The sequence below is a fragment of the Podarcis muralis genome, chromosome 3 (genome assembly GCF_964188315.1).
Source record: "Podarcis muralis chromosome 3, rPodMur119.hap1.1, whole genome shotgun sequence".
In the NCBI taxonomy this organism is placed as follows: domain Eukaryota; kingdom Metazoa; phylum Chordata; class Lepidosauria; order Squamata; family Lacertidae; genus Podarcis; species Podarcis muralis.
The window spans coordinates 67566706-67672963 of NC_135657.1; the positions used below are offsets into that span (position 1 = coordinate 67566706).

General features: G+C 40.9%; 1 protein-coding gene across 9 annotated transcripts; it reads left to right on the forward strand.

The window, feature by feature from the left end:
- The first annotated feature begins 37203 nt into the window (after positions 1-37203).
- On the forward strand, positions 37204-102292 carry FAM184A (family with sequence similarity 184 member A). Of its 9 annotated transcripts, none has more exons than XM_077926047.1 (20): positions 37204-37287; positions 38058-38262; positions 57913-58767; positions 64151-64286; positions 66665-66846; positions 67352-67549; positions 69794-69916; positions 73725-73886; positions 74654-74779; positions 74928-75074; positions 80025-80066; positions 87675-87887; positions 88395-88548; positions 89906-90033; positions 90966-91150; positions 91655-91801; positions 94965-95082; positions 96091-96195; positions 98872-99071; positions 100593-102292. In XM_077926047.1, the coding sequence occupies exons 2-20, from the start codon at positions 38089-38091 to the stop codon at positions 100672-100674; spliced, it is 3477 nt and encodes a 1158-aa protein (XP_077782173.1). In that variant the 5' UTR covers positions 37204-37287; positions 38058-38088; the 3' UTR covers positions 100675-102292. The 9 variants fall into 9 exon arrangements, 8 of the variants coding, with proteins under 8 accessions (XP_077782173.1, XP_077782172.1, XP_077782177.1 ...); XR_013392267.1 differs by adding an exon at positions 99871-99964 and having other exon boundaries at positions 37236-38262; XM_077926046.1 differs by having other exon boundaries at positions 37236-38262.
- Positions 102293-106258: the final 3966 nt, after the last annotated feature.

A 106258-nucleotide genomic window follows, 5' to 3' on the forward strand; every position in this document is an offset into this window, starting at 1 on the left:
GTTTACCTTCCCACCAGAGCAGTACCTATTTATCTACTTGCCCTTTTGAGGTGCTTTCGAACTGCTAGGTTGGCAGGAGCCGTACTTACCAACTAAACCAGAAGTAGCTAAACTGCAGCCTGCAAGCTACCGTATTTTTCGCTCCATAGGGCGCACCTAGTTTTTAGAGGAGGAAAACACGAAAAAAAATATTCTGAATCAAATGTTGCACTAAACTATTTAAAGCAGCAAAGCGGGCGGCTCCTGTCCGCTTTGCTGCTTTAAAACAAGCCTCATAGGAGGGTAGGAAGGGGAACCATGGCTTTTCCAAGTCCAGTTAATAATGCTGAGCCTGATTTATGGCCATCGAGTTTAGCCTGGCCGTCTCAGTGGAAATCTGGGGAGGCTGAGTTGGACTTTCCAGTGGTCAAAGTGTGGTTGTGTCTTCCTGCCCAGCATCTATTTCCTGCCCTCTTTCCCCCCTACACCCCTGCACCCTGCTTCGAAGCAAGCCACGGAGGAGGAAAGGAAGCGGAGCCATGGATCCTCTGCTCGCAACTGCAGCGGATTCCCTCCACTTTGAAGCAGGAAAGTGGGAGAGGAGCCACTTACACGGGAATTCCCCCACCTCCCGCAGAAGCCGCACACTTTTTAAAAGGACTGCGCAGCTTCTGCTGGCTTTTCTAGGAGGTGGGGGAAGGGACTGATGGGGCCAGTCAGTCCCTTCTCCCTCCTGGGGAAAAGCCCGCAAGAGCCGCGCGGAGCTTGTGTGCGGCTCTTGGGGGCTTTTCCCGCCTGCCTCCCCCCTGCATTCGCTCCATAGGACGCACACACATTTCCCCTTGCTTTTTAGGAGGAAAAAAGTGCGTCCTATAGAGCGAAAAATACGGTATATCCAGTCCTTGCCGAAGTGATTTTTGGTGCCCCATAAAGCCACTCCCCCAATAATGTGCTAATATCTATGTGTGTGTAATCTACTGCCCTGCTATTTTTTTCCTTAAGGAATAGGCACCCCTGCTGTCAATTAGACTCCGTCTGTCTGGTAAACCGATGGAGGGGCAACGTTGCTTCTTTTTTTGTGGACTCTCCTTCATTGCTTTTTAAGCAGAGGTTGGATGGCCATCTGTCATGGATGCTTTAGTTGAAATTCCTGCATTGCAGGGGGTTGGACTAGAAGGCCCTTGGCAGCCCTTTCAACTCTACAGTTCTATTCAACCCCTTCTCCCCAAGGCACAGCACCATTCTTACAAGATTTGGTGACATGATTGGAAGGTCTTAGGCTTAGGAAATGGGAAGAAGCAATATGACACTATTCGTACTAGAATCCTAGGGAACGAAGGGAAGAGCTGCTATTGAGCAGTTAGCTCAATCGGCCTCTAGTGGAGTAATCTCAGCTCAGATCATCCCAAGCTCAGATCATGTGAGCTTGGGAGTCTTGTTGAACATGACAGTGCCGCCTCATTTAATAATTTCGCAAAAGGAGTCTCCAACTTAGGATCCCTACAGCAGCCGTCATAAGAAACCAATGAGCTAAGGATACGGTTTTTACAAACACCTTGCATTTGTGACTTCTGGACCAAAGGTAAGATCAATAAATCCCCTGCAATCCTTTGAAATATTCTGTAGTGTGTCATTGAGCAGCACATGTACAAAAGAAGCTCCTTATGTGATTCTTTCAGTTCAACCCAAGCATTCTAGTTAGTTGGGAGATCTCCCAGTGAGTTACATATAAATCAGTGGGTCTACTCTAAGTATGGCTAACTGAATCAAATGGGATCAAGAAAGGGCTTATCTATCACCAACTTCCTCACCAGATCGAGATGGGCTGAGTCACAAGACTTAATGGATACATTTGTTTAACCAACAGGTACTGCAAGGGATATCTTTAAATACTTCCACCTCCATCGTGTAAAGGTCAGATTTGCATCAGAGATGGGGAATCAGTTGCCCTCCAAACGTTGTTGGGCTACAACTCTCACCATCCAGGACAACTGGTAGTGCTGGCTGGAGCTGATGATACAAAACTCATTCAAATTCAGACGTGGGCCATATGGACCTTAAAGTTGCAAACTACACTTTCTGCTACTGCTTAAAGAAAATACTTTGCATAATAGTGAGGAACAGTGGTTGGAGAGATCAGGTAGTCTTTCTCGTGAGAGACGCCACCACACCACTGCCCTGCTGTTGAAAAGGCTGCTTAGGTGATGCTACAGGAATGATGTAGACAGCAAAGACAGAGCAATGCCAGTGTTTGGGGAGCAGGCCGCCTGCTTTCCTTAGAGTTCTGTGTTCTGGCTTCTAGGGGGAAGAAGCAGAATAAAGTATAACCAAAAAATATGTGCAAATGTGTCCATGCCATTTGATTCTGGTTGCAGAATAGGGGGGGGGGCATGCACACATTATATATGGTACTTCGTATGGCTCCCAAAACTTCCAGTGTGAAGCCTGGGACAACTATTCCTCTTAAGCAAGTTGAAATGACACCCCCACCAAAAAAACCACAACCGAACAAAATTTGCTTTGTGGCATGGGCATAGCCATGGGAGGGCAGGGGAGCAGCTCTCCCCACCCCACCCCCGATCAAGTAAAACAATAGAAATGCTTAACTAACTGGCCAATCACATTGGGTATGCCCGCTCCAACCAAGTCCTGCCGCCCCCCCCAACAAAAATCCTGGCTACGCCCATGTTTTGTGGGGGTCAGTGTTGTTTCTGCTGTTCATGCTTGCCTTGAAAGATAGGCTCCAAATTTGAAAGCAAACACACTACAGAATCTCATCACTGTTTGCTGATTGCTCCTTTATATCAGTCTCAATAGATGTTTAGGGCTGTTGTGAAATGACAAGAATTGTTTTGAAAGAGCTTGACTCGCCTTGAAATGAGTTTAGAATTGTATTAGAGGTCAACTGAAGTCACAGCCTTGTGTTAAATTTAAGTCTTGCGTGAAAAGACCCTTAAGCTACACACACATACACCCCTAGAAGGAAACTGAGCACAGTCAACAATGACCTCTGAACTACCTTGCATAGGACTGAACTATGAAACTGGTAACATTCTTTTTTCTTGATAGCATTTGCATTGTTATGTTTCCTCCAGCTCTGATTCCTAAGTTGCCAAACCTCTGATTCACAGTGAGCAAAGAATTCTTCTTAAGAATCTGACTAATACCAAATTTATCTAGATTCATGTATTATTTTTTACTCTCAGATCTGAAAACACAGGGTATCTTAAGAATCTCATGATTGTGTGACAAAGTTACCAGCAACTTGCATTCTCTTGTGCAAAGGTGTTCCACTAGTGCAAAATATTTCACCAAAAAGCAAGTATACTGCTGAGTGACTTTAAGTTAGCACTATGTAGAATACATCCCACTCCCTTGTGCAATGTGGATTTTTAAGGGAAGGTCACTGCAACTTTAAATAGTTGTCTTAGAAGGTACTGGCTGGCACACTAGTGACCTACAACACGGGAAAGGCAAAACTCTGAGAAACCCAAGGGTGGAAATAACCTAGATGCATACCGCAAAGTATGCAATGACATGCCTTTTGAACATAAGGCATCCAATGCAAAAGGTATAAGCAACTTGTGCAAATGAGATTGTTCAACAGCTGCAGGGATGTTTCACAATACACTGGTACCTCGGGTTACATATGCTTCAGGTTACAGACTCCGCTAACCCAGAAATAGTACCTTGGGTTAAGAACTTTGCTTCAGGATGAGAACAGAAATCGCGCAGCAGCGGCGCAGCGGCAGCAGGAGGCCCCATCAGCTAAAGTGATGCTTCAGGTTAAGAACAGTTTCAGGTTAAGAACGGACCTCCAGAACGAATTAAGTACTTAACCCGAGGTACCACTGTCTTATGATTTCTGCACCTCTCTCCAATGGGCCCATTTCAGGAGTTCTCAGTGAGCAAAACCAAAGTGATCTCCACTGTTAAGCTCAATACTCTGTTGGTTTCTCAAATGTTAGCACAGCGAAGAGACACTGAGACTCACCCCGAAGCTACATCCAGACAAATGTTGTGTGAAATAACCAACAAAGAAAAGAGAACAGAAAGTGAGAAGTAATGAATTAACATTTCAAAAACCAAACAGAACCTGGGTCTGCACATTTTACAGATCCAACAATGAAGGGAGATGAAAGAGACCTTCACAGTCCTCAAAAGCTAAATTCGGGGGTGGGGGGCATATGAAAGACTCAGTATGTAAATTTCAGTCACGGCAAGGGCAACAACCCTGCAGCTGTTTAAAAACCTTGCTCACTGGAAGGAGCAGGTAAGGTGAAAAATTCATTAAAAAGAGTTCAATGCCTTTGTTTAGCCTGTGTATCAAAAAAGACCTCCTGTTCCAAATACAGAGTGCCACATCCATCCCACTAAACTTACGAGAATGGAGCTTCTCAGAAGCAAACAGGGAGATTATGGGAAACCTGCAGCACCTCAGGTTTTCTGGATTCCAGCTCTCATCATCCCTGAGCATTGATGTTGTTGTTAATTTGTTTATTACCTGCCCTTCACCAACCTTCATTCTGGCCTACCTCACAGGGCTATTAGGAGGATAAAAGGGGCAGAGGAGGACCTTTGGATTTGTTAGCTGCTCTGAGAGCACTTGTGCTGAAGGATGGGATGAAAAATGTTTAAATAAAGCAAGTAATTGCTCTGAACATTCTTGGACACTTTAGGAATCCTAATAATGATGATTATTATTAAATTTTCCAAGCTGTAGCACACTCCTGGCACATCCCACTGTTTCTTAATCCTTGGACAGCTGTTATGGATTTCCTATTTTTTACACACACACACACACACACACACACACACACACACACACACACACACACACTGAGAAGTTTTCTTACTACTTTCATGGAGCAATTTCAAAATAAAATAAAAAGCTTGAGCTCTCTCTGCTCTCTGGGGAACAAAAACTTGGTGGACTTTGATTTTTACACTTTCCCAGCCAAAAAGGAATTAAAGAAATTATTAAAGATGCTGTCCCTTTCAGCTGTTGACTAGAAAGGCTGAGTTTAATCAAGAATCTGGAGCCGCCCAGAGATGCTGTTAGTATTTCAAAAGAACATCGCTCAGGGGAGCCACATGGGAATCAGAGGACAGCTACAAGGCTCTCTCCTACCAGCTGGTCCGCAGAGCTGCTTTTATTTCTCAGGGTTTGGAATCAAGGAAGGTGTCACGGGGACAGATGCTGAAAGGACAGGAGAGAAGGCTGGGGCTCCATAAGAATAATGGAATTAATTTAAAAATGCAAATTGAACAAATAGAGGAACAGATGTGAAGGGAGGCAGAGCTCCTCGTCGGGTTATATCCCCCAACATTCTCACATTCACGTTCAGTTGCAAATGCCACTTTATTTATATGGCTAAAATGTTATTAATCGAGCAATAAAATACTGCAGGCGCTTTCAAAACATGCACATTTATTTGCACAGTGAGAATGTTTGTGTAACTTAGGAGGGCGTCACTTTAATTCCCCTCCCCTGGAAGTACAGTATGATCTTAAGAAGTCATGCTTCATATTCAGCAAAGTAGTGGTAATCTCTGAAGGGCAGAATCTTTTCTAAGACTGAATTGCAAAAATAAGGTTTTCAATACCAAACCTATTCCCCACCCCTTATACCCACAACCCTTTTGCTTACCATCCAATCTGGATGAACTCAAATGCTTATTCACTATTTTGTGACATTCTGTTTGGTCATAATAAAAGAATTCTGGCACTATCCTAAGGTAGCAGTTTAATCCTTAGCCATGCATGTGAATGTAACCTCCCTCAGCTTACCTTTTTTGGGTGAATGGCTCTTTGAGAAAAGCTTACTTATTTGGCATTCGGTTGACTGGCAAATAGTGCCCAAAAGACGACTTCATTGGCCCTGCTGTGAAATATAGGAGAGAAGAAAGCCGCGGGGGCTGGTGCCTACGGGATTGATGGGACAGAAAGCAGGCAGCCAGAGCAAATGAGAAGGGGGGCCAACCACTTTTAGTTGTCTCTCCATCCTCCTCCTCCTCACCAAGTTCCACAATGGCAGCACTGAGACCAAGGAGGGGAACGTGGACATTCAGTGATAGCCCCTGGACAGGTTGTAAGTATGAGGCCAGATGAGGACAGGCTGACTGTAGACTGAGGTTGATGGGGCAGTCCTGATGGACCAGCCTCCACTGAAACAAGAAGGAACCTTACAGAACCTTGAGTAACCAAATGGCAAAGGAGAAACTGCTGTGTTGCAGTTCGCGCGCACGATTATTCCTTGGTTCCATCTGCACCATGGCCAGTTTATTGGTTCTAAACACCACGTTTTTAGTAATAACAGATAGCTGAGCAATTTTATGGTGTGCAAAATCAATCTCTTCCTCCTCATTCATAATTACCACATGATCCCTGTTGCTAATAAGGCTATTTTACTGCATCAGTCCCTTCACTGCTGTCAGTAGGACATTCCCTATTAAACACAGGGGTCAATGGGGCCTAACCTTTTCCCTGACCCACAGAGGTTCCACTTGCTACTTTTCATGAAGTTTCATCTTAAAGCAGGCTATTCCTAAACATTTGTCTCCTCAACATCTTCAGAAGTGGCCTGCATTGTAAAGTAACTACTGCCATGTTTCTACCTGGACTTCAAAATAAGCAATATATTTTCAGTGTTAACATGGTCTATCAGAGGAAGCTATAACAGTAGTAGTACTAGTAGTATACTACTAGGGAAGCACTGTGGCCTATTGTAAGAGCAGCTGCCTTGCATGCAGAAGGTCCCAGGTTCAGTCCCTGGCATCTCCAGGTTGGGCTGGACTGAAAAGACCTCCTGCCTGAAACCCTGAAGAGCCAGTGCAAGTCAGAGCAGACAATACTAAACAAGATGGACCAATGGTATGATTTGTTATATGGCAGTGTCCTTTGTTGCTATGGGTAATCCTTGGAAAACAGGGATGGAAGCTCTCAAAAGAATAGTTTCACTGAATCTCTCTTTACCTGAAGCAATTTTTTTGTGGTACATTGCCTATCAGGATTACAACACAGCCCTGGTTACAAATATTTAATTACAGAAGAAGAGGGGGGACAGATGAAATACTGCAGAGGAAGAGAGGAAAACTGTGCTCATTTAGGAGTAAACAAAGCTGAACGATTACCAGACAGGAAAAGTAGAAATTTAAATTGAGTCAGACTTTCAAACACTTGCAGGAAAATATTGATCTGATCTAATTTCTGAGGACTCAGAAATCTGAAATTATAATTAGGCTTTGTTTTAAAACACCAAAAGGAATTGATGGAACCATTTAGATTAATCTTGTTAGAGTGTTTGATTAGGAAAAAATAATGTGATGGCATGAAATTTCTCTTCAGCCTCCTGAGGAATCAAACAGCACAGTCCTTCCTCCAGCTTGGCCTGCCTCAGCAAACATCTAGCTCACGTCTTCAATAGCAGCAGCAGAGGCTCAAGCCATGACAAAAGCAGAAAGGCAAGCCTAGTTCTTGCAAACTAACAACAGATGGAGAGGTAAACAGATTCTGGGAAGGTTGTGATATAGGAATCTGCAAAAAGTGATTGCTCATTTATTACCGTTACATCTCCCCTTCGCCTTCCAGGAGCTAAGGGTAGTAGTATACTTGGCTCTCCTCCCCATTTAATCCTCACAACAATCCTGTGAGGTAGGCTAGGCTGAAAGACAGCGGCTGGGGCCAAGGCCATGCAGTGAGCCCTAGAGCACACAAACTGAAACATAGATCTCCTTTGGAAATGAAAAATATGGACTTTCCAGTTGCAAGAAAAGGAGGATATATCCGGAAAAGTATGGAGTTCCTTCCTGGGCAATGCTGACAGGCACTCCTCCACATGAAAAAGAGCAGTCATTATAATAGAAAGAATGCTTCAGAAAAGAAAAAAGGGCAGAAGAAGGTTGATTTCACATAAAATTTGAATATGCTAATGTATGTTATAATTTAAAAAACAAGAGTTACTTTTAAACAAATAGTATATCCCGCTACAGTGGGGAAGCCTGTAATCAGTCCTGGTGCTAACTGTTGACGGGCAACTTCAAGGCCCCTTCTGCTCTCCCTTCTTACGGTGCTTTATCTTTAAAGCAGACTTGGACTGGACAGCACTTTAAGCAGAAGAGTCAGGTTGTCTATAATGTGCAACACATGGGTACCCTAATTTGGAAGAAGGTTTATAACTCTTCATGAAGAACGGGTTCTTGATCATTCTCCTGAATTAGAACTGTGAACATTAAAAGCAAGGAAGATGACACAATCTAGCCAAAGGGGAGACCCATGAAGTACAACTGGTGAGAGAGTGAAGCACGTGATAATGAAATCAACGGGACGTTAACAGGCTTCGTTGGGGTTGGCTTGTCCTTCAAGTCGGGGAGGTGGGGCCCCAGCATGTACGGTATCTTAATTATATAATTGCAATTGTTGTCATCGTTACTGATCTTTGGTGTTAGGACTGAATCAGATTGCTCAGTTTAAATGAGTGCCATATATATGATGGGATGTGAATTTGGCACTTCATAACACAATTCAGCTCAAGCCAATACAGAGGCTGCTCAATTCGACCCAGGGGTCCAAGTCCACTTGATTCCCTTCCACTGCCATTCTCTATGGGGAAATCAAACAATGGCCATAACCTTTCCCAAGCTTTTGACAGAAGTTGATTAAATTTGCAAGCATCATAGCCCCTCCAAAGTGGATATAATGTTTCGTGGGCAATTGGTCTGAAAATTGAAGGCACGAGAGAGGTCCCCGGAGCAAGAAACCTGCCAAATTGCTGACAAGTGGTCCAGAGGACTTTTGTACTAGACATCTTTAAAGTTGGATGTGGGATAGGAAGTACGAAAAGAAACTCTACCAGGGGGTAAAAATTGTTCTCTCCAGTTACAAGCTAGACTTGTCAGTCATGAAAGAACCATCGCTCCTTACTTTACATTATGATGTTGTCCCTAAGCTTAATGACAAAGGTTTTCCTCTTGCAAAACTCCTTCCACTCAAAGCCCAGGGATTGGTGAATAGAAGTAAAGAATTTCCTTCCATTACAAGCTGGACCCGTCAATCACAATGGACCTTTTCCTCTGCACCCTGTCCTCGCTGTGATGCTTATTCATCCTTTTACCGTCTTCCTATCCTGGGTGTTATGGTAAGCTTAGAGTTCCTGGGTGGTATTCAACTACAGTAATGTGTCCCATTAGCACGAGGATTCCCACTTACACAACAGGATTTGTCCCACCTCTCCTCCTCTTTCCTGCATGCCCCACACCCTCCCCTAATCTTCTCCCTGAAACAGATTTAGGGGGCAAGCAGGGGTAGAGCAGGGGAAGTCCCATTGCACAAATGGAAATACTTGCACTGATGGGACCTTGACTTAGTGATGCTTTGGATACAACCCAGTGCTTTTGCTTTCAGCAGACTTTGTCTGCAGCATTTTCTTTTAATGTGTGGATCACCAAGGTGCCACAAAATGCTTCAGGAGTTACTGCTTCAGTTCATAACCACCTTGCAGAGATGCCATTTTTCTGCGGAAAAGTCCTAAATATCTCCAAGGCATCCCACTTTACCTCAACATTCAGGGTTTAGCTCAGGCATAGGCAAACTCGGCCCTCCAGATGTTTTGTACAACTCCCATCATCCCTGACCACTGGTCCTGTTAGCTAGGGATGATGGGAGTTGTAGTCCTAAAACATCTGGAGGGCTGAGTTTGCCTATGCCTGCTTTAGCTGCTATTATTGCTATTTATTGTATTTTATACAATGTTTGTTATATGTGAAAAAGCAATAAAATACTTTTTAAAAAATGTTCTTTTGCTTTACTTAATAAAGCAAATTGCAAAAAAAAGAGGCCAAAGTAGTTTCAGACATGTACGCAAACTTGAAAATGCTAGAACTATCTTTGAGAACAAGTGAATGGCATGTTACAGATGGGTAGCCGTGTTGGTCTGCCATAGTCAAAACAAAACAAAATTCCTTCCAGTAGCACCTTAAAGACCAACTAAGTTAGTTCTTGGTATGAGCTTTCGTGTGCATGCACACTTCTTCAGATACCTCATAAGTGAATGGCATGTTATTTAGGTAGCTAGAGGAAAGACAGCCATGGTCATTTGCATGACACAGAGTTCTTAAGAATTTTTATTCTAATCACCAAAAGTAAACTAGTTTATGATTAGGTATTTTACCCCATTGTGAAACAAGACTAAATATAGCTATACTAATCAGAACTACATACTGGGAAGGGAGGGGTTGACACCCACATTTGCTGTTGTGAGTAATCTATTATTTGCTGAAGGCATTTGATGTGGGTATGTCCTGCGGTGCCTTTTTCCTGGTCAGAAATTGTTGTTCATATTAACTTTGCTTGGGGGGTGTGGTGTGGTGGAGGAAATCCTGTGGATGTTCGCAGACAATATATTGCTGTGATGTAGGAACTAGCACCATGAATCCTGCAAGCTCTTATGATTGCAAAGAGACTGACACTTGAAGGCTGGAAGGATAAACGCCCAACATCCATGACTCAGTGGTTTGAAGCTCTCACTGCCCTTTCTACATTTGAACGGATTTATTATCATAAATCACATTGTTTGGAGATCAAAACTGCTTATATTAATATATACGTTTCAGCCAAAATTGATGGGTTGTTGTTTTTTTATTATTGCTAATGTAAGCTGACAGTTTCTTTTATTTCCTTTTTCTACTTGCTGTTTGCAATATTAACATTAAAAATAAATAAATAAATAAATAAACTAGGCAAAGAGATAGCATTATGCTGCCACCTCCTGGTTTTCTTTCCAAAATACTCAAGGCTTCAGTTTTACATAATTCTGATTGTAAATTAACTCATGTCAGCATCTCTAACTTCTTAACATCTGTTAGGATACAAATCCATTTAATACAAGGAATGAATGACTTTCAAAATTTGTTCTTCCCTAATAAGGAGTTACTATTTTACTCATATGCACAGGGACTTGGAAAAAGGTATTATGGAAAACCAATTCCTAAAGTGTGATTCCCCCACACACAAGCATATGTTTTTCACAGAATGCTTGGGAATTCAAACATAATATATGTGCTGCCAGAAGTCTGGCCAAATCCAAGACCACCCTTCACTGGGTGACTTTTCAATAAGCAATCCTTATGGTCAATCAAGAAAGCTGGAAAGAATTACTGATGGAACAAGTCTCCCCAAAGCAATCACACAGTATGATAGAAAAAGGAAGCAGGAATTCCTCCTACTCTTGGCACATGTCCTTAATAAAGACACTCTACATAAATAACATCGAGGGGAAAGCTGTGTGGCAGGTGGAGTGGAAGAGGAGAATGAAAATAGGTACAGTGTTGAAGATTTATAATGGTAGAATGTCAACCAGCTGCTCTTATGGATCTTTTGTGATCAGTGACTAGCACATGGGTGGCCAGGTTTCAGGCTTGTGGAAACTACTTCATTATTATTATTATTCTGCAGAATCCCAAGATCCACCAATAAGAGCCTGCTGCAGAAGACAGAGAATGAGCCCAGGTATTTGTTTTGAGTATCAGAATTGAACTGTGCTTCCGCACAAATAGCTACCTTGAGCTTTCTTCATATGATCGGTTGGGTATATACAGGGTGAGATGATCTATCCGGTATCCTCATCCCAAGCTATATATGGTTGACACACCAAAACTGGCACCTTGAACATAGCCCAGTAGCAAACTGGAAGCCAGATTTTAAAAAGTGAGAGCCAACACTCCTTGCCAATCTAATGCAAATCAGCCAGAGAGCTACCAGTAGATCGAGATCTACCTTCTGGGCCTCAATCCAAATACAAAGTGAGGACTTCTCAAGAGGTTTCAGAACATTAGAAATTTTCTAGCCAGTAGCAGCGAACGTATTTTTTGAAACAATTTCACATTGCATGGGTCAAAGCAACAATGTGCTTCATTATGTCTCAGGCACATTACAAATACCTTAAGGCTTAAGAGTGCATTTAGAAATATTTAATTTTTAAAAAAATACATTGCAGCTGTAAATGGAGTCCAGGGATCATGGCGAGCCATCCAGAATTTGTTTCTCTCTCTTTTTGTACATCTCACCACCATCACTTTTCTGCCTTGTGATCTGTCTATTTTTATTTGAGAGGGGGTTGGTTGGTTGGTTGTTTATAATTTGCCTTGCTTCCACATAGCGCTTATTTTTGCCTTATGATGTTTGTAAGTCTAAAGTGCCCTTTTGCACTCATTAAGCTCTCAGCAGAAAATTGCTGTAAGTATAAAATGACTCATACTGCCAAAGAGTCTGGTGCAAGAGAAGAAAACATTGCAGAAGTGCTTAGTGCAAGGAAAACAGGGCAGGGTGTGCTGGCCTTTCTGTGGCGGGGCTGAGAGAGTGTTAATAAGGGGACCAAAGGGCACCGCCAAATGCTAATGCACAATTCCCCTCAGCCAGTTCTTTGGCTCTTCATCAGGGGAAATGAAAAGAGCACCAATTCTCCAAGCTTCTCTGCTCAAGCTATGTCAATTGTGTGGGTGGGGAATATTCCATTTTGAATTTTTGAAGGGTACTTGCACAAATGGATCTGGCTTGTCTGTAGTGCAACAATGTACTGCTGCATTCCAGTGCTTGCCTACTCAGAAGAAATCCACTGAGTACAGTGTAGCTTACTCCCAGGAAAGTGGGTATATGATGGCATCCTTAGGCTGTTTCCAAGCCGTGTGCCTCCTAGTTAGCAATGGGCAAATCTGTCAGTTTCGGTTTCTCTCAGTTTCTCATTATTCAATTCCATTTCCACATCTATGTGTGATAAAAAACAAAAAACATGTCCTCATAAAAATTCAGCAGTGTTTTGGTGTGCAACAGCTTTGTGTGCAGTTGTGCCTAATATACACATTTTTGCAAAGTGTTTTTTCATTACCCAATGCATTTCTGTATGCTGTTTTCACCAAGCTGGAAGGGTGGTTCTCCCCTGGAAGGGTCAGCTTGGGGGTGCTCCTGGATTCAACACAGTCACTGGAGGCTCAGGTGGCCTCAGTGGCTACAAGTGCCTTTTTCCAGCTGCACCTGACAACTACAGCCCCCTTTGGACAGAGAGGACTGGACTATTGCAATGCACTCTTTGTGGGGCTACCCATGGAGATGACTCAGAGCCTTCCATCTGTGTAAAATGCAATGGCCAGAGTACTGGCTGGGGTGCCATGTAGGAATGCAGATGTTACAGAGAAACAGAGCCTCAAAACTCTTAATGACTGCTCTCATGGTTTTAATGACTGCTCTGTGGCTTTTTAAATGTGTTTGTGGTTTCTTTTTGTTTTATTATGTTTTTTGTTTTGTTTTGTTTTGTTTTGTTTGCATTCTCTGTTGTGAACCATCCTGGGATGAAGGGAATTATATAATTATTTTTAATGTTAAACAGCATCAGAGACAGTGTGCAACCATGTGACACCATACAACTGCCATGCCCCTCCCAAGTACCGTATTTTTGCTCTATAAGACGCACCAGACCACAAGACGCACCTAGTTTTTGGAGGAGGAAAACAAGAAAAAAAATATTCTGAATCTCAGAAGCCAGAACAGCAAGAGGGATCATCCGCTGCACAGTGAAAGTAGCAATCCCTCTTGCTGTTCTGGCTTCTGTGATAGCTGCACAGCCTGCATTCACTCCATAAGACGCACACACATTTCCCCTTACTTCTTAGGAGGGAAAAAGTGAGTCTTATAGAGCAAAAAATACGGTAACTATCCAATGCTATTCTCTGAAAGGGACCTCGAAGATAGGAGTGGAGCGACTGTACAGTAGTGCCCCCAAGACACAGCTTGCCAAGGATACCATCAGTGCTATTTTTCTAGAAAAAGAGGTGCTGGAACTCACCATGAACACCTCCCTTGCTGTTTTATAATGGCAATGCCGCCTACCTGAGAGGTGCCAGAAATGAGTTCCGGCTGAAAAAAAGCCTTGGGTAATCAGCAGGCCTTGACCTGGATGGAAATGGGTCAAGAAATAGAGACTGTTCCCTGCCTGAAATCCTGGAGGTCTGCTGCCAGCCAATGTTGACAATACTGAACTAGATAGACCAACGGTCTGGCTCAGTATAAGGCAGCTTCCTGCGTCCCCAAGAAAACCAGTTTCATCAGAGAATGCTTGCAATTGTCCCACCATGGCCCTCATGATCACCTTACCTAACAATGGGGTACCCGTGACCGAAAGTGAGGTAGTTGTTGCCCAGTTATTTCTCCGCCTACTGCACCTTAAAAGGACTTTGGCATTATTAACAGGGCACACGTCAATGCTTTCAAGAAGTTAAAGAACAGATCAAGGAAGGCAGAGGGAAATGATGATTGATGCGGGACGATTTGATTTTGCATAGTCCAGCACATCATTGGCCACTAATAATCACCCTCTTGAATCAGATCTGGATTTCCCTGGCAATTGGATTAAGGCAATCATCTGAGACTATGGGGGCTTGGGAGGAGCTGGGAGGGAATGATATTTGAAGTATTTTCATCGGCCTGTTTGATTTCATTAGGGATTCAATGGAAAATGCATGACTGTCTTTGCCATTTTTTGGTACGTCGGGTCCTGTGGTTTTTATCTGCACTTCTTCGTTGTTCCAGCCTGTACACTTGGTTGGCTTTGGTCAATGCATTTTAAAACCATTTTGAAGTGATGTTGCTGAACGACTCAGTTCTGTCACAGTACACCAGTGACAAAGAAATGGAAGCGAGGGGATTGACTTTTATTATAATTGGCACAAAAATGCACAGCGTTATGAGAGGAAAGTGTGCGAGGCAGAAGAGCCTAAGGTTAGCTGAAAGACCACAGAGCTGAAGTGAGCCACTAAGCACCATAGAGGAACCTTTCTGGATCAAACCATCCATCTAGTCTAGCACCCAGTTTTCACAATGGCCAACCCAATGCCTGTGAGAGGCCTGTAAGCAGGACACGAGCACAGTAGCACCTTGCTACAGACACAGAAGGTTGTAGTCCAACAGCATCTGGGAATCTAAGGTTGAAGAACACTGACCTGGATTATTGTTGTTTAGTCATTTAGTCGTGTCTGACTCTTCATGACCCCATGGACCAGAGCACGCCAGGCACCCCTGTCCTCGGCCGCCTGCCGCAGCTTGGTCAAACTCATGTTTGTAGCTTCGAGAACACCGTCCAACCATCTTGTCCTGTCTTCTACTGCCTCCCGCAGTTTGGTCAGACTCAAAAACACTGTCCAACCATCTCGTCCTCTGTCGTCCCCTTCTCCTTGTGCCCTCCATCTTTCCCAACATCAGGGTCTTTTCCAGGGAGTCTTCTCTTCTCATGAAGTGGCCAAAGTATTGGAGCCTCAGCTTCAGGATCTGTCCTTCCAGTGAGCACTCAGGGCTGGTTTCCTTAAGAATGGATAGGTTTGATCTTCTTGCAGTCCACGGGACTCTCAAGAGTCTCCTCCAGCATCATAATTCAAAAGCATCAATTCTTCGGCAATCAGCCTTCTTTATGGTCCAGCTCTCACTTCCATACATCAGTTACAGATAGGTAGCCGTGTTGGTCTGCCATAGTCATATGAGCTTTCGTGTGCATCTGAAGAAGTGTGCATGCACACGAACGCTCATACCAAGAACTAACTTAGTTGGTCTTTAAGGTGCTACTGGAAGGAATTTTTTTTGTTTTTCCATACATCACTACTGGGAAAACCATAGCTTTAACTATACGGACCTTTGTTGGCAAGGTGATGTCTCTGACCTGGATTACAGCCCAACTACTTGGCACGTAGCTCCCCGAGGCCTTAAAGGCAGCAACTCAAAATGAAGCCTGGACCTATTTGCATAGGCCCCACCCCTTCATCTACATAGTCCCATCCCAGGTTTCATTTATTGGTCTTGCTAAGAAACATGGATTTTAGTATACTGTAGCTATAGAATGACAATTGTACTGAATGGGACTTGCTTTTCAGATTGCTAACAGTTTCTTCTAAAAGAAGAAATGCTAATTTCTTCTTTTAATTAATTTCACTAATGCTTTGTCAGACCAAAGCCAGACCCATAAAAAGACAGCAGGGCACCAGAAGGATTGGATGCTGTGTGTCTATGTCTTACACGCCATTTTGACTATGCTGCGTGAAGGATATGAAGAAAGCTCTCATGCCTTTGATGCCATCTCATAAAAATAAAAAATAAAAATCCACAGCAATCACCTGCAATGTGTCACAAAGAAACCACCGTCTTTACATGAAGAAAGAGAGGCAACGACAAATCTTGCACCCTAGTAACAAATAGCTTATTTCAGCACAGTCGTTTCCAGACGTTTTACAGATGGAATGCCATCTTTGTTCAGAACTGCCACACACTGCTACACACCCCATGTGCAGCCTCAAGGTAAGGGTTGTAATCTGGCTTCAATCCAAGTGTTTTGACTGGTTTACACATGTGCATTCCTCATGAGTTGCATTATGTGGCCATTTATGTGCGACATTTTCCCTCAGTTCACACACTCAGTCATCAAGGGCAGGATAAAAGTGCTAGAAAATCAAATGATCTACCTGCTTGTGTGAACTAGTCCTTGATCTGTAAATCTGTAAATCTCTTCCCTGTATCCATTCCCACACAAGCTCTACCTTTCTCTTCCAGCACCTAGGCAAATACTTATAAAGCTTCGGTATAATACTTATAAAGCTTCGGTAACTTTGTAGGACTGTTATATGAGTTCCATTTTTTTTATCTCAGCAAGTTGCTTCCACAGCCAAGGAGGCCCAGAAGACATCAGCACAACTTTGCCATCATCCCTGCCCCACCCCTGACTGGAGCAGTTATGCCATCTTATGGGTCAGGTGGATGTGAAACAGAATCCAAAAGGATAAACAACCAGCAGCAGTAGCTGCACGCCATCCTAGCAGTGGGCAGTGTGGCCAGGGGAGTGCTATGCTAGAACTTCTGTAGACCAAGAAGAAGAAGTCATTCTTCTGGTGTTCCAGTACTACAAGAGACAGAGTCTTGCTGCTTGGCTCACCTTCCAAGGGTACTAACTATCCTGCTTTAGCTAAAAAGGGCACAAACCTCTACAATGGTTCAGGTAAAATCCTATTGTTCTAGGACCAATCAAACTGCTGTATTCTGAATCCTATTATTCTAGGACTAATCAGACTGCTGCATTTTGGATCCTATTCAACTCAGTACATAACATAGATGAATGAATCCCCATGATTCTGTTAATGAGCCTGGCTAGTGGACGCCTGTACAAGGATCTTCACCAGCACTTCCTCCCCTCTCCTCCATCTGTGTGCTCCCTATGCTCCCCAAATTGGCTTGGGATATCCCCAGAACAGCACTATGGGGCAGGAGGAGAGGGCAATTGTTTTATCTGACAAGCTGAAATGCTTGCACAGATGGAACATTCATAATAGTGGAATGTTGTATTCCTCCCAGAGAATGTAAGAGTTGTCAGGACCTTGAAGATCACGCAGTCCAACATCCTACTCAATGAAGGATCTTAAGTGCAGGATGCAGCTAGGGCAATATGACATCCCTGACACACACCATCACAATGAGAGACAACAATAAGTAGCGGCATTATCAAACCAGGCTAGCCTAAGGGTGGTTTGGGATTTTTTTTTACAGTAGCATTTGGCTTGGCACCTGATAGAAGGCAATGTTGAAGGCTTCCAAATCTCTCTGCAGAGGGTGTTTCATAAAGTCATTGCCACCAGCGAAAAGGCCCTGCTCCTGGCAGCCATCCACTGTGCTTCATTTGGCAGTTGGACCTGGAGCAGGGCCTCTGGCAATTGCTGCATTTCTCCCAAACAGCTTTTCCTAACCAGGTGCCATCCAGATACAGTGGTACCTCAGGTTACATACGCTTCAGGTTACATACACTTCAGGTTACAGACTACAATAACCCAGAAATATTACCTCGGGTTAAGAACTTTGCAGCAGCAGGAGGCCCCATTAGCTAAAGTGGTCTTCAGGTTAAGAACAGTTTCAGGTTAAGAACGAACCTCCGGAACGAATTAAGTACGTAACCAGAGGTGCCACTGTATATTTAAACTCCACTTGCCTCCTCTGTCAAGGTCAAGGATGATGGGAGTGATAGTCAGCACATCTGGGTGGCACCAGGTTGGAGAAGGCTGCTATAAACATTTGGGGGGGGTGTAAGAATGAAGCATAATTTCCATTTTAATTCATGAAATGTATTTTTCCCCCTATCCAAAGTTTGGGAAACACCAGCTTTACAAGTTTGACCTGTACTCATGAAACAAGGCCACCTAAGTGGATCACTAGTCCCATCCTTCACCTTACAAACCGAAGTAGTTCTTTAAAGTTTATGAAAATTATGTTCTCAATTGCTCTCACAACTTTTTTCTACCTCTTCTCCTTCTTCCCAGCTACGCCATTTCAGCTTGTTGCAGTCACTCACCGTTGATCTGTCTACCACATCTCTGGAAAGGTCAAGTACCACATGGGATCTCTGTAGTGCTCTTTGAAAACACTCCATCCTTGGCAGAAAGGACGATAACTCTCTCAGGTGACAGGCTAATTAATTCAGCCTTTTCAGATGGGCTGATCTGTGTGGCATTTATAATTTATTCTCAAAAGGAAAATAAACATGATTCAGCCCCTTCTTTAAAAAAAGAACAAAAACCACTTTCCTTCTCAAAACTGTACCTCACAACCGTCTATTCAGTTGGCACATCAAATATCATCGTTGGGTTATCACTGGAGGACTATTCATGTTCTGCGTCTGACCGTCAAATGGTGAACTTACTTGCTCACTCCAAAAATTCCCAGAGACAACAACCATAGATGATGTAGTTACCCCCCCACACACACACACACGATAGGGATGGCTAAGGCAGCAAGTCACACTTTTATGTCACAAAGGAGCAGTGTAAGCCCAAAGAAACTCTGATTAGTTTAAACTAGGGGGATCATTACAGCTCTTGCTATTCCTGATTCTGGAACCAGGCAGAGGGCCTTCTTGGTAGTGGCACCCTCTCTGTGGAACACCCTCCCTTCAGATGTGAAGGAGATAAAGAACTTTTAGAAGACATCTGAAGGCAGCCCTGTATCAGGAAGTTTTTAATGCTTGATGCTTTACTATGTTTTTATATATGCTATAAGCTGCCCAGAGTGGCTGGGGAAACCCAGTCAGATGGATGGGGTATAAATAATACTAGTATTAGTATCAGTATTAGTATTACGCTAGCTGGTGCTGATGCCCTGGTTTAAAAGTAAAAGCTACACAAGAGGGGAGCACGTTACTGCTAATCACAGGATGGTGCCTGAAAAGGATAGAAGAGCAGCTTTAAAAATCAGAAACCTTTAAAATCAAACATGAGAAAATGGCTTTCAGTCCACTGTAATTGGATTTCTAGAGACAAGGTGCATTCAGGACAATGGATTCAGAAGCTAGCTGCCCTGACACCAATAAGAAGTTGTTTTTATTTGGATGGCAACCTGAGACAGGCTGCAATTTCAGATCCACCTGCAGGAAGACGGTTGTGTAATATTGTGTTTTAATTTGCATTGTAAGCTGCCTCGAGAATTTTATGCTGAGTGGAAAGGTGGGATAGAAATACTATTATGAGAATAACTAAATCCCGGCTATCTGCAGACCTAAAACTGTTACAGATATCTGAAACAGACACGAGTGGCTGAAATATTAACTATTAATAGGAAGTGTTGGAAAAGAAGAGAAATCTTCTACTTCAGATTCCATCTGTTCCTGCTAAGAAATTCTCTCTGCAGACAGACCTGTCTGTCCCTTGCCAGATATAAAAAACAGAGCAATTCTTCAACTGAAGAATGACCCAGATGGATGGTTTTCCCTTAGGCTAAAACTGGATGTACCTTTCATCCATTCGCTATGTGACTTGTCACGCCAGAAGACCAGGCCAGCAACAACAATCCCAGTGTACAAAGCTAACAGCTCTGTACTTCTTTCAAGGACATTCCTGTTCCTTCTGTCCAATGCCTTTTTCGGTACCCTCTGAAAAATCGGGGAACCTGAGCAGCACTGAGCAGCAACTGCAAGGCACACATGCCAAATCTCACCTTTCGCTCATGATTTGTTGCTCTGTAGGAACCCTCATTCTGGACTTACAGCCAGCAAGTGGATTCGAACCTCCGTTCCAAATATTATTATGTTGTGAAATCTTTCTCCAGTTTTAAATTCAAAGCAGCTATTAATGGGTATTAAAGGGTAACTGATCAGTGTTGCAGTCAGTGATGACAACACAGAACTAGCTGGGCCCATGGTCTGATACAGTGCAAGTAGTGTTTTTTTTTAAAAAAAAAAATATGCAGGCTCTCACTGCTACGAAATACCTCCTCTGCTTTTTATTGCTGCCCATGGCAGCCATTTTGTGCTGACACCCACACCACTTTTATCAAGAAATGTGTACTGGCAGCTCATAACACTGAGTATGTATAAGGAAGCTTCCCATGTTAGTTACTTCAGATAAATAATAATATTATTATTAAAATAGCAAAGTGTACAGGGACCCCCAAAAGTAGGTATACTGCTTTTAAAATCCACTTTCTTCTTTCTTGACACAAGTTTGCTGTCATCATTCACAATATCAGTAAAGAAGAATAATCCTTTTATCTGACTCCACTATTCTTTCCAACTGCCAGCCTAAAATTTAATGGTCACTTTGTTGTGTGTCAGTTATGTGTAGCCATATAATCTGTTGCGAGGAATTTCCTTCCTTCAACTGTATACCGACTTCTGTAAGCCTACTTTTGGGCCACCCGGCATATATCACTTGATTGTAGTAAAACCTCTAAGTGGTTTGCTGGAAATATTAAAATTATCAATGAAAACTGTTTAAAACAATTAAAAACAGTTAAGGATCATTAACAGGTAATTAAAAATGATTCTAACTTGCCAACATCACATTTCTGGACTGGCTTTCCTAAACAAACATGTTTTAAGCAAGCACCGAAAAGAGCACAGCCTGACGTCAGGCAGGAAGTTCCAAATTGTAGGTGCCATCATGCTAAAAAATCAATTTCTTACAACTACAGAATGAGTATTGTGTGTGACCTGTACCAGTGCCAGTTCCACAGACTGAAGTAGTTGAGTGAGCACAATAAATAGTTGGAAGCCCTGTACAAACCTCATTTTTCCCCAGCAGGTTTTTAAACTCTTTCCTTGTAGGGAAGTTATCTCAACCTTTTCTGTATGGTGTCCAAGTCTGTGATATCATTTCCAAGGATTCCTCTCCCTACCATTATGTCAAGACTATTGGATGGGTACTGCTTAATTGATAGCAGCATTGTTACAGCATTAAGACAAAAGGGCATGCTTTAAAGAGCTTGGAAAGTCATTGATGCAGGGTTGTATTTGAATGGCTGACAAGCTAATAAACCGTTTCAGCTGCAGAGGGCAGCAAATACTCAGGAATTAACAATAGATTCATTAGCCCACAGTGTCCAGCTTGATTCAGGTAGGCGTTAAGACAGCATTGTTGAAATATCTACAATAAACAAACTCAAGTGATGGGGGAATGTTTCCCCCCCAAAAAAGAGAATTATGTAGCATGGCAAAAGACCATTTTTTCTAAAAGTTAAAACTGGACATGACAACTTCAGTTGATCTATAGTCCCCTTGATAATAGAAACCAACATGGCCCCCGTCTGCTCAACGGCTGACGGTTTTAAGCCCTTTACCACTCTGCCCACGTAGATCTCTCACAAGATCCTACAGAAGCTTGAAAGAGCTGGCTGCTTGGCCACACAAACAGGACCCCACTCAAGTGTATATGGCATGATAGCTTGTCATCACTCATTCCAAGAAGCCCAAAATCATAGCACAACTGACTGCAAAACTAGATCTCAAAAATTCTGGTTGTCAGCATGTCTTTCTTCCTAGAGCATTAATTCAGTGCAAGATCTCGCCTATCAAAGCTGATGGGCCATTAACACTATTTGAACGATCAGAAATGGAAATGAAGTGAAGAAACTCATGAAAGAAAATGTTCCTTACATATAAACAAATTCAAGTGACAAAGAACAGGCTGATGAAAATGCCAGGGTGTCGTAAGAAACTGAAAAGGAATGTTGCTGTGCTATGAATATCGGCCAGAAATGGAAAAGAGAAACATGACACACTACTGTGCCTTCCCAGGGCTACTTAATATACACATTTTTGCTATCCCAGGCAGGCAACAAAGCAGCACAATCCTAACCATATCTACTCAGAAGTAAGTCCTACTAAATTCAGTGATACTTATATCCCTGGTAAGTGGGATAGGATGGGAGCCCTTTTCAGAAAGCTTATTAAGCACCCAGTGAGTTGTCACAGACCCTCCAAGTGTCCCTATTTTTCAGGGACGTCTCTGCTTTGGAGAAGCTATCCCAGTTTCCTATTTGATCCCGGAATATCCCACTTTTCCTTAGGATGTCCCTATTTTCATTGAAGGGTAAGGCGTTATCAGACCCCTGAGCCATCTGAAGGCAATTCTGTGTAGGGAAGTTTTTTTAAATGTTTAATATTTTATTATGTTTTTATATATGTTGGAAGCTGCTTAGAGTGGCTGGGGCAACCCAGTAAAATGTGTGGGGTATAATAGTAAAATTAGCGTTATGGAATGGGGCGTCCCTATTTTCATCGGAGAAATGTTGGAGGGTATGTTGTCATAGATGGCTGGTGGACTTTGCTTCATGTGTCTTGTATGGATTGTACACCCTGGGCTAAGACATGCAGAAAGGAAAATCCATCTCAAAAGAGAGAGAAGCATGAGTAGAAGGCCACAGAGATGCAAACAAGATTTCATGGCCCTAAAATGCTAAATATGGATTGGGGTCCCTGCACCATCAGTACGCATTGGCAAGAACTGCTGCTGCTTATGTATATATTTTTACTTAGTTTACCTTACCTCACAGGGCTGTTGTAAAGATAAACAGGGGGAGGATAATTTACACCACCTACAGGGAGGAAAAGCTAAATGCAAATATATAATGTCACTCACAGACCAAATAAAGAAATGATGTTGTTGTTTAGTCGTTTAGTTGTGTCCGACTCTTCGTGACCCATGGACCAGAGCACGCCAGGCATAAAGAAATAAAGATGCATAAATCCAGAAAACCACCACCATCTCTCTCTCTCGCTCACTCACTAACTGCAATGTTTCATAGTCCTGATATTTACAGAATACAGGGGGGTGGGTGCCAGTCCTCATAAATAACAATGAGCAAAACATACTCTGAACTTTACTGCTGGGTAAGTTTAGGAGGAAGAAAAGAAGCAGTAAGAGGGTTCATCGGCAGACTGCGATTCGTGGAATACAAAGGCAATTGTGCTCCCTGTGACATCATGGAGAGCATGATGGGGTTCCCCATATTCAGAAATGGAGCGTGGAAAAGAGCTTTTGATTCATGTATGTACTTTTGGAAACTGGTGTGTGACTTACTAAGCCTAATTCTAAATCAAAACCAACAGAGTTTGCCCATCGCTCTATATAAACTTTACCACTGAAAAACTATTGGGTGCATTTCGCTCAACACAGATCAGCCATGATGGGTGAAATCCTCTCAGCAATATTTGCAGCTGAGCTGGGGCGGGGGCTAAGGTAAAAGGTAAAGGGACCCCTGACCATTAGGTCCAGTTGTGGCTGACTCTGGGGTTGTGGCACTCATCTCGCTTTACTGGCCGAGGGAGCCAGCGTACAGCTTCCGGGTCATGTGGCCAGCATGACTAAACCGCTTCTGGCAAACCAGAGCAGCGCACGGAAACACCATTTACCTTCCCGCCGGAGTGGTACCTATTTATTTACTTGCACTTTGACATGCTTTCGAACTGCTAGGTTGGCAGGAGCAGGGACTGAGCAACGGGAGCTCACCCTGTTGTGGGGATTTGAACCGCCAACCTTCCAATTGGCAAGGCCTAGGCTCTGTGGTTTAACCCACAAATTTGTGGTTGGGAGGTTTGGAAATATTCTACATAAATGTCACCGGCATAGAAGCAGTTATTCCACACTGTGGATCATGCAGGACCTCAGCCAGCTACAAATACATTGCTGAAAATATGTTTCTGTAGGGAGCATAATCAAAATCACGCAAACTAATTGTGAATGATATTACAGTAAGAAACTCAGCAGTTTTCTCACTGCGGCATAGTGGCTCCAACACAAGAATTTATTGGAGCACAAGAGATTTGGGGGAGGGAGGGAGCGAGGGAGCGAGAGCATTGCAAGTCACCTTATGAGTCACACAGAGAAAGGAAAATGTCCTTTGTGCTTGAGTGACACAGTGGGACAGGTTCGCTCCTGGGGCAGAGATGGTAGGGATTGCTTAACACTGGTGCTTCTGACTGCATGCAGAAAGGCATTCGCCCTGCAATATATCCTCACCTGAAAAAATAGATGGGGCTTGACATGACTGGCAGAGGCTAATAGAGGTAACCAGTCCAATAGCATTTCCTTTCTTCAGGCCTGGGAAGTCACTAGGTGCCTTTTGCAGGTGAATGCGCTGCCTGCAGATGTTTTCCAGGCCACCTTGCCATTTTGAGAGAAGCACGTATGTGCAAGCAGATGCCAAAGGAGCCATAAAGAGAGGGAGGGCCTTTTCAGCTGTGGCCCACCATCTGTTAAATGCTCGCCCCAGTGAGGTCTGCATGACACCTTCACAGACATCTTGTTGGTGTCAGGTAAATACTTGCTTTCCCCTAGCCCAGATCTTTGATGGACTAAGCTGGCTTTTCCTTCTCTTGTTAATGTGCTGTCAAAGCTTCCTGCAGCTGTTATAGAGGGGCAGGTTATGAATGTAATTATGTAAGAATTGTATGAGCTTGTTAATGTTTTCTATGAATTTTTTATGGAAAACTGTATTTATGGTTTCAAACATAAGTCACTGGTAGACTTTAGTAACAAGCAACTAATAATACCAACAATACCCCTGAGATCATCGAATAAAATTATATTCTTAAGTGTTATTTCTTTTGGACTGTTTTTAATTGAAATTGTTTTTGGAATGTTTTAACTGTTTCTAAATGTTTTTGCTTTGCTTTTGTTTTTTAACTGTTTATCTGTTTGCTGCCCTGGACTCCTTGGGGAGAAAGAGCCGGGTGTAAATTTAATAAATGCTACTAATGCAAGGAACAAGATAAAGAATGGGTACATTTTTTTCTAATTCAAACCATCGTAAGAGGACTTTGCATTCAAGGATTCCTGGTCCGAAACGATGACACGAGTCCATGAAAGCTTATGCTACAATATAAATGTCTTTAAGGTGTCACAAGACTCCACTGCTTTTATCAGTGCAGGGTTGCAAAGCAAGTGTTCCATTTCTTATTGCTTTCTTCACTTAGAAATATGTATATTGCTCTACATTGTGAATAAGCTTACCACAAAAATCATAAGAACTCAGCAAGAAAAATACAAAAAAATAAAAATATACCAGCATAACAGGTACAATCAAGATCAATTTAACAGGGCATCCCTCTGAAATCATGTGCATAGGATTCTGCTAAACAGAGTACAACTAGCATCCACTTGCTCAGAAGTGCCAAGCGCAGCCAGATTTCATTCAATGGCAGATTTCTTACACAGGAAAAAATACAGGTGCAGATGTATCAAAAAACAATCTTACTTAATTATAGTGAAGATCCTTCAGTGCTTGTGCTCATATGCAGGGAACACTTGCTCATTCCCAAATCAATGAATAGAAAATTTGCCCCAACTACATTTTAGATTTTATGAAATAATTAAAAATACTACAAAAAAAATCATCTAGTGCCCTGAACCCCTGGCCTACCTGGCAGCAAGTCAGTATGTCAAACCCCCAGTCCAGGGTCAATCCACATGTCCAAAGTCCAAACTGAAGCACAGTCCAGCAGAGATCCTGGGGCATCCAAGTTGAGGTTCATCAACATGGGCAGTTGAGCAGACACAGGACCTCAGCTCTACTTCACTTCATATGCTGATTGCAGCATCTGGGCTTGATGAGGCATGTAACCCTCACCTGTTCCAGGCCTCCTCCAGCTGAGGAATCACACACTTCCTCCCAAGGCTAGCGAGTCTCACCTGGCCAGCTAATGGGCTAGACCAGTGTTTCCCAACCTTGGGCCTCCAGCTGTTTTTGAACTACAATTCCCATCATCCCTGACCACTGGTCTTGCTAGCTAGGGATGATGGGAGTTGTAGTCCAAAAACAGCTGGAGGCCCAAGGTTGGGAAACACTGGGCTAGACTGTTGGGTCTTGTCTGCCTCAGCCTCCTAGAGCACCACTCTGGCTGCTCCCTGCGCCTCAGAGGCTGCTCTGTTTGTGGAAATAGGGGCCCCCTGGCTCTAGCTTTGGGTCCTGCTTGGGTTCCTATGCACTGACCCCATTCCCTCACCCTGTGAGTACTTCCTACACCAACCTCTCCTTCCCCATCTCCAGCTTGCCCCAGTATGTCCCAGTGTCAGCTACACCCCTTGCTAGGATCCTCTTCCTCCTCCCCATGGTCCTGCCAGTTCATGATATCTAGATATACTAGATAAGGTAGGAGTTTTTTTTAAAAAAAAGGGGGGGGAAGATAATTTGAATAAGTATCTTTCTCAATGCGTTAATGGCTTGGACAACTACTTAAAATCACACACACACTGTTTCCTTGCAATGTAACATTTTTAAACTTGTGCTGCTGCATCTGTAAATGAAACCCATTCTGACTGTGCTTACAGTCAGTTGCTTCTAATACTCACAAATATCCAGCCACCTCATTGCCTAATCATAGCAATCTGTGTTCTTCTTGCATGCCCAGACTCAACAAGAAGGAAGTGACTTAGAATGTATGTTCTAAAATGTTGAATAAAGATATGAAATATGAATGCACCAAGGAAGTAAAGGACATCTGTGTTTGAATTAATTTGTAACCTACATTTACCACAAGGACAAACTTTGCATTTTAGGCTGCATATGTGCTAACCCATTTGTAGCACAAAAGTGTAGTTTTTCCTCATTCCAAACTAATTCCTGCTCCTCCTCAACATGCTGGTTTCAATCCACAATTGATCCTAGGCTAACCCTATCCCCAGGCTGGGCATAGTTACTTGATATGCATTGGGGGGGGGGGCTTGATTAGGCTATCCATGCCTTTTCTTCCCTGCTCATGCCCTAAGTGAATGAAGCAGGATGTGATGATTGCAGTCTTGGGTCATGTCCATCTACAACATTATTGGACAGGCATGAATACATGCAGACACCTTGTTGGGGCCACCTACATCTGTTTTCAAATGGATACACTGCTGGGTAATGCAGAATCAATCTGCAATGAACCTTTTTTCTCTGATGAAACCCATTTCTCAAAAAGCACTTTTCAGAGGCAGAGAATAAGCAATAGATCTAGATTACGTGTCGACTATGTAGAAAAAAGCAAGCCTTCATTGATTCTAGAATAAAATGTGCGTAAGCAGCCTCAGTAAATATATATATATATATTACAACAGAAACAGATTTGTTTGGCAACTTTTTCAGCTATGGAGCCATACATTTAAAACTAAACATCTAAAAAATAGATGAGTTAATATGTGGATCTCTACTGTGATATCTTGTAACCTCTATTTCAGTCAGTTTTTTTCTGACACCCTCTCCAAAGAAACAAAGATTCAGTCTGCAATCCTATATACACTTACCTGGGAGTAGGCTCCATTGAATCAAATGAGGTTACTTCTGAGTAGACATGTACTCAGTGCACTGGGTCAGGTATGAGTAGCTGCTGTCCAACATCATCTGCAGTGAAAAACTTACACAAATAATTCATTTAGCTTCTCTGCAGTCTCCCCATCCTCATTTAGAAATCCCACCACGTATATTTCAACTCTGCAAATTGGTATGTCTTCCATCTCCATAAAATCATCAGAATAATCCTAGGGCTCCCTTCATCAGTCATCTTTCCCTAGAAACAGAGGCTCCAAGCTAGTCATTATGGAGCCTGCTCCCCAACCTCCCAAGGACTATTTGGTGTAAAGGAGGGGTGAAGTATAGCCCAAGGCACACCCAGTTCATCAGCTTTTGTTCAATGGGTTTGCTCATAATATTTAGTACCACCCCCCCCCCTCATCATTATCTACTGTGTCAGATGCAGATTGTACCAGGCGAAACTAATGAAAGGGATTTATATTTAAGATCCACAATATTATTCATATTTCCAGGCAAATGTAGGTCACCTGAAACTGCAACTAAGGCAGCTTCACAGTTCATTGCTTCTTCACCTGGACTTTACCTCAGGGAGTCTGTGATGCTAATTCATAAGAGTTATTATGTACAAAATGCTCCACCGTTAAAGTCTTTGATCTACGCAGAAATGAAAGCAGGGCCTGTTAAAAGAGAATTGAGCTTTAATGAAAGATATTAAACCTTTGTAAAAGGTATTAAACATCTTACTCAGTTTCAAAATAAAACATAGTATTCAGTATTGTATAGTAATGTTGAAAAGTGATAGCCAAACATGACACAAGTAGATATCAGCTCAGTGAACAGGACTTCCGCTTCCTCCTCTCCTGCAACTGCTTCCCACATTCCCAGATCTGCTTGTCAGGTCCCCATACCCTCTGGAGCAGATCTGAGGATGTGAGGTGAACTGCAGGAGGGAGGAGAGGAAGAAGAAGGCCCATTCCATGAAGAGAAGTCCATTCGGCACACAGGCAGAACCCAATTGGAGCAGAGGCAGAGTTTGGTCTTTCACATTGCAGCAGCAGCGGCCCGTGAGAGGCCAAAATTTGGCGCACACACACCCATCACCTCTCACCTTCCATTCTGCTTAATTCACTACTTCACGGTTGTCATGCCCTGCAGCACCCCCTAGGCTCGGCGCCCAGTGCGGCAGAACTGGTCACATTGTCCTAAATCATGCCATTCAAAACATTTATTTCTCTGAGCAGGGGTAGCCCAAATGGTGCTCTCAGTATGTCATTGGATTGCCACTCCCATTATCCCTGCCTTTGGCCATGCTGGCTGGCTGGGGCTGTAGTCCAAGAACAACTAGAAGCTACTCCTGGAATAGAATATGCCCTTGACCAGTGTTCCTTTGTGGTTCAAGACCCACCAATAGGCCTTGGGCCACTTCCAGGTGAGCATCAGCCTGCTAAGTGCCTCCTCACTTGCCTCCTCTGTCCCCTAGGCATGCCATAACTCGCTGCATATTGAGTAAATGAGGCTGGGAGACAGATAATTTTGGGGTGGGAAGACAGGGGAAGGAAACGCAAGGGCCAGATGAAGTGCCAAAGGAAATTAGAAAGCGGGGGGGGGAATAGTATTTATTATATTATTAATAACGTCAATAAAAATGCAAAGTGGGCATAGAAAGGAAAGTGGATAAAAGAGGGGGCAGCATGGATGTAGAAGGACCAGGTTGGAGGGATTGAAGAAACTGGGAGTTTGGGGTGGGGAATAAGGATATGGGTAAAAATAGTTGGGGAGGCATATGAGAGTGGGTAGGGGGAAACATAAACAACCCAAGTGCTTCTGGAGCAGCAAATTCTGCTTAAATTGGGAAGGCTGAGTCACAATGCCTCCAGAGCAAATTGTCTGTATTTAGCTTAAGGAAAGCAGAACTATGGAACTCCTTGCTACAAAGAAAATTCTGTGCAAAGAATTTAGCAATTTGCCAAATATGGATTAGATATCAATTTTTAAAATGTCAGTAATTGCCAGTCCGTTATGCCCACATAATATTAATATAATTGAGTTAATTCAACCAAAAATACCCATACACCTCAGCCACCTTGGGGGAAAAACATATCATCAATATATCACCCATAATATCTGAAATATTTTCATAAAGGAGAGTTTAAGAGAATGATATTTGTTTGCTGAGTCATATATAAATTGGCCATGCTGGGAACTACTGGGCTGCCCACAGCTAACCTCTTTATCTGGAAGGAAAACTGGGTATCATATCAAATCTTCGTACAGCTGCTGTATATGAATGTGTAATTATATATAATGGAGAAGGACTTAGCTGGAAAGTAAAGTGATCTATGCTGTGGCTTAAAGGGTCAGTGGCTAAAGAGGATAAATGCTCGAGGAAAAACACAGCTTCCACTCTACTAGATTTTAAAACCACAAGGGAAATGCAGCCTACAGTTCTGACTGTGCAAATTGATATATATCAGTAACTACAGGCCCATTGACTTCAAAGGGTCAGGAATGCACACCATGTGGATTATATCACAAGTTAGCAAAATGCTCTCCCTAAGAAGCAAAACCAACCATAGATTCAAAAACAATAGCTAATAGGAGAGGACAAAACAATATTTTTAAGAGACATACCATTTGCAGTCATGGCCTGCCCTACCATTAAGCAGTGTGAGGTGACCACCTCTGGTATCAAATGCTGGAGGCTAGCAGGGGCAGCCTCCACGACTGTCCCTCCCAAGCTCCCTGGTCATACGCTTTTGTTGGAGAACAGAGCTGTGTATTCCACACATAACTAGCCTGTCCTGTGGCCCCATAACTGGCTGACTTCAGGCATGGTGGAGCACACTGTCCTGTTGGTGGCACTAAGATTAAATTACCAGTCCAATTGGTTTCTGCACATGGAATGCACTGAGGGCACAATCTTGTTCTTCACCTCTGGTAGCAAAATGTCTGGGGCTGGTTCAATGTAATCACCTTTTAAGCCCCACCAATTTATATGGGAGTGTGCTTAATTCCTCCAGTTAAACAAAAGGGAATTCAAGGTGCTAAACTTGAATTGGTTTGTGCCTGCAGTTGGGCTGCATCCTCAAATGACTATAAGCTTGGCCATACTTATTCTTTTCCAATTTGCAGTTTTCCAGTATGCAGCCATGACAGCTACAAACTGTGACCTTTAGATGAAGCTGGTTAACACTAAGAAACACTCAAGTTTCACAGTGGTTAATGTACACTAACTGCTTGAGCAAAAATAAAATGCTTTGTGCCATTGCAAGGTATGAAACACTGTTTTGCAACAGCTCAACATAAAAGGTATTGATTAAATACGACAATTCCTTGCACAAACTACACACCTAAAAATGAAGCACAGTTCATGTGAAAATACCAACACATCTTAGCATAAGCTGAGTTTATAGACCACAGTTTCAGAATGTTGTTTTATGATTTCAGTACCTATACAGACACAAATCTTAGCAGAAGGGATTAAGCATCAAACAGCGTAGTGCAGCATCAGCAACTGGATTGTTTTTTTTAAAAAACAAAATAGGACATTGTGGGTTTATTCCAAAATACCGTATTATTAAAAGATCAGGATATTAATGCATTCAGAGTAGATGTCTTTAAACTCTACAGTTATTTTAAGGGTTCAGATTGTTTTTTAAATAATGAAGCCAAACACAATCATACATGCTATCGGAGACACTGTGGAAGCTACTGTATATATATATTTTTAATGGTCAGCAGAATTTTTAACTTTTATATGATTTTATGTGGACTTAAAAAGCATTGCACAAAATAGATAAGTATGGAATTGTTACACGCCAATCAACAGAATGAAATGCCAGAAAGGGTAAGAGAAATTTCCCAAATGTTGCGAACAATACTTTCCATTATTTAGATTGCTCTAGTTTTAAAAGTCTCAGTTAAGCTTTAATGTATCACATACACACACCCCGATTTAAACAGTTAAACCCCACAAAGGACACATCTAGCAAAAGTTACCGTAGTCATGATTATGATTTTATGATTGTTAGATATTGGGGTGTTAGACACTGTTGCTTGGATCTTGCAAAAACTGTCTTAATCATATACAAAATTTATTCTTGTAAGGCCACCCATGATGACACTCCCACATTCAAACAACACAATGGGTGGTATCAATCTGTGCAGGCCATTTCACACATCACCCAGAAGCAAACCCTGATTTGCTTCCAAATGTGCAGGTACGTGTTGTGGGTGGTGGTGAGAAAACGCTACTGATGACAATGGATCCAAAGTTAGGCTTTCAGGGCTGCAAGAGAAAACCAGCTACTTTCCTTTGCAAAGCAGTCAAGGAGGAGGAGGTGCTGAAGAGAGAAATGTAGCAAGAGTACCGGCTCTTAACAATAAATGCCAATCAGAGCTGAAACAACTAGATCATGCAACCTCCAAATGCACTTCCCGTAAACGAGATGCTTTCAATCATGGCTCATAATGTCCTTCAAAAATTAATGAAGGAGATCCAGAAAACTGTATGCCTGGGGCTATAACTGCTGATGAACTATTAAAGAAGCCTCTAGCAAAAAAGAAAAGAAAAAAGATTTCCTTTGCTTCCATATGATTCACATGGAGCTTGTACTAAGTACTAGAGGTCCATTTCGAAACATTTACAGCCACCCTCCAGTTTATAGAACAGTTCTACTATCTCTCCTGATAAATATTTTCTTAAGGATGTTGTTATGTTGATGTTTGTGTGGCTGCCAGCAGGTGGAACTTAAAACTACAGTGGAATGACAAATTCTGCTCTCAGAGCTGCTGGGCCATTGTGGCAGCATCCAGGAGGAGGAGGAGGAGGAGGAGGAGGAGGAAACCATCATCAACTACAGGCAATCCATAATTCATTGTTCTCTCCACAGTTGTGTTTGGGGCAATTAATTAGCCCCTGTGGTCCTGCAGACCACAATCACCTACCACATATGCCCCAATGCAATGTACAAAATATAAAAACAACAGTACTGTATTTTGATTTGGTTGGGGATGGTGCAGTTCAATGGAAGATTAATCTGATAACTAGGCAACAAGGCAAAGGTCTGAATGACTTTCAGAGGTGGTTAATCTAGCAAAAGTGTTTCTTCCTCTGTATCAGCGCCATCGTGTACTGACAATGTCAGATGCCAGGAAAGTGGGTACCCATTGGCATATAAAATGTATAAGGCAGTTTGGATCTTATCATTCCACTATACATATTGCACTTTTCGCATTAATCAAGCATTCTGCCAAATTGCTCTGCCAAATGGAATGAATTTAGTACAGCAATACTTTGGCAAATCTAGGCACTATTAATCACTGTGAATTCACTTTGGGTTGTGTGTGTGTGTGTGTGTGTGAGAGAGAGAGAGAGAGAGAGAGAGAGAGAGAGAGAGACCTTCAGCTAGATCTTGCTGGTTATATTATCAGAAATATAATACAGAGGCCTCTGGCCATCCTGGCAAACAAAAAATAAAGCTGTGGGAGAGGATAACCAGGAGGCATTATCACTGGGCAAGGACACATTCCAACCAGGCAGAAGCACTCAGAAGGGCACAGACCAGGACCTGTGAGCAGTGTGGCCTGGGGAGAGTCCTGAGGGTTGGACAAGGAGGCCTGGAGGGCTGCATTTGACTCCTGGGTCTGAGGTGCTCCACCTGCTGCAAAGTTTTCCGTTTTAGCAAAACTACTTTTGCCGCAGTTTCCAGAGGGGTAGCCATGTTGGTCTGTTGCAGTAAAGAGAGTCATGTGACATCTTTTTTTCTTTTAAGACATAAGCCATTTGTGAACCAGAGTCCATCTTATGTCAGACTAGCGTAGACTTCAGGTTTAGGCCACCTAGTCTGGGTGTTTGGGTGTATATGCAGAGATCTGCCATTGAGAGTCAGATGCAATTGGGATTGAAAAAAATCTTAATCCAGGGATTTGTTCTGGATGAATGCCCGAAGCGAACTGATCTCACAGTCCCACCACACAAAAACCAACTTCTAGTTACTTTCTCAGGCCTCTACCACAGCTTTATTTGTTTCAGTGATAACATTTTGGAGGGGGAGTCATAGAATCATAGAGCTGGAAGGTCATGTAGTCCAAACCCCTGCAATGCAGGAGTCATTTTATTTCACCGTACAACTAGAGTCAGAAATCCTTGCCTATTTCCTTCAGATCACCAAGAGTTCTTCCAAAACATCCTGACCTGCCTGTATTTCGCTGCCTTGTGCAACTTTTTGCCACTGTTTCCCAATAAAATATCAGTGCTGATTTCTCACATTCCTTTGTTTTACTCACAAACCTTCCTCACCTCATGTGCTCCCACTACTTTTTATTGGGTCTCAAACCAGTAGTGCTGCTTTCCTATTTCATAAATATATTCACTGTAATTTCCCAAGAAGGGTTTGCATTCATATTTAATGGCCTCTTTCTTGCCAAAACTGAGGTCGCAATGAATGGCACATTTGTACATGTCCTATTATAGCAGCCCTGTTTTCTCCATTGTCTGCATCCTTTTACCACAGTATGTCTCCATTATTACGCTGGTTCTTCCTTAAGCAAAGGCACCGAAACGATGCATGCTGCACTAAAAATACAGAAGATAATCCGGCTGTATTTCTGAATTTTATTAGAAATACTAAGCTTATAGAAAGGGCTTTCAGAAACTGCAAAGTGCCAAAGCTCTGTAAGGCATAAACTTTGTGTAAAAGCGCTGCAGCTGAGCAAAAAACAAAGAGGGGAAATGTTTCCACAACATGCAGTTTAGTACACCAAACTTCAAGTCTGACCAAACCATAGCATGTGTGTCACAAAGGCTGCAAGCAAAACAAATGGATTGCATTCATGGGAAAGCTATCTATGCACATAGGTCTGGTTGTTGTCTAGAGCAGCCTTCCCCCCAAACTTCCCTATCTGTGTTGGCTGGGGCTGATGGGATTTGCAGTCCAAAACAGCTGGAGGGCACCAGGTTGTCTAAGGTTCATATAGAGTCAGATCTTCATTCCTGCCTTTCTCTCCTGTGCAATACTTCTTCTGCCTCCTTCCTAGCTGATCAAACTAGAATCAAAGTCCAACCAAGAAACTGAATGGTGGTGGTAGCAGCAGCTAGTTGCATATGCAGCACACACCAGAGCAGTGTTATCGTTTTGATTACTGATCATGGGTCTATCATTCTGGTTTTAAAAAGAGTGCCGCACGATAGGAGTCTGGAATTTAACAAAATAATATTCATATTCCTTAACAGATTGAGATTCCTCTTTCGTTTGAGAAGTTGGCAGGAGGAGCTCAGATAAAGAGTTTGGAGCCAGTGAAATAGAGATGAGTGCTGTAGCATCTTGAGATACAAGGGTTCTCTCTGGAAACATGATGTCAGATTAGCAGATTTGCTGTCTGCTATAGGAGTGTTGCTTAACTTCTAGTAAGCTCTGCTTTTCAGTTGTAACTGAAACAAAGAATACCAAGATGCTGCAAATTTCCTATGCACTGCCCCCAAAGGACGTTAAATCCTGCAGCATTGTCCCTGAAACCTCTTCTTATCCCTTGGGACAGGAGGAACACTTAAAATGCTTTAGACTTGACATGCTAGTACTGCCATAAAGGCTATGTGTGCATTAGTAGCTTTAAGTGCAGTGAGGTTGTTTCTCTGTGGCATTTCAAGTCACATTTGCATGTTGCTGTGCACACTAGAGAAGCAGCAGGGATATTTTCACATGATGAGCACTACCTGTTTGGGTCCCCTGCACCTGCAACCTCTGAACTCCTTAAAGCTGCCGTCTGTGCATCCCACACCACAGTTCCTTGGCTACTGATGAAATGTAATTAAGGAAAGAACAGCCAAATACCCTTGAAGCCAAACTGAAATATATGGCTTTATTTCAAAATCACACTAACTTAAACTGTTTTAATTTATAAGGGAGTTTCATTGTTCAAGTTGGTAGAATCCTGTCTCAGCTAAAACTGACAACAGATTTTATTGCAGATAAATCTTGAGGGATGTTCCTTCCTCTTGTATTGGCTTATTTAAACATAAATTAATTCCCTTTTTGCTCAGATAAATTAGCACATTATTTAGTGCTGTGTTCATTCCTGTATAATGCCTACTAATCATGAATGGATTTTCATTCTGTGCTGGTTTCCTAAGGTTAGAAAGCTGAAACTCTTACTTGAAAGGAATTTGTATTTTAGAGAACCATCATTACAATATTAGTTCAGTAGATTTCATTTTTTAAAAAATGGTTGATGACCTTGTGGAAGGCCACATGTTCTGAAATAGATAATAAATTCTAGATAGGTTCTGTGTGTGATATACAGTATATCTAAGAAGACCTAAGTATGACCTTTACCACCCTCTCCTCTTGCATATACGGCAGCTAAGTAGTTGGACCGTGTACAGTTCTGGTCGCCTCACCTCAAAATGGATATTACAGAGTTGGAAAAGGTTCAGAAAGGGGCAACCAATATGATCAAGGGGATGGAGCAACTCCCCTATAAAGAAAGGCTGCAATGTTTGAGACTTTTGTAACTTAGAAAAAGGCAAGTAAGAGGTGACATGATAGCTTATAAAATTATGCACAGTATGGAGAAAGTGGATAGAGAATTTCCCCCCTCCCTCTCTCATAACACTAGAACTCATAGACATCCAATGAAGCTGAGTGTTGGGAGAATCAGGGTGGATATTATTATTTTTTAAAAAATATGCTTTTTCACACAGCACATAATTAAACTATGGAACTCACTCCCACAGGAGGCACTAATGGCTACCAACTTGGATGGCTTTAAAAGAGCATTAGACAAATTCATGGAGGAGATGGTTCCTAGCCATGATGGCTATGCTCTGCCTCCACAGATCCTGAATACCCGTTTCTGGAAACCACAGAAGGAGAAAGAGCTCTTGTGTTTGAATCTGGTTTGCTTGTTTCCCATAGACAGGGATGCCAACTTGAATAAAATATTGGGGGAGCCTCATGTAACTGATCGCAAGACGTGGGGCACCCACACCATTTGAATGGTGATGCCCATTAACTTGGGGGGTGGGGAGCTCATATATTTTATTGGGGGGTGACAAAGGGACCTTGGCCCCTAGGAGTTGGCTCGTGTGTCTACAGGAAACTGTCCAGCCGCTGTGACAACAGGATATTGGATCTGATGTTGACAACTGGCCTGATCCCGCAGACTCTCCTTGTGTTCTTATTTCGATCTTTCGCCATCATAAGTGTATATGTACACTATAATTTGAGAAGAATCCCTGGAGTTCTGAGCAGATGTGTATGTTTCGGAGAGAGGGAGAGGTGATTTGCAATCGTTCCCAACGAAGGATCACAATGGCGGGAAGCAGCCCAGCAACCGCCACCCAACCTGCTCCTGGGTCCGCCCTGGCCGTTGCTGCAGCCCGCGCTCGTGACGCCACCGCGGGAGAGCAATGCTTATTATAGAGCCGTCTCTCTTCTTGTGGGTCTTAATAGCACACGGCGCTCTCTCGCGCCTCCCTCTTAGCGCGCCCGCCGTAAAGGTTTTAACTAACCACCCTGGAGAGCGCATCTGCGCGTGCGCAACTTAAAATTAAGTCCCTTTCCGAGGTACTGAAAGGGGCGGGAACTGACGGCGGCGGGCGCGCGGGGGGGGGGGGGAGAGAAGGATGGACGGCGGAAATGACGCCACGCGCGCGGCGTAAACAGTTCTCCGAGACCCTGGTAACGGAGCGTTGGCCTCTTGTGGCCAAAGAGCGCGGAGCGGGAAGCGTCGGCTTCGGTAGCAACAGTCGGCGTCGCTCGCTTGGGGGGGGGGGGGCGCTTTGCCCGCTTGTTTTCGAGGCGAATTCCGGGAGGGGAAGAGGAGCCCCCCCGAGCGAGAGAAACGGCGGGGGGGCGCTTCGCTCGGGCTCCCCTTCCCCTCGCGGGACCCGGGAAAGGGTCCCGCGGGGAGCACCGCTCCCAGAACGGGAGGAGGAAAGGCGCCGCTGTGAGGGGGAGACGGGCACGGAGAGCACGAGACGCGCGCTCCCCCCCCCCCCCGTCCTCGCTCGTTTATCCGTTGCCCCAGGGGGGGAGGTTTAAAAAGGAAACGGCAGCAGGAATCTCTGAGGAGCCCGCAGGGGGCGGCTTGTGGTTACCTCAGGAGATCCTTCCCCCACCGCCCCATCCTTTCCTCCCTTACCTGAACTGAAGGGCAAGGAGCGGGGAGTCTGTGGGTCCCTCACCCGCCTCCCCTCCCCACGAAAGAAAATGGTGCAGAAGGAGCCAGAGCGGCAAATAAGGCCGGGAGGGGGACGAGGGGAGACGCTGTGAGTGAGAGGAGGTAGCAGCGGGGACTGGAGGGGGGGAGGTGAAGAGGTAGTTTGACCTGCCCCCCCTCGCCTTCCCCCCCCTTCACCCCCCCCGCCGTCCTCTTTGCCACCAGCATTAGCTGCTTTCCATCTCTATCCTTGTCTTTTTCCTCCGCCTGCAACCTCAACAATCCCCCCTCCTCCCCCACCCCTATTTTCGTGTCACCCTCGCCCTTCTCCCCCCGGCGCTTGGCAGAGCGGTTGGCAGGGTTTCTTTGCTGTGGAAGATGGCGACACCAGGGATGAGCTGGCAGCAGCACTACTACAGCGGCAGCTCCTCGGGGAGCGCTGGAAAATTCACCACCTCCACTTCTTCGTCGGCCGCCTCCTCCCAGCTCGGCATGGAATATAATCAGGATCTCCATCTCAAAATGAGCAAGAAAATAGCGCAGCTCACCAAGGTAGGAGGGAGCCCTCCATCCCCTAAGCATCTCTCCCCCCATCCCAATTTAGTAGAGCATTCATTTGTTCTTTTCTTGCTCCCAAAAAATTAAAATTTTTCTGAACCTTAAAAAGTGTGTTTAAAAGCCTGCATTGGAGAGAGTAAAGTCTCAGTTGTGCTGTCCACTTAAATCTTACAAAATTTCTTGTAAGAGAGGGCTGCATTAATTTTACAATAGCTGTTGTGTCAGTTATTGCAGAGAGTACCTTGATAAGGTTGTGTCTAGTGTTGCACTTATTTCTCTATATCCACTTAATAGAAGAACCCTTCTAATAGCAATACTAATATTTATCATTGTCCCTCTTTAAGCATAAAAGTTGCATCTGTTCTTAGGGTAGCATTTGTGTGGAACAAGGGCTACAATCCTATGCACAGTCACTTGCTAGTCAACCCTATTGAACACAATTGGATTTACTTATGAGTAAACATGCATAGGCTCAGGTTGCATGTTTTGTCTTATGTTTGGAATCCTGTTACGTATCATCTCATGTGTTTAAATTGCTGTCTTGTTATAGATCTCTGGCTTTAACATTGGTGCTTTCATTTATGCAAGTAGTAAGGTTTTTTTTAGCTCCTATTGTATAATTCTTTTTGCATAATAATTCCACAGAATGAATCACTCTAGAATAATTTTAATGGTGATTTAGATTGTTGTCAACTTTCTTAAAGCCTACCTGTTTAATTTTAAGCTTTTCATTCCTCATAACAGTTTACAAAAGGTAAAGCATAACGTAATACAAAAGAAAGATCCAACAAAAAAGAAAAGTAGCAGTATTGTACAGCAAAAAACTGTGAACACAGCAATTGTTAGATCTCAAGGGCGAACTGAAACTAAAAGTGTTTACCTCCCTTCAGAAAGCCAGCAGGGAGGATGCTAATTAACTTTTCTTAGGAGAGTTACATAGTATCAGGGCTGCTACAAAAAAGACAGGGCCCCTGGTGGAGGCTAAAAAAGTCTGCCTTTTAGATGGATTCCAGAGCAGGGCCTCTTTAGAAGATCCAAGTAATGTACTATAGCATTGGCATGTGAGATACAACTGGTGAGAACCAGAATTCCAGACTTCTTGTTCAAGTGCACTTTTCTGGCATATTTTAGTAAATACCTTACAAAAATATGTTGGCCATCCACACCTTTCCTGCTCAAGTTGACTGGGATAGAAGATGGGTCCACAGTCCTACTTTGGAGCTGGTGCTCCAGGCTGGAATCAGATCTGATGCTGTAATGTGATTCCGAGCTGATTCAGCCCCTCTACATCCCTGTAAATGCTCTATTTGGGAGAGTGTCTGCATAGTTCCACCAGCTTTTTCTGCTTGCCCATGTACTAGAGCTTGCTTCCTGGAATAATGTAATGTAAGGTCAGTGCCTATAAACCTTTAGCATGGAAGCATAGTAAGTTTGGGAAAGAAAAACAAAGATATAGATATTTCTTTGTACAGTACTCTAAAGCCAGGAACAGTGTTCTTTAACCTTATTTAAGGATGGCTATTTAATGAAGTGCAAAACTTTATCCCAAGGAAAAAGAATGCTCAGGCTATCCAGCCTAAACTGGTAGATTTGGGGATGGGTTAAGGTGTATGTTTATCAGCCTCTGTAAATGTATACAGTTGTAATCCTGTACTCTTTGTTCAAAACATTGTGGCAAGTTTGTTTTATGCTAATAAATCTGTGGATGATTTGGTGGTGTTGGGCAATTGTGTTTTGAAAAAGTGGGAGACGGATGGTAATTTAGAGTAATAATAATATCTGTACTAAAAGGGGTATGTTAAGTTTTATGTATATATGAAAAAAAAATATTTTATGCTAATGTAACAAATGCTTATATTAATTCCAATGAGAGTTGGTCGCTTTGGAGTCTCTTGATATTTGTATGTGTTTTTAATGTATATCCTGCTTTTTACACATCTTGAATTGGCTTACAAAGATAAAAGATGCAGGAGAAATTCAATATCATACTTTTCCAGCCTTTCTGTCAACACAAACATTTTGTTTGGCCAACGGAAAGATCTTTCCTCTCCTCCATCTGTGTGCTATGCTGAGGGTTCTCCTAAACTCCCAGAGCCAGTTTGAAGTGCATGGGGGAGCAGAGGGAAGTCCCACTGCATTAGCAGAAGTCCTTGCTGTGGGAGGTTGGATATGATGTGGGATGTTGGATATGATGAACCTTTGTATGATACAGCAGGCTCTTGTGTTAAAATACAATAAAGTGTATAGGAGGGCATTAACTTTGTAACTTCATCTCCATGCCATTTGAGGAAACTTGGATGTTCTAAGTTATTAAAAATGCACAATATACAGACTGTGTGTCACAAAGGGGAATCTGATGTGGCCTGTGGGTATATGAAATAGTTATTTTGTATAAAGTTACAGCAAAAAGGTACAGTGGTACCTCTGGATGCGAACGGGATCCGTTCCAGAGCCCCGTTCGCATCCTGAAGCGAACACAACCTGCGCAGGTTGTGATTTGTCGCTTCTGCGCATGCGCGTGATGTCATTTTGAACATCTGCGCGAGCGGCGAAACCCAGAAGTAACATGTTCCATTACTTCCGGGTCACCGTGGAGCACAACCCCAAAACGCTCAACCCAAAGCTATTTCAACTCGAGGTATGACTGTACTTGGGCTCTGTAGGAAGTGCCTTCCTTCTTTGCTAAATGCAGTGTAGACAAGTTAGAGCTACAATAAAATGTTGCATTCTACTGCTGTTCAGTATACCTTATTCAAGTCCTCCCCCCATCCCACATTCAGCATTCTGTGTGTACTGAACGTGTTCAGTCCTCATTTGAATTTTTCTGGGGTTCTCCGCCTTTTGTGGGTGTTAGTAAAAAAAATTGTGTTAATAGGTCTGCTCATGCCTTCCTTTTGTATGGTTTTAGCTACTGATGTGATGGCATTCAGATGATTTAACTGAAAATAGAAGGACTGAGTGAGACGCCACAATAAAATGTTAATTGTGTGGGATGTTGTGTCCTCTTGCTTCTTCCCCATTGAACATTTCACTACTTTGAATTTTTGTTCCTTCAAAGCTTCAACTTAGCTAGGTAGTTGCCCAGAGCAAAAACCCTTTCTGGCTGAGAATTGATGGCTAGAAGCCCTTGAAGACACAAACTAGGCTGACTGTCAGCTAATTGGATCTACACCCTTGGAAGTTCTTCCTTTCCAAGTGTGGAAGCTGCCCAGAGCAAGAAGAGCTTTCCAGCAAGCTACATTGATAGCAACATCACTTTCTAGCCTGTGCTGTTTGCCACCCCGCACATACAAGAACCTCCCTGTAGAGTAGTAATAATAATAATAATTTTTATTTATACCCCGCCCTCCCCAGCCAAGGCTGGACTCAGGGCGGCTAACAAGCAATAATAAAAACAAGTTGAATGAATACAACTTAAAAACAAATTTAAAATACATTAAAATATTGAAACATTAAAATATTAAAATGTAGCCTCATTGCAGGAGGAGAAAGGAAAAGAAAGGGGGAGGGAATGAAATTGGCTCCAGGGCAAAGGCCAGGCGGAACAACTCTGCCTTACAGGCCCTGTGGAAACAAAGCAGATCCTTCAGGGCCCTGGCCTCATGTGGTAGAGCGTTCCACCAGGCCGGAGCCAGAGTTGAAAAGGCCCTGGCTCTGGTTGAAGCCAATCTAACTTCCTTAGGGCCCGGGACCACTAGGGTGTTGCTATTTATGGACCTTGAGGCTCTCCGTGGGACATACCGGGAGAGGCGGTCCCGTAGGTACAAGGGTCCTAGGCCGTGAAGGTGAGTAGCAGCAACCTCCTGCCTTGTAAGCCTTGGCTCCCCCTTGCTTCCCTGTGCTTCCTCTGAGACAGAAGGCACAACCACCCTGTAATACGACATCTGCGCCCCCACCCCTGAAATATTAAAACAAAGTCCTGCTTGTTTGAGGTAGCCATCAGCCACTGCTGAAACTTGCTTTTCCTCTTTGACAACCTTGTAGGCCTTCACCTTTCATTCACTCATCCCTCTCATCCATATAATTTTGAATTGATTGTATTACAAATAGTAATATTGTAAGAATAGCAGAGTGAACATGAATACAGTATATACACCATACAGTATGTGAGGTTATTCACAACATTTTCAAACTCAATTGACGAAATCAAAAGTGTATGACATATGTTTTCTCTCTGTGTCTTACCCCTCCCTCTTGTGCAGCTGCACACATAAACAGTGTTGTCATTGTTTAATTTGTAGGTTGTTGATTAAAAAAACATAGGCAGCAAAAAGCATTTTGTACTTCTGCAGATCTCAGGATTCACCAGCCCTGCTGATATCTCATGTGTGGATGGTGCTGTTTTGGTTGCAGCACTCAGTATATAGGATGAAGATGTCACAAAGTCTACACTGGAATTGAGTTCCAGCAAATTTTAAGGCGTCTCACATACTAAACGTGCCCTGAATTTGGTGAGCAAAATCCTTCTTGCAAAGGGGTGGTCATTTCTTGTATGCAGTGACCCTTCACTATCATGTTCTAGGTCCAGTGCTTACACACTACTCTCCTAATGAGGGAACATTAGAAATGAAATCTTCTCTGGTAGCCTTCCCTCTGTCACAAATTGTTGTAGGCAAACTGCTGGAGGATTTTGCAGAACTGACTTGCTTTGTTCTGGTCTGTACTTCTGGAGAGGAGAGGAATGGAAGCAGCAGTCCTCAGCTTTATTTATATATTTATTTATTGTATCGAATTATAGACCACTTAATATCTGAAAGATCTCAAAGTAGTTTACAATAAATATATAACTGTATTTATATATACACATAAATACAATAACCATGTGCAAACAACCAGAAAATGGGCTGAGCTTTATTCACAGTTGGTTGGATCCTACATATTGTGACTTGGTTTTTACTTTTGGAATGGGCTTATCTGCTTGCCACAAAACCATACCCTCATGGATGCTCATGGGAATCAATGGATCCTAAGGGACAGCATGGGATGCTGGGGGTTGGGTGGGAAGCTGCAGTTGGATGGGTAATAAATGAGAATTAGGAACCTCCCTGGGGAGAGCAGAATTACCTCTTGTTCTGCAAGCAGCCTAATCCAGTATATGAAACTCATTTGTCCCACCACCTCTGTGACATATGAATTACCCATAAAAGCTTGAATAACTAATGTCAACTATTTCTGTACCAGGGCTACATGAATAAAAGGTATCTTGTGCTTTAAATGTAATGGATGTGTTCCCAAATATGTTAACTTCAAATACATGCATAAAGTTTCTTCAGGTTTGTGTAGTGTTTCTTTGTCTTGAGAGAGGAAGGGAAATAAACACTCCTTGTTGTAGAATGAATCTTTGTTCCTTTTACCAATTAATGTATTGGAGTGGAAATGCTGGCAACTTGCCTGGACTGTAACAAACATTTCAGACTGACAGACTTGTCTATGTGAAAATGCTTATGACAGAGCTCCTTTCTTTTCGTCTGTAGTAGTTAGGCTTCAATGAGTGTAGACAATTCACCCAAAGTAAAATTTCAAAATAATAATTGCATTGGTCTGTAATAACAATGCAAAAAGGGTATGACATCTTGGAGACTGACTACTTTTGTATAATAGTAGGATCTTTCGTCAGGTCTGAGAAGATGGAAAGCATAGGTTTTATCCAACTAAGTCACACTCAGAGTAGAAGACACATTGAAATGCATGGACTAAAGTTAGTGAAGTTTGTTGATATTTCTGTGGGTCTGCTCTGCATATCACTAACAATGGATACATGAAATCCTACAGTTTGCTGCTGATTATGCTCTAATACAGCATAGCATTGTTTAACTTTTGTAATGGTTACTGGACTATATGTACACGTGTCTTTGTAAGTCAGAGTTCTTCAGCAGCTCAGCAAATAGCATATGTTCCAGATTCTTTAATCTGCAGTTTGTACAAATTAGTTTTGAGGAGGAGTTCTAAAGTCAATGAAACTCTAAAGACAGGAATAATCTTCATTTCTCAGGGCTGATGCAAAACATTGCACTGCCAGAGTTGGGTGGACCATGTCACCTTTTCTTCCTCACTGCTTTGGCTCCTCTACTACTTGCTCACTCCTGTGGTGTAAGTTCTCAATTTCTCACTCTGAGGAAAGTGCCCTTTCTCAGAGTGAGGTATTATGAGCAAGGTCACACAGCACCTTGAGGTGCTGCTGTTTTGACACAACAGTGCCAGATTTACTTTTTAGAAGTAACTTTTTCTTCAGAGTGAGGAAAGGACTGTGCTGCCAAGTTAGTGCCGGGCAGGTAGGTGGCAACAGTGGTGGATGGCTGGGTGTGAGCAGAGGCAGTGGTGGTCTGCTAGTCAGGGCAGTCAGATGGTGATTGAGGGTACGATCCACTGCCCCCATCCATATCTGAACCTCATGGCTCATAAGGCCAGGCCTGACAGTCCATTGCTACTTCTGTCAATATATCTTTCACCATAAGGAGTTTGACGAAATGTGTTTAATCAACCAGGAATCCTGGCTTAAAATACACTCTGCTGTGTCAGCTTCAAACAATGGATCATAAATTTGCCTTGTTAACGAACCATTGTTTTAAACCAGGATCACTGCATTCTACATAATGCTAAGCCAAACGTCTTTAAAAGCAAAAACTTATGTGGATGTTCTTCTGCTGTCTGCACAGGAGATGGGAGTGTGGAATGTGCAAGCTCAATGTTTCATTTGATTCATGGAGGCTCATCCACATAGTGCTAGACTATGGTTTGCGAGAACCATCTATGCCTCCACAGTCAGTGTCTTCTGCTTCCACGTTGCATATGGCACGCACACAGGTCCATCTGTCTAATTTTCATTCGTGAAAATCCATGTAGAATCCTTCTGCATGTAATTTACAAAGGAATCCTGTGCATGTTGGCTGCATTGCTGCATTAGCATGCTGGTGATCACAGTTAAATGGGTACAACAGCGATGAAGTGTGGGCAACTGGTCTCTATTCCAAACTGGTTATTACCAACCTAATGCAAATGCAAGTACTTACAGTATGTTGATCTAAGTACCATACTCCTTACATGTACTGCCCTCTTGTACAAGTTTCTCTGAGTCAAGCCAATTAGTATTCTGCACAGTTGTATATATGCAGAATTTTAATGAGCATGCATTTTCTTGGGTCAGCTTCTTTTAGTAATCAAGCATTCTGGAAGCCAAAACTTTGTTTCTATGCTAAGAAGATAAATACAAAACAAAGCCGTGTGAGAGAAGCTTCCTTGAATTTATCTACTTCTGTGCTGTGGTTGAATATCTATTGTAATCATATGGATGCTTATATCCTCAAACAATGGTAGGATTTGGGTCAGAGAGTTTCCCTAAGATAGCTCTCCCCCCGCAAAAAAAAAAAAAAAATCCTTACAGCATAGATGGCTTCAATGCTCAAAAACCTTCCAGAAATATGTGAACAAATGGAACTTTTTATGTTCATTTTTTAAGGTGTTTGGTCAGAGATCATGCCATGGAGTCTCATAAGAGAACACTACCCTGGATATAAGGCGCTATGATTTGTAATGGTCCAGAACTTAGTTTGAGGCACACACCTTTTGTTCCGTATTCATTTATACATGTGCTAGCAAGGGGACAGTATGATTCACAGGGTTCCAGTGGCTTAGCGCAAATGAGCAAATGTGCCTGTTTCTGGAGGAAAGATTGGAGCTACAGTGCTCCTCTCACAGCCCTACTGCTTTACTAATTGTTGGGCTAAACCATAGTAAGGCTTAGCATTTCAACCAAACCCAGGTTTTTGTCTTTTCTCCCCCAGACAAACCACAAATAATAAATTAAGAACAAACCTTGGTTACAGCTAGGGATGCATATTCTAGGGTGAAGTGTGCATATAAATGCATATACAGTGGTACCTCTGGTTACGAACTTAATTCGTTCCGGAGGTCCGTTCTTAACCTGAAACCGTTCTTAACCAGAGGTACCACTTTAGCTAATGGGGCCTCCTGCTGCTGCACGATTTCTGTTCTCATCCTGAGGTAAAGTTCTTAACCCGAGGTACTACTTCTGGGTTAGCGGAGTCTGTAACCTGAAGTGTTTGTAACCCGAGGTACCATTGTAATTCCAAAAATAGCATAGGAACATGCATTATATCAGGAAAAATTATTTGCAAAAATAGTATATTAGGTAAAATCCTATACAAAAATTTGTACATTAGGAAAAATCTCAACTAAAATCCTGATGAGTTTCCTTGAGAATTTTTTTTTTTTTAAATGAGAAACTGAAATTGACATATAAAAAAAGGAATAGAGGGGGGAATGGATTTGGGAAGTTAGCAAGGGAATAATTTATAAATTATGTTACATATGATGATATGATGGGTGAGAAAGGGACTCACAACGTTGTGATCTGGGAGGCAGAATAGTATTTATTGAGTTGTATAAAAAAATTAAACCAATGCTGTCATTTCTGCTCAGGATATTGGCTAAGGGAGCAATCCTTATGCACAAGAAAGGGGCATAAAGCAAAGTGTTGTAAATTAAGCTGGAGTAAATTTACACCAGATCCAAAGTCCAATCACCAATGGGACTACAAACCTTTAGCTGTCACAAAATGCTATGGATCATCTTACTGAACTGGGCCAGAATTTACTGAGCTGTTGGAAAACCTTCAGTATAGGTTTGGAAATTTGAGATTCCTCTTCTTACCTTTTCACCTACTTTATAGCACAAATATTTATATGTGCACCCAGAAGTAAGTCCCACTGAGTTAAATGGGGCTGATTCTCACGTAGGATAGCAGCCTCAGTCACTTTGCAAGTTTTACATTTACAGAAAACAAGTCTTTTGAAAGCCCTAACATGTTGGCATTACACCTCAACACTCTGGAAGTCTTTTAAAAAGCAATTTGAGCCAAATATTCTGGATTGTCATCCTAGCAGATTGAGCATTCACAAAAATCATTTGAAAATGAATTGTGGGAGTATATAATCTGTAGACATCCTTCATACAGTTTAGTCTTCTTTATACTGCTGCAAGTTTTACTTTTTGTTTATTAGTAATGATGTTTTATGTTCCATTTCACCCCACAGTTTTTCTAATAGTCTATGTTGGAAAGTCTAAATAGTGTTTATTATCAAATAGTGTGAAACCCAAAGCAATCATGTTATCTTGTTGCTAAAATAAATGTTGGGAATTAAGTATCCTATATATTTAAAGCTCCCCAAATATGTTTTCTTGCTACATGGAACAATAAAAATTATATTAATTGACATTTTCTCCTACCATTTTGCAAGGGGAAAAAATCCAAACAAAAGAAGACTGTTGAGTGTACATCATCAGTTTGGTAGGCATAGCGTAATTGAAGTCTCAGTTTTGTTGTTGGTCAGATTTTCTAACTCAGTGGATGAAAAAGTTATATCCTAATTGCTTAGGTACTGATGACAGCAACAGTTTATTTAAAGAGGAAAATTCACTGCAGCCTTTGCCACTGTTTTATTTCCTACCATCTCTTAAAACAATAAGCATGAGCCCTGAACGTGGCATCATCTCCTCTAGTCATGGTCTACCTGTCTAGCTATGCTTTTATTTTGTGTCACAGGGGTGACATAGATAACTGGAATTCAATATGATAATTTTAATATTATAATCTGATTTTTGTCATATCTCTCTTCTTACTCAAGGTAACAGCTGGCTAACATTTGTTCTAGTAGCTGCTCCAATACTATTATAGCTTGAAGTTGAATGCGAGTTTATTTTTAGTTCCTGTCTTGAATGCTGCTCAGTAACTAATTAACAAAGTAATTACATTTTATGATTATCTGCCTGCTACTTTGTCTGTAATACCATGATAAGTTGCATTTTTTCAATGCAACTGAGTAGATAACCTTAGCATTCATTTATAAATATCACAAAGAAACACAAATTGCGACTTTGATGTGACAAGATCAGGCATTAAGATGAGCTGCTGCTGAATGTCTTTACAATCCAAATGAAAGATGCTTAACTTTGGATCAAGAAATATCTTGAGTGAGTGGAAAAGCCGCTTGTATAAGGCAGTCCCCCACCCAACAAAATTCTTCCAATTTTCCCATTCTGCTGCAGCTCCTGCTATACCCACACCTTTCCTGCAGGACCATTAGCCCCCTTCTAGTAGTAATTTGTAGAGGAGAGTGGAGCCAGGAAAACCTATTGTGTGAGACTATAGAATCCACTGCTCACTCAGTCTTCCTTAAGCTGTGGTTCTGAGCATGCATACTTGAACATAAGTGCTGTTTTAAAATACTAGGAATAACAGCGCTCAAACAGCCAGAATTCCAAGGTGTGTGATGCTTTCCATGCTCACTAGCTTTATTACATGCTTTATTACATCCCCTTTCCAGTTGCATCCCCCATCCCATAAAATCATCCCCTGAAGGTCAGCATTCTTTGGTGCAGCAGAAAGGCAATCATGAGTATAAGCCTGTTGCCTGAGTGTACGAGCTTCTCTAAATTTCTCCACTCTGATTAGAATCAGATTTTATTTAAAATATTCTATGCATAATACTTAGCAATGAAAAATACTTTAGAAGCAGTGGGTATTCAACTAAGTGTTACTCAAGAATAGACTGATTAAAATTAATGAACATTACTAAATTATGCCCCTTTATTTCAGGGGGTCTATGTAAAACTTAGTTGAATGCCACCCAATATGAAAATGTGAACTTGGTATATCAACATACATACAGAATCTGTACATATTCAGTAACATACAGTGGCAAACACCCGTTGTAAAGCTACCACCACATACATATTTGGGTAAATGCCTCCAAGCACAAGTACAAATTCTTAGACTAAGTTATTTGCCTTGAGACTTTCGCCCAAACATATTGAAGCCACAGTTCTATAAGTTTTTTACATCATTTGCTTGCTAAAGATGTTCAGTTTTTAGACATTGAGTTACCGTAATTTATAAACATGACCTTTTAGCTTGCAATTTTAAAAGTTTGTTTAAAGAAGTGTTTTATATTGTCAATTCTTACAATATAACATGGGCGTACAACAGTATATACAATAAAATATAAAACACCATTAAAAAAAGTACAAAACAGATAAAAATGACTGGCTGACCAATTAATTCAAACAGTTGTATAGGCCTGTCTATATAAAAGTTCTTCAAGGGACACATGGCAATGAAAAATGAGAGTGCCTGCAAAATCTCTGATAGAACAATGTTCCATAGCCTGAGATCAGTAACACTAAATCCCCAGTTTCTAGTGGAGGCCTATTAAAGGTAAAGGGACCCCTGACTATTAGGTCCAGTCGTGACCGACTCTGGGGTTGCGGTGTTCATCTTGCTTTATTGGTCGAGAGAGCCGGCATACAGCTTCCGGGTCATGTGGCCAGCATCACTAAGCCGCTTCTGGCAAACCAGAGCAGCGCACGGAAACATCGTTTACCTTCCCGCCAGAGTGATACCTATTTATCTACTTGCACTTTGACTTGCTTTCGAACTGCTAGGTTGGCAGGAGCAGGGACTGAGCAACGGGAGCTCACCCCGTTGCGGGGATTCGAACCGCCGACCTTCTGATCATCAAGTCCTAGGCTCTGTGGTTTAACCCAAAGTGCCACCCGCATCCCTGGAGGCCTATTAGACCTCTGTAAAATGTAGGGCAACTAGTGAAGGAAGGTGAGGACAGGTGACCTCACCTAGGCCCGAAGTCACCCCCCACCAAAGCAGGCTCAAAGCTTCTCAAAGCTTTTCAAAATCATTTTCTCAGCAGCTAAGCATCAGAAACATTCCGCTTGCTGTAACTAAAATGATTGCAATAAGGTAGAGAACAGAGCCCATTGTCTTCTCAGGCCTTTCTCAGAACCACATTGCAACTTGCTTTCTGTCCGGGAACCATGCCAGAACAAGAGATTGAAACATATCTGAACACTCTGAAACCCCTTTCCTGGGAAGGGCGCCAAGAGTCCCAAAAGAGTCCCAAAGCAGGAGCTTTCTGTTGATGCTCAGAGGAACTCAGGGGCAGGACTCCTGAGGGAGGAGAAAGGAGGAGGGAACTAGAAGGGTATATATGCTTGTGCACATGATTGTGAACTCGTGCATGCTTTTGTGGACTATCACACTTGCTCCTTCTACCAGTTCATGGATGGTAGAAATAAAAGCCTTTTCTCCTAAACTATTCCTTGAGTGTCTGTTGACTCCCACTTCCCTTTCCCAGGCGCAATATTTTTCCCACCCGAGGGCAAAGCCTCATAAGGCTACACTAGCAGTACTTCTCCAGATGATCAAAGTTGTGATTTGCTTTTAACAAGGAATGCAAGACTAGGAAGTTCAGTATATTCAATGCCTTAACTCACAACATACATTTCTTTCCTTTTAATAGACTTCCACAGGAAAGTGATTACAGCAATTTTACTTGCATGACATGGTTTGGAATGGAAAAAAACACTGAGAAGATTAGCAGAAGTATATTTTCCAAAATGGCTGCTAGCCATCGTTCTGCAGCATCTATTTCATAAACTCACATCCATATACTGGAAAATTGTTTACACAGACGTGTGTCAACCTGGTCCTAATGTCTATCTACTTTTTTTTCATTGCAAACCATGTCTTCCAAGTGGAAATTGCCTATGGCAATTATAAAGACAGGACTGATTGTGTTAATATATGATGCTTTGAAGCCATTACTGAAAAAAGATTAAGAAATACCTAATAATGTGTTTTGTGAATAACAAATATGAAATGACACACATGTTCATTGATACATACTATTTGTATGTACCTTGCATGACAGATACTTGTAAGCGGCTAAAAAAATTCCTTGTACACTCCCCCATCTTGTCTTGGTCTATATCCTTCAAACTTAAAGCTGAGCCTGAGGTGAAGACTGGATTGGAAAGAAGTATGATATAAGCAGAACTGACTGTGACACCTAAAGCACTTTTACAGACCTCTTTTAAACTATCTGAGCAAGTACTACATAAAAGTAACAGTTCAGAGACCTATTTTCTTTGACCAAAGGTTTTAAAACAAACAAAAAGCCATGCATATATGCAAAACATTCAGAATCCCTGACTGGAAGGCAAAAGTGCTGAAAATGAACTACGCAAATTTGCCGTCTTACCTGCTACCCCTACATTCCTTTCCCCCCCTGAAATATCAGTATATTTTATTTGAACTCCAGAGCTTTGGAGCTTCCAGAATACTTTGGATGGAGAAAATAACACAGATCTTTGGTATAACATATGCTATGGAATTGGACAAATTGCTACATTAATTTTGTTGAAGAAATTGTACTTTTTAAAGAAGATGTGAAGAAGGGTGATATAGAAAGTACTGAGGGAACATTTTATGTCTATTGTTAAGAGGGAGATACCATAGGGAAGATTGGCTGTATGAGAAGGATAAAGTAACCTGTTCTGTACACTCCTGTATATTACTAGTTCCAGGCTGTGTAAAGTTGATTATTTCTGTATACACCCCCTTCATTGTTGGGAAGAATATAGCAGTTTTGTTTGTAAATCTGAGATTCAAGGGTGGGGGAGTGATTAACATGATAAATCAGGGGTTATTCATTGGTTTTTTTAAATGTAACTGAATCCACCTCTTGAAATTTTCCTTCAAGCAGAATAGCTCAACTTTGTTAGCATCTTGTACTTGGATATCACTGTTAACAATACCTAGTCTTTTTTAGATTTCATATTGAAGAGCTAGTACATAAATTTATTTACTGTGTATGGTGTATGGTTATTTACTGTGTATGGTGTATGGTGACATTAAATTTTTCTGGTGCTGCGCTATTTTGGTTTCTTTAAACTGAAAGGTAATTATTTTCAACAACAGTTAAAACAATGGACTGGCTTGCACAACATGCTAAGAAAACTTTGCTCCTCCCTAGGTTTTTTTCCTGCCATACTCTAATTATGTCATCCTCTGTAGCTTGTGGTTAGTGAAGAGATAGCTTAAGCATCAGTTCAGGTTTGGATAACATTCTAAATCTAAGCCAAACTCTGGCTTAGAGAAGTAGCAAAAGGTGGAGCAAAGAGACTGCAAACTCCTCTTTAGGAGCCACAGAGTCTCACTAAGCCAAAGTTTGTGTTAGTGTGATTTGCCAACCATGCCTTATGACTGAGGGCTCTGATTGCTAAAAAAAGAAAAGAAAAACATCAAATGTTGTGCAGGTTAAGATTTCTTCTTGACTAAAAGATTTAAAAAGGAAAATTTTAATTTTAGTTGATTATGTGGGAAATATTTTATGAGTAGATATGAATAGGTATTACAGATAACACTTGTACATGCATTTCTATGTGTTAGAAAAGGAAGTATTTTAATAACTACACTAAAGCATTGGTAATGCAAGTGTATAATTTTTGTATTGGCTAAGAGGAATGGATGGCACACCCTGCAGCTACAGAATATGTGTTACATGACATTTTGAAAAAATAAGATCTAACACAATGCATACTTTGAAAAGGCACAGGGAATCAAAAAATTCTTTTGTTCAATAGCTTGTTGTATCAAAGGTTAAATAGAGTGAGCTCTGTGGTTGTTTGTCATTTCATTTATTATTTCAGTAGCTGCAAAAATTTTCATGTAGGGTTGTAATCTTTTTATCAAGAATGTAGCATTCTCTGTGGATTTGAATTGCAAATGACTGAAAATAGTGGAAATGAAAATACAACTGCATCTGTTCTATATCACAAGTTAACCTAGATACCAGAGTGTGTTGTAGGTCTCTCTCTCTCTCTCTCTCTCTCTCTCTCTCTCTCTCTGTGTGTGTGTGTGTGTGTGTTACACAAAGTATGGAGCCTCTGTACCACATAATGAAGTCATGTTCTAGCTGCGATTTTATTGCTCTCTGAGCACAAGAATCCTGCATGAATAGTACTGTATTCAGTATTACCAGTGCTAAATGCCTCAAATCTCTGTATAAAGGAGCTAGATTCCCAAGCGATTCCTGTATTCAGGCTGTTGGGGCTTGGACCTACATGAAGGTCTATCCAAAGCTAGGCTACAAGAGCTGTGGAATACCATGGTACATGGTGTACTCTTGACAAGGCTATGGTACTCCAGTACTAACGCAACACAATTTTAAATTTTTAAAGAAGATTTAATTGCATTGTTTATAGTATTGACATATTTGCCACCCTGCAATTGTATTGTTTATAGTATTGACATATTTGCCACCCTTCTTCTTTGGAGGAAAGGCAGGATTTGTTATTGGCATCTGTCTGTGTCAAGAGACAATGGAGTGTGCCTCTGGGGGTGAAGTCAAATTGCTGGAGAATCACAGCACCTGCTGTTGCTGCAGAGACTGGTAACTTGTAACTGCTGCCTCCCACATTGTTTTTGCCTGGGCAGTGTGTATGGAGCTCCTGGGCTGACCAGATGACAAAATCCTTCTCTTTGCCTCACTGATATGGACCAAAGGAAAGCAGACCAAAACTTTAGCTTGGCTGCAGGAGTTGCTGGAACGAGGCATACAAGATACTGTACCATTCAACCATCTTAGGGACTCCATTCTGGATTGTCTCCTTAGTCCTTAGTCTTTTCTTCCCCGGAAGATGTCATGCAAAGCAGCAGATAAAATGCCAGATAGAAATTTAATAAATAAAAAGTAGCACTATGGTAAATATTTTGGTATGCTGTTGAGGCATAGCTGCATGTACACTTCAGCATCTTACCCTATGGTTGGTATCAGTGCTATTTTTCTAGAAAAAGAGGTGCCAGAACTCACCATGAGCACCTCTCATTCTCTTAGCACGGCAATAGCGCCCGCCTGAGAGGTGGCTGAACTGAGTTCCGTTGAGTTCTGGCTGAAAAAAATCCTAGTTGGTATGATCTAGCAGTTACAGTGGTACCTCGGGTTACATACGCTTCAGGTTACAGACTCCGCTAACCCAGAAATAGTACCTCGGGTTAAGAACTTTGCTTCAGGATAAGAACAGAAATTGTGCTCTGGCGGCACGGCAGCACCGGGAGGCCCCATTAGCTAAAGTGGTGCTTCAGGTTAAGAACAGTTTCAGGTTAAGAACAGACCTCCAGAACGAATTAAGTTCTTAACCCGAGGTACCACTGTATAGGCAGGACAACACATAGGATTTAGTCAGGATGAAAAGAGCATCATGTTGATGAGATTGCTAGCAGCAGATAATGGCCCGTCTACAGTTGATCATGCAAGAATATGCCATCTGCTCTGGAGTAAAAATTGTTTTTCTGCCAAACAAGGCGGGAGAGAGTCCTAAGGCTTTTGACTGCAATAAATGTTCAGACATCTAAACCAGTTTGTATAGACTCATCCCAAGGCATATGACAGTCTAAATCTAAAGTAGTGTGATTTGTAAATGTAAATTTCTTTTATAGGTTGTGAACTCTTTGGGCAGAAGTAGTAGCATTTGGGGAAACTTATGTTGCTCTGAGCCCCTGGGATAGAGTGGGATATGAATCCAATAAAAGAGTAGATAACCTTTGCTAGTAGTTTCTAATGTTGCACATAGTAATTCTACCTAAAGTCATGTGAGTTTATGTGCAAAATATGAATTTATACAAATAATGTTAAGCTACTGTGAAATGAACAGGACAGCTTAAAACCAATTAAAATATAGTACAAGTACTGTGCTATGTCTGTGTCTAGATTCATGTGTGAATTTTTAGCCTGCCTAGTGCAACCCCTCCCAATGTTGTTCACAAAATTAAAACCGTTTAGAAGTATTAAATGCATTATAATTATATACACTACCAACATTTCCCTCCTTTGTTTAAACTTTACATACTACTTTTCATCTTACACCTTAGCATTGAAATCTTCATGACATTGGTCAGCCATGAATCTGACGATCATTGTACCGGTCAGCCATGTGAAATTGGAGGATTGGTACCTCTGATGTATATATTTGGTCACTCATTTCCCTTAAGTCTAAAGTCTCTAAGGTTAATGCCTCAAAGGATGGGTAGCAAGGCAAAGCAGTACCTGTTCAAGTTTCACCCAGCTTAAAGTATATTGGTAAGGAGTTGGACTGTGGACTACTTCCGGGCCCAGTTCTGAAAGCTAGGAACTTGAAGCCACTGGCTCATTGGCTCCCTTCCCACACTTGGGAAGGCACAGTGTAGGCTTAGCAAGGAAAGGCTGTGAGTCAGGTTTTTCAAAAATTAACAGCTGCATTATTTAAATAAATATGCCAGTGCTTCTGAAATAAACCAGGGATTTCATGAAGGAAGGGCATTGAGGAGCACAGCCTCCGATAAGAAATGTCTTCCATTTTATTACTCTCTATTTTTTATTTTTTTTGTAATGGCTAGACTACTCAAGGTTGTTAAATTATACAGTGCATGCTTTTATCGTTCCTTTTTGTTAGGGTTGAGAGAAAAAAATACTTGGAGTATTTTCTTTCCTGCAGGGCTAATGTGTAAGAACTGAAGTGAGGTGGAAAAAAGTTGCCTATCAGAAATGAAATTGTTCTTAATATCTCTTTGGGGGAGGCTTGCATCATGAGTGGCCCAGCTGCGTTTGTGTTTCTTACCATATCAAAGCAATCTTTGTCTATGTTAAAAGTCTGATATACAGAGTAGATCACAAACTGAACAATTTTTCCATTCTTGTCTAGTGCAATCTTTGCACTGTTCTTACTCCTTTTTGTCCAACACAATGCATTTTTTAAACTACTGTACAGGCAATTTGCCACTTATGTGGGGGTTATGTTCTGGGCCCCTGCACACGTAAGTGAAACTGTGTAAAGTGGGGAGCACCCTTTAAATACTCTCTCTTTCGCTTTTTCTTCAATCTAATCTGAAAATACTGTGTTCAAAAATATCAACAACTAGAATTAAAGCTCTGGGAGCTGGCAGTAGGCTGTAGGACGAATGGAAAAGCAGTGTCAGTAGCTGCTGCTGCTGATGCTGCTACTGCTGCTGTGCTACCCCTCACATCAGCTGTTAGGGAGGCTAAGCAGCATAAACAAAGCCCTTTTGCACCTCCAGTCTCTTCAGGGCTCTCCATCTTTCTTTTGGACTCCAGTTGAACACAGACCTATTGGACGCAAATCAGACATGATGTTGAATACCTCATTTTCAAATATGCCAGTTAAAAAAATAGGTATGTAAGGGCTATTTTTATTAGGAACCTAGCATAGGGCTGCCATTACTGGGATTTCAAAGGCAGCATTGATGTTCATGGGGAATTTCCAAAATGTGGTACTTTGTCCTGAATCATAGGAAGTCAATTGAAAAATTGTGGTATTTTCACATTTTTGTAAAAAAAAAGCTTAATAACTTTTGGGGGTTTCTAATAAAAAGCTGAGTAACACCATTTGGTACAAACCTTCCACTTCTGCTATGGTCTTGACCAAGACCTCTCTCCTGCCAAAATCTACAAGTTGCAGGAAGAAAGCCTCGTTGGTACCCTCACATACCTTTAAACACACACACACACAGTTGCAAATGATGTATGTACGGTTGCATTTTAGTTTCATCCAAAATTGCCTTTTAGATGAATATTAGAAACAGGACTGGCTACAAATCAACACAAAACCAGGCTTGGGTGGCCATAGTTGATTTACTGAAGCCCACTGAAATTGGTGTGTTTAAGCATATTTAAGTGTTGTCATGGATTGTGCCAATCAGTGGGACCAGCTAGTAAACCCTGAGCCATTTTCAGGTGGATCTCAGTGCCACGTGCTGTTGAGTGTCTCTTACTTGCCTTCTCTGCTCCTTAGCTGTGTTTGGCAAACGTTTTGGTTTGACTCATGTTAGCACCAGCAGCTCCTTGCATGCTAGATAGAGGTGGCTAGGATGCAAAAGAAGTTTGTTGGTTAAAGAGGGACAAGGCCTCTGAGGAAAAATGTCCAGGGGTCATGTTTAAGAAATCTAGAAAGAGGGGGGAAGAAAGAACCATGGGGTGGTTTTTTTTTGGGGGGGGGGGAATTAGGCACGAATTGAGTGTGAATGGAGATATTTCAGAAGATGTGTAAAAAATAATTTCAGGGACATGCAGAGGTGGGGAGAGGAAAAAAGAAAAAGTATTGGCCACTTAGAAGCCCTAGACTGGGAAACAGTAAATTATGCCTAAAATGGGGAGACTGTCCTAATATCTCCAGAGCAAATGTCTGGACTCAGCATATGGAAATCTGACCTATGTAAATCTTTGCTACAAGGGAAAAGCTGTGGTAAAGAATTTAGCATTTTTCAAAGATAGATTGAATTTTTCAAAGATAGATTGCGCCCCAGATTAGATGACTCCAAAGGATTCTGGCCAGCCTTGAGAAGCTGTGCTCAGAGTCCCCATCACTCCCTTTCCAAAAGGGGTCTCTAGGAAGGTCTCTCTGCTTGATATTAAGGGACAAGTAGGCACAGAGGAAGAGAGATGCTCCATATATGTATATTTTAGCTAAACAAAGATATATAATGAAATTTGTAAATGTAACTGATAGGTATTGTTTAGTTTCAAAGCGTTTTGCTAGCATTCCTGCTTACCTTTATCACAAAAAGAAGTCAAGCCTTTTTTGCTTTTGCTAACTTAATGTACTTATTCTTTAATATTAATGTATTCTTTGTACTTGCTGTCATTTTAATAGCACGATAAAACATCACTTTTAATGACATGTGGCTTTCAGTACCATGCCACAAAGTGTCCTGTCAGATTATTTTGAAATTCTTTTTTCTGAGTAATGAAGTAATCTTTTATATGTGTATTTGTGCAGGTAATATATGCTTTGAACACAAAGAATGATGAACATGAGGCTGCTATTCAAGCCCTCAAAGATGCTCATGAAGAAGAAATCCAACAAATTATTGCAGAAACCAGAGAAAAGATTCTGCAGTATAAGAGTAAAGTTTCTGAGGAAATGGATCTCAAAAGAAAAATCCAGGTTTTAGAAGAGTCATTGGAAGATCATAAAAAGATGAAGCATCAAGCTTTAACTGAGTTTGAAGCATATAAAGACAGAGTTGAGGATATGCAACTTTGTGCAGAAGCTCAGCATGTTCAGCGTGTAGTAACTATGTCACGGGAAGTAGAAGAAATTAGAAAGAAGTTTGAGGAGAGGTTGCGGAGTTTTATACAATTACAAGTGCAGTTGGAAAAGGATAAACGTTCAGCTCTTGAAGAACTAAGAGCTGCACATAGACTTGAGGTCCAGGAACTTGTAAAGACCCATCAGAACCAGAATGCTACTTTAAATAAGGGACAGGAAAAGTTAGAAGAATTACACAGGCGGGATGTGGAAGAACTGAATGCCAAAGTTGAAGAGCTAAGAGTGGAAAGAAAAAAGCTAATTGAGGACTATGAAGGTAAACTCAGCAAAGCTCAATCTTTCTATGAGCATGAACTTGATACTATGAAAAGGTCGCAGCTATTTACAGCTGAAAGCCTGAAGACCTGCAAAGAGAAGGAAATAGAACTAAGAAAGGAGTTTCAAAGCCAAGAATCTGTTTTACGAAAAAACCTGGGAAAGCTTAAGACTGAATTGCAGATGGTACAGGATGAAGCAGGTGGTCTACGAGAAAAATGTCAGAAACTTCAAGTAGCACTCAACACAGCAGAAAACAATGTGCAGGTGAGATGAGTATTGTTACATTATTTGTTTAGAACAAAAGTAATGTAACCTGTAAGAAGTAATGATGGTTCACCATTTGTATGTTGATTATGAAGTTTCAAGTCTTTGTCACTACCACTTGGCTATTTCACATCTTTCCTATATACATGATAAATGACTTATTGCATACTGGATCTCAAAAACTCAGTTGCTGGGCTTTTCCTCAGCACAAAGTGGTTACACGTAGTGAAAAGCATTACAATGCTTCTGTGTATAGTTAAGGGATAGAGTGTTTTACTGGGTGTTCCATATATTGAATATGCAAGGAAATAATTTATGTGTGCATGAATTTTAGCTAACAGTTTCTTTCTACACAAAAGTAGTTTCTTTGTCAAACAAACAAACAAACAAACAAACAAACAAACAAACAGATAAAACGTTTTGAAGTGGCCTTTAGTTTCTTATCTGAGTCAGATGGGGAATGTCAAACTCTGGTTGATTTTGTCCCTTACTATATGGAAACTAATATTGACTCTGCTGCTTTTGGTATTTAGGTTGTAAAAGTTGTGCAAAGATAGTTGTTTATTAAAAAAAACCTACTTTGTTAATTTACTTACACACAAGTTTAGTTGAAATAAATGAAAAAGATGTGAAGCTAATTGATGACACGGTTGTATCCAAAACATATAAATAATTTTGAGTTACTTGCTTGTGAGGTTTTAAGCTGTTATCGTCAGCTTCTTTCATATGTTGTACCAGATGCTTCCTTACCAAACAGCTTGAGATCCAGACACCTTCAGAGCAAGGTTCATGTCCCCATGCTGAAATTGGCAGGTGCCCTCTCAGTGTGAAAGGTGAGGACATTCAATATGAGTCTCTGTAGTGCCTTGTGGGGTGCTGTTCACTTGGGCACTGCTATTTCCCTTGCAAGTTGTCTGAGAAGTAGTACTGCCCAAACCAAAAGCAGTGCATGGAACATATCTGCATATTAGCCTTCATAATGGCCCTAAATGCAGAAGCCTCTTGGGAATCCCTCAACCTAGCACTCAAGAGTGATGCACTACTGCTATTTTAAAAGTTTCACACAACTGTTTTGGCATGGGTAACTCTACTTTCACATCAGATTGCTTGGGAAGTTGCATAACCCATGCAAAAAAGCCCCATGAAAGCTTCTATTTCTGAGTTAGCTGCACTTCCAACACTCCCCACCTTAAATAGAGAATTTCCTCACGTGCCCTTCTGTTAACATTCAGTCATGTACTGCTTCTCTCTCTCATGCTGAGATGGAGACAGGTTGAAGCAAACAGCAGGATGACTCCTACTAAAGGAGCACCAGTTGGCCATTCCTGATATAAAGGATCCAGTCATTCTATTTTCTGCTTTACCATATTGATGGTTTTTGAGGATGGCTATTCCTTCCTCCTGCCTTTGGGACTTTAGATTGCTGAAGGGCCTGTTGCTGTGCTAGCTGCAGAAACACATTGCCTTCCTCACCTTACAGTAGATTTAGAGGGTGAAACATTTAAATATGGCATTTGTTCAAGTTTATATCCAAAACTATGATACAGTTTTTCCAGGTGAAACTACAGTAGATTTTCTTCTAACAGTGAAAGCAAATGACAATATGAAGTAATTAACAGTTAAAATTGGTGGCTTTGATCCAGGGACCCCTTGGGCAAGCAGATGGCACTTATATTGATGCAACAAATTTGGGTTTGTATCCAAAGCAGTGCCAGTGGAGTTCTGCTGATGTTTCTCCTCCTCCTCCCCATGCTCCCCAAATCTTCTCTGGAGAGTCTCCTAATCCTCCAAAGCTGATTTTAAGGTTGGGAAGTGCAGGGGAGAAGAGGAATAAAAAGTTCTGTTCAACCTGCACACATCTCTTGCACTGCTGGAATGGGAGCACTGGATACCACCCCACCAATTTCCCAGCCTCAGCTTGAAGCCACCAGCTTCACTTTGGACACCATTTTAGGGGGTCCCCTGACCCAGGACTTTTTTTTCAGCTTGAACTCACCGGAACTCCGTTCCAGCACCTCACAGGTAGGCGCCATTGCCATGGTAAGAGAACAAAAGGGAGCGGGTGGCACTGTGGTCTAAACCGCTGAGCCACTTGGGCTTGCTGATCGGAAGGTCAGTGGTTCAAATCCGTGCAACAGAGTGAGCTCTCATTGCTCTGCCCCAGCTATTGGCAACCTAGCAGTTCAAAAGCACAACAGTGCAAGTAGATAAATAGGTACTGCTGCTGCAGGAAGGTAAACAGTGTTTCTGTGCACTCTGGTTTCCATCACAGTGTTCCATTGCACCAGAAATAGTTTAGTCATGCTGGCCACATGACCCAGAAAGCTGTCTGTGGACAAACTGGCTCCCTTGGTCCAAAGCAAGATGAGCACCGCAACCCCATAGTTGTCTTTGACTAGACTTAACTGTCCAGGGGTCCTTTACCTTTACCTTTTATAAGAGCATTGCCCTTACCCAAAGGAGTGGCTTTTAGATGCTACATAGGGGGCTGCAATGGAGTGAACTCAGAAAATATCTTTTGATCCTCTGCATCCTAGTTACATACAGTGGTACCTTGCAAGACGAATGCCTCGCAAGACAAAAAACTCGCTAGACGAAAGGGTTTTTTGTTTTTTGAGCTGCTTCGCAAGACGATTTTCCCTATGGGCTTGCTTCGCAGGACGGAAACGTCTTGCAAGTTTCTTTCCTTTTTCTTAACACCGTTAATACAGTTGCGACTTGACTTTGAGGAGCAACTCATAGCACGCGGTGGTAGCCTTTTTTGAGGTTTTTAAAGACTTTGGTGATTTTTGAAGCTTTTCCAAAACTTTCCCGACACCGTGCTTCGCAAGACGAAAAAAACCGCAAGACGAAAAAACTCGCGGAATGAATTAATTTCGTCTTGCGAGGCACCACTGTATTATGCAAAAACATTGTTTAGTGCTGTGTGTGTGAACTTGCAGTCACATGCTCCCTCTCCTCCATGGTAAAAGGTTGTTACCCTTCTACTGGGTTCTCCATTGTTTTGAACAGATGAGCACATAAACTAAACATGCATGCCAAAAGAGTTACTCTCCTGGGATGGGATGGTTACAGTGGTACCCTGGTTTACAAACTTAATCCGTTCCGGAAGTCTGTTCTTAAACCAAAGCATTCTTAAACCAAGGTGTGCTTTCCCATAGCCGCAGGGGACTCAATTTACAAATGGAACAAACTCAACAGGAAGCGAAACATGTTCTGCTTCCAAGGCAAAGTTCACAAACCAAAACACCTACTTGCGGGTTTGCAGCGTTCTTAATCCAAGTTGTTCATAAACTAAGCTGTTCTTAAACCAAGGTACCACTGTATTTTTAAGTGTAACTAAGAAGCGGATAGGGGGAGGGGAGTTATTGTTTTGTTTTAGTTTTGTTCTTGTTTTTATTATGAATGTTGTGTTTTTATCTTGTGAACCACTCTGAGATCTATGCATGAAGGGTGGTATGTAAATTTACCATAGTGAGTAATATTAATAATAAACTTTTTTGCAATTTAACCTATTTTGTATCCAATAATGGATTATGAGACTTTGGTGGATTTTGCTGTTTGTGACTAAAAGTTACTAAAATCTCTTCTATCCTTACCTCAAAACTTAAATTTGTATTCTAGCTTTCTTCTTTTCATTTTATGTAGGCTGCCTCACTGAAATCTCACTTCTGTGGTGTAGTCATGAACTCTAATAGTTCTTGAACATCTTTTTCTAATTAGTTATCACTTGACAGTTCTTAGCCAATTCTCCTGCTTTTATTCCGCATGGGACTAAATGCATGTGTTTTAAATGTTGATTTACTTACCTCCCCCAGCCCCAAAGACTAAGAAATGGTTCTTCTTGCCATTCTTCCTGCAAATTTGATATATATTGTGCTAAATAATGCAGTCATTAATATTTAGTACAATGGCATTTTCAGTCTTCTGTCTCTGTGCACTTTAAGCACTTATCAATTTTCTATGACTGTCATCTAACATAGCTTTAAGGCTTGAAAAAGGGATAAAAATTATATATTGAGCATGCATAATACATAACACTGATTTGCAATCAGTCACACATAGCTTAGTCATGCCTTTTTCCTTGTAAGCTGCTTTTTAAGTTGGCATATTCTCTTTAATAAAGTTCATTTTTGTAATGGGAACTTAATATGTTGTTCTAATTAAATTGCATTTTTTTCTGGCAGGGCAGAATGCCAACATGTCTATACTATTACTGGAACATTTATTCTGACTTATCTGAATGGCCATACAATTTAAAAATGCACCACCTGAGTTGTGCTTGATGGGTACTTAGAACACAGCCTTCCTGATGGTGGAAGCCTGTCTGGTCCCTTCTTTCCATTCAGAAAAATGTCTTCTATTTTTCATATTATCTTATTATCAACATGATTGTTTGTCATGTTGCTGTTTTAGTATTTTTGTTTGCTTCCGTGTGTGTGTGTGTGTGTGTGTGTGTGTGTTGTTTTCATCATGGAGTGTGAGGCCTGTGGGCCTGTACACTCACCCAGCCACATCAAATGTAAAAGGAAAGGATTACATTTAACATTGTATTGTTTTCTGCGTTGATTGGGGTAGATCTAAATGTACCTTCTGCCGAAGTCAGTTTGGTATAGTGGTCAGAATGCCAGAGTAGGGTCTGGGAGACCAGGGTTCAAAGACCCACTCAACAATGAAGCTCACTTGGGCCAGTTGCTAACGCTCAGCCTAACCCACATCACAGGGTCATTGTGAGCATAAAATGGGGAGGAGGAGAACTGTGTACACAACCTTGAGTTTGGAGGAAAGAAGGTGGGATATAAGTGCAATAAATAAATACATATCTTCCCATGGAGGGGCTGTTTTATACCTTGTTGTAAAGTGCTGTTCCAGAAAAGTGAAACTAACTCATATTCTTCCATTTGTGCAAGAGCTATTGCAATATTTTGGAGAAACGGAAGCATGAGAACTGTTGTAGAATATCTGTTAGAGTACTTTGTGAACTCTTGAACAAGCTTTTGCAGAACGGTACTATTAGCTGTTTCTCCTTCTAGTCATGGTTCTTAGATCTAATCCGTTTTGTGGAAAGAATGCACTCACTGTTCACCAAATAATTTTCTGTTAACAGTGCTATTACTTTGAACGGTGTCCCATAAAATGTACACATTTTATTAGAACAGCTGCAAATGTTTGCCGGTGGGTGGGGAATTAATTATTAGACACATTGGTACATCAGGCTTGTATGCAAGAGGCTCACAGACTTTTGTGACTAAAGCACTGCAAGAATGTCCAAGCAAGAAAGTTGCTAGCAGTCTTTGTTTTATAAATTGGTAAATTTCATTCATAGCTGTCCCATTTAAAAAACATTACTTTGTCCTTTTAATATGGTTTTCTCTTCTCTTAGGCTCTTCAAAAACAGTTGGATGATGTCAAAGATGAGGAAATGTCATTGTTAAGCAAACACAAAGAGGTTGAAAGTGAACTAGCAGCTGCTAGAGAACGTTTACAGCAACAGGCCACAGATCTAGTACTAAAAGCCAGTATGTGTGCATGTTTTTATGTGCTTTGTATGTAATCTACCTTAAGTATATATTCAGAATGTTTTTGTTCAGTAGTTTAATGCAAAAAGCATGTTTTATACAAAGCTTTTATAACCTTTAAAGTGCAGGCGGATTAATTGAAAAGCTTATAGTATAACTCTTTTGTTATTGCTAGACTTTTCTTATATCAAGAGTGGCGGGAATGTAGCAGCCCAGGCCAGGCAGTTTCTCACTTCTCCCACCAACCCGCACGTCACTACAAGAAGTAGGTAGGGCTGCCCAGCTGTCAGTCCCCTGATATCATTATGACATTGGGTGACAACTTCAGATAAGTTATCCATCAGCACAAATCAGCTTATTGGCACTGTCAAGGAGTGCTGCTTACCAAGGAACAATTGGGAGCACACTTAAAGTTCCCAGTTCTTTGCAGCTTTTACCTGCCCCATACCTGGTGTCACATATTATGTCTGGTGTACAGCAGATATGTGTGGTTTGGGGGAAATGGCCTCATGCGTCTAATTTGGCCTGCAGGCCAGAGCTTCCTTACTCTGCTGTCTTAAATTTTGAACTTTCTAGCATATATGTGAAATATAGTGGGGGGAAATCACTGTTAAAGTCTTGACTATATAATGCAAACATACATACTGAGAGACTCCAAAACACTGAGTGTGATGTATTGTATTCTCTATTAATTAACTTTTATCATTTCCAAAGGGGTACCTCTTGCAGCAAAAGCAACTGAATCTTGTAACGTTTTGAAAACTTACACATTTATTATGGCATAATCTTTCATGGATTGCCTTGCTGGTTTTTGGCTTGTTACTGTTTTACAATTTGAAGGCTGGTCCACACATTAGAACTCTTTTCTCCCCGCCCAGCGCAGAAATACAGTTGGCTTGAGGCACACAATTGAGTGAAAAGGTGCAACCAAGAGTTGTTACCGGCTTGATGGTATTGTGTCATGGGCCAGATCCAGCCCAGATGCTGGCAGTTTCACTCCTGTTGCTGATTGTTCCCTACCTCGCTAAAATAGTAACAAAATCTGTTTCAGAAATTTTATTCAATACAGTAATAATTTTGGGCATAACCTTCTGTGAGCCCAGCACTTCTATTGATGCTCTTATTGAGTGTAGCATGTTCAGGATCCTAGAAAAAAGAAGAATTAGTGGATTTCTCTATTCAAGATATAGAAAAGCTTTATAATCATGGGAACTGCTGGGTATGCTGCAGTTCACTCACTACAACATTTGCCAGGGCTGCAAGTGTTAGGGAGTGGAAAAGTTCAGTGGACTTTTAGGGTGATTTCCTCTTACTTTAGCAGTTCAAGAGTTGTGTCAATGAGTTAACTATAAAATGAGTTAACTATGAATGTTCTATGACAGAATTACTCTTCAAAAGACATTGTGGTTTCACTTGTGGCCCAAAGATTTATTTGGACAACATACATAATGAGGCAGGATTTTGTATAAGAGCAGTGTGGCATTAAATAATAAAATTGTTATATGATCAGTATGTCTGACAGTGAAGTTCTATACAAGTTTTCTTAGAAATAAGTCATTCTACATTCAGCTGGTCTTACATAGGAGTAAATGTATATAGCAGGGGTCAGCAAGGTTTATCTTGCCTGGGCCGGATCGGTCCCGCGGAGATCCCTCTGTGGGCCAGATCTCTTGCATGTGTGAGCACGCCTGCCTGCAATTTTTGGTGTCTGTCTGCGCAGACGCAATTTCTGGCGCCGCAGAAGCGAGGCCCCTTGCTGCACTGCACCAGATTAGCGCAGCGTGTGAGCGGGCAACTCGGTTCGGGGGCAGCTCGTGGGCTGGTCAAACGACCTCCACAGGCCACTTCCGGCCCATTGGCCTTAGGTTGGTAACCCCTGGTATATAGGATTGTGGTCTATATAACACTTATCTGCATTGGGGCAATCATATCAGCTTAATAAAGCTAGATATGAACAAGCCTTGTACCCATACATGCAGCTCCTTCCTTCCATCCTTCTCAGTGTGTTGCAATCGATCTTTGGAAATCTGTGGGAACCATAATTTCCAATTAACATCCAAACTGATAACCTTCTGGTTACCAGCTTTGGTAAGGACATTAAGCCGACTTCAAACCTTGGTTTTAGGATCCTGGCTTGTTCTGAACCTGGTAACTATATTTTCCCAGATCAGACATAATGGGAAACTTTCTGAATTACCACAACACAACACAACACCAAAAGGAACAGGGAAGCAGCAGTGCAGGTACAGAGCATGTGAACAAAAGACTCGTGCTTCTTAAACCAAGATAGGATAATCTAAACCCAGCCTATGGCCGATGCCATTCTAACACAATTGTGGTTGGATGTGTCTCTGATTCTAAATTCATACTTCTTATAGGTCATATTGGAATGCTTCAAGCAACACAAATGACCCAGGAAGTTACAATAAGGGATTTGGAATCAGAAAAATCTAGATTAAAGGAGAAACTGTCCCAGCTAGAAGATGAAAGAAATCTATTACAAAGCAAAACACAGAGCCTGGATGAAAGACAAAGGCAACAAATTCTTGCACTGGAGAAGGTAAAAGAAGTAATGCTTTTTCAAAAAGAACAACTTCCGATTCAACAGTCCTAAAGTGGAGGGCGGGAGCAGGAAATATTGTGGTGGAGGAGCCAATTCCTAAGTCCTACTGCTTTACGCTGGCCACAGAACACTGGGAATTTGAGGGAGGGGATATTTTCTGTACCCTCTCCCTCAGTTTATCCTTTTAAAAACATTTTCTATTAACACTAATGGGACAGGGAAACATGTCTGCTCCAAGGCCGACTTACCTCTTTGGTCTTTATGAGAGGGGTGTTGAGGCCTCACCCAGAATGCTTTATTTCTAGGCCCACTGTCCCTGAGACACTTCCAGTACTACAGCAAAGGTGGAGTTTTCAGCTGCCAAGAGAATATGGGTGGAGTCTTGTATGAGACAGAGAATGGTGGTAGAGTTGCAGAATTGAAGGTCATAGGCGGGGACAATGATTACGGTGGAAAAAATGGATGATGTCATGAGTTCAAGTTTGTTTGTTTGAATTAACAGAAAGTGAATGAAGCAAGGGAAACACAACGAGAATATTATGAGAAGGAGCTGATAAAACTGCAAGCCAGGCTGGAAGGGGAGGCTGCACAATTAAATGAGGCTCATTCTAAGACCTTGGAGGAGTTGGCATGGAAACATCATACTGCTCTTGAGGCAGCACATAGCACTGCTAACAAGGAGAAAAAGAAACTGCAAATGGTAAGAGAACTATAATGTGAGGACTGTTCTTAGTTTCTGTATGAAAAAGATTTTGAATTAAAAAATCTTAGTTCCAGATATTTTCCAGTAAAAGCAAGAGGAAGCATGTAGCAAATTTTTCAGCTACATAAATTATTTTAGGCAGAAGAGATTTCATATTAACATCTTATCTAAAAAATGGGCAGCATTTCTCTCCAATTTCTCATTGGCTAATAATAGGCAGGTAAGAAGATAAGAATTTGCTTTCTCAGTCTTTTACAACACTGTTTAGAGACTTCTAGGTCTCTTTTGTATCTCTTTCATTGATTGATATGACAGGTAAATTAGCAGAAAACAATAGAAAGGGCATGTAGAGTTAAAGATTAGGAATATTCAAAAACTTCTGAACATTCCCTTCTGAACACATTCTGCTAGTTGCAAATTATCAGATTCTTGTTCATATATAGTATATATATCTGGTCTACCCATTAGGAATCAGTTACTTGATTCAGTTTTGTATGTTATACAAACACTGGTGGGAGGGGAAGGGACATAGCTCTGTACTTTGCATGCAGAAGATCCAGGTTCACCTCCCAGCATTTCTAGGTAAGGCTAGGAGAGAGCCCTGCCTGATAACCTGGAGAGCCACTGCCAGTAATTGTTGACATTGTGGACCCCAGCCTGACTCAGTGCAGCTCCCTAGGTTACTTTGGGCTTACTTGTGTCTGTCCTTCTGACCACAGGTAAGTGTCAGTAAGGTTAGAATGTGTGCGTCATATACATCCATTCATTTCTTTGAATTACCACTATGAGCTGGTTTAAACTGTGATGTTCATGTAAGCTGCTTTGAGTGTTTATACACTTTAAAGAAAATAAGTATATAAAATGCATTTTGAGGTAATAGGTGAGGACCTATTGGGGGCAGTGTATACATGGAGGCAGCCTTCTGTGTGTATATCTCAGGCATAGGCAAACCTGGCCCTCCAGATATTTTGGGACTACAACTCCTATCATCCCTGACCACTGGTCCTGTTAGCTAGGGATGATGGGAGTTGTAGTCCCAAAACATTTGGAGGGCCAAGTTTGCCTATGCCTGGTATATCTCCATACTAGACCTAGAATAGGTAAAGGTAAAGGGACCCCTGAGCGTTAGGTCCAGTCGGGGACGACTCTGGGATTGCGGCGCTCATCTCGCTTTACTGGCCGAGGGAGCTGGCGTACAGCTTCCGGGTCATGTGGCCAGCATGACTTAAGCCACTTCTGGCGAACCAGAGCAGCGTACAGAAATGCCATTTACCTTCCTGCCGGAGCGGTACCTATTTATCTACTTGCACTTTGACGTGCTTTTGAACTGCTAGAATAGACCTAGAATACCATACAGTAAAGAGAAATGGCCAGGATTAACCTAACAATTGTCATCAGCAGAAACCCTGTGCATGGAATTCTGCTTGAGCAACAGAACATGCAGCCGCTGCAGGATTTAAAACCCTGTCCTCCGACCCATCAGCTGATGTCATCAGTGATGTCATCTAATGGGCAGGTGGATGTTGCTTTCAGGATATGGCCTCACAGGCCAAATTGTACTCTGTGATGGGCCAAGACCAACCCATGGGCTAGAGGCTGTCCACTCTTTCTTTAAAGGTTGCAAGAATAGTCTCAAATTCCCTTGTAGCAACTTTGCTAGTTTTTTTAATTATTTGTTTCCTAGCGAAGGATGTCCCATACTTTTTTTGAGAGATGGGGGCATGTACTTTTGGGAGTAATTGTTTTTGATTCATTGTTTTCAACAGGCCAGGTTAATATTAAACTGACAGTCCCAGTACTTTCATGAAAGCCCTCAGCTGACATCTTACATTTTTACATTTTTTATCCTTGTGTTTGTGTAGTTTCACTACAAAATAACATCTTGAAATTAAATATTTTTATTAGACTAGAAGTTTCTAAAACTCTCATCTATGGAATGGCATATTTGGCTCAAACCTTTGTTTGTTTAGAATTACCCTGATTTTGGACTTGTCCAGATGTTGTTACAAATTTACTAATATTCTGTCTCTTCTGCATGTTGGACTTATTAGAATGGGGAAAAGGAGAAACATTTCCAGCACTTTTATTAAATATTATTTGTGTCAACAGCAGGTCTCTCTGTTTGTCTTATAAGTAATACATAGACCAACCATGAGCATTAGAAAAACAGATGAATATGAGTCCTGCTTTAGTATGCAATGAACCTAAACAGGCATTTCTATTGTTTTTCGTTTTCTTAAGGAGTTGGAGCAGCACTTTGAAAAAGAGAAGATACATTTTGAAGACGAGAAGAATCAGCTTCGACAGCAGTTGGAAAACCTGAGGGAAGAACTGACAACCAAGTTGACTTCATCCAATCAGGAGGCAAGAATCAGCTTAGTCATATCAGCTAACTGTCATGTGCATTAGACCACTTTTAACCAATACTGATATTTTCTTTAGTCAGTGTTTTAGAGCTGTACGTTTAAGATTTTGCTTTTTTCTCTATTTTGCTTTTTAAATATATTTTTTAAAATATAGTTCTTATATTCATGACTTTTATGAATGGTGTAGAGAAAAGGAAGGTTGTTCTCTTCTCTGATAATGCTAGAATTTTCTGTCATGACTTGGTAATGACCACTAGACTGCTTTAATCACATTTATTAAGGATAGCTATATTAGTGGCAACAGCCATGGGTAGCTAAACATGAAATCTCCATATTCAAAGGCAGCATACACCTGAATATCAAATACTAGGGACAAACAGGGAGGAGAATGTCATCTCCATGCCCTACTTGTAAAAAGCCAGAGGCATCTGGTGGCCACTGTTGAAAACAGAATTTGCTACATTGACCTTGCTCAACTCCAGCAATAATTCTTAACTTCCCATGTACAGTAATTGTATTTCCCCCAATGTTTTTTTTTAAAAAATACAAATGCTTTGCTTAGTAGTTGCATATATACTTCAACCTTCTTCTAAAGAGCTCAGGTTAATTTACATAGATTCTCCTCATTTTACATTCAAAGTAACCCTACAATGTAGTATAGATTTAGATAGTTAGTGTCCTGAATATCCTAAGACCACCACTAAGTGGCTGTGGGGATTTGAACCTGGATTTCTTGGCCCAAGTTCAGTATCTTACCCATGACAGCAGCATTCCCCAATCTGGGACCCTCCAGTGTTGGACTCACAACTCCCACAAACCCCAACCAGCATGCCCAGTGGTAAGGGATGTTGGGAGTTGTAGTCAACAACAACTGAAGGTCAGCAGTTTGGGAATGTCTGCATTATAACTTCTTTTTTTATACAAACAAAGGCATTCATACAATATACCAGGGCGGAGAACCTGTTTCAGTCTGAGGACCATATTTCTTGTGAGCAACATTCTGTTAAATATTTCTTATTTGTAATTTCATTTGTACATTCGTTTTTAATATGCTATTTTGCAGTCCTGGAGAGGCTTTTTATTTTAAACAACTTGATAGAGATGGTGTATTGGTTGGTAACAGGAAAATCTAATGTTTATTGCATTCTTAAGATGCTCTTTTAAAAATACTGTTATTGAACTATTGATCCTTCTCATAAAAAATTAATTATATGCTCAGCTTCAGAGTTACAATCTAACATTTTTAAAATGTCAGCTTTACAGATAATAATGTCGCTTATAAGTTGTCACAGAAATGGTTCAGTATCCAGAAAAAGCCAATTAAGCCAATTTGTCATTTTAAAACTATTTCATTAAATTATTCATTATTTCATACAAACACTAATAAATAGCTTATAAATGGATTAGGGACTGCTGAGAATAAAAACTGCTTACTTATTGCTGCAATCCTCTACACATCTACTATAAATCCTATTTATTTAACTTGTGAGTAGACATTTATAAGATTCTGCTCTTAGCGTCTAAACTGTTGCAGAACAAAGTGGCCCCACATTTGCACTGAACAAGAAGGGAGTAAAATAGGATCCCATAGGTCACCAAAGGCAGGATCCCCAGGAGAATTTATTTATATATATATATTTAACAACATTTACATACAGTCATACCTCGGGTTACAGACGTTTCAGGTTCCTTTTTTTCAGGTTGTGGACTGCAAAAACCCGGAAGTACCGGAACGGGTTACTTCCAGGTTTCGGCGGTTGCGCATGTGCAGAAGTGCTAAAGCGCACTTTGCGCATGCGCAGAAGCACCGAATCGCAACCCATGCATGCGCAGATGAGGGTTTCGAACTCTGCAGGTTGTGAATGTGCATCCCACACGGATCACGTTCACAACCCGAGCGTCCACTGTATTGCTTTGCTGTGAATAAAACCTCTAAGGGAGAGGTGATGAATGTATGTCTAAGTATAGTCACTTGGGAGAAATCTTCCAGATGCTCACAATGATGCCAAGATCAAGGTCCAAGGACTTGTACATGCCTAGGGAGATTTTGTATTCCTTTGAATTGTAAATATCCAGTCTCAAAAGCAATTTCCAATGCTATGTGGTGTACTACTGTGAAATACAAAATCCAAAGCCATGTCGATCATGTAAGACCAAGTGCTCAATTCTTGGTCCAAATTATACATTTTATCAAAGGTTGCCAAAGAATCAAAAGGATGCTATTTCCCTTTTCAACATCTAGGCAGAGATTCTCAGTCACAGCTGCAATTTCAGTCATGCTGCATACCCAGGTAAAAAGCCAGGCAAGAAGGTTTATATGTAGCTGACAGTATCTGTGTATGTCTGAGTCTGCAGACTGTCCACCTATTCAACAACTTTTCTTAGAAAATAGAATCTGAAGTTGTAGTGGTGACTGGTGGACAGTCTGGTGGAGAAGTGAATATGCAAATGTATATATACAGAGTGGAAGGCAAATAACTGTAGATGAGTCATCTCTTTTCAAAGGGTGGTGTTGATTACTTGTGTAACAAACAATAATCCAGCTTTACCAAGCTAGTTTTCAAAATACAATGCGTAAAAGTTCAAGTTTAATTAAATTCCTCCTATGTTCAAGAACATTGATGAGTATATGAGGCCGCTGGATGAAGGGATACGGGTATATAGAGCTTCCAAGTCAGGCAAAATATGAGTAGTTCTGCTTCAGAAAGGGGCACGTTAGTTACTCATTCTCTAGGAGGAGATTGTGTACTAGGTTCACTATTGCTTTGAATACTCTTAAGGGAGACATGTACTTCATGGTTTATTGGTTTTTAAACTTGAAACCAAAGGATAATTTTTCCTTATTCACACTATTGATTTGCATTTTCCTCACATTCAGCCTCATTGATACTGTCAGTAGTTCTGAATCGAAAGCTTAATTTAGGGTGATTTTTATGCATAAGCAAACAAATACAAAAAAGAGAATATTAACCAAAATATGTATACTAGTCTATCTCATGCGGATATAATTGGAAGTAATCTGTATTGCATCTTCTTCATGCATTCCCAGTTGCAGGCAGCTGTTATATACCGTTAGTGTATATAACAAAGCTCCACTATGTAGTGTTAAAAATGTCTGAAGTTCTATTTGAGATAATCCTTGTAAAAGTAAAGTTATAAAAGAATTGCCTTCCACAAAATCCTGTTGCAGAAACCTTTAATAATAAGGTTGGCAGCTCCTGACTGGTATAATCCTTCAGCAAATGTTTCAAAATACAGGTATAGTCTCGTAAACTCAAGCTTGTCTCCTTACCAGATATTGATGGGGTGAAGGCCATGAGACTTCAAACAGCAAGTTGTGTGTGCTTGGATGCAGTGCTGTCTACATTCTTGCAGAATGCTGGTGTGCATAATGGATAAAGCTTCAGCATATAGGGGATATATCTTTGCAATTGCCAGGCATGTTTGAAATTACAGTAGCTCTTGGCAGCCCTCTCTTATCTATAATATTGTATTTTATAACCTGTTTTTTAAAAGTCTAAATCTAAGGAAATTGTGATACTTGTGTTTGTTTGAAATGTTTGGTGTATGTTTGTTTTTTAATAGTAGTGAATGGTAAAATTATGAGTGGGGTTGGCTCCACTCATATTTAAATAGGGGGAAATATGCACAAAAGTATGTCATGCTCATATTTAAATAGGGGGAAATATGCACAAAAGTATGTCATGCTCAGATAACTGTATACCGAATACTATACTATTCAGCATACACAAGTTCATAATCTGAAATTGTTAAACTATCAATACTTCTTTCTCTCCTTTTTGTAGATGGGTCGATTACAAGATCTAGTAAGAAAAAGTGAACAGGGCCTTGGTACTGCAGAAGGGCACATCTCCAATCTCCAGGAAACCCAGGAAATACTACAAAAAGAACTGGAGTTAACCAGGGCAAGACTGAGGGAGACCACTGATTCTCTGTATAATGTTCAGGTAACTGCAGGATACACCAGCTCCATCACTCTGATTCATGGCAACTGCTTTACACATCTGAAGCTCCCTCTCCTTACACACAGAGAGAAGCTTTCCTATTTACTCTAGTGTCTACTGTAACCCCATATATTTATCATCACTCAGATGTGCTACTGTCCTCTAAACTAGATGGGTTTAAAAGGAAATTTGACAAATTCATGGGGAATGAGTCTAGTCATTATGGCTCTAACCTCAGATTCAGAGCTGGCATGTCATTGAATGTCGGCTGCTGGAAGCAACAAGAGAAGACTGTATCCTTCATTTCCTACTCGTGAGCTTCTGAGAAGCATCCAGAGGACATCTGTGGAAAATAGGTTGCTGAACTAATAGACCATTGGTCTGATTCAGCAGGGCTCTTATGTTCTTATGCACGTATCAAGCTTCCTTTGCATGTACCTAAAAGTTACCATGGATCCTTGAGTCAGGATCTGTTTTATCTACATAACACTGATGAACTTGAAAATCCTTGTTTTTTTAATGAATAGTTAATAGGAACAAGCAACTCAATTCAAACGATTAAAATATTATCAAAATACAAATTTTTAAGGTGTCATTAAATTAATTGCATAAAAATATACAAGCTAAAACATATTCTGGAGCAGTCAGTTCAAAAAATCACTAGTACTGCTTGAGCATTCAGTAAAGGCACTAACATTGCTTCCAAGCAAAATATTGTCATGAAATCATTTTGTTGCTGCTTACCTATGTTTTGAATTTTGTGTTCCTAGGGGGAACTAGACCAGGAAAGACAGCAGCATGAAGTAATGATTGTAGCTATGAGGGAAGAGGAAAAATTCAAAGTTGACAGAATGGCCCGTGATCTAGAAATAAAATGGACAGAAAATCTTCGGCAAGTGCCCTTTTTATTTTATGTTTTTTTCCCCTTTTACAACAAAGCATGTATTAAATGCAGTTATGTGACCAAACTGTGCATTTCAATAATATTTTTATAGTGTTATTAAAGGCCAGCAAGTTTTAGTTCTGCTTCTTCTTCTTAGGCAGGAATGTACCAAACTTCGAGAAGAGTTAAGGCTTCAGCATGAGGAGGATAAAAAGTCAGCAATGACTCAACTTCTGCAGCTAAAAGAGAGAGAGAAAAATGCTGCCAGAGATAGCTGGCAGAAGAAAGTTGAAGATCTTTTGGATCAGGTAACTGGAATGATTACTAGCATGTTTTATTACTGTTGTGAAATTACATCTGAAAAGGGATAAATTGTTGTAGAGCTAGTTGGATGATTAAGGAGGGAAATCATATGCTGAAGTCGGTGGCCATTGTGTCTGTTACAGAATTATATGAAATATATGAATATGCTTTGATTAGCAGTGAATTGGGAAATCTGTAAGGGCTAAGCCATGGTATCTGTTCTCTCCAGTGTACAACTGTAGACCTGAAGGACAGACTTCAACTGTATGATTCACATCTGAGAGGACTCTAGCTTAAAATATTGAAAAAATGTTTTTATTCACCAGTTTGTTTATATCCCTCTCCCTCAAAAGCTCGTGCTACTCAGAGCCTGATGCATAACAATAAAATCCAAAATGAAAAACATAAACTTATTAAGCATCCATGCCCAGTGCAGCCCAACAGCACACAATATACAAAGGAGAGGAACTAAATCCACAACAGCCATCTGAACCATGCACATTTTGCAAAAAGCAAAAATGTAGGTACTGAAGACTATCCAGTAATAAGTTTCTTGTTTGTTGCTGAAATATCTGTTCACATTGGAAGCCACCTGGTTTTATGTATGGAAATTCTTCATAGGACCTTCATATGTTCTACAAATGTTACCTGCAGAAATCAAATAATTGTGATAGGCTGTATACAAAGACAAAGACTTATTTAAGGATGGACAGTTTGAGACGTGTAAAAATTATGCAGCAGACAAAGCATAGGGATGGGTGTCACAGGAAGGAAACAATCATTTCAGCATAGTTTCCACTGGAACGCATATGTCTTCCATTAATGGATACTGGAAGATTTTTTTATTGCATCATATCTTTGATGGGTTTCAAATTAATGATGTCCCCTCCTGAAAGTAGTGAGTTAACTTTACCAAATATTCCTGTTCTGCAACAGAACTAAAAAGCGTCATTGCAGCCATCAGCAGTGAACGGATGGAACATGGGTTTAAATCCCAAACAATGCATTCAGGGAAACGCACACAAATTAAATACAATAAGCTATGGATTTTGATGTGTTCAGGAAAAAGTACATTTATAGGTGTATTTTAGAAATGTGGTAAACAGAATATGGTTTAATCCTTAAATCCTAGGATCAGCTTGTCTGAGAGTAGGTCCCATTGAACTCATTGGGACTAACTTGTAAGTAGAGAGCCATAAAATTTCACTGTTTGTTTATTAAAATGTTTTTGTATCACCTTTTGGCTATAACATGGGCCACCAAGCAAGTTTTCAAGAAAAAAAAATACAGTTTAAAACAATAATATAAGTAACACATTAAAACAAAATATCAACTTAAAAAAACACTAAAAGCCAAACAAAATAAAAATGTTTAAAATTGAACAGGGATGAGGCCAGTCTAATGTCTCTAGGAAGGGAGTTTCATAAACTGAGGTGCCGGTACAGAAAACACCCTATCTAGCATCCTCACCAATTGGATCTCTTTTGGTGGGCCATACAAAAGGGTTTCAGAAAATGATTTCTGCCTCTGGATTGGTTCATATTGGAGGAGGCCATCTTTCAGATCCCCTCTCATAAGCTGTTGGCTTTATAGGTAACCACCAGGAACTTAAGTTGGGCCTGGAAATACCAAACAAGGTTGGTGTCATATGGTCTTAGAAACATACACAAGAAAGCAATCTGATTGTTACATTGTGTACCAGCTACAGTTTCTGAACACACTTAAAAGGCAACAGCCCCATATAGAGTATGTTGCAAAAATCTAGCTTGAAGGTGACATATCGGAGCTGCCTTCTCCAGAAAAGGGTTGACACACCAGCCAAAACTGGGCAAAAGCATTCCTGGAAACAGCAGCTGCTTTGGCATCAAGGAGCTATGCTGGATCCAGAAGCACTGCCAAAAAGCAAAGCCTATCCTTCAACTTGAGTGCAATCCCATCTAGAACAGGCTGTACTCACAGTCCTAAATTAGATTGTCTGCTGACCAACAGCACCTCTCTCTCGTCTGAAATTAATTTGTTAGTCCCTGTTCTGTCCTGTGGGTCCAAATGCAGACCAGGGTGATGAATTGAATGATGGCCCAATGGACCCAGTTGCAGGGATTCCAAAGAAAGATGCACAAATCTCCATAGTGATCAGTTGTAGTATTTTATATTATAAGTATAGCAAGATACTCACATACTGCAATGTAATGCAGGATTCCTTGCTGCTGAAGTGGCAAGCACCACTTTGGCTTTGTCCATGAAGTGCTAATCATATATGGTTTACTTATACAAAAAGCAAGGTATTAAGCAGGCAACAATGGTCCAGTTAACTCACTCCTGGCTTACAGGCCCCTTCCCAGCTCTTATCCATCTCTTAGATAAGCAAGCAGCTGACAAGCAAGCAGCATGAGAAGCCTCCTCTATTCCAAAGAAGGCTTCAAACAAGCAGATAAACATGTGTGATCTCATGTTACAGCTCACACCAATTAGGCCTGGGGTTATCTTGACTACCAAGATAGCATTTACAGGCCTTCCGGGACATTTGCACCTTTTGGTTCTACACAATCCCCAACCAGGCCTTCATTGTATTGAGATACTGGTTCAGAATGTAGTCTCGTGGACATTATTTGGAAATTAGAGATAGAGCTAAGTATCGCTGGCTTGAGGACACAAAATAATATCTTTGCTTTCCCCATTAAGGGAAAAGAAATAGGGCTGAAAAGTATTTTAGACTATGAGGTAGCTCTGATAGAGAATGTAGGTGATCCTGACTGTTAGTATGTACACACACACACACACACACAGCAAACAACAATTCAGGATCACATCCAGGACTTTCTCAACAAATACTAGTTTGACTACAATTAAGTCATACTCAAAGTAGACACATCAGTGGGCATTGCTAACTTAAGTGCATTAATTTCAGTGGGTCTACTCTATGTGGATAACAATTTCCTAGCATTAAATCAAATAAAATCCAAAGTAAACAAGCATAATGTCCCAAATTTCAGGTTTAAAAGATGTATCTGACATCCAATCTAAGCAAGCAAAGAGTGTAGGACCCGCTTTTCAGTGGAGTAGTTAAGAGTTTGGAATCTTACTACATCAAGCTGGCTTAGCCATGAATGTAGCCTTGCAGTTTCCTAGATCTGGGAATTAGTATAGCTTAGTTCTTTTTGTTTTTTGCTTCGCACTAATCTGAAATAACTGGTGTCTGAATCATGTATCCAGAAATGAAATTACCCATCATTCAATTTTAAAAATTGTATTGATCATATATATGTTGCATCTGATGTATATGGTGATGTACCACTTATACATGCTGACAGTACATCTTCAGCTTGTTAGTAAATGATAGGGGTGTGCATCGGCTCTGTGTACCCTGAATGTGAAACAGGGAAGGTTATAGTTTGTACTATAAACAAGGCATCTTGAGGTGGATCACAGACTCCTAAAGCTTCTGTTACTCTGTGGCCTCTACTTTCCACCCCACCCTGCCCTCAAAAACCAAAACAAACTGACTGGGGAAATGCCAAGAGCTTGAGAGGGTAGTGGATAGAGAGGTGGGGGAGATGTTTCATTTTGATGGACAGGTCTTCCATGAATCAGTGTGAATAATTTCCCAGGGTACTCCAATCACAGTGATGTGTGAGACGTTAAAAACTGCTTGTTTTTCACAAAACAAGTCAATGAAGAGGTCTCTTTTGTAGCCCCAAAAATCCATGGGGAGAGGCAGAAGCCCACCCTATCAATGACCCTTGGAGTAACAAGGGTCATTTCTTGGGAATCTATGCTATTTTTACATCATTGTTGCTGCTTTTCCTCATAGTACTCACTCTGAAATAGTAACATCTGCACTTGTAGGAGAACTATTACATGTATCATTCTGAAATTTTGCAGCCTTCGTCCTCTCTGAAGGTATGACCTATTCTACAAACTGAATCTAATTATGTCATAACATGAAAAAAAGATTTGTTTTTAAGAAAATCAGTTTGTAAAGGAGCCACACACAAAGTTCCCTAGTTGTATCTGCTTACAGTTATGAAGGCTTAATCCACTAAGGAGGGATTCCTATGCCGGCACATTTCATCCACTTCTGTGAAAAACGTTATAGCTGTTTTAGTTTCCCGATTATAGTGGATAGGGGAAAAGAAAACTTAATTTTCAATAGTTTTCAATAGATTAATTTTCAATAGATCAAATAATTTTCATTATTCGATCTCCAATAATGTCAAGTTGGAAAGACACAGAATGGTTCTGAAACAATTGGACTGCTTCCCAAAGACAGATACAAATTGACAATTGTGACCAGTGCACACCCCTATTAAATGACATTATAGTATTATATGTAGAATGTAATTTTGCTATGGATTGACAATTTAAAATACATATTTTAAAGAACATCCATATCTAAATCTTAAAAAAAGTTTCAGTTGTGTTCCAAATTATTTACAGATTGGTTTGAGTTTGGCAATAAAATAGATGTGGATGTTTAATCATGTTGCCACCTTGTTTAAAACGATGGCAAAATGTATGTCAAAATATAGCTGAACATTTGTTTAAAATGTTTGAAGGGCTTTTGTTAACAAATATTAATAGTGAAATGCAACAGATACTTGGCCATTCTTCCAGAGTATATTTACTGAAGTAGATGTGTCAATTTGGATCAAAGGAAAAAAATATTTAACACAGGAGCATGATAAAATCGTTCAGCATACACAAATTTCCTCCCAATATTTAACTCTTATAAAAATGGGACCACAAATTGTATTTATGTGATTTTCATGTGTTCAGTGGATTTCCATAACAAGCCATAGCAAAAATGTTCTGTGTCAATTTCGCCCAATCAATTTTCAACATATTTTTCCTTCTTAAATTAATATAATGTTCTGTGTTTTACTGTCCCTTCTTTATTCCATCTTCTTAGTTATTTCTGAATATTTCCCTTTATTCCTGTGATCTTTCCTTCATAGCGGCACTGTCTCGGTGAAGCTTTGCATAAATCTATCAGCAATGTAAGTGAGTTGCACTTACAATATGTACATGAGGGCATGCTTGCACTTCTCAGCTTGCATACTGGCCAGTGCTGCTTCAGAGCATTAGCCTTTGAAATCAATAAAGAAATGTTGTTCAAGGGAAGAGTTTACACATTAATTTCATAAAAAGCTCTGCGCTGCATTCATTCATTCGTATGTGTATGTGTTAATATCATTTGACATTAAACATCACACAGTCATTTTATGTGATGTAAAAGCAAGCTTGCAGGCAGTACATTTGCACATTATAAAGCTTTTTCTAAAGCATGGAAATGTGTGGTACCGTGTTACAATTTAATATAAATAATGCAACTCAGTTATGGTTTGGCTACTATATTTCATTCTGTTATTTCTACAAAGATTTAAAAATCAATGAGTGGGATCTAAATGGTCACCAGAAGGTCATACGCTATTAAGTTTATGCACTACATACACACATGATGTAGCTTCTCTGTCTTTCACTTACTTTGTCACACACATACATGGCTGAAAAGCCACTTGTGATGGTCAGGAGACCTTTCAGAGACGTGTGTAATGCAAGGGGCTGTGATGCAGCTAGGAATAAATCAGTTGTTCCCCTTTTTGCATATGGAAGTGCCTTTCACTTCATTTAAGGCTGTTTGGATCCTAGCTAACATTTAAACATAATGTTTAGGAAAACTCCCTGGAATATAGACTTTGGTCTTTAGGATAATCAAAACAGTTGAAGATCCCCTGCGGCAGGGATGAGAAATGTACGGCTCTTCAGTTACTGATGGACTCTTATCTTTCTTTAGCCCAACAAGGCAGTATGGCTAATTGTTAGGGTGGGCCGCAGCATGTTCACCATCCCTGCCCTGTGGCAATGAATTTATGATTTTTTTAAAAAAGTTTGTAGGCAGAGCTTTTCCTAGAATGACTAACATAGTTTGCAGGTACAGGGTGTCATTTTAGTTGCAGGCAGCATAGAGTTGCTACTAAAACAGTATTTTACAGCGCAAATATCTGCTCAGAAATAAATCTCATTGAGTTCAATGGTGTTTATTCCCAAGCAGGTACCCATTTACTTTACAGCACGATCCTATAGGTGGGATTCAACTGAGTCCTGTCAGCGGAAGCCTTCCACAAGGACTTGCATTTGCACAACAGGACTCCCCCCCCCCCTTCTCTCTCCATGCAGACCCTTGCAATTGGTTGAGAAGGTGTGCTGATACACCTTAGGATATGTTGTATCCATGACATGACCATTTTTTACCTTTTCCCCATTTTTTCGTGCTGCACCAGAGGATCTTAACTGGCAAAGCCCTTCTGCTAGCAGAAACTTCCACACTAATCCAAGGGAGTTCTGTCAATAGAAGCATCATCCTATTGGCATAGAGTCATCTCTGTCAGTGAGAAAGCACTTCTGCTGGATAAAATTCCTGAGTTGGGAGATCTCTGCACCATTAATGGCCCAATGGTTGTGAGCTTGGTTAAGATTCAGGATAAGATTCATCATTGGATAAGATTCCAATCATAGCAAACTCCAATTAGGGAAACTGAGGCAATTGTCTCAGGCAACAGGCACAAGCAGACACCAACTTGGCACCCCCTGGGCCTGCCATTTGCTTCCACTGACTGGCTCTGCTGCTAGTGCCACTGCCTGCTAGGCAAGGCTTTCTATTTCTTCCTGTCTCACCCTTCCTGCCTCACTTATGGAAAAGGTTAGGTTAAACTTAGGGGAGGAAAGTTACAGTAATGACAGTCACACAGTTGGAGAATCAGCTGCAATAGAAACTTTAAGAAAACAGGCTGTATGCATGTTTCTCCGCTGCCTACTCTTGGCACTGTTTGGATTGCAGCAGTGGTTAATAATAAAAATAATATTTATTTAACATTATTTCTTAAGAAACAAACTGTTTAACTCAAATACTGTGATGGGATAATGAGCTGCTTGTGCGTAAAATGCAAGTTTGGTCAAGTTCTCAAACCTCTGCCTGCGACGGAGCCCCTCCGGCATGGCTGCGTCAGTCGCTAGCAGAATCCGAAAGTGGTCGCTTTCGGAATCTCTTCCAACATAAAAGCTCCTTAACGGAAACACGTCTTCTGGACTCTCGGCGTGACAGTTTCCGGCGAGGAGTGGGTGTCCCTATAGGAGGTCTTGAGACCTCCCCACTGTTTTCGCTGGAAGTGTCTCTGAGCCATCCCTCCGACTCACTTTCCCTTGGAGTCCCTTCTCTCCCCCTACTGGTTCCCTCTTCAGCTGCTACGTCTCTCTCAACCTCAGTGAGCCTTTCCACCTCCTGTCCTTCCGATGGCAGTTCCCTGACAAATACATTTTGACAAAAACTTAAAATTTGTTCTTGTCCAAATGGGAAGATAAAAGAAGAGCAAAAGGGATATTTATACTGATTAACATAATTGGATTATTTCTATTACTGTATGTTAACTTGGAAATCTACCTCATCACTGAATGGTTATATGAATGTAAAAGGTCAGTGCTAGGGAAACATTAACATTTTATGCAATTTTAATAGGGCTTTCTGCACAGTTATGGCACTTTTTTCATAATTTATTATCAGATTCTAGTAGGTTGGTTGTCATTGTGTCAATAATTTAATGCAAGGATAGGAAATGAGACATTACAATAGATAACGAACAGAATCAAAAGAAAAAGATTTTAAAATGTGGAAGCTTAAAATAGAATCTTTATATACAACTTGTTCATATTAAGCACTAGGCAGCTAGTAATCCAGTCCACTTATTTAAGGTGACCAAACTGATTTTTATCATCCTTTTCTTCTACTTCAAAATGGGATAGCAAGTTTTAAAAGTTGATTTATATGCATAAAAGAATATATTCCATGCATGCATGTATTACACGTAAAAGTTTGTCCTTAATTTTGCTACTTTTCATGGAACTTCCAGTAGCATATATTCTTTACATAGTATCTGCCTTGATACGTTAAAATTGGTAATGATTAATTAAATTCATATAAGAAATATGTTGCTTCCAGGTTTTATTTAGAGAATTGGACTAATGTTCAAGTCTGTTCGGTGATGTGTGAGCAGAAGCTGAATATACTAGGTATCACAACCAAGAGAAATGATTAAGGAGGAACTTTAATTGTAGACCTTGCACTGCAGGAACATATAAGTCAAGAGTAGAACTCTTGCTTAGGGCCTGTATAATGTGTAGCAAGTAGAGTGGAACACAGCAACAGGAAGGGGTAGGACTACTGTAGATAGAAGTACTGTTTAAGGGTGGACAAGAATTTTGGAAGGTTGGGGAGTGTTTGAACCTCTCTCAGTTCAGAAAACGTTAAGCCTATTCCCTTTCAAATTTTGCCTTGGCAGCTTGCAATGGCTCCTCACCAGTTCTCTGATCTGCCAGTTTCCATCTTCCCCACTTAGCATGTGTCCGGAGAGGGATGTGATACATCAGCTAAGGCTGCTTCTAAGCTTTATTTGCCAGTGTATAATCTGGGAAGTACAGACTTTTCTCCCTCTTGGCTCACTCATTAATCAGGAAGGAAAACTGCAGTTTCTAGACTTAAACATTATTCTGAAATGAATATATCTGAGCATGCTCTTAGTCTGCATTGCTGACACTGGCAGGTGTTGTTGTTGTTGTTGTTGTTGTTGTTGTTGTTGTTGTTGTTGTTGTTTTTCACGCCTGAGTCCTGTTCCCACTGATAATGGAGGGTTTGTGTAACCTCTGGCCCACAGGCGTCACCATTTGACCCACTGCATGGTTTGGCCCAAACCATGCCCACCCACCATCATATAATGTCTGTTGCAAGATAAGTAGAGTCCCACAGTACCAAATACAAAAGGAAGAATTGGGAGCTTCTGAAGCAGATAGGGTGGTCATGTGTCCTACTTTACAGAAGACAGATCATCTATCTTGTCCAAGTCTAGTTTAAAGATAGAGGACAAGAGCTGGGGTTTGAAGTTGTCCATCAACAGTTGGTATCTAGACAACAGACTGAGCAGACAGAAGCATTCTCTCTCTATTTGGCAGTGTATAAGTGACCACCCTAGGAGGGGACATCCTGCCCCAGAATGAGTCTTTCCATGATTTGTAAGGTTGTCAGTGAAAACGGAAGCTTTTCCCTAAGAATTCCCATAAAAGGTTCAGAAACACCCATCCAATCCTGATAATATAACAAAACCTTCCACTTTAATACAGGAAAAATTATCTCTCTCTTCGCATTTATCACTTTCTCTTTGCTTGAAGTACATAATGTTGGAAATGTCAGCCATTTGAGATCAGGAAATATGGTGCTGTTGGTACCTTGGGTTACAAACACCTTGGGTTACCAACACTTAGGGTTACAGACTCCGCTAACCTGGAAGTAGTACCTCAGGTTAAGAACTTTGCCCCAGGATGAGAACAGAAATTGCGCGGCGGTGGCAGCGGGAGGCCCCATTAGCTAAAGTGGTACCTCAGGTTAAGAACCGTTTCAGGCTAAGAATAGACCTCCGGAACGAATTAAGTTCGTAACCAGAGGTACCACTGTACTTAAATAATTTGTAGTAGCAAAGTTAAGAGGCTACTCAAGTCCCTTTTGTTGTCAGGGCTCCTGCCCTAAATCTTTTGTTCATGGTTGCTAGTTCCCACAGATACATAAAGAAAACCAAGAATGGGGGAAGGGAAATTCTGAATTAAAAATTTATCATGACTGCAAGTTAATTTTAGTGCAGGCACTAGAATTTGTTGCAGCAGTCTTTCAGCTTGCTCGTTTATATATGTAGTGTTTATATTAGCTTTTACAACATCTGATCAGTAATTAGAATAATTGCTTTATTGTTTTACCTGTATCACACTGTAAATGTTTCTTCATTTAAAATCCTGCTATAATTTGTGAGTTCAATATTTATATTAAATATTGCTGTGTACATACCACTTTCCTTACTATACTGACTTTTTTTGTACTGTTTTGGGGGGGCAGGTTGGTTGGTTGTGGAGGACTCCCTGGTGCTGAATGGGGAAACTGTGCCCCTGAAGGAGCAGGTGTGCAGTCTGGGAGTCATTTTGGACTCACAGCTGTCCATGGAGGCGCAGGTCAGTTCTGTGTCCAGGACAGCTGTCTACCAGCTCCATCTGGTACGCAGGCTGAGAACCCTACCTGCCCATGGACTGTCTCTAGTTATCTCCCGCTTGGACTACTGCAATGCACTCTACGTAGGGCTACCTTTGAAGGTGACCCAGAAACTACAACTAATCGAGAATGCAGCAGCTAGACTGGTGACTGGGAGCGGCCACCGAGACCACATAACACCGGTCTTGAAAGACCTGCATTGGCTCCCAGTACATTTCTGGGCACAATTCAAAGTGTTGGTGCTGACCTTTAAAGCCCTGAATGGCCTCTGCCCAGTTTACCTGAAGGAGTGTCTCCACCCCCATCGTTCAGCCTGGACACTGAGGTCCAGCGCCGAGGGCCTTATGGCAGTTCCCTCACTGCAAGAAGCAAAGTTACAGGGAACCAAGCAGAGGGCCTTCTCGGTAGTGGCACCTGCCCAGTGGAAAGCCCTCCCATCAGATGTCAAAGAAATAAACAACTATCTGATGTTTAGAAGGAATCTGAAGGCAGCCTTGTTTAGGGAAGTTTTTAATGACTGATGTTTTAATGTATTTTTAGTCTCTTGTTGGAAGCCGCCCAGAGTGACTGGGGAAACCCAGCCAGATGGGTGGGGTATAAGTAATAAATTTGTTTAGTTAGTTTAGTTTAGTTTAGTTGTTTGTTTTGTTTTGTTTTGTTTTGTTTTGTTTTGTTTTGTTTTGTTTTGTACTATGAGCCACTGCAGACTAATGCAGAGCATACTAATGACTGCAATGATTTTGTCAGTTAACTTTATCAATCTGGAAAACCATATACCCCACCACTAATCTTAAAGGGCATTCAGTCCACGCTGTTGTTTCATGTGAGTTCAGTCTTGGAATGGTGTTTCTCAAATCAAAATGACCTGGTAGCACCTTTGCAGAGTGATGTCATACCTCAGAAGCCTCTGCGGTGTAGCTTCATTTTTGGCTAGTAAGAGTGCCAGCTGGATTTAAAGTTGCACTCTCTTTTATTGCCTGATGAACTTGGCCTGGGTGGTGCTACATAACTCACTCTGTGAGAAGCAATGTCCAGACCAGGAGTAGCCTGTGTGGTTTGTACATTGCTCTCTACCCTGCTAGTACCCATGTTGCCTATTACTGGGTGTGTAGGAAATCATCTACTGAATTGAAGGCTGCCAGTGGGCCTTTAGATTGATTTATGAAGGCATGAGCTATGCCATAAATTCATAATAATGGCATGTATTACAGCTGGGTTAAAGGATATGAATTTTCTTTAGAAGGTGCTGTAGAATTATTAGCATTGATTTCGGTAGTACATATTAGGCAAAAAAAATTACTGATATTTAGTCTCTTGACTGCGGTGATGGAATAGAATCTTTTCTAATTGATAAGTAATTTCTCAACACATTGTTATGCATGTCTACATGCAAGTAAGTTCAATTGAGATGAATGGGGCTTCCAGGTGTGTGTAGGATTGCAGTTACATACCCATTTTGGCTCACTTCAACCAGGCCAGGAAATGGGATGGTGACAGATTTTTCATTCCTCACCTCTGCTGTTTATTCCAATGGAAGGGACATTACTCCACCTTAACCCCCCAGGGCTGATGAAGTTTCATGCCATTTTTGAAGGTGTGTTGGAGAAACAAGGGGGCTTAAAATCCTATGGATCTTTGACTGCTCCTGATATGCACACCAAAATGCCTCACTTTGGCCCCTACTACCAGTGGGACACCTATATCCTTGAACTTTTCAGTGGGTGTATTGAGGTCCTCCAGCGGCTTAAGCGCCATCCCACCATTAGGACACACTCTCTGCCAGTGGTGCAGCACTTGAATTAACTTTCTGTGGCCACTGAACTGGCTTTCAGCTGGCTGTAGGATTGCAATCCAGTAAAAGTGTATTGCACTTGACATTCAAACAGCTGGTGATGACACATTGCTAATCTGCATGCCATAAACTATGTGGTATTTCTTTGCTCATTAGTTATAGTTCATAGTAATACTTGATTAGGCATATACTGTAGGTGACATCCAGTGATGTCTGGCCAACTTCCCAACAAAATTGCTCACACAATGGGACTTCCCCTTCCTTTCCTCCCCCCTGTAGTCCATTGTGCATGCACCCAGCTTCTGCTCTATAGGTTCCCCCATCTTTCTAGAGCAGATTTTGAGAACACTAGGAGCTGGATGGGAAAGGAAGAGAAAGTCCTGTTGTGCAAACAGAAGTCGACCTGCATGCAGTTGGATATTCAAATTTCTATTAACCAGAAAGCAAAATAGGCCCCAATACAGAGAGGAAATGTTGAAAAATGCAAGAACATTTGTGAACACAGTACACCTGTAGTCTTTCCGCTGCCCACCAGCTTTCCTCTACCATATAAGAAACTGCTTGATGCAGTGTGGGAGGGCTGCTATTTGGCGAGGCAGGACACCACACTTGTGGATCTCTGTACTTCTCTGTATTGTGACCACAATAAAAAATCTCAAATATCTATCAGTAAAAATAAACACAGTGTTTATAGTTTGAATTTCTAGTTACCTTTGATTTTCTGTGAATTAGATCTCCCTGTTGAAGCAGAATCTAGAAATGCAGCTTTCCCAGTCTCAGACTTCAATGCAGCAACTTCAGGCACAATTTAGCCAGGAGCGACAGAGGCTGGCCCAAGAGATTGAAGAGCTAGAAGAAGAGCATCAACAAAGACACAAGTCCCTGAAAGAAGCACATATCCTTGCATTTCAGAACATGGAGGAAACAAAAGAAGAAGAGCAAAAGGCATGTTCATTCAGTATTTTGTAGCATCTTAACATTTTCAGATTTCAGTATGTTAACATGAACTGTGATATATTACTCCAGAGAACTTCTTTATCTTCATTTGAGAACTCAGAAAGCACCCAAAGAAACATTGTGCTGGGAGAAAGGCAGGGGTGGAGAGGCATAGAGGAAACTACACATGTGTGTTCTAACTTCTCTTGAACTGTAATGGGAGGGATGTGTAGAGGGCTGAGTTACTCTTGAGGCCTTACCTCTAGGCCCAACCAAAGCCCTAACAACCCACATTTTGTCCAGAAAGTGGGAAAATGGAAAAGTGAGGGGGTTACACTCTAGGTTGTGGGATTGGAGTTACAAAAAAATAAAGGTCGCTGGTTAATAACAGTGGGTTGTTTATTATTATTATTATTATTATTATTATTATTATTATTATTATTTAGCAATCATTTTGCCTCATTGATAAGAATATTTTTCTATACACATAGAGCAATTCTCCTTTAAATTTGCTAGGAACTTGAGGAACGTTTAAAACAGAAGCACTTAGAAGAACTTCATGCGCTGAAAGAAGCACACAGGCAAGCTATGGATGCTTTCAAACTAGAAATGGAACAGGAACTGCAGACTCTTCGCTTTGAACTAGAAGATGAAGGGAAAGCTATGCTTGGTACAGTATTTTCATGTGACTATTTAAAACATAAGCTATTACTTCTGGTGCAGAAGGCAGATGGCATGTGCTGCCCAATATACAGAAAAATGAAAATGGGTGGTTTCCCGTGTGTTGGGCTACATTTAGACTTTTTCTGAGGAAAAGCTGACTATTCTCTAAGTAGTTGATACCCAGAGTTTTATAGCACAATTTACCCATTTTATTGGTGCAGTATTGTTATTTATCACCCCCTGTTCAGAATAATGCTGCTGTTGTTGGGTTTTTTTTAAATGGAAACTTGTGCCAAATTTGAGAAATACGCATATTCCTATGATAGTTTCATACAGATGTCTTGTGCTATCCCTCATATTGCCTGTTTTGTCCCAGTCTTTCATTACTAGGCCCTTTTCTTCAGTGTTAAATTTGTGCATATCACCTATTCATATCACTATCATTCATTAATAATTCCTTTTAAAGAGCAAACTCATTGTCCCCGCGCTCACAAAAATAGAGCCAAAACTGGGTCACTGAGAAGCAACAGGAAAGTAGCAGCGTGCATGCGGGAATCCTGAGATTTGCAGAAGTACAGAAAATATGGGGGGGGGGGCAAAAAGAGAGCAACCTGTAAATGCAAAAAAAGCCACTGAGCATGCTTAGTGGACACAGGGAGTCACAAAATGGTGTGTATCTGTGAAAAAAAAGAAAAACAGCCTTTAAAAAAGTACATAAATAATTGAAAACTGAAATAAAACTTTAAAGGGTCACAAAATGAGGCAGAAACTGAGTTGCTCTCACTGAATGTTATAGGCAACACTTATGTAACCACATTCCATGCAACTCACAATGGCTAACTTTTTCAAGCATCAAAATTCTGCAGTTTGAGTGCCAGGAATGTAATAAGTATTTAGATTACCTTTGGCAAGAGTAGCCACATGGTGCCCTACAGATGAAGAGGACTGCAGCTCTCATCATCCCTGATCATTGGCAATGCTGGCTGAGGCTGATGGGAGTTGTAATATAAAGTATCTGGAGTGGTAATATGAAATATCACATTGCTTACTCTAGGTCCACTGCAGAGTAATAAAATTCCACAAGGTTTTTAATGCTTAATTCAGCATTCAGCACAATTTTAATATATAATAATAATTACTGTTACATTGATAAACATTTCCATTTATTCACTCATTTATTTATTGATTGTATGACAAAATTTAACATTTTTCAGCTAAAGGAGGCAATATAGCTGGAAAACAAATTTGTTAAAAACTACGTGTCTAGTCATTCCCCTAAAGCAATAAATGCATGGTTATACATATGTGTGGTTTGGGTTACTACTTGTAGAACTATACAAAAAAATCTGTTTATTATCTCCCAGCATCTTTGCGCTCAGAACTAAACCATCAGCATGCTGCAGCAATTGATCAACTAAGACATAATCATCAACAAGAACTAGCAGCTGCTAAAATGGAACTTGAAAGAAGCATAGAGCTTAGCAGGCACCAGGTATATATCTTCCACATAGCCAAAAGAGAGTAAATATATTTTAATTATGGGCACAGAGCATATGTTCGCCGTTAAGAAAAATTGCAACTCCTTTAGTACCTGTTTAGTATACTGGCTCCTTTCAGTCAATATCATTTCTTCTATTCCAACTTCATAGACTAAGTGCTGATGCTTATGTAGGCAAATGGCACCAACTATGGACAAGAGGGAGGTATCAGCTTGCCCAAGTGAACCTAGAGGTCTGCAGAAATGCAAAAATGGGAAGAGAGAAACCATAGGAGGTAGTTTCCCTCCAACACAGCTAAAACAGAATTGTGCATGTATGAAAAACTGATCCATGGCAATTTCCATGTATTGCAAACAAGGTTTGATCTAGAAAATCCACCCCTGGTTTTCAGTTAATAATGCTCAAGGGAACCAGTGGGCAGAGACCACCTAATCTTGCAGAAAAATAGCAGGAAGGTCAGAATGAACCTCAGTACCTCACCCAAAACCTTCCTGGGAAGATTGCACATGTGCACTTCACTTGTGCTGCTGGAGAGTATTTCTGGTAGCAGAAGGTAGCATGGAGGTGCTAGTCTTGAGCCTACAGGAAATTTGTGTGTGTGTAGAAAAGCACAGCTGTCTCTAAGTCCATAAGTACTTTTCATAATGATGGTTCAGCCCTCCCTTCAGCTCTAACATGATCACCATATTTTGCAGAGGAGAAGAAATATGGCAAAGTAGGGGCGGGAGGTACAAATGCCTATCTATAGTTCTTTATATGTTGCCATTTGTAGCCTTTCTAAATTTAATCTGATTCTTTACTCTTATCTAGTAACTAGAAATATAAAAGTGGGAAAGTAAGTTATGTTTATTCAACCAGAAGCAAGTGCGTCATATAAAAATATGTTATATAAAGTATTCTTAACTTATTGATACTTGCTTGATAGGAAAAGGAGTTTGTTTGCCGGATATCAGATCTACAGGATGAATTGAGGCATCGAGACCACCATATATCTGAACTGGATAAGGAGATTCTTGCTCTGCATGAAAACATAAGTGCACTAACCAAGGAACTGGAATTTAAAGGGAAGGAGGTTCTCAGAATACGTAGTGAATCCAACCAACAAATTAGGTATGGATATTTGCAATGTCAGGTAATATGTTCTGATTGATTTGGCAACCTAAAATTAATGAAGGGCCGTACTTGATTTTTTGAAACTTACCTAGAATATTTTAGGCAGTCAGATTCAAATTGCTAGATTCATATGCCCATTTGATGTCAGATGAAGTAACAGTGAAATTTAAGTTTTGGACTGCCCACAATATTTGCAAGTTGCAGAGTTTAGAGGACATTAGCTATTGGTAAGGTACAATCATAAGCTACTATTTAATATTTATTAAAGTGCCCTTAAGTATATTTTTGTTTACATTTCACCATGCTTATTTGCAAAGCATTAAAGGAGATGACTTTTTAGTGAAATAAGCTAGACGATTAGAGAAACAAAAATAGCAGAATTAGATTTTGTAGTTCTTTTCAGTGATGCTATGCACAAATCCTTTGCAAACATGGCAGGAAGTCAAGATGAACAAAGCTGGTGTAAGAATAACCTTTTTTAACATAAAATAAATTAAACAGGCTGCATGAACAAGATTTAAACAAGAAACATGAGAAAGAGCTGGATGTCATGACAGCAGACCACATCAGAGAAAGACAAAGCATGCTGGCAGATTTTAATAAGACCCAAGAGCTGCTCAAGGAAATTAATTCAGCTTTGCAAATTTCGTAAGTTTTATTACATTAAACCATTTCGTATGTGAGCAGAGTTTGAATGGAATGATCTACAGTATTACTCAGTAAATTATGATGGACATTGGAGAGACATGCACAAGTGGAGGAACTTCTCAAAAAGAAGCCCAAACTTGTCTTTATTTGGTGTACCCACTAACTTTGGTGGAATAATTTAGACACACCTACAGCCTTTCTGCAAAACAAGATAAAATATAGCATGTTAGAGAATAGTGCAATCCTATGCATATCTACTTAGAAGAAAGCCTCATTGACACTGGTGGGTCTTAGGTAAGTATGGATAGGACTCTCAATAGCTCAAAATACATTTAAAAGCCTGGGAGAACAAGGATAACGGTGTTGGCACCAGGCAAACTTTCCTGAGGAGGGAATTCCACAAATGTGTCACTTCTGATAAGGCTCCTTTAGCCTGTCATTAGTGAAAGAACAGTTAGGCAAAATATGGACATATATGAAAAGCCTTGAAAAGTTTAATTCTGAAAACTGTCTCTGATTTAATCTCTGTGTCTGATTCATCCTTGGCTGTCCCTTTTAAGTCAGTTATCCTTGTCTCTGTCCCTGTCTCTTTGTTTTCTTTTGTCCTGCAATAGCAGTAAAATGTAGTAGAAGAAAAAGAAAGTTTTGGTAGTTTTGTTTCAATTCTGCAGGGATTTGTAGGAAGTGGAGTTCACTGTTCTTCAGTGGACTGGTTCTCTTTTTATGAAATTATTATTTTTAACATAAAAATACCTTCAAACTTTCAATCCAAACTTAACAGCAGTGTTTCAGCTTTAGGTAGATTGATTCAAGTGCTTGAATATGCCTCTAGATTAAAAAAGAAACCTTAACTTAAAAATTCAACATGGCTTGAAAGCTAGGCTTACAATCCTTTTCTCTGACATATTCATTTTTCTGTGTGCAGGAGAGTATTCAGTCACATAAGAAGAGCCCTGTTGAATCAGACCAAGACCCATGTATTCCAGCATCCTGTTCTCATAGGGGCCAGCCAAATGTTTTTGGGAAGCCCACAAGCAGGACATGAACACAACAGTACTCACACCACTTGTAGTCCTCATGAGCTAGCATTCAGAAGTATGCCACTTCCAATATTGGAGGGAGTTTACAGTCATCCTGGCTAGTAACCACTGATAGTGTTAGCCTCCAAGAATTTTCTAATCCTCTTTTAAAGCCACCCAAGTTGGTGGTCATCACCGCATCTTATGATAGCGAATTCCATTGTTTAAGTACATGCTGTATGAAGAAGTACCTCCTTGTGTCTGGCCTAAATCATCCAGCATTCTGCTTCATTGGGTGACCACGGATTCTAGTATTATATGAGAGGGCGGAAAGCTTTCTCCACACCGTGCATAATTGTATACAGTTCTATCATGTCCACCACTTATTCACCTTTTTTCTAACCAAAAAAGACCTAAATGATGTAACCTTTTCAGAACCTTTTCCCAGCTTTACAGTACAGTCGTACCTTGGAAGTCGAACAGCTTAGTTCCCGAATGTTTTGGCTCCCAAACGTCGCAAACCCAGAAGTGACTGTTCCATTTTGCGAACTATTTTTTGAAGCCAAACGTCTGACCGGGCTTCCACGGCTTCCGATTGGCTGCAGGAGCTTCCTGCATTGCAGGGGGTTGGACTAGATGACTCTTGGGTTCCTTCCAACTATACGATTCTGTGATTCTAGGGAATGTGGAGCAGGCAAACACAATCTCAGTCCCTTGCTGTGCTTAAGCTCCAACCATGCCTGTATTTACTATTTTAATACACTGGCTAACAAATGCATTTTTATATATCTTTGAAGTGAGAATTTAATCTTTAGGAGAAGCACCTCATCATATTACTGCTACATTGGCCTTGGTTTTGATTTTCTTCCATCTTCATTCCCTCTTTATGTGATACTGTACCTCTTCACACACCCCATCTCCCCTTCTACTTAATAGTTTATTATACGCAAAAGTGTTGGTAAGCATCTCTTACACTATTTTTGTGCACATGGTTATGGTCAGATTAAAAAATATTGTATCCTTGAAAAAACTGCCATATAAGGAAATCTGAGCTACTTGACTCTCTTAAACTTTCCACGCAACCAGACTAACAGCAATTAGCCAGGGGATATAATCTTAGTGCTAGGATATGAGATGGACTGAATAAACTCTTGTTCATCATCTGTCATTCGTCTGAGCCTGAAGCTTAGATAGTAATGTATGATCAAAATCAAGTGTCTACTTCTATATACATACTCCTTTGAAACTGCTGCATTAGATCTAGTCCAAGAGCCCTTCTGAGAGTCAAATTTGGGCTGACTAACTGACCGATAGAAGGTACTTTCTAAGGTATTTTACCTACTTGTAATTCCATTGCCTCTTCTGAAAGTAATTTTAGAAAAAAGTGCTTTTCCATGCAGACATAATTGATAGATAGCTCAGGACAGGTTCACAGCCCAATCATGTAAGCCCCAGTTCACACCTGTGCTCCCCACACCCCACAACATGGCCCACCTACAAGATAACGCTTAATTGTGAATTAGCCCTTTCATTTATTGTCATCTGGAAATTAATATTCTTAACCCATTTGTTAGCGTTCAAGAATATGAATAATGATTCAATACCAAGTAGCAATCTACAGTTGTATTCAAAAGTTACTAACCTCTATGAATGCTAGGCTTTGTTTTATTAGGCTTTCCTTACAGCTTCTATGTAAATTGGTGTGCTTATTTCCATTCTCTCCTTTAATGCTTCTTCATTCCCTGTTTAAAGCCATCTCACAATTTTCTTGATGTAATTGCTATTTGTCGTTTGTGGCACTTATACTGTTCTTGTTAAATTGTTCCTCAGCAGTTAGTCTGATACTGTCTTACACATTTGTGGATTTGTTTTAGTTGTTTTAGCTTTAGTATCTTTTGTGGGGAAGAAGTAAACATCGGTTATGTGGCTTCCACTCTGATTATGGCAGATGGTGGCCCACAAGCTCAAAATGCCATTTCCTTTATTGTAGCCAAGCATTAAAGAAATCAGTTAGTATGTAGAAGATCACATAATAGCTCTTGTGGTTTATTCATTGAGTTAGTTTGATAGCATGATTTTTATGGCATTATATCTGAACTTTGGACTATTATTAACCCATGGGTGATGTTTTGTCTCCTATAAAGTTTAGAAGAAATGGAAGAAAAATATCAAAACAGGGAATCAAGACCAGAAGATGTACAGCTTATTGCAGAGTTGAAAGACCTGATTGCTGAGAGGGATCAGCTAATAAAGAAACTGATTGTAAGACAGTTTGGTGCTCTTTTGGTATGAGCATGCCAAAGGCTAATAACGCTTGTCAAATCTCCTGAGAATACAGTCCTTGCATTGGATACCCCTTAAATTACTTGTTTTTATATGGTAGAGCAATCATAATCCTGAATGGATTTAGAGCAGGCAGAAGACCTGCTCTTTTACCACTCTGTAAAGACCTAAATTATAAATACAAAGTAAGTTCAAAAGCATGCCAAAATGAAGTAAGGAATTGCATCCTTAATTTTAAAGTAATTTTAATGTCTTATCTCAGAATAATGTTTAGTTTTCCCTGTGCTGTCTTCAGGATTTGGGGGAGCCTCCAACAGGGAACCCTAAGTGAGCTCTCATAAACTGGAGGAGGTGGGGAGTGCAAAATGATAATTCTCTTATCTTCTGAACTTCTTGGATGTTGTGTACAAAGTGAAAAAAAACCCAGTGTTTTAGGGTGGTGGAGTGCTGTTCCTGAGTGGCCAATTTCTGTGAGCCACTGCAATTTTTCCTATTAAACTTGCATGCTAGCACAAGGACACATGCCCAGCAGGAACTCAGAATCCCATTGTTTCATCCCAGCTATGGTGGATTCCACTGGTGGCTTTCCTTGCTATGATATAGAAGTAACTTGCAAATATGGTTTGGGACATAGATGAAACCAGTGGCATGATCCCAGCATCCAAAGAATTTTTAGGAAGTTATGAATGCCAATGCAATTCTTTGTACAGCTGTCCACGAAAGGAAGGAAGTAGGTAAAAATCCCCATGTAGAGGATGAAGTTGAATCACTCTGGCACACTCATGAATGTAAGAATTATGCTGAGTATGAAAATGACCACCTTTCAGACTTCTGGTAATGAGTTACAGTTTTGAGTTTAAGTTCTAAACCTTCAGATTTGAGTAATCAATGAGCTCTTGAGTGAGTGAATGTCACTCTGGCCACAGTAACTTAATACCCAAGTTAACTGATACAGAAATTTATTTTAATCTTTTTGTTATTTATTAGGATGACAAGAAATTCTATCAACTGGAACTAGTCAATAGGGAGACTAACTTCAACAAGGTGTTTAATGCAAGTCCTAATGTTGGTGTTATTAACCCTCTGGTGAAGGTATGTCATACATTTACAATGTTGAAACTGGGAAAACGTGAATTACTAATATTACACAAATAAAAAGGATCAATAACACTGTGAAAGACACACAAAAGAAAGCCAGCTGCATGTGGTTTTCAACAGCATCAGTAACAGTAAGCCATGGTCAGTAATGATGGCTCTCATCAATGAGCAGTGTGCTAGTGCATGCTGCTGAATTGTGCCCACTTCTGCACGCCTACGCTGTGGTTTATTTCCCACTAAGCAAAGCACAAGCAGAATACAAGGTTCTCCCAAGGCTTAAAGTTTGGTTCTTGGGGAGACGGAATGGGCAGAGTGGAATGTGTATGATGCAGCAATATGCTCCTGTATTATGTTTTACAGTGTGCAGTTTTGTTTTTACTCATTTTTTTCCAGTAAAGAACCGAAAGAAGGATGCCCCCAGAGACTTCTTTCTATCAGTGGCAAGATGCTGGCAGCAGGGGGGCAGGGCATGAAGGGACAAAAGTCTTTCTCCCCTTTGTGCCCCATACAGGCTTCCTTCTCTCAGAGTGTCCAGGAGAAGGAAGCCTGCAGGTTCATGTCATATTCTGCCACTGTACTTTCTCAACTTCTCTTCCTGGGGTGGGCAAGGAAGCAGGGCTTTCTATGGTCACCCATGTCTTCTAATAAGCAGGTAGGCCATAGCCAGCCATACCTCCTCATCCTCAGGCCCTGACTCCTCCTTTACATTCCTGCTGGTCCTGACAGTGACATGGCATGAGAGAGAAGGATACAGCACATGCTCGGTGACTCCTTATATTGCAGCCAGGCTCCACTTACTTCAGAGGTTAGTGGTATGCCTCTCCCCTCTGACATGCAGCAACATCAGAGCAGGATACTATTTTCCTGTCCCCCACAACATGCTGCCTGGGATGACAAACCCGAACCTTTTTAAGAATTATTGCAGACACGGAGGTTTCCTTTTTTCAAATCTCCACATTGTTAGTCCTTTCTGCGGTTTGATCTCTCAGGCCCCTTCTAGATGACTATTCAATTGTGCAGGGGATGTGCAGTCATTATGAAGTTGTTTCTTGAGATCCAAATCCCAGTCCCTTAGTGAGCATGCACACTGTGGAGAAAAAGCAAGGGAAGCAGTGTTGGTCTAGAAAAAAAAGTAAAACCCAGTTTGACAATACCTTTTATATTAGGACCAACCAAAACATCACAAATGTTATGGCAAAATTGAAGTTTTGACTTGATAAAAAAAGCAAATAATTGTTTGGTTTTTGCAAATTGATAAATGGTTGATACTAAAATCTTATTAGTGGCATCACCAGTTCATCTGTCTGTTGGAGTCTTGCAGTAAGGATGCTTCACTCTGAAGAATAGATCCATGTGTGCCATCTAGTGGAAACAGCCTGGCATGCGGCTGGAAAAACTCACTAAGGTTGCTTTCACACTAGCCTTTTTCCTCTGGAATTGCCATTCTTTGTTCACCCACATTTTACAAAGAATTGGGACAATGTCAGTGTCAAAGTGTAGCTGTCAAATGCTTTCAGTATTAAACTCTTGTCATACCTGATTTGTGGCTCTCTTTTTTGCGGCAATAAAACACAATTGACCAGCCTGTCCAGTGTAAACAGGAAAGTACTATTGAGGCTTCTCAGGTCTCGTATATGATTAGATAAAAGTTTCCTATTTACAGTTCCTTCCCATTTTATTGCTTACTGTCGATTTGAAACTATGGTAGTTGTCCCAATTTATTTATTTTTTCTGTTCTCACCAGGGAGGCTTTAATGACTGGTTTCCTTTCATTATTTTTATTCCTTATAGTTTTATTTTGACATAAAATATGAAAAGAATAATAAACTGAATAGATCTGTAATAAATGTTGCCCCCCACCACAATGAGAACATAAACTGACACTAGGGCAATTAAGAGATTGATTATTCAAGGAGCAATTAAGGAGCTATCAATCAGTTCTCCAGTTGGAACCAAGAGGGAAGCAGTTAAACAAGCAGACTCTGTGAACAGGAAACTTTTAATTAATATTTTAAAAGACCTTTGTTAAGCAAGTTTTATTTGCGAGTAAACATTTTAGAAAGATCATGGCCACAGGAAGAGTGTTGGTGGATAATATAGTCCTATACAAAGTATTGTGGAACCAGGGTGGTGCCATGTTTGACTGGGTCCTCAGCAGCCCCCCACATGTGGGTCCCTCATTGTGACTAAGTCTTGATCTAGCCCATTATATACTTTCATAGAGAGGTTCCCCCCCCATCTGTCAGATTTCCTTTAGGAGTGAAGTTTACTAGTTTTCTTTTAAGTTGCATGGGGATTGGGAAGAGGCTGTAATTAGACTAGAACCTAACAGATTCTCCCACTACATTTCTGTAGTTGGACCAATACCATGTTAGTGTAAACAAGAAAGTTAACATTGTTCTTTAAGAAGAAGAATCTGCATACAGACTAAAACTGTCAAAATTATTTAAAGCTAAGTCAAGCTCTTCAATATTGCAGTAAACTGGCTGGAGCATTTAGCTTTCGTATCCCTCTGGAGAACGCTTTAAATGCAGCTGTACTAAAACTGTAATAAATAAATAATATCCAAACCCTCACTTTCAGGTGAAACAAAGAAATGAGAATTTTAAAAGCCCAAGTAATTTCCTTATCTGTACAGGCCCTTCCTTACATTTGTTATTTTCAATGCAGCAAAAGAAGAAGAATGATAAATCAGCAAACAGGTTTGTGAGTGTCCCCAATCTAAGTGCTCTGGAATCTAGTGGAGTGGGCAATGGACATGCTAACCGCCTGGATCCTATTCCAAATTCACCCATCCATGATATTGAGTTCAACAGCAGCAGACCACTTCCACATCCTATACCACCCAAAGAGCCCAAGACGGTTTTGAGGTGAGCACTGCCTCACCAGTTTTTGTTTTTCCTAACTTGGAGAAATTTTTTATTTCTTTTTAGCTGAACCCACATGTCTTTAAGAACAACACAGGAGTACAAATCTTACTTTGGAATCTTAATTTTCACACTATATTTTAAGCCTCTTTACAGTATTCCTTTTTTATTGTAAAACTTGTTGAAATGTAATTCCTCTCCCCTTTTCTAATAAGTCTGGAACCCTTCTTTCATTTTTCTAATGAACTACACAGTCAGTATGGTTCATGTGCTTTCAATTGTTTACATTTATGAACAATTGTGTTAAATGTTTGTGTTATTACTAGCTGTCCTTTCAGAATGTTACAATCCCCATATTAAAGGTCTTTATTGTGTAACAGTGGATCTTACCTGAAAAAACTGTTTTCTGTGTTAGATGAATGTGTGCTGATTTATTCCCTTTCCTTACCTCAGATAAAATCTTTATTGGAAGCAAGCTTAGAATATGTGTAAATATCTGCATGTATTTAATGCTGGGTTTCAGCATTAAAATACCCAAGTTTAGCTTTGCTTTAGGAAGTGATGGAATGAGTTTTACTATCAGATTAAGTCAAATATATAGTGCTTGATAGTCTGGTGAGTAAAAGCCCTTTCCATACTGCTTCTTAATTCAACTTCAGTATTACCTGCAAAATATAGTCTGGGGGCAGAAGAGAGAATGATAAAATTTTATAGTATTTTTTTTCTAAAGGCAAAGTAGAGTTCCTGTAATATTAAATGTTCCTTATTTTTCCCTGTGCATGTGGTATGCATGTTTGCTCAGGCGTCACTAACATGCATGTGCATGAATTCATGGATTGCGATGCTGGAGTTTCCATTGCAAATTATTTCGTGCCTTGTATTACCCCCCAAAAACGGTAGGGATTATTTTATTAATTTTTCTAACAATTACATTTTACTAGCACGTTAAAGTAATATAAAGATTACATCATGCAGGTATATTTGGGAATTATATTTGTGGGTGGCAAGTGTGTTTGCTTTGCACTGAATTCCTTGTTATAACATATCTAACCCCTTGTGCATGAACCTACAATAATTCAGTTTGGGCTATGAAACAGTTAAAATACATAGTTTAGTTTTCATTCTGCACGTATTTAAGAATATGATGCTTGCATCATACTTCTGACAACTAATTTGACCAGAAGAAAAGGATGCTAAAAGAGGATCTTCCAAAAATCGCTTTTCCCCACAGTACATTTTTTTAAAAAGGCAGCCATCCCATTCATTCCCCCGCCTCCCCAAAAATACTATTTTCCCCCACCCTCTTATGTGGCTTAGTGACCATGTGCTGCTGATGCTCTCCAATGGAGTGGATGATCGGAAATAGTAAAAATGGGCATTAACTAAATCAGGTTATCCTATGACGTGATACTTGATTTGCAAACATCATGTGCTATGTATTGGCTTCTTTGTGCTTTTTCCAGGCCTTCTGCATTTTCACTGTTGGTTGTAGGTTAAATCTGTCTTTTCTTTTTATGAATTTAGCCCTCCTCAGACTGAAGCTTCTCCAATGGCTTCACCCGATCCACAACGTCAGGAATGGTTTGCCCGTTACTTCACATTCTGAGAGATTATTTTTGTGTGTGGCACAGTGTGGTGTGGACTGTTCATAAGAGCATGACCTTAAAATAAACCCTTATGTGAACAAGCTTACCTGTAATATGTCAAACACTGTGAATGAGAAAGTATTTTGTCTCTGATTTGAAAATGCACTGTATTTTATGTGATATTTGTTGGAATCACTTGACATGGTAATATAAATGTGCTTAATGACACTTTTATTTTTATTTAAAATGGAAGAGTATTTAAACTTTGTAATTACTGCATAACAAATTTTCGTAGAAGAAACTTAAAGCTTCCTACCCATTTTCCTATAAATATGTATTTTCTTTGGTTTCAGGAAAGGCTTTCCCCCTCCTGTCTCCCATCCCAAATGCAATCAGTTGCATGGTTATTGTATATCAAAATAAACTGTCAACAGTTTAAAAATCAGATTACGGGAAGATATGTTTAAATCCTTCTGTTTTTATTTAGTTATCTTGTAGAACTTGACTTTTAAAATTGTGTTTACTCTAAAAGTGGTGAAGAATGCAAAATAAATAGCAGTAGTATAGCTGATGGCCTTTAGAGTGATTTTAAGAACATGACATCCTTATTTCTTATCTACAACTGATCTGCCCTTTAGTAATTATAATTACCATATTTTAATGTTGGATTTCATCAAACTTTTGTCAAATATTTTATAAATATCTACAAAGACAGTGCTCTTTAGAACATGTGGGGTACTACACTATGTAATGCTGTATTAATGAATAATCATTTATGGAAATCTGCATTTTGAGGACATTATAATTTGGGAGCAAAACTCAGGCTTTACCAAAAAAAATAGTGCTAAATCAATTATGCATAATAAAGCATGCAAATCTTTCATTAGAGCTCCAGCATACTTAACTTACAAAGAAAGATGTTCCATCTTACATTATAAAATTAAGCCAGGGACCACATGACCTTTTTCATATGGCAAATGAGCCTGATTTTCCACTCTATTACACTTGTCTTACTGATGTGCAATCTCGCTGGCAGAAAATATGTAATACCATGGCAAATCTGGTTTATATACTTTTGTTGATGATGTTGTCAATTCCAAGATTACCACAATGCAGCTGACACTGGTAATCTCAGGGAGAATTTTTTTCTTTTATGAATGTACTTTCAGACCTGATATTTGTATCTTTAAAAAAAAGAGGGGGTATTGCTTGGTTATTTTAAATAAGATTTTTATCCTTCGATACAGAATTATAGCTCTTCATTATTTCTGCTGAAGCCCTGACCATGTCTTCCCATTATGCAAAAACATAATCAAAGGTACCATTAATAGTTACAATAAGTTTTATATGTAGCATATGTATAAAAGAATAATTTGTATGTTTTCATATAAAATATAAAATATTCTAAATCAGAATTTTAAAAATGTATCTCTTGCAAACTCAGCCTGAAAGCTTCACTGGAAGCAGTGTTCTAATGTTTTGCTGCTAATCTAAAGCAGTGTTTGGCAGATACTCTATGGTTGATGGTTTTAACTGTAGGTATATGCAGCCTTTACATTAGAAGAAAGCCATATCGAGTCAAAGTCAGATTTCTTGGCTGTTGTGTGAAATAAAACACACTGGATGATTTTGCTATGATGTTCTGAAGTATTTGTTGCGTTGTGTTTCTTTTTTCTTCTTTGAGGTCACTACATTATTTTATCAAAAGAGCTCTAAAAGTGAGAAATATTTGCACCTGGTATGACGCAGGTGGTGCTGTGGTCTAAACCACAGAGCCTAGGGCTTGCCAATCAGAAGGTCAGTGTTTCAAATCCCCATGACGGGGTGAGCTTCCGTTGCTCGGTCCCAGCTCCTGCCCACCTAGCAGTTCGAAAGCACACCAGAAGTGCTAGTAGATAAATAGGTACCGCTCCAGCAGGAAGGTAAACGGCGTTTCTGTGCGCTGCTCTGGTTTGCCAGAAGCTGCTTAGTCATGCTGGTCACATGACCCGAAAGCTGTCTGTGGACAAACGCCAGCTCCCTCGGCCTATAGAGCGAGATGAATTCCACAACCCCAGTCATCTGCAACTGGACCTAACGGTCAGGGGTACCTTTACCTTTACCTTTATGTATAGGTATAGCAATCTTTAAAGTTTACTTTCCTTCGGTTTTCTTGTTTACAAAATGCTCTTCATGGGGGAAGATCAATATTGCTAGGCATGCTGCCTTTCAGAGAACCTTATTCATTTCAGAGAAACTACTAACTGAGCAACCCTAATAAGTGTCAAAGAGCTCCTAGATGTCCTGAAGCAGTTTTAAAACTTGCCTTAAAAGGCCTGTAAATGAGCTAGATGCGTAAATCTTCTTCCAAAAATCATCCTCTCATATCAGCAACTCCATGGGGCCTGAGGGGGCCCAAGCCCCCTCAAAAAATTTATTGGGGGGGCTCTGCCCCCCCAATAATTTAAGAAAATTATTGGGCGTGCGCAGCGGAAACGTCCTCCGCCGGTGACGTCACCCGGGCCTTGCGGAAAAGGCGTTGCGGGAGTCGCTGCCGCCGCGGCGGGGCCGCTGCAGAAGGGTGAGTGGCGAGGGCGGGACGGGGCCGCGCGCTCCTTTCCTTGGCTGCCCTCGTCGCCCGCCTTGGCTCCCGCGGCCGGCGAGGGGAGCCCGGGCCGCGCGCTGCTGCTGCTGCCGCCGCTGCCTCTCCTGGGGGCGCCGCCTCCCTGGGCGGGAACGCTGCGGGTGCGCGAGGGAGGAGGGCGGCCCCCGGGGGCTGGGAGAGCCGGGCTGCCGTGGCCGAGAGGGCTGCTCTGCCGAGCGTCGCTGACATTGGAACTTAGAAAACTTCCCGGGGCAGGGCCCCGGTATGGGCCCCCCCAATATTTTTTATAAGTCGGCGCCCCTGAGCAACTCATGTATCCTTCACATATAAAGTCCCTTTCACGTGTACTTGGGGGCTGGCTGCACTGCACAATCTTGAGGACAGTTTCCCACAGCTTTTCCCTTTATGTGGTGTACACAAAAAAGTGACTTGATTAAGTGAAGCTATCCACTATCTCCAATGGAAAATTTGCATTATTTAAGCTTGTTCTTACCTTCCACAGACAGGAATTAGAAATTTTGTGGACATAACGTTTAAAAATATTGCTTTACTTATCAATTCTAGATGGGAAAACCCCTCACCATCCGCACTATCCTTATCAATTTTTAAAGACAAACCCCTTTTCTCCTCCCACCTCCCACAAGCAAAATACAAGCCCCGCCCCAGTTAGACTATTTTAGGTTGATGATTTCTGTGGTCCAGACCTGCGTGTGTGTGGTGGAAAATGCTGTTCTCTACTCCTTTCAATGTGTTTTCAAAGATGCCTACATACTATGTCACTATATCATATAGCATGGGCAGGGCTTGATGGCAAAAGTGGATGAAGCTACACCATAAGTCAAAGAAACGTAAGAAAGTTTAGGCAGGACTACACCATATGGACACAATCCTGGCATTGCTGGGAAAATAATTCCACAGCTTTTTAAATATCCTGATCAAACGAGTTTTGTTTTACTGTTTTTGTTTTTAACCTGTCCTTCGCTTCAGAGTAATTCAGACGCTTGCTCCACCTTGCCCTTCTGCTTTAATATTTTTGTATGTGTCTATCTGTGGCCTCTAGGCCTTCAGCTCTCTCAACAGCCTGTTCCAATCCCCAAATGCCTATACCAGTTTAATCTTATTTGCACCACAAGGTTGGAACTCCTTGTGGTGCCACTTCTCTCTGCTAGTCAATTGCAGCAAAAACAGTCTTAGGGCATCTTAAAGACTTAACAGATTGATTGTGGCATAAGCTTTCATGGACTAAAATCATCTTCATCTGCTGGATCTGATGCATCTAATGAAATGAATTCTATTACACAGAAGCTAATGTCACAACAAATAAAACTGTTAATCTTTAAGATACTGCCCTGATTCTTTGCTGTGCTTTTTTTCTGAAGCAGTTCTTTAAACCTCAAATCCTCATTCCCAGTTGTAATAACCAAGTAAGAGATACATTGTATTTGTTCCTTACAATTGTCATTTCTTGCTCCCCTACCCTCTTGCTCTTCCCACTGTCAAAATTTAGATTCTTTGGTTGCTTATGAACCTAGGCAAAACACTAAGCTTATTGATGGCACTTATAATAATAATAAAAGTGCTGTAAAAATCATCACAATGTCCTTTGAGGAATCCTGGGAGAATGCAAACTGGGCATAAGGAGATAATAATTTTCAGCAATATAAGTATGCCGAGAATGAATCATTCTATTGTCTGTGTTGTCAGTTTGTAAGTTGCTCTCCCCACCAACACACTAAACTTTTAAAATAATAGGTTCTAAATTGTGGGAATGCACATTGATAAGATATTTACACATACATTGCTCCTCAGAAATGGATGAATAAAGGAAACTCTTGTCACCTTCTATTTATTAACATTTGTGATGGAACCCAAAAAGCATGCTATGAGCAAAAGGCAATTCTTGAATAAACACAGTTGCTTATGATTTATGCTGATTCTGCTCTGTATGATGTACCCTTGGGTCTTAAGGAAAGTCCTTATCCTGCTCTGTACCTTGTCACCGATGTGGTGGTGTCCAAAAGGAAGGCCAACTTAACTGAGCATCTGCATGCTCCACCTTTATCACTGGAATTTAGACAACAGATTAGCTAAATTGACTGTTAGCTGTTACCACCTACTGAACATAGAACAGTACAACTCTACAGTAGTTTGGGTAAAAAGCCCAAGGCAAGGATGTAGACAACAATACTATAGGTTGCCTGTGAAACCAACTATTTTATAGTTGCAGTGGCATCATCGGCATCAGTGTATTGGCAGGAGAGAAACAAAGGTCAGCCCTGATTATCCAGTCAGGAAGGGAAGAATGAAGGCAGAAAGGAGCACTGCATAAGGTCATACTTAATTTTTTAAAAGGCATTTTCTACAATTTAAAACAGGTGGCTAACTTGCAGAGCTTTTGATGTAGTTATACCACAGTTCCCATTAATCCCAGCTATGCTGGCTGGGATTGGTAGCTGTAGTTCAGTGGCAGCTGGAGGGCCACAGATTAGCCACCTCTGTTTTAAAGACTTCAGACATGAGGGTTCATGGGGGGGGGGGATAGAAACGTGCCACCCGACCCCATCCCGGAAATTCCACATAAACATAGGCAACATAAGACTAGGACTAGCCACCTGAGAAACAGTTTCTATCCAAATGCAATTTTGGTTTTAAACGCAGTGTAAGGAGTATCTGGGATGCGGGTGGCGCTGTGGGTAAAAGCCTCAGCGCCTAGGGCTTGCCGATCGAAAGGTCGGCAGTTCGAATCCCCGCGGCGGGGTGCGCTCCCGTTGTTCGGTCCCAGCGCCTGCCAACCTAGCAGTTTGAAAGCACTCCCGGGTGCAAGTAGATAAATAAGGACCCCTTACTAGCGGGAAGGTAAACGGCGTTTCCGTGTGCGGCTCTGGCTTGCCAGAGCAGCGATGTCACGCTGGCCACGTGACCCGGAAGTGTCTTCGGACAGCGCTGGCCCCCGGCATCTTGAGTGAGATGGGCGCACAACCCTAGAGTCTGTCAAGACTGGCCCGTACGGGCAGGGGTAC

What these genes read in the sequence shown, in the direction of transcription:
- FAM184A (XM_077926047.1), top strand. Translation starts at nt 38,089, where the DNA reads ATGGCGACACCAGGGATGAGCTGGCAGCAGCACTACTACAGCGGCAGC. An exon ending in TGAAGGGAAAGCTATGCTTG is followed by an intron (nt 88,549 to 89,905) that starts GTACAGTATTTT and finishes ATTATCTCCCAG; the next exon opens with CATCTTTGCGCTCAGAACTA. An exon ending in AATTCAGCTTTGCAAATTTC is followed by an intron (nt 91,802 to 94,964) that starts GTAAGTTTTATT and finishes TCTCCTATAAAG; the next exon opens with TTTAGAAGAAATGGAAGAAA.